Source organism: Eretmochelys imbricata, chromosome 5 (assembly GCF_965152235.1).
Source record: "Eretmochelys imbricata isolate rEreImb1 chromosome 5, rEreImb1.hap1, whole genome shotgun sequence".
Lineage (NCBI taxonomy): Eukaryota > Metazoa > Chordata > Testudines > Cheloniidae > Eretmochelys > Eretmochelys imbricata.
Window position 1 is genome coordinate 50,577,699 of NC_135576.1, and position 121,896 is coordinate 50,699,594.

At 42.3% G+C, this 121,896-nt stretch overlaps 2 protein-coding genes and 1 long non-coding RNA gene across 3 annotated transcripts; all 3 read right to left on the minus strand.

The window, feature by feature from the left end:
* Window positions 1-8,295: 8,295 nt before the first annotated feature.
* On the minus strand, window positions 8,296-9,710 carry CARTPT (CART prepropeptide). The gene is made up of 3 exons (XM_077816318.1): window positions 9,567-9,710; window positions 9,176-9,259; window positions 8,296-8,463 (listed from the first exon to the last, which is right to left on the minus strand). The coding sequence occupies exons 1-3, from the start codon at window positions 9,708-9,710 to the stop codon at window positions 8,356-8,358; spliced, it is 336 nt and encodes a 111-aa protein (XP_077672444.1). The 3' UTR covers window positions 8,296-8,355.
* A 558-nt stretch (window positions 9,711-10,268) lies between these two features.
* LOC144264635 (uncharacterized) lies at window positions 10,269-13,765 on the minus strand. Its single transcript, XR_013346083.1, has 2 exons — window positions 13,502-13,765; window positions 10,269-10,526 (listed from the first exon to the last, which is right to left on the minus strand). It is a non-coding gene; the product is annotated as an uncharacterized LOC144264635 (long non-coding RNA).
* Window positions 13,766-20,564: 6,799 nt separating this feature from the next.
* Window positions 20,565-121,568, minus strand: MCCC2 (methylcrotonyl-CoA carboxylase subunit 2). The gene is given in 20 exon segments (XM_077818013.1): window positions 20,565-20,972; window positions 28,577-28,662; window positions 37,796-37,910; window positions 38,783-38,823; window positions 38,825-38,908; window positions 38,910-38,941; window positions 39,171-39,238; window positions 45,356-45,443; window positions 45,693-45,765; window positions 47,191-47,286; window positions 48,466-48,565; window positions 56,667-56,731; window positions 78,142-78,255; window positions 87,245-87,357; window positions 95,232-95,359; window positions 97,842-97,943; window positions 101,673-101,757; window positions 105,415-105,481; window positions 113,460-113,897; window positions 121,434-121,568. Coding segments are annotated over 20 exon segments (2,148 nt in total). The 3' UTR covers window positions 20,565-20,854.
* Between the last annotated feature and the right edge of the window lie 328 nt (window positions 121,569-121,896).

Sequence of the window (121,896 nt, forward strand, 5' to 3'; positions counted from 1 at the left end):
ATGTGGCAATCATGAATTACCCTCACTGTTAAAAAGCTGTGCCTGATTTCTAGCCTGAATTTATCTAGTTGTGGCTTCTACCCATTGGCCTTCGTAATGTCTTTTTCTGCTATTTAAGCAGCAGCAGGACATGATGGATAAGAATCTACTGTCAGTTATGTCTTTCACCTGCAGGTGCTTGTAGACTGTGATCAAGTCACCTCTTAACTTTTTCTTGGACAAACTAAATAGATTTAACTTTCTAAGCCTCTCTCTATAATGTATGTTTTCAAGACCTTCACTCATTCTTGCTGCTCTTTTCCTGAATCGTTTCCAATTTTTAACATCCTGTTTGAAGGGTGGGCACCAGAACTGAACACAGCATTCAAGCAATGGCTTCTCCAATGCCTCCCTACTCCTAGTTGATCGACACCAAAGGACTGTGTTTGCCCTCTTAGCCATAGCACTACACTGGAGCTCATATTTGATTGGTTATCTACCATGTGGCCAATACCTTTTTAGTGTCACTGCATTCCAGAATACAGCCCCCTCATCTTGTAAGTGTAGCCTACATTCTTTGTTTCCATATGCATGACCTTGCATTTGGTTCTATTCAAATGTATGTTATTCTAATGAGCCCACCTTACCAAATGTCCCATGTCAGCCAGTTAATTGACCAGTCACCATCATTACATGGCACTCTGCCAATTTTTGTGTCATTTTGCAAATTTTGCCAGCAAAGATTTTATATTTATTTCCAGATCATTGATAAAGGTATTGAATAGGATTGAGCTAAGAACAGATCCCTGCAGGACCCCACAATAAAGATCCCCCCATTAGATGACAATTCCTACTTTTTGTGATCTATTGGTTAATCAGTTTTTAATTCATTTACTATGGACTACATTGATTTTGTATTCTGCTATTTTTACCAGACTATCATGTGGGAGGAAGTCAAGTGCCTTACATAAGTCCTAGTATATTATGTCAACACAGTTACCTTTATCAACCAAACTTGTAATCTCAACATATGATATCAAGTTTGTATGAGAAAACCTATTTTCTATAAAACCATGTGGACTGGCATTACTTATGCTACCATCTTTAATTCGTTACTGATTGCATCCCAGGGACTATGTTGGTAGAAGCCGGAGTAGATTCTGGTGGGCCACAAACAATGAAAAGTCTGCCATAGCAATGGCATAACTTGGGTACAACTTTCCCTCTTTTATAGAACTAGAGGGGATCAGCACAGATACAAAGAAAGCAAGAAGAGCTGACCAGGGAGGCAGGTTGACCAGATGAGAATGTTCCGTCTTAGTGCATCCCCTACATAGTCGCTAAGGGCAGGAAAACCTGAGGGCAAATCAGACAATAGGACCACTGGCTTGCCACTAGCTCTCCCTCAGGGCGACTCCTAAACTCCCTCCTCAAGGGTGCAGGTCGCCATGTTGGTGCAGGGAAGTTAAATGTACAATATACAGCAGCACAAGGGAAACTAGCCTATATTATAGAGGTGCATGGTGCCACTATACTTAAGGTTATGTTATGAGATCTGTTTAAGAACCTTTCTAAGTCATCTAAAGCTTAGTCAGATTTCTCTGACATGAAATTTGGAGTGCCTCAGGAGGATGCAGGGTAGGGTTAATGACCCAAATTTACAGTTATTTGAGCCAGAGTTTCCAGAGATATAAGCCCTGGGAGGGAAAGCCATTTTAAAAAAGGTTTCCAGGTTTGATTTTGTTTTTCCTCAGAGCTAAAGATCAAACTATTGATGTGATGCAAGTCAAAATGGGGTCACTCTGTTTTACACACCACAGCGCATGGCTCCCAGTAAATCTCTGGGGGACTCAAATTGACAACATTTAAAAAATTATACATATTGACAGGGCACATGCACCAATACAGAAAACCTGCTAGAGGGTTTCCAGTTCCATCATTTTACATACTTTAAACTTGAGTCTTGTGGTGATCTAAAAGCCAAGTGGCTACTCAGGTTTGCTTTGAAATTTGGTGTGCTGGGTCACGGGTAGCATTAGTGATCCAAATTTGGGGTCATTTTTTCAAAGGGTTCCCAAGTTACAGGGCCCCCACCAAAAAAAACCTCATTTCTTTCTGCTGCCTTGTACTGTTAAACTGAGAGGTGCTAATGCCTCGATAACTCACAGATTTCTCGATGGCTGTGAACTCACCTTTCAGTTAACACAGATAAGGATCACAAGACCCCACCAAAGACAAAAGGAGTTTTTAACTGAAGCCAGGTCTTCTTAAGACACGTCTACACTGGCAGAGTTACATTGCCGGCAGTTACATTGCCGCTCAGAGAGCACTGAAAGGAAACAGCTGTTGTGTGTTCACACTGACAGCTGCCTGCACAATAGTGTGTTCACAGTTGCGGCACTTGCAGCGGTATTTGGCGCGGTGCACTCTGGGCAGCCATCCCACAGAGCAGCTCTTCCTCGTCTGCTGCTAAGTGTTGTGGGAAGGTGGAGGGGGTCTCAGGGCATCCTGGGTCCTGTCCCAATGTCCTGTGATGAGGAAAGTCCCTCATCTCGCTGTCCCACCACTCCTTCAATTCTTATTTTTCAGCAGTAGAGTGCATCATGACATCACGCAAAAAGTCCTCTTCTTCATGGCCACTTTCTAATTCTGCACAGCCATTCATCCGGGGATAACTAAGAGGGAGGCTGGGCTCCCAGGGTCATATATGTGAAGCCAAAATGCAAAATTTTACAGAAGCAGTATTGTTTGCAACACACAGAGCACTGATTCAGTGATTTAAAACACACCCACTATTCACATACCTGTCACTAACTGGCTGACCCCAGGCAAGCACACATGAGCCACAAGACCCCCAAAATGGTAACTGCAGGATATGGGGAAATCAGTGTTCCAGGACTGTACTGTACACTGAGCACGTGGCTCTGGGGGAGAGCCAGCACTATAGGGGGGGGCCTTATAATCATTACTGTCCCCACATTTTCCACAGACTGTATTCATTATGGAAGGTATCTCACTGCTGAGGGTGAGCAGGGAATCAAGGGAGGATCTTCTCCAAGACTGCGGCTTCCACCCTCGCCCTTCTGCAGCTCGCCTGTGTGCAGCAATGGTTCCCCCTTTCCCTCTCCAGTGATGGCAGAGAGGCATGGGAAAGTTACCCTTAATGGAGCAAGAAACAAAGCAACTCTGCCAAAGAACCTGCAGCAGCGGATTGCCCAGTATCTCCATGAGAGTTTCCTGGAGATCTCTGAGGCAGATTCCCATGAAGTGAGAGAGTCAATCAACACCCTGTTCTGCCACTCGGACTAGGCATGTGGTGGTACACGCATCATACAGACACAAGCCTGCTTTCTGCAACCCTCCTGCCCCCAACAACTCGCTTCAGCGATTCCCAAAATCAAAGCCATTTACCAGGGGCCTCCCCTCCTGTTTGTGCTTCTCCAAGCTCTGACAGCTGTGACTGGCTATCCTCCTCTGGGGTAGAGAAGAGCTCCTGGCTGCATGCATCTCTGACCTCTGAGTCATCCTCTGCCTCTGGGTCCCCCTCACCCTCCACATTCTCGTCCAAGATTTCCTTCTCCTGGCTCGGTCCACTCTCGACTGGTACGCGAGCCACCAAAGTATCCACAGTGGCCTTCCCAATGGAGGTGGGGTCACCACCAAGTATCGTGTCCAGCTCTTTGTAGAACTGGCAGCTCGTGGGCTTAGGACCTGAGCGGTGGTTTGCCTCCCGCACCTTGTGGTAGGCGTTCTGCAGCTCCTTCACTTTGACCCTGCACTGCAGTGTGTCCCGGTCATGGCCCCTTTCTATCATACATCATGAAATCTGTCCGTAGATATCATAATTCCTATGCCTGGAGTGCAGCTGGGACTGCACAGCCTCCTCTCCCCAAATGCTGATGAGGTCCAGCAGCTCGGCATTGCTCCAAGTCGGGGATTGCCTGGTGCGTGGAGGAGGCCTGGCCACCTGGAAAGATGCTCTGAGACCACTGCACACGTCACCGAGCAAACAGGAAGGGGACTTTCAAAATTCCCAAGGAATTTAAGGGGTGGGACTGATGGTTGGTCACCTGAAGGCAGGGCAGTACAGTTCAAACCGATGGCCAGAGGGGTGAGAACAGGCATTGTGGGACACCCCCCGGAGGCCAATTGCAGCGCTGTAATCGACCACGGTATCTACACTGGCACGGCAGCGCTGTAGCCCTGGTGCAGAAAGCTCTACACCTCTCGTCCAGGTGGTGTTTTTACAGCACTGCAACTGCAGAGTTTCTGCACACTAAGTGGCTTGGCAGTGTGTGCCCCTCGGGAGTTACAGCGCAGAAAGCTGCTTCACTGCGCAGAAACTTGCCAGTGTAGACAAGGCCTGACTGGAGAAGCTCTCCTATCAGTGTAGTAGTATCTTCACAGAAGCACTACAGAGTGCAGCTGCACCGCATGTGTCAAGGGTCCTTCCCCACTCTGAACTCTAGGGTACAGATGTGGGGACCTGCATGAAAACCTCCTAAGCTTACTTTTACCAGCTTAGGTTAAAACTTCCCCAAGGTACTAACTATTTTACCCTTTGCCCTTGGACTTCCACTGCCACCACCAAACGTTTAACGGGGTTTATTTATTAGGAAAGCATTGTTTGGAAACCTCTTTCCCCCCAAAATCCTCCCAACCCTTGCACCCCACTTCCTGGGGAAGGTTTGGTAAAAATCCTCACCAATTTGCATAGGTGACCACAGACCCAAACCCTTGGATCTTAAGAACCATGAAAAAAACATTCCGTTCTTGAAAAGAAGAATTTTAATAGAAGAAACAGTAAAAAAGAATCACCTCTGTAAAATCAGGATGGTAAATATCTTACAGGGTAATTAGATTCAAAACATAGAGAATCCCTCTAGGCGAAACCTTAAGTTACAAAAAGACACACAGGCAGGAATATCCATTCTATTCAGCACAGCTTATTTTCTCAGCCATTTAAAGAAATCATAATCTAACGCATATCTAGCCATATTACTTACTAAATTCTAAGACTCCATTTCTGTTCTGTCCCCGGCAAAAGCATCACCCAGACAGACACAGACCCTTTGGTTTTCTCCTTCCTCCCAGCTTTTGAAAGTATCTTGTCTCCTCATTGGTCATTTTGGTCAGGTGCTAGCGAGATTATCCTAGCTTCTTAACCCTTTACAGGTGAAAGGTTTTTTCCTCTGGCCAGGAGGGATTTTAAAGGTGTTTACCCTTCCCTTTATATTTATGACAGCATGTTAAAGTGTAGACCAGCCCTGAATTGCTGGAGGTTGCTATAGTTTGAGAGTCATGGGTGGCAATTTCATTTGGGGGGAATTTAATGAAAGTCTTTGGGGAAGAAAAACTAGCCATGTGAATGCTTCCTAGGTGGAGAAGGGCATTAGGGGACAGAGGAGTGGGGGACTAGGAGGAAAGGGTTTGGGGGCTGCTGTGAGGGGAGGAGGGGTTTGGGGGAGGGGGGATAAATAGGGGTGGATAGTAGGGAAAGCAAGAGAGGGTGGGGGCTCAGGTGAGGGAGGCATGGTACCCACCAGCTCTGCCCATGAGCCCCAGCCCCCTATGCTCCAAACTCTGTCAGCATAGCCCAGCCTTCCTGTACCCCAACCACCCTGCAGCTCCCATTTATGCCCATACAACCCAATCTTCCTGTAGCTGCAGCTCTGCCAGTGGACCTCAACCTCCCATGCACTCTCAGCTCTGCCAGCATACCCCAACCCCTCCTCCTCCCGGTCTTCCATTTGTAGACCAGGGAGTGAAGACTTCAGAAAGATGTGTGCCCTGCTTGTGGTGGGCGGGGGGGATTCATTGAATGTCAGGGGCCTGGCTGGAGAGGTGTGCTGAAGCAGGGCTGGTGCGGTCCAGCTGATGTGTGGAGGGCCGGGGGGAACAGCTGGCTTTGTATGGTAATTGCGGGGCAGGATACATACAACTACCTATATGACTACTAACTCCTAACAGCAACATATCTTTTCCCGTTTGAAAAAACAAGAACATTCAACAGCAAAAAGCTAAGTTAGTGAAGAGTCAAAGTTGCTTGGTGTTGCCCCCTTCTTCCCCACCTTGCAGAATGCTGAGTTGAGCAAAACTCAAACTTCTGAAAAACCAGGCAATGTGGAGTTAAGGGTGCCATGCAACCTTAACTCTGCCCTCTTTCAGCAATGCTCCAATGTAACCCATTAACATACATACCATTAGTCAACCAGCTCACTATAGACATAGCCTCAGGGTAAGGGTGTTATAAGAGTCTGTAAAGTGGTTCTTAAATTGTACACATGTGATATTCTTTCTGGGGAGCTGGCTAAATGTATGAGGGTATCTCAGGATCTGGAACCTGCTGATTTTATAGTGCCAAGGGCCAGTGTGGATATGTGCTATGTGTATATTGAGGCATTGCTGGTAGAGGTTGGAGGGAAGATGGCATGGACAATATTTTTTTCTTTTTGTCCTTTAATAGTGTTATATGGAATCCTGTCGGTGAGAGGGACTGGGTTGTAAAAGGAGGTGAAGAGCTTTCAGTAACTATGGAGTTGGCAGAGTAAAGGTATGTGTGTTAATGCTGAAAGAAGGCAGAGTTAAGGATGCCTGGGCAACCATAACTGTGTATTTCCTGGTTTTCAGAAGTTTGAGTTTTGCTCAACTCAGTGTTCTGCAAGAGGACAACATACCACCAATCACCCTTATCTAGGCATTAACTTTGTTTTTTGCATTTTGAATATAAGGGGTGCAGCAACACTGGCTTAATGACAAGCCATAAATCTGTCCCTTTGAATTCTGATATATGTCTCCCAAGGCAAAGGAAGAACAATAACTGAGCTATTTGATGATGACATCCGGAAAAAATCATACACATTTGCAGCAATTTGAATTAAATGAATAATGAGACTAAGCCTCAATTTGTGCACAAAAATCAGAGCAGAAATGTCTTTTTAAGTATCCAACTGTCCATTTTCACATGCAGTCTATGCCACTTGTGTGCACAATCATGGTAACTGACCTGCATTTTTGCAGAAGAGAGCTCTGACAATCTGGTCCAAAATGTATTAATAATGCAGATATTACCAAAACAAAAGAAAACTAAAATCTTTTACAGTTTATAAAAAAAATTCCTTGCCGTGCTTGTTCACAAAATTAAAACTTTTTCCAAACATTGTCCTTGTCACAATGATTTTATTAACAGAGAATAAATAAAGGTTGAAAACGCATTATGACTTTTTTGAAACATACAGGACACCTATGAAACATGTAATAGAAGCTTTACATCAGTTTGTTATAGAAATATGTGAATAATTTGTCTTGTGTGCCTTTAAATAATTGAAACATTCGGCATCATTTGGTAATGAATCTAGACAGTTTCTCTCTATAGTAGCCCTGGGAAAGCAATTATTTAGTCACACAGGAAGATGTTACTATACCAGTGAGTCCTATCAATTTCATGCAAGATTTCCTCATATTTACAACGCTAATATTGTAAGATTATCATCCTTAAATCTAAATTCTACCCTCAGAGGCATGAACACTCTCCCACTGGCCGTTATGGAGTTGTATGTACTTAATTGAATGAAGATACCAGGCCAGAGTTTTTCACATAGAAGTGCCTGTGCATCGCTAACAACAGCTGAAGGATCCCCATATTTTCCAAGTTTTGCCCCTCACACTCATATACACCTTTGTGTTCCAAATCAAAATGCAGTCACCCTTCTGACCAAGGAGGGCTGGAGAAACCTCTGAAATCCACTCCTTATTTTTCCAGGAGAGTTGGTATTTTGCAATGAGGCACTTCACACCCGCTAGGGAATGAGCATGCTGCATCCAAAGTGTCTTTCAACTGAGACACCAAAGCTGAGCTTTGACAGCTTAGTGATACCAGCAGCAGCAGCTGCTTCACCAGATGGGCAGGTCAACAGAATGGTGTAGCCAATCATACAATTTCCCTAGCATGAAGCAGACTTATAGACTGTAACGCAAAAAGGCAATAAACTAAAATCATCACTATGTATAATTTGTACATGCTATATTATTTTGTCTTTGTTTCCCCCTCAGTTCATTTCTGGAAAGGCCTGTAATTTACAAGTGCTGTCTAGCTCTAATTTGCGTTAGGACATTCCACATACAAAAATACAATTTCCAAATATAAGAAACTCCTTTACACAGTGATACACACATTTTGACTGACAAAATTAAACAGAGAAAGAGAGCACAAATGCTGAACATCAGACATGGCACTGCACTGGCATCTTTAGAATTTCTAACCGACTTTCTCTGAATAACAAACCACAAGAGGTTTTCTCCACTGCCTTCAGGTGAGCACAGGTATTACTTTCAGGCAAGGTCACTGGGTCCTTTTGTTGTTCCGTGGGGAATTCTTTATAAGCACTTCAAAAGAAAAGAGTTACAAGAAGTTCCTCTTGGACAGTCGCAGAGCTTCCCAATTCTAGCTCCTTTCCTCACTGCACACTGCTCGCCAGCATCACACTGTAAATAGCAACAAACTCTTAGGCACAGGACAGAACAAAGCAACCGACATGGTCAAGGTCTCAACTCCTGGTTATTTTTACAGCACCCAGAGTGCTGGAGGCACTACATAAATTATTTACTTTCAGCTACTAAAACGTTTATCTCAAAGTTCCTCATTTTTTTTTTTTTTTTTAGAATTGCTTCAGTTTCCATCTGAATTGTTTCGAGACAGCGTGAGAAAAGTGACATTTACAGCAAGAATGTTAAAGACTGAATTTGCCAACAGTGGGAGCCAAACCAAGGTATCTTATGCTGCAGAAATTAAACAGAAGAGTTACCAAAAGCTGATCAGCTCAATGAACTACAAATGTATTTTCCCCGGAGAGAAGCAGCAGCACATTCACTGCTTGAGAAGAGGGCACAGATCCTGATCTCAGTAACAGGGCTGTAAATCTGGAGTGTCTCTAGGGAAGGCACTGGACTTACTCCAGATTGACACCCTTACACCCGTGTATTTGAGATCCGTATCTCCCCCACTGTTATCTTTTAAGTATTTGTCTAATTCAGTCTCATGGTCTAGTCCAATGCTAAGGTGATCCTGAGTTTTCAGATCAATAGCCTCAGTTGAGTTTATCTCGCTGTCCCGATCGCTGTAGCGGGGAGAGCCCATTTTAGGCCTTGGAAACATTTGACAGAACCGGAGGCTTGGCTCGGACCTGAAATCACTCACCATGGGGACTTGGCCGAACTTCTTCTCGTAAACCGGGATCCTTTTACTTTTCAGCTTCGCCAGGACCTCCTGCAGCGCCTCGATCTGCAAACACACAAGCGCTCAGCCCACCAGGGCGCTGCCCTCCGCGCGCACAGCGCCGAGCACCGAGCGCCTTAAGGCGGGCGCTCCGCTCCGTTTCCCGGCAGGGCTGTCGTGACACAGAGCTGGAGTCTCCAGCTCTCGGGCCACCTGCAGCCCTGATCCCGCCTGCGGCTGCATGAAATACCCCCGGCCGCTCGGTACCCAGCGAGGGGGTTCGGGAAGGATCCCAGCCTGGGCTCCCCCAGCCCTCGCCTCCCCGGGAGCCTGCACATGGCGCGGCTGAGCTCCCCCCTGGGCGGGCACTTACCAGCTCTTTCTCGTGGGACGTGTCCTCCATGGTGGAGTAGAGGTCCAGGGCGCGAGGCTGCAGCTCCGGCTCCTCCTGGCCGCGGGCGCCGAGGAGCAGCACCAAGGTGGCGCTCAGGAGAGCGACAAGCCGGGCGCTCTCCATGGTGCTGAAGCGCCGCGAAGCCGCCGGGCCCCGACTTTATAGAGCGCGCGGGGGGCGGGGGGAACCTGTTGACAGAGCCCTTGCACCGCGCTACGTCAATGGCCCCCGCCCCGGCAGCGGGAGCCGGTGGGAGAGGCTCCTGGGTGCAGGCAGTGACCTCAGCCTCCAGCAGGGCAGGGAAAGGGGGCGGAAGCTTAGGGGCAAGCGAATGAGCCGCTGCCTTAAACAGCAACAAGCGGAATGTGCGCGCGCCAAGGGGCTGGAACCCCCTGAGCTACACGAGTTCCCTGCTGCCCCCTGGAGCCCCGGGGTGGGGGTGGGGGAAGGGAATTGGAGGTTGGGTTTTTCCTCAGAAGGAAAATTCAGATTTTTCAAAATAGTTGCCACAGGCCGTGGCAGGCGAAAGCAGCAGTCCCCGTGGTAACTGCTCCGGGCTCCTGCCCACGGGTAGAGGTACCCATGACATGACGGGAAAGCTCTCATGGAATAATAATACATAAATGCTGCACAGAGCTTGGGTGGTGGTGGTGTGGCTTTTATTCAAACACACTAGTCAAATACGAGTCAACACCTTTATTATGTGGTGAATTCCATCACTGTCTAGGGAATAGCTTATTCAACCAACGTTTCAAGTATCGACCTTTCTCAACAGTCAATGCAGTTGAATGGATACCTCAACATAAACATAATGCATCCGATGAAGTGAGCTGTAGCTCACGAAAGCTTATGCTCAAATACATTGGTTAGGCTCTAAGGTGCCACAAGTCCTCCTCTTCTTTCTGCGGATACAGACTAACACAGCTGCTACTCTGAAACCTGTCAACATAAAGTTATGTTTTAATATGTTCCTTGTCCCTTAAGCTAACTGCTCACCTCTAGTTTTAGTAATCTAATTTCTAAAATCACATTCCACATAGCAATAGATGAAACACTGAACAGCTGAGCAGCCAGGATAGGAAAAAATAGCAACTGATTAGAGAGAAAAACTAATGCAGCACTTGAAGAGCTCTGTGTAAGCTCCAAAGCTTGTCTGTCTCACCAACAGAAGTTGGTTCAATAAAAGAAATTACCTCACCCACCTTCTGTCTCTCTCTAAGATCCTGAGATGAATGCGGCTACAACTCTGCATAACAATCCCATTTTATCGACAGAGGCACAATGACAATGTCACTGTTGGTGCCCAATTTGAGGCACTTATGACCTGATTTTTCAGAGTACTTAGCATTTTATAACACTTATGTTCAAAGCCAACCCACCTAGTCTTCAGTTGCAGCTATGTGCACGCTCAGAGCTTCTGAAAATCAGATTCCAAGGTCTTGAGTTGAACAGTCATAAAACGAGGAACATGCAAAACTGAAAAGTTTTGTTTAAGTGACTTGACTGTCCAGCATCACATCACACTCTGTGGCAGAGGCAGAGATAGAATCCAATTCTCCAGACCAGCATTCAACTGCCTTACCCATAAGACCATCCTTTCTCTTCTTGCAGTCCCTGCATCGTTCACTACATACCTTCTAACTTCCGCAACAAATGAGGCAGGGGCCCTATACACAAATGCCTCCATCACTACTCAACCCTGATTCATCTCCAGAGCATGATCTATCAGTGCACTGAATGAGACAGTGATCCTTTGGAAAAAAATAGTATGTAATCATATAAAGATTGTATCATAATGAATATACACAAGGGGGCCAAACTAAAGTTGCATGAGCAACCTTAATTCAAGCAATTCCTAACTTTTGATTGACTTTGCAACCTTAACCTTTTAGTATAGTTTTGTGTGTGTAATATTGTTAGTGGCCAGAGGCCCCAGTCAGCCTCAGGGCTCCATTTTTGTACAAGTTGCAAGATCACCTAGGAAGACACGTGCAGCAGGCGCCTGGATTAGATGACCTGGCAAGGTCCCTTTCACTCCTACGATTCTATGAGTCTATGTGCCCTGCCACAAGGAGCTCACATTAAGAAAAGAAGCAACATGGTACAGGTGTGGTAGGGGAGAAAGCTACAATTTTATAGGATATTTGCCTTTTTCTGTTTGTTTTTAATGTAGACATAACTTATAAATAATATATAAATAAATACATATCAATAAATAATATTATATATATATAAATAAATAAATAATTCCTCTATCCCTGATTGCCTCTCAACATAGTCTTCATTAATTGGCTGACTTCTTGTAGGCCCTGCAGCAGACATGGGGATCAAGAATATGGCTAGTGCCTTGCCTATATCACTTCTGGAAGGGCATTCCCTGCACTAGCGCATCGGCAGTTATATCTTCTAAGAAGGTTTTGTGGGGTTGGAACATTGATGGTTGGTTGGAATCGGAAAGCTAAAGAAGGCCTGGTCTACACTACACAGTTAAGTCCACACAAGGCACCTTATGTCAACCTAACTGTGGATGTGTCGACTCTTAAATTTCACTCCTGCTGACAAATGGCCTGCTATGCCAACTTAATAACGCCACCTCCCCAAATGGAGTAGAGTTAAGGTGGAAGTAGTTAGCTCAACACAGTGCCAGCATAGATACAGAGTTACTTAAATGGACTGTTACTGGCCTGCAGGAGGTGTCTTACAATGCCCCCAACCTGGCCTCTCTGGTCACTGTTGTGAACTCCATTGCCCAGCAGACAGGTGACCAGGGAACCACTCCTCCCCTTTAACGCCCTGCAAATTTTTGAAGTTCTTTTTCCTAATTGCCCAGCTTGGGGAGCACAGCTGACCATGCTGGCTCCACGCTGCAGAAGCACTGCTACTTGGAGTACACAAGAGGTGTTGGATCTCCTCGGCCTGCGGGGAGAAGAGGCCGTGCAGGCACAGCTCCAATCCAGCCATAGAAATGTCAACATCTATGAGCAGATTGCTCAGAGCATGGAGGAGAAAGGCTACAAGAGGGACCAGCAGCAGTGCCACTTAAAAGTCAAGGAGCTGCAGCAGGTGTACCAGAAGGAAAAGGGGACCAACAATCAATCTGATGCAGAGCTGCAGACCTGCTGCAGAGACCTCACCACCGCCCCTAAAATCTCCATGGATACTTCAGAGGAGCTTGAGTCACAGGCTCTGCACCATGAACAGCAAGGAGGAGGAGTATTGTGCACAGGTGGCCTAGGGGATCCAGATGTGCAGTGAGCCAGGACATGTTTTTGACCCCACCGCAGTCCAGCCAGTCCCATCAATTGAGCACGGGTGAGCCTGGTGCTGGGGAAGGATGCAGTTTGCTTTTAAATTACAGGGATAGAACCCTCAAAGTAGCAGGTCACATCTGTTGATTACTGTTTTCACTTGTGCCAGAAGAACTAGTGAAACAACCGAGAGGTACCGTTGCTATCTGCTTTTCTGCAGTTTATGTGCACCAGGATGTCAGGGAATCCTCCATAGAGATCTCGATGAAACTTTCATGGAGGTAGTCTGCAATCCTCTGCCAAAGGTTTCTAGGGAGGGCTGCCTTATTTCTTCTGCCACGGTAGGACACTTCCCATGCCACTAAGCGATTACTTCAGGCAGCACCATTGGAGTATACCTTCTAGCAGTATATGGTCCCAGGAGGCACTGTGACAGCCGCAGCAGCTCTGTCTCTGTCACCCTCAGGCATGAAATATCAGCTGACATCACCACTGCCCATGGAAAACGGTGCCTTTATTCAGTTTCTTTGACCTATACACATACACTCATGCCTGTGAGCTATTCCCTCCTCATTTTCCCAATCCCACCCAAGCTGAGAACTTGTGTGGATGAAGGGGAGCATGTTCAGTATCCTAAGTTTCAATTTCTGTCATGAATACACTGACCTCTGTTCGATGCAGCATTAGCTGCTGGCATTGTTGCTTTGAGGGTCTCCCCCTCCACACCAGTGGAATGCCTGAAACAAATAAGGAGGAGAAAGATGAGGACTTGGGATGACGTGTTCCAGGAGATCATGCAAGCCAGTGCTGAATCAGAGAACTAGCACGGGGCTTGGAGGATCACCCTTGCAGACAGCATGGACAAGGATAGAGTGAAGAGGAGAAAGGCACAAGAAAAGGAGAGGGACATGCAGCAGAAAATGCTTGCCCTTCTTGGGCTACAAACAGAAATGCTGCAGACTCTGGTGGACCTGTATGTTCAACAGTCTTGGGTTCACCTCCCTCTGCAGCCCACAGAGAACTCCATATCAGAACCTCCTTGCACCCCACCCCACTCAACCTTCCACATGGCATCAGAGGCTGCTGCACTACTCCCAACCACTCTACCCCAGGGGACATTAAGTGCCCATACACTTACCTATGAAAGATATGGTTGGTGCATGTGCATCTGAAATGGAAATAACTGTTCTTTCCACTTCATAAATTCTCTTCTCTTAGTTCATCAAATTTGATTAAGTTATACATTATTTTTTAATTCCACGGTTACAGAATAAAATCTTATATTTTGAAACATAATTCATCTTTATTAGTTTACAACATATGCTTGCTGGTGCTTAGTAGGTCTAACACCCACCAATTTCCTGTAACTTCATTTTATAAATTCTATGACAACATCATACACAGACAATATTAACTGGTGCATTGGCAATGTTACATTCCTACACACCCCCACACACCACTCACTGCAAGGTTCATATTGGTTTAAAAAAGAGCAAGGCCAGGTAGAGCACACTACAGCAACACACACTACTCTGGCTCACTATTAAAATGATATTTCAAAGCCTCCCTGAGCCGTTGAGCTCTTCTTATAGTCCTGAAATCTGGCTGTTCACAATCAGCAGACAGCCAGTGAAATAAAATCCCTGCTTGCAGCTTTCTGAACATCCTGTGTTCTTAAAGATGTGCACATTCGGTACCTACCCTGACCAGCCCACACTGATGTCGGTAAAGCATCCCCAGTGATCCACCAGCGCTTGCATTACGTAGAAAAGTAGCAGTTTCTGTTGATGTACTCTGCAGCGAGGGGGTCTGATGTTAAAATAGAGATATGCATGCCATCTATCACCCCACCGCAATTCAAGAAGCCCATTGCTGCAAAACCATCCACTGTATCCTGCACACTGCCCAGAGTCACAGTCCTGTATAGCAAGAGGTGATTAATGGCCCTGTACACTTGCATCTCACCAACCCCAGCAGTCAATTTCCCAACTCCAAATTGATTCCTGACTGATCAGTAGCAATCTGACATCACAAGTTTCCACAGTACAATCGCCACTCACTTCTCAACTGTCCATGCAGCTGTCATTTTGGTGTCCTTGCACTGGAGCGACTTCAGCATACAGATCCAGGAATGTGGCCTTGCACATCCGAAAGTTCTTCAGCCACTGCTCATCTTCCCAAGCCTGCACGACAATGAGATCCCACCAGTCAGTGCTTGTTTCTCAGGCCTAGAACTGGTCTCCACTATCTGCAGCTGCTCCATGAATGCCGCCAACTGCCTTGAATTGTTTCTTTTTATATAGCCTCCAAGGTATCGTCTTGTTCCCCACAGCTTCTCTTCCAACTCTGTAAATATTGAAGGATCTTGTGCCCTGTTCTCACAATGCTCATCACTATAGTGCAGAACTATGCAGGATCCATGCTTCTGACAGAGATGGTGGACAGCAAGGAAGGACATGTGGGTTTGCAGGGATTTTGAAAGGAGGTGTGAAATATTGTGGGATGGAGAACACTTCATTATGGAAAGTTGAACCCATGCTCCCAGTCACCCCTGCGTGGCTGGTTTCAGCCCTATGAGGGATTGCTAAAACTTCCCCAAACATCATGCACTGGATGGTGGCAAGTTGCACAGTGGGATAACTGCCCACAGTGCACTGCAGTCTGCATTGATACAATCACTCCTGGTGAGGATGTGCAAAGCCGACACGAGGAGCATGGTGTAGACACTCACGAGCGATGTAATAACTGCAGCGACTGTACGCCGATATAACTGAGGTCAACATAATTTTGTAGTGTGGACATGGCCTAAGTCAATGAGTTGGGTAATGGGCAGCCTCTGCAGCACCTCCATAGCCTCGGAGTACAGTGCCATCAGTGTATGCTCTGCAATTAATAGACTTCCTGCCATATATAAAGACTTACCATCTCTGCTCGCTGCCCCCTGTGTGGTAGCTGCCCCAGGGGAGGAGGGCTAGTGTGGAAAGGAGAGATTTTAAAATGGAACTAATAGTGGTGGCTAGGGCATCAGTTAGGAACAGCCTACGAAGAGAGAGAAAACAAATACAATAGAAAAATAAGAGGCACAAAGCCTAGGGTTGTATTTTTCAAATGGGGAGGCAAATATTAAAGGGAGCACAGAGCGTTATGGTTTGACTGTGAATTTATAACATATTTTAAGTCAGTTAAATGATTCAGAACCATTAAGTCACAAAAATTGCTTGCTGATGTAACTACATGATCTCATTACTGTTACCTTCTTTTCTCCCATGCCCTTGTTTGCTTGCCACATTTATTTGAGTCTGGTTTTTCCCTGCTCTTTGGAGCAGGGACTGTGTCTACATGTGTGTTTATACAGCACCTATTAGCATTCCCAAGAGAAATCTGCAATACAGTTGAAATACGCAGTGTTGTTGTAGTTGATTTGGTCCCAGGATATTAGAGAGACAAGGGGGATGAGGTCAGAGAAAGTGACTCACCTTGCAGTAATTGAGGTTCTTCAAGACGTGTGTCCCTGTGGGTGCTCCACTCCAGGTGACAGTGCATCCCGGCGCCGTTGATTGGAGATCTTTGGTAGCAGTGCCTGGTCGGGATGCACGCGCTCAGGTGCTGTCTCGCAGTCTTGTTAGAGTCTGCCTGAGCGCGCGCGTCCTGCAACCCCCTCAGTTCCTTCTCTACCGTGGAGAAATCAGAATAATACTCCAAAGTAGAGGGGAGGAGGGTGGAGAGTGGAGCACCCACAGGGACACACATCTCAAAGAACCTCAGTTACTGCAAGGTGAGTAACTTTCTCATCCCTCATCCCCACTTTGTCTTAAAGCGCTGCACCTGCACCACTGTAACACTTCAGTGAAGACACTACCCTACGCTGATGGGAGGGGTTCTCCTGTCAGTGTATGTACTCCTCCTACCCAAGAGTCAGTAGCTAGGTAGAGGGAGAATTCCCCCGTCAACCTAGCACTGTCTACACCAGGGGTTAGGTCGGTTTAACTGTGTCGCTCAGCTTGTCTGTCTCTTACCAACAGAATTGGTCCAGCAAAAGATATAACCTCACCCACCTTGTCTCTTTAATACAATTGATGTCAGCTTCTAGAACGGGTGAGCCACTCATAGCAAATTCAGGATCATACATGTGAGCATACAGGAGGGAGACTGAAGGGGACATGTCTCTTCTCACCCCACCCCAATTTTTGCTATCCTAATTGTACCCCTGACGCACTAATGCAGTCTCACTCCTGGTTTTCTGCTCCCCAAACTGTAGTATATAATTATTCCACTGCTTTCACTGACGTATTTGCTTTTGTGGGGAGTAGTATTTTAGAGGAAATGATGGTCCAGATAAACTTTAGAGGGCTTCTAAATAAAGTAAAACTAAAGATGAGAGGCAAACTAGCCACAATACAGAAGGACAGAAAATCAGCCTACTCAGATGTAAAAGGGGAGCAGTGGAGCTTGACCTGTCCTTTAGCTACCAATCTAAGAGTAAAGCTTGACCTGACCTGTACAAATTTACTATTCACTCCTGTGCACAAGTCATATATATGTAATACCAAGGGACAGGACGACAAGTACAGTCTGTCTCAGCCGTAATTCTGTATTTCTTTGGGGTTTAAAAGTGATCAAATGAGCATGCAAATAATATGGGATCAGGCCCCCAGTGTAAACATGCTCCACATCATCATCAGATGTTATAGCATGAAAGATGCATTCCAAGCTTCACAACCAGATGGCCCAAGTAGAACGAGCTGTTACTTCAGCAACTCTCTGCTTAAATGCACTCTGTGGTGGTTCTTCTGTCATCCTTTTCATGTTTTATCCAGTGTGTAATAAATGTCCATGTACAAACTACAGGATGCTAATATGAAAAGATGATCTAAGAAGCAGTTTCACACATGGTGGGGAAATGATAATTATTTAATTAGAATTCAGGGAATGTTCTGCTTCACGTCTTCCTCTCGACAGACAAACGTTGGTGGGGCTTGCCAAAGCTTGCGTTAATTCTATAGCGCACTTGTTTCAGGAGATATGTTTTGTTAGAATGGAACAGTCCCATTTATCTAGAGACATGTTTTGACTTGAGGCTACACATATATTAGATTGAAGATACTGCAGCGAAAGTAAATAACTATTCCTTCACATTATAACAAGCAAGAGGAAGTGAACATTCTCTGAGGCATGAATCCATATAAATGTATCCACTTTCATTAGCTGCATCTCAAGATTACTATTCTCTACTCAGAATTATTTCATTACTATTCTCTCTGTGGGAATACTTCCACACATAGTATATTATGCCAAAGTAATCCTCTGCTGTTCAAATAACTGGTCTAACAGATCAGGTGGCTGAAAGACAGATCATCTGACAGAAATAGTAAAGAAGGAGGCAAGAGCCTGAAAGCCTGAAGTAATGTAGCTATTTGAACAGTCATTGGTGATATATATTCACCTTCATTTTTGTTTTCAAGCATGCTTGCTAGGCTTTATTTTATATACAGCCTTGCTGCTATTTTCATAGGGGCTTAAGGATAGCCTCTCCATATTTTCAGAAGCAAGCTGCATGGGGCAAAGAGCATGTCCAACCCCGGTTATAAAACCGTGTTATGCAATAACAAATGCAAGAATAAACAACAAAATACAGCTCTTTGCCCTATTGCAGTTTTAACTACAAAAATTTAAAATATTCCTCTTATAACTATACATGTAAGGGTCAAAATACAGTATTAAGAATGTCCACATTAATATGGCAATGAGGGGAATATATCCAGAGCTATGGAAATAACCTTTTAATGACACAGAATTAACAACTTCTTATAGACTAGAAGGAACTGATATCTGAACACTTACAGACACAGGTAAAATCTTAGACTTTTGTGCAAAGCGGGGGTATACATGGGACCTAATATTTGGCCCCGTGTTGGGCTACTTGTATTCAATATTCAGGTCCCACTCAGTAACCACCACTTCTCCAGACAATCTGCCTGTTGCAGTTTGCTCTCCCATTCCCCAAGGAGTATAGATGAGAGGTAGCTGGGTGAATTTCTTTCCTTCACCCTACTGGGACCAGGGGAACTTCTCCCCTCTACTCCATAAGCCAGGGAAAGCCAGCACTGGCATGCTCTCCTGGTGGTTTCTTCTAGCTGGCAATCTTTCTTCTCCCCACAGGCCAGGGTAGGGACCAGAGAGGATCAGCATCTGAGTAGCTGATTTATGCAGGTATTTGGTTCCCCAGTCATGAGTAGCGGCACTAGCCATCCCATTTGGCATTCATCTACCTGAGGTTTGGGCATTCGGAGTACCAAGCTAAGGAAAAATTACCTTTCTCCAGTGACACAAGGCACAATTTTCAACCCCTAACTCTGGAAAGAGTAATTGCCATGCTTGACATTCAGGCTCTGCAAATTACATTATATTAAAAAATACACAAAAATATGTTCGCCCTAGAACTCTAACAAAGCATCACATTACACTGAAATGTTAAGCCCTGATTCAACAAAGCACTTACGCATGTGCTTAAACCAATTAAAGTCAATGAGATTTAAGCATGTGTTTAAAGTTTGGCATCGTGAGCCATGTGGGCAGACTGCTGGGCCCATGTGGAGCCACAATTACCTATGAGGATCACACTGCCAGGAAGGGTGTGACACTGCACCCCATATTCTTCATAGAGATACTATATGATTATAATATAATCATCATGTATTTTATGCAGGATAGGTCATGTGAGATATCATTGGAAAGGCTATGATTTACTGAATAGGATTATCCTACTTGTATGCATGTATCATTTTTGTATCTGATGTTAGGAATATTGACTATGTATCTGTATTACAATCGTGTTTATACATGGGGAACGCCCACTAGACAAAATGCTCTCAGTCTAGACGGCTGGTTCGGAAGGGCCCATTCAAGTTAATGAATCATTAGGGAGAACAATAGGCCTTAGAAGAAGTTTATTGCCCACCTTGGGGGGCAGAGAGCCTTCCTGAGGATGCTACAAACAACCTCCGACTCACAGCCGCTGTGAGGCTACACGGAACTGGTGCTGGACTCCATCTTGGGATACCAGTGCTTTTACACTGACTGACGTGAGAACCAAGCTTTGAAACAAAGGGTTCCCGCCATATACAAAAGTTATATAAGGCAGGGGAGTGACATCACTGTGGCTCTTAAGAATCTGCAGCCTGCTTGTATCATCTCTTAGGGTGAGGATCTGCTATTCATATCCAATCTATTTAGTATATTAAGCTTAGATTGCAGTTTTGTTTATTTGCTAGGTTATCTGTTTTGATCTCTTTGCTATCCCTTATAACCATTTAAAATCTATCTTTTATAGTTAATAAGCTTGTTTTGCTTTGTCTAAAACCAGTTCATGTGGGAATCATAACCTGGGGCAGAAAGCTGTGTATATTCCTCTCCACATTGAGGGCGGGGACGAATTTCATGAGCTTACGCTGTACGTCCTTAGCTTACGAAGGTCCTTACCTGAAGCCTTCCCATGCAGAGCTGCTCACAGCTTCTGTATGTAACTGCAGCTGGGTTTGTCCCTACCTGAATGTGTGCTGGACGGGGCTTATGAGCTTGCCACAGCAATACAGTGTAAAGGGAGCCCAGGCTGGTGGGTCAGGCACACTCAGTGATACCCCAGTTCTAGATGGCAAGAGTAACTTCCACATTTTGGAGGTAAAATGTGGACTTAAAAGGAGCAAACACAGAGAAACATCAGAAACAGAACTCATTTCATGGATGTAATTTTAATGGTTAAGAGATTATAGCAGTGATTCTCTGACGAACGGATCTAGATTAATGCTGATAGTTCGAATTTATTCACCCAAATGCAAGATTCAGTATTACAGAAACGATGCATGCACTGATCCCAGACGATATTTAAAAAAATACTTAAGCATGGTATGAAAATTGTTATATCAAAAATCTATATGTATGTACTCCTCAGAATTACCTGTGTACATCTGATCTTTAACTTTGATTAAAAGTGTACAAGGGTGTTCTGAAAAGTCATTTAGATCACATCCTGAAAACTCCAAATTCTGTCCTCTTGGTGGGTGCATTTAGTGCTGCGCTAAGACTCAGACCCAAAACAAGTCTTGTATTAGCGGGGTCAATAATTCCATCGTCCCATAACCTGAAATTAGACCAAACAATAAAAGAAGAATTATATAAACAGTTTACAAGAGATAGGCTTTCAGCCAGACAGAAGTAAATACATATTTCTGTTGGAGGGAGTGGATAAAAAAAGGGCCAAATTCTGATTTAAGACAATTGAGCTACTTCATATTTATGCTGATGCAACAAAGCAGAATTTCATGCCTACATTTTTATTATTTGTACAATTTGTCTTCTAGATTTAACTATACAGTTCTAAATAAATGACTAGGATAATCTCTACCTACTTTAACTGGGATTATTCATACTATTTTTTCAGTATGAAAATGGCATCCTAAATTCAAGAGAAAAAAATCTCAAGAGAAATAAATGGGAAAGATCCCAATCATGAAAATGGCTCCCCAGCCTGTTGGTAACTATATTCTAAAAAGTAAACTAACATCATTAATAAATGTTATTTGGCTTAGCTTAGCTGTCAACTCAAAATGTTTAGTTATGAAAGCACAAGGATATAAAGTGCGGGAGTATTTTTTTTTTATGGACTGCCAACCATTATTTCACTAATCTCCTTTACTGAAGTCTATTTCTAAACAGTTGTAAATTAATCTGTGCCATAGTGAAGTCCCTGAAAGCAATGAATTCATAAAGCTATGCCACAGTAACAAAAAACTCCTCTGAATTCTGAACAACCAACCCCTCAAATTGACAGGCACTTCTGCACCTGCTTATTATTAAGCATACAAGCAGCCAATTGAAGTTAAGCACACATGGGACTGTTTGCAGGATAAGTGCCTAAAGATTCCATCCTGCTCCAAATGAGCTCCATAGCAAAAATTCCAAAAGTCCTAAAAATTGTATATGTTGTACAGCTACCTTCCCTAGGCACTTTGTTTAGAACCAGATACCGAAGTCCTATTGCAGCTAACGTCCATTTAAATCAATGTGAATTTTAACCAGCTGAGGGACTGCAACACAGCATGAAATATCTTTAAAAAAATTAAAAAAAAAAAAAGGATTCCCTTCCCCAGGCCCAAAAAGAGCAACTTATTTTGTATTCTTTTCTGAGATCACTACATTATTGTCATCACTGACAATTTTATTGTGTGTCTTTAAATTACTGCTCTGCTTTTGGTAAATTTGTTTTGAAAGTGATGGTCCTTTCATGTTATTTTAAAACAATGGGTAGCCAACACTAAATTTTTAATCAAGAGCAAAAATAGTCTTCCCTTCTGGCTAACATTTCAAGTTGTCAATTTTATACTGTTTGATGATTAGTTGTTGTTTTTTTTTTTAAATCAAGTTACACACAGGAAAGAAAACATTTAGCACACTTATCTCAATACTAAAGAACAGAATAAAGAGAACTGCATACTGTATGTGAATAAGTATTCATGAGTCTTAGTCACCAATAGAAGTTTGCAACAAATTTGTAAATTTGTTGTTAGTGTCACTTTCACCAAGTCACAGCAAATAATTTTTAAAATATCTAATTACATTTTCTCTTTTACAACTTGGGTACACACAAAAACAGGATATCCAGAAACTCACTTCTTCTAGGATGCTCCCAAGAAACAAAACTATATGAACACCAACAAATATAAAAAATTACAAACCTATTGCCTAACCTTTTCCCCTCTCTGGTTTTCCCGTCTGTATCCTAACCTCTCTCTGTCTCTATGGGCACATCTACATGACAGCGAGCCTCAGAACACAGGTCAACTGATTCATGCTCACAGGACTCATGCTAAGGGACTAAAAATAGCAGTGTAGACATTCCCCGTAAGGGAAGAGCCCAGGCTCTGAAATCTGGCGAGGGAGGCTGGGCCTCTAAGCCCAGGCCTCAGCCAGAGCAGTAATATTTACATTGCTCTTTTTAGCCCTGTAGCACAAGCTCCATGAGCCTGAGTCAGCTGACCTGAGCTCTGAGACTAGCTTCCTTGGCATTTTTGTTTAGTTGTTTTTTTGCCATGTAGATGTACCCTCTGGCTCCTATCCCACAATGAGAGCTGCTAGCAGACACTCTTATGCCCACATGGAGTCACACTAGCAGATACTGTTGCAGGAGAGCGACATACTGTTTGCGCTTGTGTCCTGGATAGCATAACACATGTTATCAGCACTTAGGATGTGATTCAGGAAAGCATCCCGATTCAGGAAATCACTTAAGCACACTTAACTTTAAATGCCCACTTATGTCTTACTAAATTTGATAGAGTGTAAGCACATGCTTTGAGCTAAGAATGTGATTAAGTGCTTTTCTAAATTGGGGATTTTAATAATAATCATTCATTAATTACAACCTTTTGCTGTATTTTAACAATAATAACACATTGAAAAATTAAGTGCTCAAATTAGGTTCTTTTTCTCCTTAAGCCACAGCAGTGAAACACAAAACAAAAGTATAATTAGAACACTCTTGAGCCCAGAAGAGCTAGAGGACCAATCTAACTCCCACTGAAGTCAACAGGAGTGTTTCCATTGACTTTAATGGAAGTTAGGTCAGGCCTTAAACTCTTCAGGAATAATGAGTGCATCTCATATCTATGCATAAAACCCTAGTTTAAGAAAATGTCAGTGGGATCACAGTCTAAGATATACATGGCTAACATTCTGTAACATCAGAGAATATGTTACCAAGAACACTTCAGCAGTTTTCACTACAAATTTCACATAAAAATGTATTATTTTTATTTCATTATCCATTAGAACCTGATTTAGTTTTGATCAGCTTAATTTCTTGGCACAGTTGGATAAACATTGGGATATCTCAGTGATCTAGTTTCATGAGATCAAACCCTCAGTCACCGTGCTCCTCATAATCTTAAAAGGATAATAAAATGTAACTACATATAGTGATTTCTCTTTGTTCTAAGTTTGATTTCATTTCAATTTTCTGATAGTTACATGTTTGTTTGGTCCCTCTGGGAGGGACCTGCAGTATTGAGATATACCTCACTATTTGGCGTAATGATTTTTCAATCTCTTTTAGTAAAACCATCAAAATTGAATGAAATATTTCAAATTTCATTAAAGAGGTTTAATGTAACTGTATTTTTGTGGGATAAGTTATATTAAGAAAGCGTTGCTGGCCCAAAGCAATTAACCTCAGAAATTCAGCCTTATAAAAGGCTATGGTTGTAATAAAGACCTTTCAAAACTTTACACACCTTTTTTTTAATAGAATACTTGTTTTTTGTAATGACAAACTAGCTTTTATTGACAGCCTCAAAGATTTTACACTGTATAAGGTAAAGATTGCTTTCAAGGTCACCATTACCTTCTGCTTTTCTTTGTTTAAAGAAAACTGTCTTCTGTATTGGGACATAACATTAAACATCCTATTAAAAACCCAGTGCTAGAACATGAATCACATCTATGTTCATAAAATATTCAGAACAGGGACTCTAAGTAAAAGAAACAAACAGACCGGAAAAGAAAAAGGCCCATGTAATTTGTTACAACATAAACTGATTAAACTCCATTTGGAAACCTGTAAGCAGATTAATATAGCTCATTAAAAAGAGAGCTGGCTAACGACTCTCGTTAATTAAGACTGTTCAGAGTGAAAGGTTCTATTCAGACAATTGATTAAAGTTGGATTAGAAAACACAACTAAGGGGAAGTATATTGACATCCTGAAGATAACAAATTATAATTTATAAGCAAAATTGCATACACAAAGCAAATAGGGAAATATGCTTCCATTTTAAGACCATAAAAGCATTTTCTTCCCTTTACTTTCAAGTTTATTGCTCAAGGGCCTCAAAGCCCACTGAAGTAAATTGGGCTTTGAATCAGGCCCCAAGAGCACAGACAGAGACTATGTAACAGAATTTTTAATTTTTGGCGCAGAATTCCCTCAGGAGTAAATAATATTTGATATCACTGGTGACTGGACTAGGCCACCAAACTACAAAAATAGTAGTGAAAAGCTTAGTGTCTTAATCCAGTATTCCAAACGCTGAGATCTTACTGAGGAAAATGAAGTGTATGAAGGGAGTAGGCATACAATTCATGATTGGTGGGGACAGGTGTGAATATTGGACACAGGTAGAAGACAAACCTATTAAGATGCCCAGTTCTTTCCACAGGAAAAAAAGAACTGGTGGGAACTGAGGGCTCCCAGACCATGTATATTCAGGGTCTTAGACCAGGTCTGCACTACAGACTTACATCCGTAGAACTACGTCGCTCAGGGGTGTGAAAAATCCACACCCATGAGCAACATAGTTACACTGACCTAACCTCCGGTATAGACAACGGTGTTGGTGGGAGAGCTTCTTCCATCGACATAGCTACCGCCTCTCACCGAAGAGATTAACTACGCTGACAGGAGAAGCTCTCCCATCAATGTAGGAGCATCTTCATTTAAGTGATACAGTAGCGCAGCTGTGCTGATGCAGCGTTTTAAGTGTAGACTGCCCTTAGACTGTAAGGTCTTCAGGCCAGAGACTTGTCTTAGTTTATGACTGTGAAGCTCCTAGCTCATTTTGGGACAGTATTTTATGAACAAACAAACTGCTCTCCCTCGACTGAAGAATTAGGCAAAGTTTTTTATTTTTTTAAAGGATGCCTGAAGTTAGGTTTCTTGCTGAGTACTCAGCAGCTCCCACTGAAATTAGGCCACTTATTTAGGTATCCAAATATGGGTTTGGGCCTAAATTTTCAGAATAACTAGTTATTTTACGTACTTAAGTTGCAGCAGTGTGACTTTCAGAAACTGCTGAGCACACTCTAAGATGTCGCAAGCCAGGCCCCCAAAAAATCACTTGACACTTTTGAGAATGGAAACACCCATTTTTAAAACATGTGGGCCCTAGGCTAATATTTAAATCTCTCTCCTTACACGTAACTATTACTCTAAATATGAACAATGGGTTGTTGGCTGTTTTAGGGGAAATGGAGTTGTTTTTTACATCATAACTGTACACATATTGCACGCCTAATAAATCCAATAATTTTTCAGTCCTCAGTACAAAGAGATTATGAATAAGATTCCAGTGGATATGTAAAAAAAAATAATAAATAAATAAAAAAAAAAGGGACAAATTAACAAAATCAAAGAGTTCATTTTCTCCTCCAGCAAATTAAGGATTTGGTCTAAATACAGACACCCTAACTGTAATTTTTAATGTAATTAGTTCAGTGAAAAATTCTTCTGTTTACAATCCAATCATAAAAAAATTAAAATCCTTACTATAATTTTTCTCTCTTCCTGAGGGATAAATCTGAGGCTTTGTAAGAGTGATATGGGGCAGATCCTCAATTGGTACAAACCAAATTAGCTCTATTGACTTTAATGGAGCCACACTGATTTACACCAGCTGAGGACCTGGTCCACAGTCTCTATCTATACTCAGAGCAAATCTTATAAAGCTTCAATTGGCTAACAAATAGATGAAGTGTGCAAGTCATCATGTCACCAATCAATAAAAGTTAGTAATAGTTTATGACTTCATAAATAATGCACTAACCTGAGAGTAAAAAAAACAAACAAAACAGATTGCTTTGTGTCTACATAATTACTAGGAGTTGACATATGCATAGAGACTGCTTAAATATAGGAGCTTATTGCTTACAAACACCTGTTAACATACTTTTATTAAAATGGTTAAATTAATCACATTTACAATTGTAACAACGCAAATTTACCCCTACTGACAGTGTGTGTCTGGAATTAAATAATTCTAAGCATACTCAGGGGATTTACCAAAAGAGAAACTTCTTGCTAACTTTTAGCATAGTCTATGTCTTTATTCAAAGGTATTCATTTATTTACTACCATAAGCAAAAGATGAAAGTAAATACAATGCTTGGGATCGCTGCCATTAAAAATAATTTATATAGTGGACAACAGTTCACTTAAGGTAGGGTGTAAAAATCACTGGTGAGAAAAGGGTAGGAGCAAGTTACTTGAGTTTTAAGGAGAGATTTGAAGGAAGACACCAGGAGTCACAATATAGTCCCACTACAGCTAGCTAATCAGAACTTGTAAAACTTAAGGCACAGATAATTAGATCTTGGAATAACACTTGTTTTTAACTGTGGTGCAATTCTTTTTATAAACTGTGTACATTGCCATTAGTGAAATTGAGAACAAGGAGAAGCAGGCAGCATGATGAGAGATAAGGCAAGCTGAGGAAGAGACAACAACGGTACCATATGGCAAAAGAGAGAAGGGTGTAGGGCATGGTTAGGAATAGTGGTAATAGAAACAGAGGCCTGGTCTACACTTAAAAATTAGATTGACCTAGCTAATCACTCACGACTGTGAAAAATGTTGTGTCCTCTGTGACATATTTGGTCTGCCTAACACCCAGTCTTCCGTTGACTTAGCTACCGCCTCTCGGAGGAGGAGATTACCTATAGTGACGCAAAAATAACCCTACATCACTGGAGCAAGTGCCTACACTGTGGTGTTACAACAGCAAAGCTGCAACGCCATAGCTGTGCCACTGCAGGACTGTAGTGTAGATACGGCCAGAGATATAAGGAAAAATGATATAGTATTTTGTAAGTAAAGACAAAGACCGTGAATTTGATAGCATAAGGGTAAGGAACCCTTTAGAAGGATTCAGAGGGGGACTGATGTGATCAGAAGATGATTTTCCTGTCAGCATTTTGAACAGACCTAAGCGATGAGAGGCATGGGAGGGCGACGAAAATGATTTACAATAATAAATGCAACAGAAGATCAACACATGCACAAAATTTTAGTGGTGGCATCAGTGAAGAATTTGGTAACATCAAAAAAGTAGTATCAGTCATTATCAAGAAGTTAAATATGGGGTTAGAAGTGGAGAGAAGTGTCAAAAATTTCACAAGGCTGCTGTATATATGCTCACTATAAAAGGAAAAGAGAACACATTATTTACATTTTAATGGTATGTGCCCTCCTCCAGAATAGCGTGCCCATTACTTGATCACCTCACCTCAAGAAAGCTATAAAAAGAAATTAAAAAGAACCGAAGAAGGAGGACAAATAGTAAAACGCTGAGGTTTACATGAAAAGGAAGGTTGCAAAGACTATGATAATTTAGCCTGTGACGGCACTTGACTTAAAAGGGATTTAACTGAGGTATTCAAAATATATAAGCCCAACCTTTATAACCTTTTGAAAAAGGAAGCATATTTAGAATTAATAAAGCAATCTCCCTTTACCCAGTGCACAAATAACCCGTGGAAGATCAGATATATACAAATACAAAATTGGACACTTATTAAAAAAAGTGGGTAAGTTTATCATCCTTGATGTTTGTAGTTCGACAAGCTACAACGATATGAGAAATCAAATGTCATGCTTCATAGGGTCCTATGACCATCTGTAGGAATCTGTAAACAATCTCCCTCTCCACCACATCCCTACATACATAGTGGTACACAACTAACTTGCTGCATTCTGGAAACCTTCCTTTAAAGCATCAGGTACTGCCCGCTGTCAGAGACAAGATAGATGGAAGCATGGTTTGGATTGCATAGTACCTGTGGACACTAAACAAAACCCTTGTTCCAGATTGTTTTAAACTGTGTGTAACTGGTCCGTTGTTCAGCATTAAGATCTAAAAGGTGTTAACACATTCTGGTTATATCATCGCATTCTGGGAATAGACATTTATATGTTACCTTGCACTGGAATAATAAGGGTTTCCCTCCTCTTCAAACCTCCTAATGATTGGCTCCTTCAAAGCTGCTTCATCTGCCTCAGATAACTGTAAGGAATAAAGCGAGTAACTGAACACTGTCTGTACAAGAAATTCTTCAGAATACCTACTTACACAATGACATCAGATCCCCATCTCAAACAACAGCCAAGAAGTGACTTGCTAAACTATCTCCAGAGACAAGGTGTGTGAGGTAATATCTTTTATTGGACCAACTACTGTTGGTGAGAGAGACCAGCTTTCGAGCCACACACAGCAATTCAAATCTGGGAAAGTTACTCAGAGCATCACAGTTAAATGCAAGATGGAACAGATTTTTTAGTATAAGTAATTAGCACATACAAAAATAGGGGGTTAGTGGGTTACAGATTGTTGTAGTAATCCACAAATCCAGTGTCTCTGTTCAGTCCATGATTTTTAGTGTCTAGCAGAGTTATGAATTTAAGCTCCCAGGCTCATCTTTTGAAAGTGTTGTGCAGGTTCCCTTTGAGGATGAGGATGGATAGTAAGAGAGAGTGATCACTTTGTGAAAAAAGTGTTCACCCACAGGTGATAGGGTGTTTTTGCTTTTGATCATTTTCCTGTGTAAGTTCATTAGAGAGCATAGTGATTGACTCATTTAACCACAGAGTTGATATTGGGGTAATTACACATGTTGTAATTGGCATGTATAGGATCCATGGATCTTGAAAGCTGTGTTGGAGGAGGTGCTGATCATTGTAGCAGTGGCAATATGTCTACAGGTTTTGCATCTGTTGTTCTGGCAGGGTCTGATGCCGCTTTGAGTTGGTGTGTCCTAGTCTGTGGGGAGCTTGCATCTGATTATGAGCTTGGAGAAGTTGGGGGGCTGTTTGAAGGCCAGAAGTGGGGGTTCAGGAAAGATTTCTTTCAGGATGTGGTTCCCACTGAGTACGGGTTGTAGTTGTTTGAGGATACCCATATGAGTTCCAGTATGGGGTGGGAGGTGACAACTATGGGTATGAGGTTGGAAGGAGTTTTATTTCGGTATTGAAGCAGGTTCTCCCGAGGTATTTGGGTGGCCCATTCCATAATGTAATCTACTTTTCTGGTGGAGTGTCCTTGTTTGGTGAAGGCCATTTTAAATGTGTTAAGGTGTATATCCCAGATTTTCTCCTCGGAGAAAGTGGTATTCTGTGGTATCTGAGTGCCTGGCTGCAGAGAACAGATTTCTTGGTGTGTTTGGGGTGGTTACTAGATATCTGAAATTAGATGTGGTGATCTGTGGGTTTCTTGTATATGGTTGCCTGTAGAGTTCCATTGCTGAAGCTGATTGTGGTTTCCAGAAAGTTTATACTAGTGTGGGAGCATCCCAGAGAGTTTAATGGACGGGTGGTGGTTGATGAAGTTATGGTGGAAATCTATGACAGAGTTTAAACATCTGGTCAGAGGATGAAAATATCATTTTTGTATCTCAGGTATATCATTGGTTTCATGGTGCATTTGTCCAGAAATTCTTCTTCAAGGTGGCCCATGAAGAGGTTGGGATATTGGAAAGCCATCCTCGTACCCATGGCTGTTCCCATGGTTTGGAGAAAGTGTTTGCTGTTGAACGTAAAATTGTTATGGGTGAGGATGAAATGGATGAGTTTGGATATGTGCTTGGGGTGGATATCTGAGGGTTGTCCATTGTCTTGTAAATATTTCAGGCAGGCAGCTATACCATCATTCTGAGGGATGTTGGTGTACAGGGAAGTGACATCCACGGTGGAAAGGATGATGTTCTGAGGGAGGTTGCTAATGTTGTGGAGTTTGTGGAGGAAGTCAGTTGTGTCCTGGAGGAAGCTGGCCCTTTGTGTGGAGATTAGTTTGAGGATGGTTTAAGAGAGTCCCAATATTCCTTCGGTAAGAATGCCATGGCCAGATAGGATGAGTCTGCCTGGGTTCCCTGGTCTGTGTATCTTGGGAAGCATGTAGAAGGTTCATGGGGTAGGTTCATGGGTGACAAGTTAACAGAGTTTCTCCTGAAGTTGTTTGGGGAAGGATTTGATGATATCCTTAAGTTGCTGGGTAATTTGTGGTGTGGGGTCTTCTCTGAGTTCTTTATAGTACGTGATTTCAGATAGTTGTCAGTCGGCCTCATTAATGCAGCATCATGGTTGAGGACTACAATGGCATCCCCTTTGTCTGCTGGTTTGATCACTATCTGGTAGTTAGATTTCAGGGATTGAATGGCTATCCTCTCGGCAGTGGAAAGATTATGTTTGTTAAAGATTTCACAGTCAATTTTTTTCCCTGAAGCAATTAATGCAGTGATCAAGAGCGTGGTTTCATCCGCTCTGTGGTGTCCAGTCATTTAATTCCTTTTTCTTATGATTGTCGGAAGGGATATGGTAATTGTGAGTGGTGTCATCACTGTTGTGAAAGAATTCTTTGAGGCAGAGACAACGGAAGAATTCTTCTAGTTGTCCACATATTAGTATGATATCAGGTTCTGTAGTTGGGCAGAAGTTCAGTCCCTTAGACAGTACAGATAATTCAACTCCAGTTAATGGTAGTCTTGATAAAGTGATGAAGTTTGGTTGTCGTGTAGTGTCCATGTGTTGGGTATGGTGCCATGGTTTCTCCCAGAAGTGGTGTTCTGTGGGTTGTAGAGTAGTTGCAATTGGTTCCACTATTTATTTTTGTGTTGGATGGCTGTCACTGGGAGGTGAGGCAGTGGGGTGGGGTGGGGTGAGGTCATAGTTGTTCTGGATTTCTTGTATGATTTCCAGGTAACAGTCTTGGATTTTTTTCCTCAAGTGTGTCTTATGACTGTAGAGGTGTTAACAGGCCACTCTACCTTGAACAGCCCCTTAGAATATACGGTAACTACTTACGCTAAAGAATCTGTTCCACCTTTCATGTAGCTGTGATGTTCATACCTTTCCCAGACCTGAAGAAGAGCTGTGTGTAGGAACATAAGAACAGCCATACTGTATCAGACCAAAGGTCCATCTAGCCCAGTATCCTGTCTTCCAACAGTGGCCAATGCCAGGTGCCCCAGAGGGAACGAACAGAACAGGTAATCATCAAGTGTTCCATCCCCTATTGCCCATTCCCAGCTTCTTGTAAACAGAGGTTATGGACACCATCCTTGCCAATAGCCATTGATGGACCTGCCCTCCATGAACTTGTCAAGTTCTTTTCTGAACCCTGTTATAATCTTGGCCTTCACAACATCCTCTGGCAAGGCATTCCACAGATTGACTGTGCATTGTGTGAAAAAAATACTTCCTTTTGTTTGTTTTAAACCTGCTGCCTATTAATTTCATTTGGTGACCCCTAGTTCTTGTGTTATGAGAAGGAGTAAATAACACTTCCTTATTTACTTTCTCCACACCAGTCATGATTTTATAGACCTCTATCATATCCCCCCCTAAGTGTGGCTCAAAAGCTTGTCGCTCTCACCAACAGAAGTTGATTCAATAAAAAACATTACCTCACCCACCTTGTCTCTCTAATATTCTAGGACCATCACGGCTAGAATTACACTGCATAAACCATCTCCAGGCATTTTTCACCCTGCTCCACCCACAATTCTCACTTTAGCGAATCAAGTGACATGCATTAAAATTAAAATAGGCACCCTGACAATTTTGCGATACAAAAGGGTAAAACAACTCTATCCTAATGCATGTCAAAAATTTCTAATAAAATCTCCATTTTCAGTTGCTTATTAGTCATGTATTTAAGAGTTTTTAAGTGCTGTAATTTGAGATTCGCTATTTTAAAATTATTGAGGCCATATTTTAAATTATAAAAATAGTAAAATAAACCAGGTTTTGGACTTCTCTTTCAGCTGAGATTTTGCTTTAAGCCACCTTTGCACCCTCATAACCTTGGGCTGCTCCAGACATAATGTAATTTAAACAGCCCTGGGAACCTAAATTATGGCAGCCTCCCATACTACAGCCCCAATACACCCCTGTTATCCCAGTATGCCACCTACACCAGAGCTTGTGAGGGGATGCTTGGCAGGCAGCCCTACAGCTGTCATCTGCAGTGCTTGTAGTGGGGAAATCCTCCCTCAGCAAATCCAGGTCTTTTAGAGCCCCAGTCTGTCACTGCAGACCTTTCACTTGGTCTAAAGGGACTAGAACAGAAGGAGGATCTCACTCCCACCCCCTTTTTTAAGCTTTCATTAAATATAAATATCAGGCTAAATTCTCAGCTGTCACAAATTGGTGTTGCTCCCTCAACTTCCGTTAATGGGACTATTCCTATGTTTAAAGTTAAGCATGTTTTTAAGTTCTTTGTTGGATCAGTTGAGAATCTGGAACAATGTTATTTTAAAAAAATGAAACAAATTTTGTAAGCCATTACTTTGAAAAGTAAACAAAACACATCAGGCTTATGTTAATATTTTGACCATTTATTTATTTTCATATATATATATATATATATATATATATTTGCTTCTGCCAATACATAATACTTTATTTCTCTTGAGCCCAACACTGCTGGAGTTCACCATCTGTGAAATTAAGGGTAAGGATGAACCTAGCCACTTCCAGAAAGACCTTAAGATGCACTTCTTTGGCCAGATGTTCCCAAATGATTGAGATCCTGATCCAAAAAAGCACTTACACATTTGGTTAACTTTAAGCATGTGAGCAGTCCCATTGAAGTCAATGGTCCAGATTCCCTGCTGGCCTGAGCCTCGTGTAATCTTTTACACCAATGAAACTCAAGCACATACTCAAGTGCTTTGCTGAACAGAGATGCCTGTCCTGGTTTCCTAGCTGACTGATATAATACAGGGGAAAATGATTTTTGATCTCTTACTGTCATCCTGACATTCTTAATTTAAGCCTTGTAAGGCAACTACAGTATTTGGCATCAAATAAATGCTAATCATAGAATCATAGAATATCAGCGTTGGAAGGGACCTCAGGAGGTCACCTAGTCCAACCCCCTGCTCAAAGCAGGACCAATCCCCAATTAAATCATCCCAGCCAAGACCTTAAAAACTTCTAAGGAAGGAGATTCTACCACCTCCCTAGGTAACGCATTCCAGTGTTTCACCACCCTCCTAGTGAAAAAGTTTTTCCTAATATCCAACCTAAACCTCCCCCACTGCAACTTGAGACCATTACTCCTTGTCCTGTCCTCTTCTACCACTGAGAATAGTCTAGAACCATCCTCTCTGGAACCACCTCTCAGGTAGTTGAAAGCAGCTATCAAATCCCCCCTCATTCTTCTCTTCTGCAGACTAAACAATCCCAGTTCCCTCAGCCTCTCCTCATAAGTCATGTGTTCCAGACCCCTAATCATTTTTGTTGCCCTTCACTGGACTCTCTCCAATTTATCCACATCCTTCTTGTAGTGTGGGGCCCAAAACTGGACACAGTACTCCAGATGAGGCCTCACCAATGTCGAATAGAGGGGGACGATCACGTCCCTCGATCTGCTCGCTATGCCCCTACTTATACATCCCAAAATGCCATTGGCCTTCTTGGCAACAAGGGCACACTGCTGACTCATATCCAGCTTCTCGTCCACTGTCACCCCTAGGTCCTTTTCCGCAGAACTGCTGCTGAGCCATTCGGTCCCTAGTCTGTAGCCTGTGCATTGGGTTCTTCCGTCCTAAGTGCAGGACCCTGCACCTTATCCTTATTGAACCTCATCAGATTTCTTTTGGCCCAATCCTCCAATTTGTCTAGGTCCCTCTGTATCCTATCCCTGCCCTTCAGCATATCTACCACTCCTCCCAGTTTAGTATCATCTGCAAATTTGCTGAGAGTGCAATCCACACCATCCTCCAGATCATTTATGAAGATATTGAACAAAACCGGCCCCAGGACCAACCGCTGGGGCACTCCACTTGACACCGGCTGCCAACTAGACATGGAGCCATTGATCACTACCCGTTGAGCCCGACAATCTAGCCAACTTTCTACCCACCTTATAGTGCATTCATCCAGCCCATACTTCTTTAACTTGCTGACAAGAATACTGCAATAATAAATACAAAGTTCTGGCTTTCCTTAATTATAACCACAAAAACATGAAATGACACTTATATCATGTCTCATTTGAGGTTCTTAAAACATTTTACAAACTAACTGTAATTCAGTATCAAAACTTCTCTTCACGGTAATATCTCAATTCTACAGATTGGGGAAAATGAGGCAGAGAGACGGAAGGGTAAATTTTACTCTACCCATATAGAGCCCAAGTATTCAGGCAATACGCAATCGGAATGCTAAGCAGATGGGGGAGATAAAATCCAAAAATGTCATTATCCTGATTGTTATTCACAATAAAAAACTCTTGAGTACGATATATTACAATAAAAACACTTTAATGCGAAGTATTAGTTTAATAGATAAAAAGGAAAACTTTCATAGCCAGTGACAATGTCCATTTTCTGCTTCATTATTAATATCTATTTTCTACATTTGACTCCAATATTCTGTAATACACTGAAACAGATCATTTCACATGTAAGGATGTATTCAGTTTCCATGGCAACTATAGGTATCTACCATTTCGTGTTAGTGATCAAGATGCCCTGACATAAGCATAAGAAATATAATATAAAAACAGTCACAAGTGATGTTTTCCAATTCCTTTGCCTATTCGTTAAATCAAAACAATTGCAGGCTTATTTAAATACCACAAATTTCAAATGAAAATGGTGAAATCAAAGTCACTGCAAACGTAATTGGAAAAAGACACTTTATGCTTTCAGATATTCCTCTTTTATCTCCCCCATAGGGGAATCTCCAAATGCTAAGCTGAGGCAGGGCTGAGGATCCGGCCCTAGGGCCCAAAGAGAGAGAAAACCTGGGGAAAAAATTTTTTTTAAGTAATTGTCTCCTAAGCTAGTGGAAACAGGGCAAGTCACTTGCTACAGGAAAGATGCAAGCACTAGCATTTCATGAACACCCCCTGCTAGTCACACCACTGAGCAGCATTAACAGAAGCCTTAAACTGTTAAGTGTCAGATTCATAGACTCCAAAGCCAGACAGGACCATTGTGATAATCTTGTCTGACTTCCTGTATAAATCAGGCCATAGAACTTCCGCAAAATAATCCCTGGAGCAGATCTTTTAGAAAAACATCCAATCTTGATTTAAAAATTATCAGTGATGGAAAACCCACCATAACCCTTGGTAAATTGTTCCAATGGTTAATTACCTTCACTGTTAAAAATGCACACCTTCTACCCAATCTGAATTTGTATAGCTTCAATTTTCAGCCATTAGATCGTATTCTACCTTTCTCTGCTAGATTGAAAAGCCCATTATTAAATATTTGTTCCCTATGTAGGTACTTATGAACTGATCAAGTTACTCCTTAACATTCTTTGTAAAACTAGATAGACTCAAAGAGCTCAGTCTATCACCATAACCATGTTTTCTAATCCTTTAATCATTCTTATGACTCATCTCTTTTCCCGCTCCAGTTTAAGAACTTTCTTGAACTGTGGACACCAGAACTGGACACACAGTATTCCAGCAGTGGTTGGAGCAGTGCTACATGCAAAGATAAAATAAGTTCTCCATCCCTACACAAGAATCCCCCGTTTCTGCATTCCAGGATTGCATTAGCCCTTTTGGCCAAAGCACTGCACTGGGAGTTCATGTTTAGCTCATTATCCACCATGACCCTCAGATTTTTTTTCAGTCACTACTTCCCAGGATAGAGGTCCCCATCCTGTAGCTATGGCCTACATTCTTTGTTACTATATATATATACACATTTACATTTGTTAGGATATAGATATTCAGGCCTGTCTGTAAAGGCCTATACTCGAAGAATTTAGGTATATTCTTATTACTTAGCTAGTTATAGAGGTATAAAAGAAAAGAATCAAAATCACTGTCTGCCGGTGTAAAGGCCTTTTCTCACTGTGACAGTCTGAGGGCCCTGTTCTTAGGCTAAGATTTTTGGCTAAGCAGCAGAGGCAGCCATGAGCTGGGAAGCGAACAGTCACATCTTTACATTCCGAACTAGTCACATTGAAAGAAGGTGCTATTGGGCTGTTAGGGATACAATCCTGTCCTGATAATGCCTATCACCTCTAGAGAAAGGGAAGTGCCTAGAAAATGTAAAAAGGAAACTTAGTTCGATAGCATCCTGTCCTGGCAAGAACTCACTTATCAATAGCTGGGATGTGAAATCCTCATTTCTGTGTTGTTCTATCATTGTAGTCCCCATTTCCCTATTGTTTATCTGGTATAATCTCTGTCTGGTTCTGTAATTGTTTCTGTCTGCTGTATAATTAATTTTGCTGGGTGTAAGCTAATTAAGGTGGTGGGATATAATGGTTGAATAATGATGTTACAATATGTTAGGAATTGGTTAGTTAAATTTCAGTAAAATGATAGGTTAAGGTATAGCTAAGCAGAACTCAAGTTTTACTATATCGTCTGCAGTCAATCAGGAAGTAAGGGGGGGAAATGGGAACAGGGAATGGGGGTGGGGAAACTGGAATCATGTTTTGCTAAAGGGGGGGAATGGGAACAGGGACACAGGTAAGGCTCTGTGGTGTCAGAGCTGGGAAGGGGGACACTAAGGAAGGAAACTGGAATCATACTTGCTGGAAGTTCACCCCAACAAACATCAAATTGTTTGCACCTTTGGACTTTGGGTATTGTTGCTCTCTGTTCATGCGAGAAGGACCAGGGAAGTAAGTGGGTGAAGGAATAAGCCCCTTAACAACATTTACCCACATTATAATGAAGTTGTTTGCTTGAGTCCAGTTTACCAAGCAATCTAAACACTCTGAATCAGAGATCTGTCCTCTTCATTATTTTCCACTCCCCCAATCTTCATGTCATCTGATTTTATGTTTTCTTCCAGGTTATATTACAAAAATGTTAAATAGCGTAGACCAAGAACCAATCCCTGTGGGACCCCACTAGAAACGCACCCACTCAATGACCATTTCCTAATTACAATTACATGTTGAGACCTATCAGTTAGACAGCTTTTAATCCATTTAAATGGGCCCCATGTGAATTTTATATTGTTCTAGTTCTTTAATCAAAATGTTGCGTGATACGCACTCTACCAGGTCAAAGGAAAGGTATTACAACGTAAGCCAGCTACAATGCAAGATTAGATGAGAATTATAGTACTCATAATACAAGGGGTAGACTAAGAGTCTCTACTTTCATTTGGCATTTGCCCGGATCTTATCAGGGGTAAGCAGACAGAGAGTGATAGTACCTCTTTCCCCTCCCTTGCTTTTTGGTCTTTAGCTACTGTGGCCAGAACAGTTGCGGCTTGTTCTCCTCCCATCACTGAGATGCGAGCATTTGGCCACATATAAAGAAATCTTGGACTGAAAAATACAACATTAAACAAACTTAAAACAAAACACAAAGATCAGCTTTTTACCAGAGAATTAAAAAAATACACTGTTGAGGTGAACAATTCTGTTATTTGTATTGATAGGGTTTATTTTAAAAATGTAAATTAAGCTAGAACAATACTCCATTGTTTGTAACATCATGTTATAGGGTTTGAAAAATATGCTCCATTGTTTCTATTTTAAAGGTTCTAGTATCTACATTTCTTAAACATTTGTCTTCCATCTCCCTCACCCCACAAAAAGCGCCCCCCCCCGAAAAAAGCACACAAGACAGAACAAATAAACCTGTCACATGACTCTTTACTTTAGTTAACAAATGCAGCTTCAACAGAAACAGACACATTGATGTCATCAAAAACACTATTTGAATAGTGTGAACAGAGACTAAAAAACTAACAAAAATTTTGGGTGGATCCTATAAACATTACTCATACAATCAGACACCCTGCATCCAATGGGACTTTCACACAAATAAGCACTACTCGTATGAATAAGGGTTACGGGATCCAGCCCACTATGGTTGCTGTGAAAGGCACAAAAAACAGCAGCCATTTTTCATTTTTTAGCAATGGAGCAATAGTTTTGTTTTCAAGAAGTTAGCTATTTTTCTTCCTGAGAATTTCCTCCACCACAACATTTTAATAATAGTTAAGTTATGAGCCTAACAATCTCCACAAGGTCCTACAGCTATTATTTACTTCTGGTCACACTCACTGTGTGCAAGATGCTTTCTAAACAAAGGCAGCACAATTTCTGCCAGAGTTAAAATTAATTTTGGGGTAATGGGATTTGAAAGGCATATGAAACCTTTACTTCCTATTATAATCAGGAGTGATACTTACCTATATGCCCTTCCACACATACCATAGTTTCCAGCACCATTAGGATCCGCCAATAATTACTGTTATTTTAGGTACACTGGCACAGGCTACTGCAGTTACCATCTTGGCTCCATCCTTTGCTATTCCGTCCAGCTTCATAATCTCTACCAACCATGAAACCTAATACATTTATAAGATGAAACAAGATCTTTCAGTTGCTAAATACTAGCTATACAGCACTCACTCAAACAAAACCATATTATTATAAATCATTGATGGGAACGGGCCTATATGTTCAGACAGGCTGGTTTCTGAGCAACTGAGATACAGATAATATACACATAGATGCTGCTTCCAGGGCCTGACCCTGAATGACCAGCAACAAAGCCTATTAGTCAGGTTTACTCACCTGTGATGTTCTGCAAAAACACAATGGGAATATTTCTTTGGCAACATAATTGTATAAAAATGAGTTCCCTGCAAACAGAGTAAAGGTAAACTGTTAAGAGATGAATGAGTGAAGCAATATCTACAGTCGCTCTGCTTGATGTTATTATCACTCTACTTCCAATGGAAATTTTGCCCATAGGCTTCAAGTGGGAACAAGGGCAGGCCCTGCTTTGTCCCCTTCATCACAGGGGACACACTGGGGGCAGGACCTACTCCTCTTCCCACTAAAGTCAACAGCAAAACTTCCACTGACTTCAATGGAAACAGAAACCTGTAACTAATGCATAGGTTCAAAGATAAAGTAACAAGTAATACTGTATAATGGAAAATAAAAAGATAAAAACCACAGTTATGAGTGAAACCACATTTTTACATTCCTTCCAGTGAAATCTACCCAAATCCTCAGTTCCTTACCTTTCCTAGTTTTCCAAACTACTGCAGTATTCAATGTCTCCATCATTTCCGTGGAGCACAGAGGAAATTCTGTCTTTTTATTCTCCCTCTCCTCATTTCCTAACTAAGGGTGATTTTACCTAGTGAAGAAATGGCAGCAGATTCCTCTGCAATCAGTTACACTCTGGTAATTGCTGCCATTAGAGGTGGGGTTAATTTAAAGAACAGGTGTAGCAAACAAGCAGGTAACAAAATTAAGGCTATGTCTACAGTAGCACTTTTGTCAGTCAGGGGTGTAAAAAGAAACACACCCCAGACGGACATAAGTGCCGGTAATGAACAGTGCTACGTCACAGAGCGGTTGCACAGGAGACTCTTGCTGCGGCACAAGTGCAGCAGTACAACGGTGCCGCTGTAAGGTCTGCAGTGCAGACATAGCCTAAGGCAACAAGAACAATGCTGCTGTATAGAAAGCCATTAACAGGCTGAGGTCACTGCTCCTTGTAGTTCCCACGGAGGCAGACCTGCCTGAGGGAGGACTCCAAGATAACCTCAGCAGCAAGGGCAGTTTGGGGCTGTAGTCAAGAATTTGAAAAACCACTAAACTTTTTCTTAATTTTATTGGCTTTGTCCCTTAACGTTTTGTTTTGCACATTATATCAACTGTGCCTAAACCATCCTTGGCAAACCTACCCGCGGTCACGCAGCCTTTGGGAATTTGTCCATCCCTGTCCACCCCACTCTAGCATTTCCAAAGGCCTGGGTTGTTGCGGGGTGCGTGATGCAGAGTTCAGGTACAAAAACATTTTATTGTATTAATGTTTGGAGGAATCCCATACAATTGATTGAACTTGGAATACTGACCGACTTGGAGAGCAGGTCAAGAGGACAAAGAACCCTACTAGCTCACTGAGCATGGCCAAGATCAGTGAGGCAAGGCAAAAATGCAGAGTATTTACAAAGCATCAGAGTAGTGAGATAGTCCACAAGATTATATATGCCTGTGAGTCATTGCCAAGGATATTTTAGCCTTCATACTTTCAGCCTATTATATGTGGTTAGTTTTATCACATGTGAAGATAAAAAGAGCGTGTTTTACATTCTTAGGTAAACTATGAAAAAACAACAACCAAGCTGAGATGGCTTTGACGCATTTTCTTTCTTTTTTTTGGGGGGGGGGGGTGGGAAGGGGAAGAGGGGGATCTTAATTCTGGTAACACAAAATCTAATCTGTGATATCGGTATAAATTAACCTGAAAGGGCACGAAGCAGGTGGTCGTACTGATACTGAAAAATGTAAACCTGACACAAATGAAAGACTTGGCTTTTCAGTCATTATTACATATTGTTCCTTCATTTAAAAACCTTATTAATTCCTCTGCTGATAGAGTTTAAATTAATGACCATTCTTTCAGCCCATAAACCCCTTGGGGGTGCACGATAGTAACAAAAAAACGTGACCTTTTCACAATACCTAAATAACCCCTAGTTGCTAGCAAAGAGGAAAAAACAGTGATAATACACACAGAAGCACTCAAAAAACTAGTGATCACTATGGGGAAAAGCCACAGTAGGCCAGGTCTGCCATTTTAAATAGGTCTGTATAGTTTTGGAACTGTTAAAAATAATGTAATGAAAAAAAGCACACACGATCAGGTTTATGGCCCTTACAGAAGATAAATCATATGTTGTACAGACTAAGCTAAAAATTAGATAAGGGTCTCATTTATAAATATATATATATAAAGAAAAAATAGAGCAGAGCTGTTAAGACCAGCTTTCTAAATGCTCTAATCCGTATAGTTAATCAGATTGCCTTGAAATTTGGTGTGCCTCATGGGGAAGGAGGGTACAGACAGTGATCCAAATTTGGGGCCATTTGAATGACGGATTCCCAAGATACAGCCCCTAGAGGGGAAAAAAACAGCTTTTCTTAAAGTTGACAGGTTCTGGCACCATTTTTTGCTGACATACAGAGACCAAACCAGGGCTCAGATCATCACATCAAGATCTCAGATGCTTAACGGTTACCCCAGCAGAGTGCATGGCACCCACCATCCCTTTGGGGAAAATCAAATTAAAACATTTTTTGAAACAGAGTTTGCTTCTCCAGTTAGGGCACACTAAGGGCTTGTCTTCACGTACAGCAGTACAGCTGCACCACAAAGGGGTTTTTGTGAAGACACTACTGCACCAACAAAAGAACTTATCTCATCAGCCTAATTAGTCCACCTGCCAAAAGCAGTAGCTATGTCAGCAGGAGAAGCCCTCCCACTGACATAGTGCTGTCTACATGCAGGGGGTTAGCTGGGTATTAACTACGTTGCTCAATGGTGTGGATTTTTCACACCCCTGAGTGGTGTACTTATACTGACATAGGTCTGTAGTGTAGACCTGGCCGAAGGTTTATGCACCCAATGGATTACACTGAGAATATACAGAGTGAAGTGCTAACTGCCAATAAAACTATCTCTATGTCACAGGACCTGAATGGCTTCAAGGACACATTAGGGTTACCAGTTCTGAGCAACACTCTAGTCCCGGTGAGCTCAAATCCAACCTAGGGGCAGAAATCTGAAGTTTAAAAAAAAGAAAAAGAAAAAGAAACGTGACATATTGCTCCTCATCTGCCTCTGTCAAAGGGGAATTTTTATTCTGGGGGAAATGTAAGTCCCTCTCCCTACCTTGCTATGTGAGCTGGGATCTAAGGGTTCCTGCACCTCCATGGTCTCTGAGCCCAGCTCTCTGTCCCCATATGTGCGCCAAGATCGGGAAACCCCAGCCCATCTACAGGGGGTGTAACTTCCCTTTCCTGTTCCCCTCCCCATGTGAGTATGGTTCTGGAGGGCCCTTGCCTTTCTGGGGGTGTCAGCCCCTCTCCCTCCCCGAGGTGAGCCACGATCCTGCCCCTCTGGGTGGGGAGCTTAGAACAGGCATGCTTGGGTCATGTACCAAGAACACACTGCTGAGACTGGGTGAGGAGCAAGGAGCTAAGAATGGGTATCAGGAAACTCTCCAGCATTTGATGGAGGGGAGCACTCATTGACATGAAAGGAGCAGTTCACATCGTCTCAGAGCTATTGTTTCAGGCTGTACCCATCTCCATTTGGTATTCTCTTTCACCTGAGAACATCTCATTGAGACAAATGGACCACTGAACACCTCTGAAGCTGCTATGCTGCTGATGGATGCAGAGAGGCTCTCCCTTCCAGTCTCCTCCTAATTTCATACAATATTATAATGGAGCACCAGCTCTGCCCTCACTATGGTTGGGAAGTCCTTCTTGTTAAAAGGATGACTCTTCTTAGCGCTCTAAAAATACGTGTGCTTACACAGATGGTCTTAAAATTTGCTATGCCTCATTGTACTGTTGGATTAGCGATCCACATGTGGGGTCATTGAGCAAGGTGTTTCCAAAATTCAATCACAAGGCGGAAAAAAATAGTATTTCATTGAGTTCGACAGATTCTAGCAACTCTGAAGTTTGAAACGCACCCTGGGCAGAAATCTGAGAATGAACTATGAACAACTGTGAAAAATCTGCCTCTGTCCAGGTGTCGGGGGGTGGGTTGTTGGTGTTTTGGTTTGGGGTGAGGGTGGGAAGTTAGAAATGCAATCTGAATACAGCAGAATATTCAGAAGATGCTGCAATTATTTTTAAAAGAAAACAAATTACACATGCAAATGTTCACGAGGAGGGGAGAAGTGACTAGGGCTTCAAAAGAGGTTTGGGTCTGTAGCGAGAAATGGGGGTATTATGGAGATGGGATAAGTGGGAATGGGTGGTTGGGCAAGGAAGAGTGCTTAGGGGATTCAGGTGAAAGGAAAGGGGTAGCACAGGAAGTTGGGGGTTTAGGAATGGGGGGGACTGTCAGCCCTGAATTCTTCCCTTCTGTATGTGCACTGGGATCTGGGAGAGCGCGATCCCTCTGCAGGGGTCTGAGCACTTCTCCCTGACTACTGTGTGCTCTGGGATCTTAGGGGCCCTACTAACCTTGGGGTGGGGTGTCTCGGTGGCCATACATAGCCCATGAAACTTGAACATTTACTCATGATGCTGCTGTGGATTTTTTAAAAACTGTTATTTTCTCAGGACCTTGCTCATATCACTATGACAGCTCATCCAAACTGCTCCAATTCACTCCTTTACCATTCAGTACACTACACCTCACACAGTTAATGCAGCCATAGTGAATGCAGATAATTCTCAATAACTATTGCCTGCTCCAGAAGGCAAAGTAGAGGTTGCATGGGCATTTACCTTAACTCTTTATTTTCCCGGTTTTCAGAAGTCTGAGTTGTGCTAAATTTGATGTTCTGAAAGGTCACCGGTTACTGGGCAACCGTAACTCTGTGTTAATTAAGTTTTCTGCCATTTAACAGGAGAATATGAGTTGGACAGGTCTGATGATAGAAGTGCCCGAGAGTTACCACCAAGTTTCATGGGAGGACTCTGAACACTATCATTCCATTGTTCTGAACATGTACTCTATTTGGTGATTGGAGGTTGATAAACTTACTCTTATAGTGCCAGATGCTATGGCAGAAATAATAAGGGGAAAGAGAGAAAAAGTACTCCCTTGCTTTCTTGTTGATAGGAAAGCTTTTGCAATACTACTCACCAGAGAATACTGAAGGTATAAAAGGGTAATGAGGTCTTTAAAGCTGCAGAGAGCTGTAGAAAATAAATGTCACCACAAAATGGTCTTATTTATTGCAATCCTTAAAGTTCAAAGTATTCTCCATTACACACAGCTCACCTTTGTGCCTTGTTTCATGCCACCTAGGAGCCAAGCAAAATCTTTTCCCTCCTTCAACTTTCTCCCAAAAGCTTTCTCTTTCCCCCAGTCTTTCTGCACTAACTTCCTCACCAGTTCTGTGAGGATTTCACCAAAAGAGACCAGGATATATGATTACTATTGCCCTTCTTCCCCCCAAAATAGAAATTCAGTTTGGCCTTGTCACCTGTTTCTTTAAAGAATCCAGAATCCCTTATTTAAGTAAGACAAAACTTGGCCAATAGCCACCTTCTCACCTAAAGAGCCTCTCTGTTCCCTGATCCTTGTGTCAAGGCACTGACATATTCAGAACATTGTACTGGAGGAACACTTTTGTTTTTTTAAAAAGGAACAAAAATACATTGTACCGAGATTGTAAAGAAGATAAAATTAATATATAATATACATCCTTATATTAGTTAGTTTCTTTCAGGAGTTACCAAGAAGAAGTATGAAAAGCAAACCTATTGTAAGTCAACAAATTGGATACCAGACTGAGAAATAAGAGTACATCAGAAATTTTTACTGGAACTAAATTCTTATCAATCGCTAGAAAAATTATGATTAACTGTAACATTTCAATTTAAAGGTTTAGAATTTCATCTAACAATTACTTTTTAAAGCATTTGTATTGACTTTCCTGTAACAACTGGAGGTTTCAGAATTTATTACTTCAACTGTGACATATCCATACAGCTTTGATTGCTCTTCTTGTAACTATACTTTCCTGTTGCCATGTCTGCCTCTTATCTGAATCTGTTATGGTAACACCACCTTTTATAAAACAAAGTAAATTACTTTCAAAGTCTATCAAGAAATTTTGGTCATTTCATTTTCACATCAGATACCCACACAGACACATCCATTAGTTATTACAAAAAAAACCCCATTTTTCCCCTTGGAAATTCTGATCCAATAGTTGAGTTCTCAGTAACAATGTTCAATTAAAATTTGAAGAGAGACTCAATAACACATTAAACTTGCCTTCTTTGCTGACTCAGAGAAGAGAACTCCATTGTTTCCAATAATTCCTACTGGGTAACCAAATAGTCTAGCAAATCCTGAACAGGGAAAAAAGAAAAACAACAAAAAGTTACAAATTTTCAGGTACATTGAGTTCACTATAAAAAATGCAGAGCCAATACTATTTTCTTGATGTAATGATGTGTTTCCTGAGGAAAGAAAACCCTTTATTATTAAATAATTTTAAAGCTCAGCACAATGGATGAGCCAAACAAAATTATCCCACCTGTAAAACTGGGAGAAATATTTACAGAATAATTTTTTAAAAAAATATATGTTCTAAATACCTGTGATTAACGTATCCCCATATAAGGCTTTGAATTCATCAAATTTACTTCCATCTACAATTCTAGCAATAACCTTAAGGGGGGGAAAGAAGAAGAAAATTAGGTTTCCCTCCTTATTTTAGTTTGCACTAAAATTTGTTTAGAAAGACAGGGTGCACTTTGACATTTAACTTGTCATCAAGTATTCAAGGGCATTCCATTTAGAAGATGTCAAGCATCCTGATTTATGTATTTATTTTGATGGTAGACGAAAGTTAGGCTGGGGGGGGAAGAACCCTTGTACCTTATAAGTTATGCTTTACCTCTATTTTCATCAAAAGAGGGTCCATTTTAAAGGAGATTTAAAGATTGAAAACATCAGGTCCCAAACTTTACACACCTTCAAAACTGAATCATAAGCAAGTTCTTCTGTTTACTCCCATGTCAGACAGAAAAACTGTTTTTTCCAGGCATATTAACCACAAATGGGTACACTCACTATACATTTCAAAGATAGAAAAAGCTACACACATGCATTTGCCATTCTCTTTGAAGGTACATGCATATGAAGCTTTGCTTATGTTTGGGACCTGTCATACAACAATGGACAATCAGTTTTAAAATGACCAAGATTTGGTTTTGTGACTAAGCATATGAGCATAACCAGCAAGACACATGGCAAAAGAAATGTCAACTTTAAAGAATAGGAAATCGGAGTATTCAAGTACTTCAGCGTCCCTGTAATGAAAGTGAGACTTCATGTCTCCTGGTAAAGTATTTAAAGGAGGTTTCAAGCCAGGACTCTTAACTACAGACCAAATACTGGTCTTGCAGGCAAAGTTTGAGTAAATAGGCTTTGCACGTGGGACCATAGGCAGGGGGGCTTGGAGAGAATGCAGTCCTCTTCCCCAACCCATAAACAGTATGTGAACTGCTTGTGCAGCTATTACTGAGGCCTTAGGGCCCTCTAAGAGCATACTGCGATCAGCAGATGTGCACAGTAGTGCTACGTATTGTGGAGCCGCGCTCTGCAGGGTGAGATCCCTTTGTGTGGCTGGGAGAGCTAAACTATTTCTGTTACGTTTGAGGCCTCCAGAATCCTTAAATCAGGACAGAATTCTTTATATCTAGCTCTACAGAATTAGCAAAAAAAGAATGCTAAAATACTGTATCCAAGCAGTGGCCACGTGGTGTAGAAGATCTGCAAACCTATTATTTAACTGTAGTCTTGGCAACCTTTTAAAAATACTTTTAAACTCTAACCTTTGTTAATCGTTTTTTCAAGAGAATAATAGAAAAGTGTTAAATTTTTAACAATGCATTCACATTTTACTGGGCTTACCAAAACAAGAACATTTAAAACATTAGAAGATCCTATAATAATGGAAGATTCATCAAGCCCAACAGCTGTATTCTGAAGACAAATGTTGAGGAATAAATGAAGCATGCCTTCCTGCAAGGAAACTGAGTGCAAAAAGTATTTTGTGTGTGTATTTTGCAGCTACATTTTTATCCATACCTCTTTGACATCAAAGTTTCTTTTAAGCTGATCCCCAACTATTCCATATAATTCATCAGCAGGATATAAAGGCTCTTCTGATGGTTCTATAGTCACCTGTAGCAATTTAATAAAGCTATTAAAATGACAAAGAAATTATTTCACATCATGATAAGCCAAAACAGCCTAATTAATTTCCCAACTACCCTGTTCATAGCTCCCCATTCACCACTCATGCTCAGATCACTTTACTGGCTTTGAACCTTGTTTTGCATCAAGTTCAAGCCCCTTACACTGAAGGGTCTGAACAGCATCACTCCTCTCCTTCTTTCTGTCCCTAACTTCTACTACTGCACATGTCACCTCTGCCCATGCTCCACACTGACAATTCCTCCCACTTCACCAAAACTTTTGCATCTTTCTCCCTTTTGCATATCTGCACCCTGTCCCCACCTAGATACCAGGGTAATTGGCACATCATAAACTGAAAAAGATTTTTTCTAGGCCATTACTTATGTTTACATACCCTCTCCTCCTTCAGCCAGTGTACTCTATCTCCTCAGTCTGACCCTCTGACCTAAGCCAATTCCTCCACTACAAGCCATTCACCCTTTACATCAAACCTACCCTATTATTTTAAAATCAACAAGACACATGATGAACCTGAATTATTAATGATTTGAGTGCACCCCCTCCCTCTCCACTTCCTTTGTTCATTACTGTCTAAAACCCAGTTTCAAGGAGGTATTTCAGCATGTACCTGACTTGAAGCATGAGGAGGTCCCACTGATGTCAATGGGACTGACTGGTCATATGCTTAAAATTAAGTATGTTGTGGAACTTAATTTAGAGCATATTTCTGAAACAGTTACCCCAAAACCTCTGCTTACTCCTGCATGTAGTCCCATCAGTTTCACTGGGACTGCATATAGGAGCACATACTTGCAAGATTAGACCTTTAGCTCTTTGGGACAGGAACCATGTCTTTTTTCAATGTCAAAAATGTATTTAATGTCAAACATACCAATGCACATACAAATAATAAGGAAAAACTAGAAAAACAAGGTGGATAAGATAATATCTCTTACTTTGAGCTACACAGAGCTCTTCTTCAGCTCTGCGTTATTCAAAAGCTTCACTGACCAACAGAAGTTGGTCCAATAAAAGATATTACCTCACCCATGTCTCACACATATCCTGGGCCGAACACGGCTATGACACAGCAAAAAAAGGAAAAATTATACATTTTAATTTAGAAAATGCATTATGTTAAAAAAAAATCACATATATACTTACATCTACTTTCTTTTGGTAATTTAAACTCCTCACAACTTTTCTAGCTAGATGAAGTGCATGATTGTCATCCAAAGCATAGTGATCAGTTACACCAGACTTTCTGTACAGAAGTAAATATATATATATATATTTATAATGTATGTAATATACACCACACATACACAAAAAACTGGTAAAAATGAGAGTTTTTAAAATACTTTGGCCAATATTTTAAAAATTAGATGCCTAAAACCAGGCTCCCAAATCCATATTTAGGAAGTTAACATATAGTTTCAGGTTTTTTTACATTTGTAAAGAGACCACAAAGTTGGCAGACATCATATTTGCACTCCTCTTTTCTTGTATATTTTTGCATCATCCATGTAGTTCCTTACATCGGTTTAAAATACAAAGTGTTTCAATATTTAAAATAAAATCTATTTTGAGCAGCCCAATATTTATGAGTAAGTGAACAATAAAAAACAATGCATGTTGAAGAATGAAGAACTATTAGGGAAGAAAAATTTCAATACTAAACTTCTAAAATATGAGTTAAAATAGTGAATGAAAATAACTGAAATCATGGGAGAAATTTGACAGTGATTTTAAAATATCATTAATTACCTTAACAATAACACTTCAATCACCAGTAAACTGAAGTACAAACGGAGCTTATTTATTCATTGTATTATAAAGGAATGCTTACATTTTGCTTTTTTTCCCTTCCCATTCTGAGAAAGTGAAAGTATATAGTTATTTCAGCTTTGATAGTATAGACTCTTTACAAATGTTCCTTTTATCACTGGACATTTTGATTTAGTGTACAATAAGCTACAATTGACCATAAAGAATCCTAGAAGGTATAAGATGTATGACCTTTTCCATGATTTAATAGCCTAATAACATAAAACACAGAATGCACAATAGAAATATACCTATAATGGACATGTTATTGCAGTTGATATATAATAACAAAAATTTTATTCCAACACATGATACCCACACTGCCATACTTACAATAGATACTCAGCAATAGAATGCGTCTGTCATACAAGTTCTTATAATACTACCAATTCAATAACCTCAAAAATGACAAAATAAAAAATACCAAGTCTTAAATTAAAAAAAAAATCTTGAATAGCCGATGATAAAGTATTACCAGTAAAATACAACACTACAAAGTCTGGGAATCTGAGGTCAAACATGGTATCTAGAGACTTCCTAGAATTTCCTTAGTTATTGCACAAGGACACCATTTTCAGTACAATTTCCACTACTATCGTTGGATGGGGACTGCGGGCATTAAATGTGTACATTTAAATAACTGGACTGGTAAATTATGGAAGTGGGTTGTCTTTCTCTGAAAAAATGGTTACTCACCTTCTCGTAACTGTTGTTCTTCGAAATGTGTTGTTCATGTCCATTTCAATCAGGTGTGCGCACCCGCATATGCACAGTAGCCAGACAATTTTTCCCATAGCAGCCTCCATCGGGTCAGCTGGGGCGCCCCCTGGAGTTGCACCTTCATGGCGCTCAATATAGAGCCCTGCCAACCCGCCACCCCCTCAGTTCCTTCTTGCCAGCTACTCTGACAGAGGGTGGGTATTCAAATGGACATGAATAATACATCTCCAAGATAAACAGTTACGAGATGGCGAGTAACAGTTTTTTTCTTCTTCAATGCTTGTTTATGTCCATTCCAATCAGGTGACTCACAAGCCCAAGTTCAGGTGGCGTCAGAGCCGTCTACTGACTGGAGCACTGCTCTTCCAAAGGCTGCATCATCTCTGGCCTGCTGGGTGATCACACAGTGCATGGTGAAAGTGTGTATGGAGGCCTACGTTGCTGCTCTGCAGATTTCCTGGGTGGGAACCTGCGCCAGGAACACAGTTGAAGAGGCCTGAGCCCTGGTGGAGTGTGCAGTGATCGGAGGAGCAGGCATCTTCACCAGGTTGTAGCACTCACGGATGCAGGACATGATCCATGATGAGATGCATTGAGAGGAGACAGGAAGACCTTTCATTCTGTCTACCACTGCCATAAATAACTGGACAGACTTTCAGAATCGCTTCTTTCTCTCAATGTAGCGCTCTGCAGACATCTAATGAGTGAAGCCTTTGCTCCCTGCAGCTGGAGTGTGGCTTAGGATAGAACACTGGGAGGAAGATGTCCTGGTTGATGTGAAACTGGGAGACAACCTTTGGGAGGAACGCTGAGTAAGGCCTGAGCTGAACCTTGTCTTTATTGAACCCATGTAAGGGGGCTCTGATGTCAGTGCCTTGAGCTCAGACACCCTTCTGGCTGAGGTTATCACTATGAGAAACAGTACCTTGTATGAGAGATAGAGCAGGGAGCATGTTGCCAAAGATTCAAAGGGTGGTCCCATGAGTCTGGAAAGGACCAGATTGAGATCCCAAGCCAGAACAGGCTGTCGGACATGCGGGTATAGCCTGTCAAGACCTTTAAGGAAGCGGCTGATCATAGGGTTAGCAAAGACTGAGCGGCCGTCTGTGCCTGGGTGGAAGGCAGAGATGGTGGCCAAGTGAACCCTTACTGACGACATGGACAAGATAGTCTAATATAAATGGCACAGAGGCGAGCGTCGGGGACAAACGGTGCTGCGCCGACCAGACTGAAAATCTCTTCCACTTGGCAAAGTAGATGGCTCTCATGGAGGGTTTCCTACTGCCAAGGAGGACTTGTCTAACCTGATCCGAGCAAGAAAGCTCCATTGGATTCAGCCATGCAGCTTCCACGCAGTGAGGTGCAGCAACTTGAGGTTAGCGTGTTGGAGACGGCCATGATCCTAAATTAGTAAATCCTGGAAGAGCAGCATGGTGATTGGAGCTTCCACAGACATTTCCATGAATGATGTGTACCAGTGCTGGTGGGGCCAGGCTGGAGCTATCAATATCACCAAAGCTTGTTGTCAGGGTTCCCTCCCCACTCTGAAATCTAGGGTACAGAGGTGGGGACCTGCATGAAAGACCCCCTAAGCTTATTTCTACCAGCTTATGTTAAAAACTTCCCCAAGGCACAAATCCTTCCTTGTCCTTGGATGAGTACTGCTGCTACCACCAAGTGAGTAAGACAAAGATTCAGAAAAGGACCACTTGGAGTTCCTGTTTCCCCAAAATATTCCCCCAAGCCTCTTCCCCCGCTTTCCTGGGGAGGCTTGAGAATAGGTAAACAAGGTGAGCACAGATCAGACTCTTGGGTTTTTAGGACACTAAACACTAGTCAGATTCTTAAAAAACAGAACTTTATTATAAAGAAAAAAAAGTAAATGAAGCACCTCTGTAAAATCAGGATGGAAGGTAATTTTACAGGGTAATAAGACTTAAAACACAGAGGATTCCCCCCAGACAAAACTTCAAAGTTACAAAAAACAGGGATAAACCTCCCTCTTAGCACAGGGAAAATTCACAAGCTAAAACAAAAGACAAATCCAACGCATTCCTTGCTATTACTTACTATTTCTGTAATATTAGATGTATCATTTCAGTAGGAGCTGGATTACTTCCTTGGTCTCTCTTTTTGTCTCCGGAGACAACACACAAAACACAAAAACAAAACAAAAACCTTCCCCCACAGATTTGAAAGTATCTCCTCCCCTTATTGGTCCTTTTGGTCAGGTGCCAACCAGGTTATCTGAGCTTCTTAACCCTTTACAGGTAAAGGAGGGATTTTATGCTACCCTTAACTGTATGTTTAGGACACTTGTTTCCTCTGTATCTTGAGGAGCACCTTGTGAATGAGAGGGATAGGCGGAAATGCGTACAGGGGACAGCCTCCCTATGGGAGGAGGAACGCATCCACGATGGAAGCCGGGATGTGATTCAGGAAGGAGCAAAACTGCTGGCACTTCCTGTTGCGTAGTTTGACTAACAGGTCTATCTGGGGAAACCCCACTGATGGAAGACTGAGGTCACCATGTCCGGGTAAAGGAACCACTCGTGGCCGTGGAACAACCTGCTGAGATAGTCTGCCAACTCGTTCTGCACTCCAGGTTGCTACGAAGCTTGCAGATGTATTGAGTGCTCTACAAAGAAGTCCCACAACATGAGAGCTTCCTAGCACAGGGGAAAGGAACACACACCCCTGTTTGTTGATATTAGAACATCGCCATGGTGTTGCCTGTCATAACTGACACACATCTCCCTATCAAGTGGTCTCGGAAAGTCTGGCATGCAAGGCATACTGCTCTGAGCTCTCTGACATCGATGTGGAGAGCAAGTTCTGCCTGAGACCAAAGGCCTTGTATCCTGAGGTCTTCCAAATGTGCTCCCCAGCCCAAGGCTGACGCATCTGTCACTAGCAAGAGGGACGGCTGAGGGCTGGTGAAGGGGACCCCTGCACATACTATCTGTGGGTCGAGCCATCACAGGAGGGAGTCAAGTACCATGCGAGGCAGGATTACGATCCTGACCAAGCTGTCCCGGACTGGCTGATACACTAACGTTAGCCATGACTGAAGAGGTCAAAGTCTGAGTCTGGCATGCTGTACTATGTAGGTACAAGAAGCGATGTGTCCCACGATTTTCAGGCAATTTCTTGCTGTGCTGGAGGGGAACCGGCTGAGACCTCGTATGATGTCACCAAGGGACCGAAACCTTGCTTCCAGGAGGCTTGAGTCGAGTCCAGTACTGCCCCTATAAATTCTATCCTCTGAACCGGGGACAGCGTTGATTTCCCCTCGTTCAGAAGAAGGCCCAGTTTGTCGAACATAGCCCTTATGAAGTTGACTCGTGCTTCCACTTGAGACCTGGAGTGGCCCTTGATGAGCCAGTCGCCACGGTACAGGAACACCTGCACCTGCTGTCTGCACAGGAACGCAGCCACAAATGCCATGCACTTAGTAAAAACACGAGGCGCTGCTGACAGGCTGAACGGGAGGACTGTGAACTGGTAGTGGGTGTTTACCACACACCTGTGGTATTTTCTGTGGGACAGTTATAGCTATATGAAAGTCCACGTCTTTCAAGTTGAGGGCGGCATACAAGTCTCCTGGATCCAATGAAGGGATGATGGAGGCCTAAGAGACCATGTGGAACTTGAGCTTCTTTATAAATTTGTTGAGTTCTTGCAGGTCTAGTATGGGCCTGAGCCCTTGGCTTTCCGTATTAGGAAATACCGAGAATAGAAACGCCTGCCCTTCCGCTCCTGAGAAACCTTTTCCACTGCTCCTAGTGAAAGGACTGAGTGCACCTCCTATATAAGGAGCTGCTCATCAGAAGGGTCCCTGAAGAGGGACGGGTAAGAGGAGTGGAAGGGTGGGAGGGCACAGAATTGGATGGAGTATCCCCTCTCCACCTTGCGGCGCACCCAGCAGTCCAAAGTCCTATGGGACCATGCCCAGTAAAAAGGGGACAGTCGGGAGGAAAAGGTAGATCCAGTTTTTGTTCAAGTGCACCATGCTCGACCACACCTTTAAAAGGCTAGTTTGGGGCCAGAAGATGGTTTGGGTTGGCCAGAGCCCTGGCCTGAGGATGGGTGTGGCCTTTTTCTGCCATTCCTAGTCCTCCTCTGGGAGCCGTCCTGTTGGTAGAACCGTGGAGGAGGTTGAGGCCTGAAAGGTTTCCGCTGCGTGGCAAGAGTGTGTAGGCCCAAGGATTTGAGGGTGGCTCTAGAGTCTTTTAGGCTGCGTAGCCTTTTATCTGTCTTCTCCGAAAACAGAGTCACACCCTCAAATGAGAGGTCCTGTATGGTCTGCTGAACCTCGTACAGGAGACCTGAGACCTGGATCCAGGAGCCCCTTCTCATGACCACCTCTGTAGCCATGACTCTCGTCATGGAGGGAAACTCAAGAGATCAGTTTGCCCTCCTCAACCAAGGCCGAAAACTCGGCATGGGAGTTAGAGGGAGCAGCTCAGCAAATTTTGCCATTGCAATAGAGGTATTAAAAGAGTACTGACTGACAGTGGCCTATTGGTTGGAAATATGGAGCTGCAATCCACCCGTGGAATAGACCTTCCTCCTGAAAAAGGTAGAGTTTTTTAGCCTCCCTGTTTTTAGGGGAAGGGCCTTGAAAACCTTGACACTCACGCTGGTTAGCAGCGTCCACAACAAGCGAATCAGGTTGTGGGTGGGAAAAAAGATGTTCATAACCCTTAGACGGCACAAAATACCGTTGTTCATTGCACTTGGCAGTGGGTGGCAATGAGGCTGGGGTCTGCCACAGGGTTTTGCTGGTGTCCACAATAGTTTTTATGTGCAGTAGGGCAATATGGGAAGGTCAAGAGAGCGCGAGGATATTCATCATGGGATCGGAGTCCTCTGTTACTTCCTCTGCCTTGATGCCCAAACCCTGGGTCACCCGGTGCAGCAAGTGCTGCAACACCCGATTGTCCTCAAGCGCCGGGGCTATGGCAGTACCAGCCAGCATCTCGTCTGGTGACGACGAGGAGGAAGCCCCAAATAATGGCAGCTGCTCCCTGCCAGCGGCACCCAATGGATCCCGTGACTCTTGGGGGTCCTGTGCAGGAGCAGACAAGGATGGTGCCGTGCTTGTTGATGGGGCTGTCAGCATAGAACTCGGGGTCGCTGTCAGTACTGCAGGTGGCGTCGGAGCCACTGTTGAGGCCAGTGCTGATGCCAGTGTCGAAGCCACAGCTGGTGTCGAAGCCAGCGACGGTGCCACAGTCAATGGTGTCAACGTTGGTGGCAGTGGTTCAGTGGCTGGTTGCTCAGCCAGTGGGATAAAGGTGGCCGAAGCCGCCACTGAGTGGAACCCTTGGCTCCTTCCCTGGCTCTGGTGAAAGGCCCAGGAAGTCCAGAAGGGCCATTGAGAGGGGTTCTGCCACTGCGGTGGCCACGGTGCCAGGTAAGTCTGCCTGTCCCACCGCGACCTGAACCTGCTGCTCCTGCTCTTATCCGAACGGTAGGTGTCTGACTCCAACTCTGAGGTCTCCAAAAACGAACACCACGGAGGAGCCATGCTTCGGGGCACCGAGCGGAGGGAGCTCAGGGACCGATGGGATTCTCTCTCCACAGGTGTCAGTGCTGGAGGGTGCCACTGAGGAGGAGAGTGCCAGGATATCATCGCCGGCTTCCCTCTGGATTGCACCTGGGGTCGCGGTGGTGCAGACGGGGACGGAGCCACCTCTGTGCTAGGGGGCGAGAATGGCGCTGTGACATGCAGCAAGTCTTGAGCTGCTTAAAAAGCCACCGGTGTCAAGGGGAGCAGCAGTTGCTGGCCAGTAGAGTCTGGCGATCGCGATGGGCCCAGACTCAACTGCTTCACCTGGGCAGGAGTCAACTCGGCCCTGCCCGGGGACCTAGTGTTGTGGCCCAACTGGGGTCTCACAGCTGTTGGCTCCTTAGACTTAGCAGGGGGAGAATGCTCTCTCTCCAGCTTCTTCTTCTTCTGTGACACTGGCGACTGAGACTGGTGCCTGGCCGACTGGCCACGAGAGGAGCTGTGCTGGTGCCGAGTGTCTCAAAGAGAGTCCTTTTTCAGCACCAGTTCCTGGGATGACAGTGCCAGGGCACTCCCCGCCGATGTGCTGTGTGTGGTGTCCCCCGACCCAGGGTGTGAATGGGGGCAAAGAGCTGCCTCCATTAGGAGAACCTTAACCCGCTGTTCTCTTTCTTTAATAGCTCTGGGACGGAACTCGTGGCAGTTCCTACACCGGTCCTTTTGGTGACCTTCCCTTAGGCACCTTAGACAAGAAGTGTGGGGGGTCACTCTTTGGCATGCACTTAGCGCAGACCTCACAGGTTTTGAAACCCAGGGACCGCGGCATACCTCAGTTCCGGGGAGTTGGAAGGTGGGGAACCCCCAACTAACTCTAACTAACTACTATACAACTAACTAGAGAGAACTATACACAAAAAACAGAGATAAAGGCACTTGCTAAGCAAGGGCTATGGGACATTCCAGCTAACTGTCACTGGCGGTAAAAAGGAACTGAGGGGTTGGCGGGTGGGCAGGGCTCTATATTGAGCACCATGAAGGCGCAACTCCAGGGGGTGCCCAGGCCAACCTCACGGAGGCTGCTATGGGAAAAATCTTCCAGCTACCATGCACATGCACACACTTGATCGGAATGGACATGAACAAACACTCGAAGAAGTTACTGGTCATTGCTAGACAAGGATACTAAACTAGGTGGACCAACCTGCTTTAGAAAAATCTTTTGATCCGTTCATTTTTAGCCCCATTAAAAACTAAAGGGGGTATGTGGAAAATGACAAACCCCAGGGGGTTTTGTTTGTTTTACCGGCAGTGAAGATCAGCACCTCCAAGATCCTCTGCTGATACCTCCTCACCAGTTGCAGCTTTAACCTATAGTATATAAACAGCAGAATCAGGGAAAGAGTTTGCACTTACTTCACATGAATGTTTAGGAAAGTTTAGTAATAAAAAGAGTTCCTCTCCAAATGTTTCTTCACTAATTAGACTCAGTCATGTTTCTGCAATATTTTCCTGCTATAGTATTTAAAATGTGCTAAGATGATCTTTTTTAAATTACCCAAATTTCATGGAATTCATACCTTCATTATTCAGCATTTACATTTAAGTTCTATATCCACAAAGCTCTTTCCTATACTAATGTGTGTGGGTATATGTATTACCTGACCATTATTTTTTAGATTAAAACCATCACCTAATGCATACCTTGTAAAAGTTATTACTCATCAATAGATTATTAGTGTAAACCATTTTTAATCTAGCTACAGGTATTCTGCTCTTTTTCACAAAGCTAATGTTAATGTCAAATGGGATGCTGTGCTGTATCCATAAACGTTCCAAGTGAGAACCACAAATGCAAGGCTTGGACTCAATTCCTGGAATATACCAATGCCAAAATTAAATAATTCCTTTTTCAAATGGAATGTCACTAGACAAACCATTTCCCTACTGGCACATGGTACTAGCTTATACATTTTCTGATTCAAAATCTACTCTAATATTCAGTTATTTTCTTGACAAACTCTTTTACAAATGTTAAATGTTTAATTTAGTTATTCTATTATTAACCTTAAAACAATCTAAATCCACCTGTGCATTACTGAGTGTTGTCTCACACCCACAAAATAATTTAAAAAGAAACCTTTTCTAAAAAGAGCACTTTTATAAAAGAAAATTATCGGAATTAAGGGTGATCCTCCTAAAAAAACAAGACAGTGTGAAGTAACTTGGGTTTGTCAAAAGGACTTGACAGAGTAATTTAGGAGTGATAGAATTTCTACCTATAATAAAGCAATGTAATCTCATGTTTTTTGCATTAATTACTATTGAAACACATCTATTGATGTACCTTTCCAAAATAATAATTAGCATAAATGCTTTATAAATAAAGATTTCTCCAAAGCTGAAAAAAACACTGTGTAGCTCAGAGGAACAGGGACGTAGGAGGCAGAGCAGACATCGGGAGATAAAAATATCACCATTCTCATATCACTTTTTGAATTTCAAATTCTGAATTTAATCCAAGAATCTGATTAACTAAATTAAAAACCATTTACTTGCAATACGAAAATACTCATAAAATTATTAAATTTTGACTTATTCATTAACAGGGATAATACTTTCATATCTGAATCCCTGCATATATAAAATACACACATTCATCATATATTGCTTTTGTGTGTAGTATTTCACATCCAGTGACAAAGTGCTAAGAAGTGGAGCCTGATTATAATTCCAGTGATTGTATCAATGAGTTTTGAAAATGGGTTGGAAAACAACTATAACTACTACTGTGGTCACTGGAATTATGACATTTATCAAGAAAAAAAATTATGTTAAGCTACTGTGAACACTGATGAAAGTTCTCAAAATGTATGCAAGGAATCGGGTATCATATGTTATTTCAGATATAAAAAGTCAGAAGGATGCTTATACTGAAGCCAGCCACCTGCAACAATCTGGTCAGTTGTCCCTGTATCTGAAATGGCTAAGAGTTTCTCTGCTACTGAGGTGACAATCAATGAAACCTTGTGAAAGGGCCATTATGCCACAGCTGATGGCCAGTCTGATTAGGCAAGAAGCAGACCACACTGGTCTGGTTATTAATCCAGATAAAACTAAGCCCCTGGCAATTACCATCGAACAGCCTCCAGCTCCAGAACACAACCAGCTCAGTATTAACCTGTCTAGATGGAACATCAAGCAGGTGGCAACTATCAAATACTTGGAAAGCATTATAGATAGTGCTAGAGGATACTCAAAAGATGTTGACATTCATATAGCAGCAGCTGCTGCCATGTTTTGGTCCCTTCAGCAACCTCTAGAGGGATGTCATGACATCAAGTGTGCTACAAAGCTGCAGATCTATAGAACCACAGTTATACCAACTTTATTGCACAGCAGTAAAATGCGAGTGCTGTGGAAGGCTGAAGAGCTAAAGATTGATGTTTTGGATTCTTGTCATCCTCGTCAGCTGCTACATATTAAGTGGCAGGACAAGGTTAACAATGAGGATATTCATAGCTGAACCCAGCAGTCACTTTTATCAGTACTGGTTTTGTTTTTTTACCAGTTTTCTTGGTCAGGACATATTAAGATAGAAGACCAAGTTTACCCAAGAATGCTGCTACGTGGCCAGCAATCATGTGGCCACCAAAAAATCTGGTGGTGTAATAAGATTGCCAATGATGGACGTAAAGTGAGTATCCATCCAGGCCACATTCAGAGTCTACATAGAGATCCATCTAGGTGGTGCTCAATCTGCAAGGACTGAGATTTGCCAAGAGACAAATTTATATAGAGAGATTTCTTCATCTTTGGAAACTTCATTTTTTTAAAACAAGTATCCTAAATGTTGTCAAAAAGTATTTTGGTAGAAATTCTTCCAAAGTAATTGCTAGAAAAACTATGAGCGTGAGATATATGCACATTCCACATGTATGTGGTGGTGATGCATGTGATAAATTACAGACCCATGTGACAGATTTTACTTTGCACCTATTTCCATAATTTATCACATGGCTCTGGTATGATGATAATTATGTGCCTATAAGTGTATCATTGGACCTCTGCCCATTGATTCATCTGCGCCTGGATCATCACCAATATTCCAGATGTCTGAGCATTTATTTTAAAAATCAACCTGCTTAAGAAACTTTTCTTTCTCCAAAAGTGGAATTTTCTCTCTACAATTATACTGGCCGAAGATGGATAAAATACTGCCTTGGACATGCGACTAGTTTATGGTCAAATATCTCATGTCCCTCCTATGGCTAAAAATAGGAACTTTATACTACATTGTATCCACTAGGATGTGAAATACTCTGTAATACATTAACTGTTAATAGGGAGTGTGCGATCACACAAAAGAAAACCCACGTTTTCCATCTTTGTTCCAGAAATGTAAGTGCCCACCACTGTAATGTCGTCATATCACTTCTTTGTGTGTTTTACATAAAATGAGTTGTTAGTACCTGTAAAACAGGCCCACCTGACAATCCTAGAGAGTAAAGACCTCTACTGAACTACTAAACAGGTCAGGAAGAGTACAGGCAGCACTGAAAATCTTCTCACACTGCCCAATAATTGGGGAAGGGAGGAACCTGTTCCAGATAAGCTACATTTTCAGGAGAAAGAATAATTCAATTTCTGTGACCATTCAATACTTGGTTTCTCTGCTGAATTCCTATCAGCGGTCATGGTATTCTTCTGATTATGTGATTGTCTAGATATCCATTAGGAACTTTGCCAGATTACACCTAACCACATAAAAGGTGTGATATTATCTAATTAAAATATAATCATGCAAACCATTGTTGCTACCACTGTTATATAATTGCAACGAATCTTGTACAAAGTATAACACATGGCCAGAAAGCATTAAACAGCTTGCAGGCTAACTAACCCAAAGCCAACCAGTAGAGACATGTTAGAAATGGTAATTAAGATCTATGGTAGATAGGCTAGAACTTTGAAAAGCAAACCTATATTGTTAGAAGTGATACTAATTGTGTACTCATAAATGTTAGCCATGTAAACAGACAGTTCCTGTCACTATAGCTGTTGATTCAGAGATCAAAAGGGAATGTTAACATTTAGATGAATCTTGAGTGCAATAACATCATTCTTTATATGTCTCTCTGAAGTTTGTGATAGACTGCCAAATGGATAAATTGCCCTATATTAATTTGTATAACTAATGGCGGTGTTAGGAAACAGAAGATTACATTAAAAGCCTATTGTTTACCCAGGACTGTATGGTCAAGTGAATGCTAGAACAATGTATAAAAGACCCTTGGGTCCTGATCCTGTCATCTCAGATCTGCTTGATGCTTCAGTGCAGGGGAAGCTTAAGCCACAAGATTGAAATCCCAGTCCTAAACTGGAACACCCTGAATAGGATATTAGACATTGGACTATAACCTATGGACTAAATTCTAAAAACTCTTTGCAACTACAAACTCACCATCTCTGCTATGAATCTGAATCTCAGGATTGACTCATGTCTGTGTGTATACTAATCTTTTAACCTATACTCACTCTCTTTTCTTTTTTAATAAATTTTAGTTTAGTGAATAAGAATTGGTTGTAAGTGTGTATTTGGGTAAGATCTGGAATATTCATTAACCTGGAAGGTAATGTGTCTGATCCCTTGGGATTGGTAGAACTTTTTTATACGATGAAGATTTTCATTAATCCTCATCATATCTGACTTGGGTGTCTAGATGGAGGCCTGAGGCTGGGTTACTTTAAGGGAACTATGCTGTTGGCTTCTGGGTAACCAGTGAGGTAATAAAGAAGCTGTTTTGTGCTGGCTTGGTAAATCTAAGTATTGGAATATCCACCAGCTTTGGGGATTGTCTGCCCCATTCTTTGCAGTCCACCCAAATTGAGTGACCTCAGCTGGCTCCCCGGGGAATCCGGTCACAAAAGGTAAAGTCATTCTGGCCAAATACCAATCCCTGGGCTATTCATTACTCTAATTATGTTAAAATAAAATATGTAAATATTTGTAAATATATTTAGACTCAATGTTAGCCCACAACAAGTCACAACTTCAAGAAAAATGCCAGTTAGATCTTTGGCTTATGATTGCTTATTGAACCAAAATGTCCAGTAATAAATGCTTATTCTCAGTGCCTAAACTCAGATCATTAGAGGTATTTTCAGTACTAAATCCATCTTTATTGTTTATTTTGCAATATACAAAAAGTTTTTTTTCTCACATTCAAGTTTTTTAGATAAAATCCTCTTGAAAGGTCAGATCCAGGTTCTCTGTAATGTAACTATTAAATATTTGCCAACCACAAATGCCAAGACCTCTTGTCTAGCCTCAGTCCTAGTTATCTCTCACATATACAAAACTCAGGGAAGAGAACCCAAATAACCTCTGATTTTGTTCAAATTTTTACATATACTACATAAAATAAGAGCTGCTCAAGAAGCTTGCAGCATGCTGAATCATCTGAAATAAAGTATCAACACACACTGCAAATCAAACAGTTCCCTGATCCACCTTATTGCATTTTCACTATTGCCTCTGGAGATTAAGAGCCTTTTGGCATGATTACAAGTATGTATTTCCGCAACTTTAAATGTCATCTACAAAGCAACAAAATGGGTTTGTGCCTTTTTTGTGTCTTTATGTTGACGGTAGCCTGAAAAGTTTGGAGAAGGGAAATTAGTTCCTTCCTACTGTGTTTTTCCTGGAAAACACTGTGGACGATTGGAGAAGCAGGAGGTTTATAACATCAGAGAAGATATGCAAATGAAACCTGATTGTTAGCAGTGAGAAGTTATGTTATGTTTATAAAGAACTGAGAAAACAACATAAAAAAAACCCCAAGTACAAGGGGAAAAGCTGTCTTGTTAAATATTCAGCAGTTCCATCCCTACCTTTAGAGGCTATCAAAGCTCCCTATTCACAACTCTCAATCATCCAAGAAATCCTCCAGCAAACAGAGAGAAGATCAGACTTGACTTCTTGATATATCCAAGATAGAACAAGAGAAAAGCCTTTAAAAAAAATCCAAAACCTTTCAGTCCTTAATATACCAGAAAGCAGCAAACAATGGCTGCAACCCATCTATAAACATCCAGAAGAGCTCATCAAAACCTCTATGCACTTTCACAATAAATTATAACAAACATAAAATATGTAAAGAACTTAAATAAAAAAAAAGCCCACTAATTTCACAGTATACCTACAATCACCCCCTCCCAAAGTGCCAGAAAAAGAAAGATGGGACACATGAAGCATTTGTTGGGTACTAAATTATGTCTAAATATCTATTCCAGACCCCAAAACTAACAGATTCAGCTTAACTTCAATAGGAACGGCCGGATGCTCATAGGATTTGAAAGGCCACTTATTTAGGTGGGTACATAAAGATTTAATAGGCTAACTCTGGGCCCCTATGTTTAAAATTCTTGACCTCAGTATCTTGTAATATATCTGATAAATCTAAACATTTTATGGGAAAGTTAGTTTAATATTATAATGGTACTTTTCATAAACACAACCTTCTGTTACATCTCATTGGAATTTCATATTATTGGACTCAAATGAACATTATGACAAAAAGGGAAAATTCTGTTTTACCTGTGAATTTTCATTCTAGGACCCACCATGTCAGACAGTCTTCACAAATGGGCATTCCCCATCACCATGGCTTCTGGCGGTTCATCAGATTTTTGCTCCGAGCCTGGGCTGAGGACCACCCATCGTTCAGAAAGAGCATGATACATTCCAGAGCTAAAAAACACTATTTAAAAGTGCTATTCAACTCCAACCATTTGCAGCAAAGCCTTAACATGAAATTTAGGTATTTCCTGTATGAACATCCTGTTTCCTTTCAATCTACTTAACAAGCGAGTAATCGCCAGAAGAAAACTCTCAACATAATACAGTCCTCCAAGGGAAAGTTCGACTGTCTGACATGAGAGTCCTCAAATGAAAATTCATAGGGGTAAGACAGAATTTTCCCCTTCTCAGTGTTCTGCATGTCAGACAGTCTTCACAGGGGGATACAGAAAGCAGTATATCATCCCTAGAGAAGAAAGGTGGATTCAATTTATCTATGTAGGACTGAAACATCCTTAAGAGTTATTGGGGCACCCTGTTCCATAACATTCTTCTACTAAACAGTGAATCAGCAGGGGTGAGGATGGCGGCTCTATAGTATTTGAGCAAGTGTAGATGGAAGGCCCTCTTCTAGCCTGACAGCTCTCCTCCTAAGATGTTTATGATCTCTTTCCCACAAAATCACTGCTCTTTTCACAAGTGCACAGTAATGAGAACAGTTGGACCAGAGGCTTTGAATGATGCAGCTATATATACCTTTATTCTCCTGAAGGCTCTTTTCACATCTAAATTAAGTACTCTACTTCCTTGGGATGTTTGGATTCATCCAGAAGGACAATATTGCCACTTCCTATTACATGAGGAAGATTGTGGTGACATTGGGGATGGACACCTGGCTAGTTCATAAAATGTTTGATAGAATATGGAACTGAAGTTTCACTGACAGCACACCAAGCTCTGACACCTCACTGGACAAGGAAGTAGAGAGTAGGGAACATACTTTCAGCGAGAATAGGAGCTACCAGCTATGAAACTGAAAAGTGGTTTTACTGGTACACAGATTGAGATTATGACAAGAATCTGCACATTGCCAGAGGACTAATAAGAAATCTGTTATGTGATGGGTGGATTTCTTACAGCGCAATGTGCCTGCAATTGATGACGTATCTTTCCAAGAAGTGTTGGCCTTGAGCCCCATGGTCAGGCCATCCTGTAAAAACACTAGAACGTCCTTTGCTTCAGCTGACTTAGCCTTGATGTGTGTTCCTTGTAACACTCATCTAAACCTCAAGTGATATATAGACATCACCTGTGAATTACTTCTGAGATGCTAGGAGGGCGTTTATCACCTTCTTAGAATGTGTGACTGTAGTTCCTTCCTTTCAGCTTCCCAGCTGATGTTAGGCAGCACTGGATTTTGGTTCAGGAAAAATCCCTGTATCACATTTGGGGTGCAATCTAGACCAGTAAGGGGTTGTGTCAGCACCTGCTCTGCAACCTGGGGTGGCTCGCCTGCAACCTGGGGTGCTGCTTTGAGCTCCTAACAAACAGCCGACCGGCATGCAGGTCATACCCTGAGTGTCTGATATAGCTGCCTGCCAGCAACACTGACCTTAGCAGCCTTGGTTACTACAACATACACCCAGTCCCGAATTGTCCCCCAAAACTTGTCTTCTGCATTGTCCAGTCCCTTCCTGGACAGTCCTGATATGGTAGGTCCATTGCTCCTGTAAGAGAACAATATTCAACAGTTTGCTACTTTAAAGGGAATGACCCAAACAATTCAGTTTGAATGCAAAACTGGATCAGTTTGATTAAAGAATAAAACAAGTTTATTTAACTACAAAGAGATAGATTGTAAGTGACTACAAGTACAAGGCATTAAAGTCAGAAATGGTTACAAGATCAAATGCTTTCTCGTGCTAAAAAACTTAAACTAGACTTGGGTCAAGATCAAATCCTTACCACATGCTTACAGAAACAGGGCTGACCAAATTTCAGGTCAGGATCTCTCCCAAAGTCAAATGGCTACTTCCTTTGTCTTCTTAGGTGAAAAAGGAAGGAGGGAGAGATACCTTGAGGTGGTTTTGCCCCTCAGTTTATAGTCCAAGCACCTTTTAAAATGCATTTTCCTGAGGGTTACCTCTAGGTAAAGTTCATTCCCGCTGTGAGGTTGGAGACATGGAGTCTCATGGTGAAAGAGATTCCATGCTGTTTGCTAAAATGTAGATCAATCTGTTACTGTCCCTCTTCTTCTTTGTCAAAAAATGATCACTTGACAGGTGACTGTCCATCAACTTTGATGACTCCTGACTAGAGTCATCAGCTTGTCCTTTCTCTCTGAGAAACAGGTTTATCCATTATGGTAACCATATTTCAGTCATAATTTCATCTTATGTTCATAACTTTACATATAATGTTGCTACATACATGTCACCATATTACTAACCAATGAGTTATTACTTTTCAAGTGATACCTCACAAGGCATATTTTGTACAAAGATTATTACAATACTGTGCAGCGTGTGAATACAGGGTGCATGTGTTCACAGTTTGTTGCACTGTGTTTTGTGTGTGTCCATAGGCTTCCAACCTGGCCTGTGGTGCACAAAGGCTAGATGGTCTAGATTGCAATCATTCGGTTCTATGTGTGTCTTGCTGAGCCAGCCTGACTTTTCTTCTTTGCACAGACTCCCGAGGGACAGAGTGAGAGCTTCTGCCCAGAACATGAACAAGGCTAGTACCATAAGCAGTTGCGAATGTTTTCTGTCTTCTTTCAGTTATATACACATCACATTTCTGGAGAAATATCTACCAGAAATAGAGTAGTCAATCTGAGGGTCCATCACATGCAACATATTATACTCCATGTCTCCTTCTATTATACCCTCCCAAAGACATATAGGAGTCACAATATGTTCCCCTATATGGGTTCTAGTATCTATGCTGATGAACAGGCTTCTCTGGATTTGACATCAGGTAATGTTAAATATTAAGAATGATTTCACCAAGAGATTCTAATAATGGATCTGGACCAAGATCTTTATATACTGATTTGCTATAATTGGGGTCTGGAAGCAAAGCAAGAATTATGCCAGGTATTGATTCATAGATAGATTCATAGATATTCAGGTCAGAAGGCACCATTATGATCATCCAGTCTGACCTCCTGCACAATGCAGGCCACAGAATTTCACCCACCACTCCTGCATTGAGACATGAAACCAACTATCCCAGGAATCAGAGCAGCAGCCATGTTAGTCTGAATGGAGTTAAGATTTTATCTTCAGAGAGATGTGCTAATGTTTGGCAAATCAGACACCATCTTCTTCTTTTTCTCTTTTTAAATAACGATGGTTATGGACAACAACTGAGATGCTGGAGTTTTATGAAGGCTGTAATTGGTCCCTCCACTTGTTCGTTCAAAGCCACCTTTTTGAAAGTTTTTAAGTGATGACTGCTGGACTCTGCATAATGTAACGAGAAGGTTGTCAGATAAGGTTAGACTTTCACTTGACGGGAGGGATCATATGGCATTTGTGAATAAACCGTGTAGAAGTTATGAGTCGAAAAAAGAAGTGTTCTGTATTGAAAGTACTTCTTACTGTAGCAAAAACTAAAGTATTTCTGGGCGACTCTCCCCAATCTTATTTTCAGTAGATCTCCAGGAGGCTTATTTTCATGTTCTGAAGTTTTGAGAAGATAATGCCCAATATTTCCACATGGAATATTGACCATCTTATGGACTTGTTGTGGGACCCGAGATCTAAAATGGGCTGCATGACATTGTTTCTCTTTGTACTACATAGAATCTTGTGCTTTTACCAAAATGCCAGTCTCTCCACAGAACGTGTTGTATTTTTCCAGTATAAGAAACTGTGATCATTGCATCCTTCAGCTTCTGATGCTACAAAGGTCTTGTTGATAGTATTTGTTTATTTTAATTTACCTTGAGTAAAGGATAAACTTGTCACTCGGAGAATGAGTGAGTTCTATCAAATATCCTTCCCTAACTATCTCAAGCACTCATTTTCTGAGGACAATCACCCACACAGGAAGGCGTGCCCTGAAGCTCCTTTCATGGAGTGCAGGATCTGCCAATATTTGGGAAACCCGGAATCAAGAGCAACTTTTAAAGGTGCCTCAGTGACTTTTGTCTCTATTCTCTCCAAAGAGCTTACCAACAAAATAGTTGGTAGTATATCGGATGGTAGCCTGCAATTCCAGTTCCCTCAAGTGGCGCTACAGTTACCCCCAAGCCATGTCTTTGGAAGTTTTGAATGTACAGAAAGTCAGTCAGGTAAAGCAACCGTCCTGAAAAAGTTGCTAGGAAAATCTTGTTTAAAGGAGATATTATGGAGTAGGGCTTTTGTCTGTTTGTTTGGAGTAGGGAGATTGGGTGTTGGCGCATGCTCACAGTGGCCTCCAGGTGAGCACAGACACTACAGTCATTACTCTCACGGCTAAGGCTCCTGTATGCAGTGTGACAGGGTCAGGCCAGATGGCTACAGGAGAGTGATAGAAGGCAGATATATTAGCCCCAGGGTTAAGTAGGTCCCTTTCCCCTGGGTAAGGTAACAGAGAAGGTTCCAGAATAATCAGGAACTTTCTGGAGACAATTAAGGCAGACAGGCTGATTAGAACACCTGTAGCCAATCAAAAAGCTGCTAGAATCAATTAAGGCAGGCCTATGAGGGCACCTGGGTTTAAAACTTCAGTTTGTGGTGCACGTGTGAGGAGCTGGGAGCAAGAGGCACCATGAGCTGAGAGTGAGAAGGTGTACTGCTGGAGAACTGAGGAGTACAAGCATTATCAGACACCAAAAGGAAGGTCCTATGGTGAGGATAAAGAAGGTTTTGGGAGGAGGCCACGGGGAAGTAGCCCACGGGAGTTGTAGCTGACACACAGCTGTTCCAGGAGGCACTCTAGACAGCTGCATTCCACAGGGCCCTGGGCTGGAACCTGGAGTAGAGGGCAAGCCCGAGTTCTCCCCAAACCTCCCAACTCCTGATCAGACACAGGAGAAGTTGACCTGAACTGTGGGTTCATGAAAACGGCCAAACTGAGGGTTGCCATGAATCTCCGAGGCAAGCAAATCCGCCAATAAGCGCAAGACCCACCAAGGTAGAGAAGGAACTTTGTCACACCAGCTTTAGGCTAATTGCTGATCTTATTCTCTGTTGCTTTTGCAGGAATACTCCCTTGGCTGATCTGACTATGCCCTTTCTGTTATGAGGCTGAAGCAGGTTTAATATTAGGTACAATTAGATCTTGATAGGGAATTCCCACTCCACCTTAATGACACCCTCATAAACTAGTTGAACTGCACAGATCTTTTTCAATTTTGCAGGGTTTTGCCGTTATTTCGTTTTCTAAAAACATAAGCACATGTGAAGTTAGAGCCCCATTTGTGCTTAATTCTGGGAAGCTTAGCTGAGAAGCTGAGGTATCTCATCGAAAGCCCCTGCTTTACAAAGTTCTCCTCTTTTGAGGATCTAAATGGCAGAATCTCTCAGGAGAGGTTTTAAGATTTTACACTGCCCCTTTTGGGGGCAGTTTCCTTCACCAGTCCCTGAGCCAAACCCTGAGGTAAGGGGCCCTGTGAGGGGAAGAGCATGTTACCAGGGAGACTGAAAAGATTAGTCTGCAGACAAATATCTTGTATGTCTCCCTACGGAGAATAGTAGCCACTTTGGCCCAGATCCTCAAACGTGTTTAGGCTCCAAACCTCTACTGACTGCAGTAAGTTAGGAGCCTTAATACCTTTGAGGACCTGAGCCTTTATGGTCTAATATAGGACCCCTGGAGGCTGGAAGGGGAAAGGAGGTAGGTCCATCTCCTAGGGAAGGAGATCTGAATCATTTCGCCCCAGGCTCCCTACTGCTGGGTCTAGACTGACTGGGGAACATCCACACAGAATGAGAAGTGAGCCAGAGTCTCTGGTGACAAAAATGACTCATTAGTATCAGAAAGGCCCCATCACAGCAGCAGAGGCCCTGCAGGTAAAATGGTTTGTGGGAAGGGGTCATGGTTATGACCTTCTCAACCATCTGATCACAGACCTTGCCTGTACCGGCTGGGGGCAGGAATCTTTTACTCCTGGTTGCTGTGGGGGGACCTTGCCTTCCCCAAAATTCAAGAGGCAGGGGGGCTCTGAAAATCAGACACCTGTCTCTATACCGCTGATTCTGGCCTGGTCTCAGTAAAAGGACTTTCCCTGTAGCCTGCTTGACTCTTGCCATGGACCTTGATCATTCTCTGGCTGGGAGCCTGGTTCCCTGCAGCCTGCCTGCCTTGTCATGGACCTCACCCACAGGCCGGCTGGGGGTTAGTATGTCTATGGCCGGCCTGACCACCTTGCACATGCCAGCCGGGAGCAGGTTTCCCTACAACCTGTTTGCTCTTTGTTAGTGGGAGGGGAGTGGCGGTTCAAATCCTCCTCAGAAAGCCAAAAGATACACATTTTTAGTTTAGCAGTTTTGAGGAGAAGAACCTCAAAGCCAAAGAAGAAACAGAGAGAATTAAAGTATTTTACAAATCTTGGCAAAGGTCCACTCCAAAGAGAGACTTAGAGTCTGCCACGTATGCTGCTTAGAGGCAGAGAATTCTGGACAGTTCTTTCTGAGGGGGAATCTTAAGCCCATGCTCACATCAAAGATTTGGTGTGCCCCAGTTGCCATGGAGACAGAGAACAGCACACTCTGAAGACCATCTGACATGGATGGGGCTGGGAATAATCTAAAACTTAATGTTTTTTAAAAGTGTTTAGTTCATTTAGATATTTATAATTATACTGATCATTATGGAAAGCTAGACTGTGAAAAAAGAAAATAAAAGATTTTGGACCTGATTTTTATATATTATAATGTAATTGTTAATTCAATACAAACATAGAAATTGCCATGCTAGATCAAAAAGCGATCCATGTAGTCCAAAATGTTCTCTCTGACAGTGGCCAGTGCCAGATGCATCACAGGAAGATGCAACAAACCTCACAGTAGATAGTTATGGAATTACCTGCCAATACGAGAACCTTCTTGATCACTTCCATTAGACAGTGGTGGCTTATGCCCTGATAATTTATCCTTCCTAACACAATTATGGATGTTATCTCTAGCCACATAAATGTCTATTTCTTTTTAATCCTACTAAGCTTTTTCCCCTCAATAAAAGGTTACATGGAGTATCTGGAAAGAGCCATCTGGTCTTACTGACATTTCTGTTTTCAAGTAACATGTCTGTTCACATTTATGCCATTGTCCACAAGAAAATCCTGATCATCTTTCCAATTAAGACAGATAAAATAAGTGTACATAAAAATCCTTAATTTTGAGGAAAGTTCTGAGTTTACATATAATCAATAAGCTACCATTCTGGTGAACAGGATTATTACAAGGTACAAAAAGGAAAAAAAGACTAGATTAACTCATTTTAAATGACATAATTAGTGCCTGAGAAATTCTAAAAGGAAATGAACAACAAATCAATTTGCACTAAATGGCACAGTTTCGTCATTCAGGACTTGCTATTGACTATTACATTTGTTTATGCTGATTACTTTGTTCTTTTCTTCAGACTGAAAAATCTCCATTGAAATAAAAAGAGGAGGTTACTCACCCTGTGCAGTAACTGATATTCTTCGAGATGAGTGTCCCTGTGGGTGCTCCACTCCAGGTGTTGGTGCGTCCCTACACCTTCGCTCGGAGATTTTTACAGCAGTACTCATACCGGTCACGCATGCACAGAACCTGCTCCCCTGCTCTGAGTGTACCTTAATAGTACGCGTGTGCAACTGGTCTCCTCAGTTCCTTCTCTACAACAGAGGCTACCCCAACTCCGAAGTAGAGGGGAGGAGTGTGGGTAGTGGAGCACCCACAGGGACATGCATCTCGAAGAACGTCAGTTACTGCACAGGGTGAGTAACTTCCTCTTCTTCTTCGAGAGGTGTCCCTGTGGGTGCTCCACTCTAGGTGACTTAAAAGCAGTATACCTAAAGGAGGTAGGGACAGTGGTAAGATTTGGTAAGAATGGAGTAGATGACAGTTCTGCCAAATCGTGTATCAGAGAGAGGGTCCTGAGTAAGGGCATAATGCTTAATAAATCTGTGTTCAAAAAACCAAGTGGCCGCTTTGCAGATGTCAGCCAGAGGTACTTTGCGTAGAAAAGCCATGGAGGTAGCCACAGATCTAATGGAGTGAGTTCTGAGGCTGACAGGAGGTGTAACTTTCTTTATCTGGTAGCACTGTCGGATACACTCAGATATCCAGTTTGAAAGTCTCTGGGTAGAAACAGGTGTCCCTCTGGAGCGCTCCGCAATGGAGACAAAGAGTCTGGAAGAGTTCCTGAAGAGCTTGGTTCTATCCACATAGAAGGACAAAGCCCTGCGTACATCTAATCTATGCATTGTGGATTCAGAAAGAGTTTGCATGTGGCTTAGGAAAGAAGGTTGGTAGGTGTATCGGCTTATTGATGTGGAATGACGAATGCACCTTTGGAAGAAACTTGGGATGTAGTTGGAGGGTAACCTTGACCTTGAAAAATAGCGTATAAGGTGGGTCTGTCATGAGAGCTGCTTTTTCTCCTGCCCATCTGGCGGAGGTGATTGCCACTAAGAATGAAGTGAGCTGTAGCTCACGAAAGCTTATGCTCAAATAAACTGGTTAGTCTCTAAGGTGCCACAAGTACTCCTTTTCTTTTTACTAAGAATGCTGTTTTCATAGAGAGGTGTAAGAGGGAGCAAGTGGCTAGGGGCTCGAATTGTTGTTGAGTTAAGCATGATAATACTAAGTGAAGGTCCCACAGAGGAGTAGGAGGGTTAATGTCCGGGTATAGGGATTGTAGCCCTTTAAGAAAACGTTTGGTGATTGGATGAGCAAAGCCAGAGGTGTTGTCGATCTTGTCATGAAAAGCTGTAATAGCAGCTAAGTGGACTTTGATGGAGCTGAAAGAAAGGCCCGATTGCTTGAGGTCTAATAGGTAGTCAAGTATGAGCGGAAGAGGTGCAGAAGTAGGAGGATGTTGTTTAGTTGAGCACCATTTTGTGAATCGCTTCCATTTTCGAAGATAAGTGATTTGAGTAGATTGTGTTCTGCTATGTAGGAACACTCTTTGAACCTGCTCAGAGCATGCTAGTTCATCTTGGGAGAACCATGTAGGAACTAAGCTTTGAGATGAAGCATGGACAGTTTGGGATGAAGACATCGGCCGTGTTGCTGCGATAGGAGGTTCAGAGTGAGGGGCAACGAAATTGGTGGGCGAAGTGACATTCTGGTGAAGAAGGGAAACCACGGTTGCCTGGGCCACGATGGGGCAATCAGAATTACCGTGGCATGATCTGTTTGTATCTTCATCAGAACTCTGTGGAGGACAGGTATCAGGGAAAATGCACATAGTAAGTCCCAATCCCATGAGATCATGAATGCGTCTCCCAGGGAATATTTGCCCAGTCCTGCTCTGGAGCAAAATTCAGAACATTTTGTGTTTTTCGCAGTTGTGAAAAGGTTTATGGTTGGGTATCCCCAAATGTGGAATATGTTGCAGATGACTGTGTTGTTTATCTCCCATTCGTGATCCCAGGGAAAGCGTCTGCTTATTTCGTCTACTGTGGTATTCATAGCTCAGGGAAGATAGGCAGCTGATATCTGGATGTTGTTCGCAAGACACCAATTCCAGAGCTTTATAGCCTCTGTGCAAAGCGAGAGAGAGCTAGCTCCTCCCTGCCTGTTCACATAGAACATGCAGGCGACGTTGTCTGTCATTATCCGTATATGATGGTTCTGGATCAATGGGAGGAAATGACAGCAGGCGTTGCGTATGGCTTGAAGCTCCTGGACGTTTGCGTGTAAGGAGGTTTTTGTTGAAGACCATAGCCCCTGAGCTGTGTGGTGGGACATGTGTGCACCCCACCCTGTGAGGGACGCATCGGTAGTCATTATGAGGGATGGAGCATCCTGTAGAAAGGGGGCTCCAGACCAGAGGTTGGAGAGAGTCTTTGACTCTGAAGGGTATGGATAGAGGCTTGTTTAAAGCATGTACATTCAGTCTGTAAACTGTGGCCAACCACGCTTGGAAGCACCTCATGTATAGTCATGCATTTTTGACCAAGAAAGTGCACAAGGCCATATGACCTAATAGTTGTAGACAGTCTCGAGCTGTGATCTGAGGACTGTTGCAAAGTTTCCTGGCCAGTAGTTTTATGGTGTTGCAGCAGTCGGGAGGGAGAGATGCTAATCCCATCCGGGAATCGAGGTATGCTCCTATGAACTCCAGGTGCTGGGTAGGAGATAACGTAGATTTGTTTTTATTTGTAGGCCGAGGGAGATGAAGCAAGCGATGGTGAGCTACACGAATCAAAGCACTTCATTGAGCGTTGTGGCTTTGAGGAGACAATCGTCGAGGTAAGGAAATATTATGACCCCTTGTCTCCTGAGGTAGGCAGTGACTATGGCTAGGAGCTTGGAAAAAAACTCAGGGGGCGGTGGATAGGCCAAAGGGTAGCACCCTGTATTGAAAATGTGTCGAGCAGAGGGTAAAATGAAGGAAACGTCTGTGGGCTGGATGTATAATCATATGAAAATAAAGGAGTACTTGTGGCACCTTAGAGACTAACCAATTTATTTGAGCATGAGCTTTCGTGAGCTACAGCTGTAGGTCGAGGGCTGAAAACCAATCGCCCTGCCCCAGTGCTGGGATTATGGTGGTAAGGGAAACCATTTTGAACTTTTGCTTTTTGATAAATTTGTTGAGCCTCCTGAGGTCGAGGATCAGTCGCCATCCCCCGGGTTTCTTTTCTGTTAAGAAATAATGGGAATAAAACCCTTTTCCTCTGTGTTCAGGCACGAGTTCCACTGCTCCTAATAGAAGGAGGTGTTGTACTTCTTGGAGGAGCAGTTGCTTGTCAGAGGGGTCCCTGAAGAGGAATGGGCAGGGTGGGTGGGTGGGAGCAAAGATATGAAAGGGATAGAATAGCCAATTGTGATGACTTCCATAACCCACTTGTCAGTGGTAATGTTTTGCCATTGGTGGGAGAATGGGCGTAGGCAGTGTCCAAAAATAGGGACATGGGGTGTAAGCGCTGATGTGGGAACATTGTTTTCTATACCCTCGACCAAGGCTTCAAATCTGCTTATTAGTTGGAGGGGTTTGAGACGCTCCCGAAGAATTCAGGCGGTGACGCTGGTATCTGGATCTCTGGTGTTGCTGCTGTTGTTGTTGTTGCTCATGTAACCTATGGAATTGCTGGGTGTATGTGGGGTAGCATGGGTGCTGATAAGGTTGATATCTAAATTGTCGCCTTCTGGTCGTAGGGGTTTGAATTGCCAGAGACCAGAGAGTTGCTGTTGAGTCCTTCATTGAGTGAAGTATGTCATTCGTCGTGGAGGCAAAGAGTTTGTCACTGTCAAAGGGAAGATCTTCAATGGTACTCTGGACCTCTCGAGGAGAGGAGGAGAGCTATGAACCTCGGCGCATGACAACTGCTGTAGCTGTAGATCTTGCTGCAGTATTGGCTGCATTGAGGGCTACTTGAAGAGCAGTTAGTGAGATGATTTGTCCCTCAGAAACTAGAGCCGCAAATTGTTGTTTCTTTTCTTCCGGAATTTGTTGTAATTTTTGTGGTCATATTTTACCAGAACAGCAGTATAATTAGCAATGTGAAACTGTAACATAGAAGATGTGTATGTGCTTTGTGTCCAAGCAGATCTAATCGCTTACTGTTCTTGTCAGATGGGGTGGAGCAGGGAAACTGGTGCTTGGTCTTTTGGTTGAGTGCGTCTACTACCACGAAGTTTGGCGCTGGGTGAGTGAAAAGGAATTCAGAGCCCTTGGAAGGGATGAAGTACTTATGATCCGCCTGCTTACAAGTTGGTAGGCTTGCAGCCGAAGTCTGCCAGATGGCCGTAGCAGGTTCTAAAAGGGCTGCGTTGATTGGTAATGCAATCCTAGAGGAAGAAGAGGGTTGCAGGATGTCTGTTAACTCATGCTGCTGTTCAGGAACCTTCTTCAAGCTAATTCTTAACTCACTAGCAACTCTTCTGAAAAGATCTTGAAATTTTGAGAAGTTGACTGAAGATGACGGCGGAGGAGGCAATAGGGCTTCATCAGGCGTAACAAGTGGCTCTACCGGGTTGAAGGCAGGTCAGGACTGATCCTGTAGTTGTGATGGTGCTGCCTGGACTCTTATGTCAGTGGCAGGTTCGTCAGCTGGCAATGGCAGGCAGGTGTTGCACCTGGCTGTGGTGGTGTAGCGAGTGTGGTCTCGAGGATAAGATGCTCATGGAGCCCAATATCGCCACTGTGGTGGGAAGGGAATGGGTGGTGCCATCCAGAGGTTCACACACCACGGGGCAGGATTCGGAGAGTAAGACGAGGTGATTTTTCTATGACCTCTATTGATTGGGGTCTGAGGATGGGAGATTCAATATGGTGAAAACACCCCCTGCAGACCAGCTTCCTCATCACTGGAGGAACGCTATCCGGACCCTGACTGAGCATTTGGAGAGAAGTAGGCATTAAGTAGGGGTGACTGAGGGATAGGTGACACCAGCAGGTCCCTTGACTGTGTAAATTGTGGTGCTGGAGCTCCTCTGTGAGGTGAGGGCTGTGCAAGAGGAATCTGCCGTGAAGAATGGTTCCTCTGCACCGCTGTCCTGAGCATTGTTTCATTGCCAATCAGCTCAGTGGGAGACGATGCCGAGAGAGCAAGAATAGCCTGCGGGGGGTCAGACATGGCAACATGTGTTGGCACCGCTTCTGTCACGGTGCCGAACGGTGCCACAAGAGCAGCAGGCACCTGGAAGCCTGAAGCCTCAGCACTGGAGCTTTGTGCAATTGCTGCAGCCGCAGGCGGGTTTCGTGCGGCGCCAGAGGAGCCCAGCACGTCAAAAGTGCTCAGCTGGGGAAGCGCCGGGAGGGAGGCTGCAGACCTGTCCCACAAAGAACCCTTTGCGGGTGAGAGAGGGTGCTGGTTCTTTGCAATCTTCTTGTCTTTGTTTGAGGTGGGAGGGCTGCGGCATGTAGCTGAGTCAGTGCCCATGAAGCTGACCCTAGAGATTTCCGAAGGAGGAGCGATTTTAACCTCAGCTCCCTGTCCTTATGTGCCCTGGATTTAAGTTTGCTGCAGTGGGCACATTTTGGGGGGATGAGGGACTCCCCCAAACATTTTACACATTTTGAGTGGCCATCCGAAAGAGGGATGGCATCACTGCGGTTAGAGCAGCGCTTAAAGCCTGGGGAACCAGGCATGTCGGAAGCAGCTGCCTCTGACAGGAATGAAGAAAAAAAATATTTTTTTTTGGTAGTTTTAGAGAAAGAGACAGGAAAATTGCTATCTAATTACTATTGGCAACAAACTAACAGGGAAGGTATATGAATGAAGGAAGAGAAAAGTCTCTAATGAGTCTGCTGAGCTCCATCTAAGGCCAAGGATGGTAGAGAAGGAACTGATGAGACCGGTCGCGCACGCGTACCATTAAGGAACACTCAGAGTGTGGGGGCTGGCTCTGTGCTTGTGTGACCCAGTATGAGTACTGCTGTAAAAATCTCCGAGCTAAGGTGCAGGGATGCACCAACACCTGGAGTGGAGCACCTACAGGGACACCTCTCGAAGAAGAATATAGAAAATACTTTCCCATGCTAAACAACAACATGATTTTGTGCTTTATGTCCCTCCCACGCACACATTTCAACGATGTTTCTGCTGACAGGTTTGGAAAGAATGGTTAACGTTCAGCAACTATCAAGTTCACACAGAAATATGTTTAATAACTATATATGCTTATTTTTGAACCTCACAGGATTTATAAACTTACCCATACATGGAGTCAAGTAAATTTACAAAATACTGAAATACCTGATTAATAGGACTAAATAAAACTAAAGTGAAGGGAATAGCTTCAAATGCCAGGGTGGACATTGGGAATAAGAACAATGCCATTCAAATAAACACAGAATGACACAGAATGTGAAAAAATAGCCAGTAGCAGTAATTTTGCGCTGGAAGGAGAAAAGTTATGGAATCATGCACAACTGTTGGGTGAATAATTTTCATTAAAAAAAAAATAAATCTTGTTTCCATCTAGCTATACTTAGAAATGACATTGCTATATGTTCCCTGTGACCTAACTGGCTGCCACAAGCAAACTCCCTCACCAGAGTCCTCCATCACTGTCTCCCTAGGAAGTGGGTAGTGTGATGTAATCAGTAACAGAGTTAACAGCTGATTTCCCCATTTTTACATACTCAAATGCAAGCACTTTTGAGAGATATTTGGTGTCTACTAATTTTAGGCAACTGTAGCCCCTCAGATTGTTCCCAAAACACCCCACCATTGAGCAGTAGAGCAAAGTGCTGCATTATATCACTTTGTTTAACAATATAGTTTATTGTGGAATAAACTATTCCAGAATCATTAGTGTGCTTTGTGAGCATACAAATTATTCCAGAATGAAGTGACTTTTATTCTGAAATACAGCATCCAAATGGAATAGCTATTCTGCTCAACTTTCCCATGTAGACAAGCCCTTAGTTCTAAAAGGTCCTACACATTAAATCCTGACCCCCTTGAAGTTAACGGCAAAAGTCCCACTGATAGGCCAAGATTTTATCTAGTGTTTTTAGCATGTCATCTATTTCCAGTGCCTCTTGTAATGTGGGGAGTCAACCTAATTCCTTATTTAATTGTATTCTATTGATTTTTTTAACAGTTAACATTCAGCAAATACCACATCTTAACTTCTTTTCTAAATTGCATCCCGTAGTTAATTTAAAGTAGAATTGCCTGCCTAAGGCCTACACTTAAAATTTATACCACCAAAACTATGTCAGTTAGGGGTGTGATTTTTTTTTATTTGTGATTTTATTTAACCACCATTGCTATGCCAGTATAAGCCCTAGAGTAGATGCAATTATATTGGCAAACAGTGTTTTTGCCAGGATAGTTTACGTCTCTCTTATGAAAAGCTTAACATAATCTCAATTATACACTTGTTATACTGCTACTGCAGACAAGTATGAGAAAGAAAAGGTTTGATTTAAAATTTTAAAAGGCAAAAGTAATCTTAATAATTCCAAGTTACTCATTTCTTTGGAGCAAAACAGGTCATAGAGAAAGGCTGAGTTACTTGTACAGCTGTAAAATTTTCAGACATGCAAAGGCAGAAATTGTTTTAAATTATGTTGCTAAAAAGATGTGACTACTTACCAATGGAGGCCCTCCCAAGAAAATTGTTCCCTGCTTGCCAACTATTATACTTTCATCAGCCATTGCAGGTACATACGCTCCTCCTGCTGTACAAGATCCCATTACCACTGCTATCTGAAAGAAAAACAGCAATATATATTAACAAATCAGTCTAAACTCTTTGAAATTCAAAGGCACCTGTTCACTAATCTCTATTGTGCAGATTTTGTCAAAGGCTCACTAGAAGTGACATGGGATTGTTAATGTCCATGCAGAAGAGATAGGATCTTTTTCTGATTCTTTTTAGCATTTCTTTGGAAACTACATGGAATCGCTCTAGATGTGCTTTTGATCCATATAGTCCTAGCACCTGAGGGCTTTCCCATTATTTAAACCAAATCCTCAGCTGCTGAAAATCAGCACAGCTCCACTGAAGTCAACAGCTGAGATCAGCTGATATACACAAGCACAAAGTCCCTCGGTTTAAGTATCTGAGGACTAAGGGCAGGACATTTTCCGAGGAGGTGCCTCAATTTCAAGTGGGAATTAATTTGCTCCTCCAAGCAGTCTACCAACAAAACCCACGTTTGTTGATCTTAATAGCAAAACATAAAGCACACCTCTTTTCTCAGGCTTTTGCCTCATATGGTATTGATGTCATGTTTATTTCTAATGGTGAGGTGAAGTCTAGGTATTATCTCTCTCACACACACACACACACACACACACTTAATTTAGTGGTGTTTTTAAAGAACTGGCTTGTCCCCAGATACCACCAGATGGGTGGATTGTTATGAATCCAAAAACAAACGTATATATATTAAAAAAAACCATAGCAGCCTGTGATACTAGAGTGAAGTCTTCTCTCAGCTCCAGTTTCAAAAAGGATTCACAAGAAAGTAAATCCTTTCAAAGCAGCTTGCAGAACAAAGTGGTAATATGGAAAACAAAAAAAGGGGAACACTGATGAAGGCACAGAAATGCCAGGCAGTGCAAAGCATACCATTGTCTAATGTATTATTATTTGCTCTCTCACCTACTGAAAATACAGTTTGAACCACAGAAAGAGATTGGGATAATATTAATAAAAAGCGAAAACACACAATCTTCCACTGTTACACATTAGCAATAACTTAATGGCTGCTATCAGCAGTGGATTAAGGTTTCCTGGGGCCCCGAGCCAGAGCAAGTGTGGGGGCCCCATCCAACCCAGTCCACCTGTGGTCCCGCCGCCGTTCCGCCCCCTCTGCCTGTGGCCCTGCTCACGCCCCCACCCCTTTTTGCCTCTTCCCCGGGGCTCCGCCCCATTCCACCCAGGGTCCCCCCCCATTCCGTCCCCCCGACTGCAGCCCCGCAACCGGTTTGGTACTTTTTGGTCCCCACTACAGCCCCAAGACCAGAGAAGCTCTGTCCCCTTGCCATGGCCCCAGCGGGGAGTGAGAGCTCCCCAGCCCTGAGGAGTCAGCAGGCAGTGAGAGCTCCTCTAGTCCCCAAGCGACAGCCAGGGTCCCAGTGCTGGGGCTTCCCCTGCCACCCCCTCCCCCACGCTTCTGCAGCGGCCAGGCCCGGGACAAATTTTTATTTTTCTGCTTGGGAATGGGGTCAGACGCAAGAGCTTTCACTGACGTCCACTGGCTTCCCCTGCAGTCCCGGGCTTCTGCCAGGGATGGGGGGCACTGGGGGGCTTCTCCCGCCGCCCCCCGGTTTCTGCCAGGGAGTGCAGTTGGGGGGCATGGGGGCTGCCCCGCCCACCCGGCACTGCTGCCGGCAAGTGGAGTTGGGGGGCTTCCCCTACCCTGCCCACCCGACACAGGTCCTGTAGGCCCAGTGACTAATCTGCCACTGGCTGCTATTAAAAAGCAAATGTGCTCTTCAAAAACAGATGGTCGGGGGCTTCACCTGCACCTGAAACAGGCCTGAATTATGCCATTACGCCTCCTAGCATGGAGTCAAAAGGAGCTTTTTCATCAGCTGGCATCCTGTGCACCGAATTACACCTAGGACAGAGTGATGAATCAATGGGACTTTCTCTTACACATTTTATCAGACATCATCAGGTATCCACAAGTCTAATGACAGACTCCTTAAGAGTACCACTTATAATGGTCCCTCCCTCCTCTTTCCCCCCACCAGGGGCTTTTGTTTTTTATGAAGTTGTTGTGTTTGATATACAAGTTGTGTTAATAATTTTTCAATATAAATCTGGGATTTCAAAATTCTGGGATCCAAAGTAAAACAGATCTCCAAATCGCCAGACTACAGAGCTAGTTAACTGATTGCATTACTTTGTAGAATCTCGTGGAACCTTCCAGACCTTCTAAGAACTAAATTTTCCTCCTAAAATGTTGTCAGTCATGCCCTCGCAGGTATATAAGGGGCAGGGGCATCGCCACTCAGTCAGCGAGATAGAAGAACAAACTGAAGTGAAGTGAGAGTCCAGCTGCAATATTGCAAACCTTGTTTTATTGTATAACTGTGAAAGTGTACTTGTGTTTCAAGACTTGAAGAATGTAAGTAGTGATTAATAAAGACAATATTTAAATGCGATGCCAGAGATATCTCTCGAACTCCTATCTACGCAACAACATAAAAGAAATACTGTTACTTTTTTTGCCATGCTTACCACATATTTCATGACTTTCTAAGACTGCAGAACATAGACTTTTGCTCTCCCTAATACTATCTGTTTGCCCCTATAGAAAATAAAAGATGCCTCCAAAGAAGCCTTCAGGAGCTCAGTATAGGAAGCGAAAACCTCAACTGCAATCTAGTTTGCAGCAAGGGGCAGATTTGATGGGAAAATATCTGAAACAGAACATAGACCAGGCTGAACATAACAGTAATTTCCTCAGTTTGGTAGAGATCTTGGGAAATATGATGTCATGTGTGAGCACCTATGTCAAGTAGTTCATAAAGAAGCTATGGACCATTACTGCAGCAAAACAATTCAAAAACTAAATTGACTGACCTTATGTTATCAAGCACCTTCCTTGCCACAAGGTCAGTGGACAACTCTACTGGAAAAGGCTTAATAGAACTATTTATAAACATTTTGAATGAAAACAAAATAAAAGCCACAGCCAAGGCTGCAACAACAGTGTGAACATGAAGAGAAGAAACAGTGGTATCCAGTGAAGGATTCTTGTGCTGAATCCAAGAGCTTTCTTCATGTATTGTGGCTGCCATTCCCTCAATCCGGTTGTGTCAGATGCATCTTCTTTAGATTCAGTATCTCTCTTCAGATTACTACAAAGGATATATGTCCTGTTTCCAGCATCAACTATCAGGCGGAAGATCTTCATGGGCAATGTTATAAAATCTGACCGTGAAGCCACTAAGTGATACTCACTGGGAAAGCTGCATGACAGCATAAGGCCAGTGAGCTACCAAGTGACTAAGGTTTATGACGCCCTGATGGAACTGGTGCAATCACCAGGCCAGAATCTGACACAAGTAGCGCCTGGCAAAACAGATCACTGACTTCAAATTTCTAGTCTCAGTGTGATTTGGCACAATATCTTGTTACAGGAAACATTGTAAGCAAGGCATTACAAACTCAGTTGATGGACATTGAGACCATTATTATGAGGAGAAGCTGCCTTGATTTCATTGTGGCTACAGAGACAATAGATTTGAAGCTGCCATAACTGCTGCAAAAGAAATGGCAGAAAACTTAGGATTTAAGCCTGTCTTCAAGGACACTAGTATTCATCAGAAGAAGAGACAGTTTGGTTCAAGGGCAAAGATGAGGTGATGGGAAGCTAAGAAGAAAAATTCAAGAGGGAGCTTTTTTTTGCTCACTCATTGACACTGCTTGAATGCCCATCGAAGAAAGTTTTGGACAAATGAAGCTCCACAAAAAGACCTTGGAGGGTTGTATGACCTTAGTAAGCTTTCAGCATACAGAAAAACACTCATGAACAATTGTACAAACCTTCACCAGACACTGACACCTGGGGAATCTTCAGATGTCATTGATAAAGACCTCTGTGTCAAATTGGACAACATCCATCACAGTTTGCCACACGGAAAGCGCTCTCCCCTCCAAGTTCTCCAACTCATTCATGATGCAGAGCTGAAGGACACATTTCCTAATGTGCGGATAGCTTTGAGGATTCTGCTCATGCTGCTGGTCACAGCTAGGAGTGGTGAGTGCAGGTTTTTGAAGCTCAGCTCATTAAAACATATTTTCAATCGATAAAACATATTGCCAACGAGTGACATCACTTGTTATTTTATCACCTGAAAATGCCATTGGCCAGTCTTTGGATCTCTTGGATGCTGTGCTTCAGTTCGCGATGGCAAAGGTGAGAAAAGCAATCTTTTGAACTAAAGGACAAGGGTTAACATTCTAAGGCTGTCACCTAGCGTAACGCTATTTAATACTGGTCCACCCGATGTTGGTGCACAGTTCAATTTCTTGATGTTAGTACATTTCAGTTATTCTTACTATTAAAGTTTCTATAAGCTTAGGGGAAACAATTTTTTTTTATTTGCTTATATATGGCATGAATAAATACAGATTTACAGATCCTAGTGTGCAAATTTATCGTTTTATAAGACCAGGATAACTCATGCATGCAAATCGTGCATCAAAGTCATGAAATGGGCTGCAAATGCAATAAAAAATAAGATAGTCAAAAGTTTGACAAATGGAGGGGGCACTGAAGATGCTCCTCACCTGGGACACTTGGGCTGGCCCTGATCATAGTAGAACCTTCTACCCTTAAAAATCCATGAATCTAGAAAGAGAAGCGTTTGCATTCTACTGTGACACCAGTGTCATGGACAGCACCAGTGTTATAGAAAGTGAAGGCAATATCTGAGCTAAAAAGTTATTGTTGATGATACTCTTTCTTGCCCAAGAGAAACAGTTTTGTATGTCTAACCGCAGTAAGTTGAGAGAGAACCACAAGTTTATTTGGTCATAGTGCTTTGTTAGGAAATTTTAAGGTATATTAATTCACAACTGCTTTTTGTCTAAATGAAAAGAAAAAAACATGGCTGTTGAAAGTAGCACTCGCAATGGAAAACACGTTCAAAAGTATAGTAACAGAGTATAATCAAGATTGGCACCCACTCTGGATTCATTTCAGTCAAAAAGAAATAAGAATAGTCAAGTAGAATAAGTGTCGCCAAACTAGATTAAACTCCAGTTGCAGCCAACAGTCTGATTTTCTGCAGAACACAACTTTTTAGTATTGACATTGCCAACAATGGACATCAAGCCAAGAACAATGATTAACATGATTAACGTGGATAGAAAAAAAAAGCTAGCACTGTATTTTCTCAATACAAGTCTAAGAAAATGTCTTGTCAGACAAGGAAGATAATGTAGGTCACTGCTACGCATTAACAGATTTTCAAAAACACAAATATCTTTGAAATAAAGATAAAAAACCAAAACTTTCAGGGAAAGCAAAGATATCTTGATAGAGAATCTAAAACAAGCCTAAAGTAATAGGAGCTGCAATAAAAATGTTTTCCACTTTTCTTTCCCTGTGTAAATGCTTTCAGAAAACTCTCACCGTTGCCATATTAATCTGAGGGATAGATATGTTTTAATCAAAAGTAATTTCTTTCCTACAGTCAGCGTTTTGCTTATATAAAACCCAATATGTTTCCTCTATTTTTATGCCATATAATGGTCAAACTATGAAAAATATAACACTATAAATGTATTATATTTTGAATGTGTTTAAGTGTTAGACATTTGATTACTTCAGAGTATTAAGGAAAATACTGAACATGATTTTTTTTTTAAATGTTTTAAAAGCATCCAGGGACCCTGCTAAAAAAAAAAATCAAGATTTCTCCAGCCCCGTTTTTCTTGCTTAGAACTTTCCCATTTTGAGTCACTATCTTCATACTACAATCCCTCTGCTGGACAATGACAGGAGTCACTTTAGTGCTAATCATTTAGGCTTCTACTGATTGAGGTCTGGTCTACACTTACAACTTAAATTGACATAGCATAGAAAAATCCACACCCCTGAGCACCACAGCTATGCTGACCTAACACCTGATGTAGAAGCAGGTAGGGAAATGGAAGAATGCTTCGTGAGGAGGTGGAGTTCCTACAGCGACAGAAAAACTCCTTCCATTGCTATAGTCTGTGTCTACACTCTGGCAGTACCATGGCATAACTACATTGCAATAGCTATGTCACTATAGCACCTGTAGTGTACACACTGCTTAATACAAAGTACTCCATTTACACAGGATGGTACCACGTCCACAGCATTCTCAGTCTCCCACCTGGCTGCTGACTCTTCCTATGCTCCCTAAAGCCTCCTAGTCTCTTTCAAGGACTATAAGGAACTCATTACTGAGAATAAAGTTAGTTAAAACTCCTTCCAAACAAATCACTCACCGATTCAGCACAATAGCAATGTAACTATCTGTTGAGTCATAGATTCATAGATACTAAGGTCAGAAGGGACCATTATGATCATCTAGTCTGACCTCCTGAACAATGCAGGCCACAGAATTTCACCCACCCACTCCTGCGAAAAACCTCTCACCTATGTCTGAGCTATTGAAGTCCTCAAACCGTAGTTTAAAGACTTCAAGGAACAGAGAATCCTCCAGCAAATGACCCGTGCCCCATGCTACAGAGGAAGGCAAAAAACTTCCAGGGCCTCTTCCAATCTGCCCTGGAGGAAAATTCCTTCCCGACCCCAAATATGGCGATCAGCTAAACCCTGAGCATATGGGCAAGATTCACCAGCCAGATACTACAGAAAATTCTTTCCTGGGTAACTCAGATCCCACCCCATCTAACATCCCATCACAGGCCATTAGGCCTATTTACCATGAATATTTAATTACCAAAACCATGTTATCCAATCATACCATCTCCTCCATAAACTTATCAAGTTTAATCTTAAAGCCAGATAGATCTTTTGCCCCCACTGCTTCCCTTGGAAGGCTATTCCAGAACTTCACTCCTCTGATGGTAGAAACCTTCGTCTAATTTCAAGTCTAAACTTCCCAATGACCAGTTTATATCCATTTGTTCTTGTGTCCACATTGGTACTGATCTTAAATAATTCCTCTCCCTCTCCGGTATTTATCCCTCTGATATATTTATAGAGAGCAATCATATCTCCCCTCAACCTTCTTTTAGTTAGGCTAAACAAGCCAAGTTCCTTGAGTCTCCTTTCATAAGACAAGTTTTCCATTCCTCGGATCATCCTAGTAGCCCTTCTCTGTACCTGTTCCAGTTTGAATTCATCCTTCTTAAACATGGGAGACCAGAACTGCACACAGTATTCCAGGTGAGTCTCACCGGTGCCTTGTATAACGGTACTAAAACCTCCTTATCGCTACTGGAAATACCTCTCCTGATGCATCCCAAGAGCGCATTAGCTTTTTTCACAGCCATATCACATTGACAGCTCATAGTCATCCTATGATCAACCAATACTCCAAGGTCCTTCTCCTCCTCATGGTATTCCACTGAACTGGTAGGACACCAATTATACCTAGCAGAAAAGGGTGCCAGAGGCTGCCTCTGCCCTGTTTTCCATAGAGGAGACATTCAGTAACAATTATATGTAGGAGTATTGGGGAAGAATAAAGCTAAAATAGTAGAAAGCAAAACTTACTACTCTGAAGACTATATTTTCTAAAATCAATACTAGCAGTTGGCGACATTCCTCAATATGCCATGGTAGAGCTGAATGAGATCTTCCAAGTTCAGTTTGAAACGGGCTCACAAGAGAATAATGTGATTTATAATTCCCGTTCCCCCTAATATTATGTGAGAATTGTTTCACTTAGGTTCTCAGACCCTGAAGTTAAAAACAAGAATTAAATTTAAATGAATCCAATTTTTCCTATCTATGGTCTAATTTCATTGTAAACCATAGCCAAGGTTCAGGTTCATCAGCTTTGTGCCCACTCACATGTGTGCTGGAACCGAAGGCTGGACTAGGCCTCATCTTCAATAAGAGAAGAACTTACTGTTCTCAAGGAAATTGATTTCCCTTTGTAAAACTGGGATAAAGTTTTTTATTGTATCATAATAAAAAAGACACTGACTACTAAGCAGGGAAAATAGCAAATGTAACATTGTACTCTTGGCCACTGCCTGCCTCCAGCCAGAAGGAAATGTTCTTTTCCAACATCCCCACCTGGATCAGAACAGTCAGCTAAAACAGTTTCTCTCTCAGAGAATCCAAATAAAAATGGCTTCTGCTAGACCAAGTTGTCCCTCTTGATTAGAAGGCATAGCCTCAGTCAATCAAAGAAAGGAGAAAAACCCATGTGATCTCCACTGTAAAATTTATTCTAACGAACCAGGTTCAAAATAAAAATTCACCAAAAATAGAATCCCGAAAAAAAGACATAGTAACAATACCCACAGAAAGCAAAAAATATGCAAAAATCACACTCCTCTAATATGTACAAGATTCCAGTTGTCATTTCCATATGTACAGTTTTTCTAATTAGGTGAGCTATTCTGTCAAGTTTATTAATCCTCCCTCCCTCCTAGATATCAATTTATTGAATACAGCAATGAATACAGAGAATTAAGTGCTCATGTTACCAGTAATACCAGTGTCTAAAACATGAAGACCCCAAAAAACATTTTTAATTGAGACATCATGACTAACAGTAATTCTATGAATCATTAATACATTAGAAAATGCCCCCTATCAACAGCAGTACAAAAATGGTATAAATACATACATACACACAGACACACACACACATCCCTACCCGACTTAGCTAAATATGTGTCTACACTCACCATCATGCACAGGGGTCCTCACTTCTCAAGCATTGATTCAGAATAATCAACTGTTGCAAATGATATCCTAAAGCTCTCTTTCACTCCTTCATCCCAGGCTGACCATTTCTCTTTTTCTCCACTCCAGGAGCAGCTAAGTCACATCACTAACCCTGAGGCTGAGAAGAAAGACAGCCTATTTGTAAACCACAATGCCATTCTGTGAACAGTCATGGTGTTTACAATGTCTCCAAATCCCCACACTGAGCATCAGGTCAGCAAAACTTTAAGCTGCCAAAAACCTGAGGCGCTGAGATGAGCCTTACACCCAGATTGAAGAAGCAGGCGTGCAGAGTAGCTAGAAATTTTTGCTTTAAAAAAAGTTACCTGTGGAATTCTTTCTGAGGACATGAGTGCTTGATTATAAAAAATGCGACCAAAGTGATCTCGATCCGGAAATACTTCTGCCTGGCGGGGTAAGTTTGCTCCTCCTGAGTCAACTAAGTCAAGTGGAATGAAAAATAGATTTACATACAATTTATCTCCTGCACAATTTTAAACAGAGATATTATTTCATATTATTTAAAAATTACTTGAAATGTCACCGGTTTGCAAAAATGTATACTCAACATACTAATCATGAAAAACAGGCCAGGCGCCTCCATTTGCAAAAGGAAAATTGATGAGCACACATAAGCAGCTGTTATGCATCCCAAACATTTTTAGGTAAACTAATGGTAGCTGCATATAAAGATGTAATTACACTTGGCTTTACAAATCTTTTGAAATTCATCTGACAAACACCTGTTTGTTTTAAAAGAAACTCCCTTATAGGCCTTAAAACAGGAAATTAAAAATTAAATTTTCTGTGTTCCAGGATAAACTTATTTCCTTCCTACATATATACAATCTAATATCATTCACTGTAGCTGCAGAAATTAAAACTACACTTAATTAAAACAATATAGAAGGAAAGACATTCTAAGGGAGGCACTTCTTAACCTCTCACTTCATGAGTGGTTGCAAGAGCCTAATGCTTTGCTTATAACTCGATAAATCACAGAAGAGCATACCTTTGGTTTCAAAGAACAGAATCACACAGAATTGCTCACTGGCAATCCATTCACTCTGACAGTAAAAGTTTACAAGCCAAATATTGTTTGTTAAGAAGCTATACTGAAGATTTTATATTAAAAATATACTACCTATACCACAGCAAGCACATTTAGCACACACATTTGCTTATTTAATAAAATGTCTAAGCATGCTAAAATTAAAAAAATAATTTACTCAACCATTGACTTTTTTGACTGATTAAACAAACATGGAGTAAAACACATTGAGATGGAATATACTCAAAAAAATGTCAAATTGTAGAAAGCGATTAACAGAAACTACAGATGAAGTTTTGAGTTTTTATTCTTTTTTAGATGGGAGTATTTCAAAAAATTTAAGTAACTTTCTAAGAGAACCTTTCAACAGAAATAATAAAACAACAAAATGACTTCAGTTCCTGTCTTTTACATGTAACTTGAATTACAGTTGATGTGTGCACACAACTGTTCCCCACTGGACTCTTTTGCTTTGTTCTATTACACAGGTAGTAAAATGAAATAACCCATTCCTCTGGGTCTTTAGTTCACTTTACTACCTTTATAAAAGGAATGAACAGATAAGCATATCATCAAAAAGCATTGTATATGTGAACGTGTCTGAAATAAGTTAATGTGTCTGGGGATGGAGCAGGAATCCTCCAGAAACATCTCCATGAAGCTCTCCTGGAGGTACTCTGAAGGCCTTTGCAGGTTGCTGGGGAGGGCTGTCTTATTTCATCCTCCATGGTAGAACACTTTACTACGTCAAGCCAGTAGCAAGTAGTCTGGAATCATTGCACCACAAAGCATGGCAGCGAATGGTCCTGGGTTTTGGTCGCATTCAAGCAACATTAGGTCTTTATCTTTCTGCGTTAGCCTCAGGAGAGTGATATCATTCATGGTCACCTGGTTGAAATAGGGGAATTTTTGTAAGGGAACAGGTTTCAGAGTAACAGCCGTGCTAGTCTGTATTCGCAAAAAGAAAAGGAGTACTTGTGGCACCTTAGAGACTAACCAATTTATTTGAGCATTTTATTTGAGCTCAAATAAATTGGTTAGTCTCTAAAGGTGCCACAAGTACTCCTTTTCTTTTTGTAAGGGAACAGTAAAAGGACCTCGTTCATGCTGGGTTGTTTGCGCTTGGCTAAAAGGGATCATCCCAGAGAATAGCCACACGGCGGGAGGAGGGATGAAGGGATCATCCCAGAGAATAGCCATGTTTTTGGGTGGGGGGAGGTGTGTGCTGCACATCCACCCAAAAACCGCAGCCCCTCCTTTTAAATGTGAAACTCAGCCGGCATTGCTTGCTATGGGAAAGGATGGCGCTGCAGTTTGAAACCATTCCCACATGTCATGAAGGCGTAAGAAGCCAACCCCGCGTACCAAAAGGCTTACAATGGCTGCCTGGAAACCGAATTCTGTTGCCCAGCCATTTGTGATGTGTCACCATACTGGCAGGTGCTCAATATAAAAGGCAAAATGCGACCTTGTACCTAAAGCACATGTGCTGTGCTGTGAATTGCTTGATTCACTGTGAAAGAGTCTCCCTTTTGTTCTCAGAAATGTATCATCTTAAACTTTACTCTCCCTTTTTATCTCCCCCAGGTGCAAATGTTTCTATGCTCCCCAATCATCTCCATCCCTGAGGTTTCCGCAGATTAGAAGGCAAAAAAAATGCACTTGCGATGACATGTTTTCCAAGCTCATGAAGTCCTCCCGCACTGATAGGGCACAGCTTAATGCATGGAGGCATTCAGTGGCAGAGGCCAGGAAAGAATTAAGTGAGCGCGAAGAGCAGAGGCAGGAGGCGATGCCGAGGCTAATGGGAGAGCAAACGGACATGATGAAGCGTCTGTTGGAGCTGCAGGAAAGCCAACAATAGCACAGACCTCCACTGCATCCATTGTATAACCGCCTGCCCTCCTCCCCAAGTTCCATATCCTCCTCACCCAGACACCCAAGAACATGGGGAGGGGGGGGGGCACCCAGCCACTTGGAGGGAGGGGATAGCTCAGTAGTTTGAGCGTTAGCCTACTAAACCCAGGGTTGTGAGTTCAATCCTTGAGGGGGCCATTGAGGGATCTGAGGCAAAAACTGGAGATTGGTCCTGCTTTGAGCAGCGGCTTGGACTAGATGACCTGCTGAGGTCCCTTCCAACCCTGATATTCTATGATTCCACTCCAGACAAAGGCCCAAACAACAGAAGGCTGTCATTCAAACAGTTTTGATTTGTAGTGTGGCTACAAATTCATGGTAAATAGGCCTAATGGCCTGTGATGGGATGTTAGATGGGGTGGGATCTGAGTTACCCAGGAAAGAATTTTCTGTAGTATCTGGCTGGTGAATCTTGCCCATATGCTCAGGGTTTAGCTGATCGCCATATTTGGGGACGTGAAGGAATTTTCCTCCAGGGCAGACTGGAAGAGGCCCTGGAAGTTTTTCGCCTTCCTCTGTAGCATGGGGCACGGGTCATTTGCTGGAGGATTCTCTGCTCCTTGAAGTCTTTAAACTACAGTTTGAGGACTTCAATAGCTCAGACATAGGTGAGAGGTTTTTCACAGAAGTGGGTGGGTGAAATTCTGTGGCCTGCGTTGTTCAGGAGGTCAGACTAGATGATCATAATGGTCCCTTCTGACCTTAGTATCTATGAATCTACAATAAGCAATGTGGCCTTGTCCTTCCCCTCCTTCCGCACCCCACCCCACCCGGGCTACCTTGTCAGTTATCTCACTTTTTTTTTAATTAATAAAGAATGCATGGTTTCAAAACAATAGTTACTTTATTTCCTTTGCCAGCTGTGATCAAAGGGAGGAGGGTGGTTGGCTTACAGGGAATTAAAATCAACAAAAGGGGTGGGTTTGCAGCAAGGAGAAACACACAAAACTGTCACACCATAGCCTGGTCAGCCATGAAACTGGTTTTCAAAGCCTCTCTGATGCGCAGCACACCTCACTGTGCACTTCTAATCGCCCTGGTGTCTGGCTGCTCAAAATTGGCCACCATGCGATTTGCCTCAATCTCCCATCCCGCCATAAATGTCTCCCCCTTACTCTCACAGATATTATGGAGCACACAGCAAGCAGCAATAACAATGGGAATGTTGGTTGTGCTGAGGCCTAACCTAGTCAGCAAACAGCGCTAGCAAGCTTTTAAACGTCCAAAGGCACATTCTACCAACATTCTGCACTTGCTCAGCCTATAGTTGAACTGTTACTACTGTCCAGGCTGCCTGTGTACGGCTTCATGAGCCATAGCAGCAAGGGGTAGGCTGGGTCCCCAAGGATAATTATTGACATTTCAACATCCCCAACGGTAATTTTCTGGTCTGGGAAGTAAGTCCCTTCTTGCAACTGCTCGAACAGCCCGGAGTTCCTAAAGATGCGAGCGTCATGCACCTTTCCCAGCCATCCCACATTGATGTCAGTAAAACGTGCCTTGTGATCCACCAGTGCTTGCAGCACCATTGAGAAGTACCCCTTGCAGTTTACGTACCGATTGGCAAGGTGGCCTGATGCCAAGGTAAGGATAGGCGTCTGTCATAAATATAAAGGGAAGGGTAAACCCCTTTAAAATCCCTCCGGGCCAGAGGAAAAATCCTCTCACCTGTAAAGGGTTAAGAAGCTAAAGGTAACCTCGCTGGCACCTGACCAAAATGACCAATGAGGAGACAAGATACTTTCAAAAGCTGGGAGGAGGGAGAAAAACAAAGGGTCTGCGTCTGTCGGTACGCTGCTTTTGCCGGGGATAGAACAGGAATGGAGTCTTAGAACTTTTAGTAAGTAATCTAGCTAGGTATGTGTTAGATTATGATTTCTTTAAATGGCTGAGAAAAGAACTGTACTGAATAGAATGACTATTCCTGTCTGTGTGTCTTTTTTGTAACTTAAGGTTTTGCCTAGAGGGATTCTCTATGTTTTGAATCTAATTACCCTGTAAGGTATCTACCATCCTGATTTTACAGAGGGGATTTCTTTACTTCTATTAAAAGTCTTCTTGTAAGAAAACTGAATGCTTTTTTCATTGTTCTCAGATCCAAGGGTTTGGGTCTGTGGTCACCTATGCAAATTGGTGAGGATTTTTACCAGACCTTTCCCAGGAAGTGGGGTGCAAGGGTTGGGAGGATTTTGGGGGGAAAGACGTGTCCAAACTACGTTTCCCAGTAAACCCAGTTAGAGTTTGGTGGTGGCAGTGGAGATCCAGGGACAAAGGATAAAATTAATTTGTACCTTGGGGAAGTTTTAACCTAAGCTGGTGAAAGTAAGCTTAGGAGGTTTTCATGCAGGTCCCCACATCTGTACCCTAGAGTTCAGAGTGGGGGACGAACCTTGACAGCGTCTATCTCCCCACCACAGTTAGGGAACCCCATTGCAGCAAATCAATCCAGTATGACCTGCACATTTCCCAGAGTCACTACCCTTGATAGCAGAACGTCAGTGACTGCACTGGCTACTTGGATCACAGCAGTCCCCACAATAGACTTGGCCACTTCAAATTGATTCCCAGCTGACTGGTAGCAGTCAGGCATTGCAAGCTTCCACAGGGCTATCGTCACTTGCTTCTCAACTGTCAGGGCAGCTTCAGGGTATTCCTGCGCTTCAGGGCTGGGAAAAGCAACTCACAAAGTTCAAGAAAAGTGGCCTTACGCATGCGAAAGTTTCACAGCCACTGGGAATCATGCCATACCTGCAACACTATGCGGTCCCACTAGTCTGTGCTTGTTTGCCGGGCCTAGAATCGGCGTTCCACTGTATCAACCAACCCCACTGCTGCCATGATGTCCCAACTGCCACAGCCCATGCTTTCAGGAATGTCTGTGTCCATGTCCTCATCACAATCGCCCTCATGCTGGCATCTCTTAGCCTGGTTCTGCACATACTCCAGGATAATGCGAGTGGTGTTTACAATGCTCACAACAGCAACGGTGAGTTGAGCGGGCTTCATGCTTGCAGTGGTATGGCGTCTCCACGGATAACCCAGGAAAAAAGGTCCAAAACAATTGTCTGCCGTTGCTTTCATGGTGGGAGGGAGGGAGGAAGGGATGGAGGGGCACTGATGACACGTACCCAAAACCACCCTCGCCAATGTTTTTGCCCCATCAGGCATTGGGAGCTTAACCCAGAATTCCAATGGGCAATGGAGACTGCGGGAACTGTGGGATAGCTACCCACAGTGCACTGCTCCGTAAGTCGATGATAGCCACAGTACTGAGGACACACTCCGCCGACTTAATGCGCTTAGTGGGGACATACAAAATCGACTGTATAAAATCGATTCTAAAAATCAACTTCTACAAAATCGACCTAAATTCGTAGTGTAGACATACCCTTAAAAATGTAGGACTGCAAGGAACCTCAATAGGTCATCTAGTTCAGTCCTCTACACTGAGGCATGTCTAAGTATTATCTAGACCAGTGGTTCCCAAATGCGTTCTGCTGCTTGTGCAGAGAAAGCCCCGATGGGACGGGACGGTTTATTTGCTTGCCGCGTCCGCAAGTTCGGCCGATCGCAGCTCCCAGTGGCCACGGTTTGTTGCTCCAGGCCAATGGGAGCTGCTGGAAGCGGCAGCCAGTATGACCCTCGGCCCGCGCCGCTTCCAGCAGCTCCCATTGGCCTGGAGCAGTGAACCGCGGCCACTGGGAGCCGCGATCGGCCGAACCTGCGGACACGGCAGGTAAACAAACTGGCCCAGCCCACCAGGAGATTTCCATGCACAAGCAGTGGAATATGTTTGGGAACCACTGATCTAGACCTTCCCTGACAGGTGTTCATCTACCTTGTTGTTAAAAACCTCCAATCACAGAGATTCCACAACATTGCTAGGTAATTTGTTCCTTACAGTTAGAAGTTTTTCCTAATGTCTAACCTAAATCTCCCTTGCAGCAAGTCAAGCCCATTACTTCTTGTCCTGTCCTCAGTGATTAAGGAGAACAATTTATCGACCTCCTCCTTATAACAACCTTTTATGTGCTTGAAGACTTAGCATGTAATGTCCCCCTTCAGTCTTCTCTTCATCTGTGCGCTAAATGTGCTTGCTGTGAGGTAGTATATTTTTAATATAAATTCTTCAGCACTGAAATACTCCCATCTAAGAGATTACGTAAGTCCACTTGTTTCAATCTTTCCTCATAGGTCATGTTTTCTAGACCTTTAATAATTTTTGTTCCTCTCCTCTGGATTTTCTCCAATTTGTCCACATCTTTCCCAAAGTGTGGTGCCCAAAACTGTACACTATACTACAGCTGACGCCTTATTAGTGCTGAGTAGAGTGGAAGAATTACTTTTCATGGCTTGCTTACAACACTCCTGCTAATACAGTAGAACCTCAGAGTTATAAACACCATAGTTACAAACTGACCAGTCAACCACACACCTCATTTGGAATTGGAAGTATGCAATCAGGCAACAGCAGAGCCCCCCAAAAAAAAGCAAATACAGTACAGTACTGTGTTAAATGTAAACTACTAAAAAAATAAAGGGAAAGCAGCATATTTCTTCTGCATAGTAATGTTTCAAAGCTGTATTAAGTCAATGTTCAGTTGTAAACTTTTGAAAGAACAACCATAAAGTTTTGTTCGGAGTTACAAACTTTTCAGAGTTACGAACAACCTCCAATCCCAAGGTGTTCCTAACTCTGAGGTTCTACCGTACATCCCAGAATGATGTTCACTTTTTTTACAATAGTATTATATTGTTGATTCATATTTAGTTTCTTATCCACTATAAAACCCGGATCCTTTTCTGCAGCACTCCCATTTTGTATTTGTGCAACCAATTGTTCCTTCCCAAATGTAGTATTTTGCATTTGTCCTTACTGAATTTCACCCTATTTATTTCAGTACATTTCTCTAGTTTGTCCAGATCATTTGAATTCTAATCCTGTCTTCTAAAAGGCTTGCAACCCCTCCCAGCCTGGTACTGTCTACATTTATAAATGTACTCTCTGTGCCATTATTCAAATCATTTATAAAGATAATGAACAGAATCAGACCCAGGACAAATCCCTGCAGGACCCCACTTGATATGCCATTTCAGCCCGATTGTGAACCACTGATAACTACTCTCTGAGTAGTATTCCAACTAGTTATGCACCCACCTTATAGTAAGTTCATCTAGGCTATATGTCTCTAGTTTGTTTATGAGAAGGTCATTTGAGACATCAAAAGCCTTATTAAAGTCAAGATATAGTGTTGATGGTGTCCATTCAAAAATGTAGTCTTCTAGCTAGAATCCCTGACCTTTGTTTAACAGCAGCCATTTACTATTTTTGTAATGGGACTTACCTAAATATAGACAAGGGAGATGATTTTGCATTGCAATTTCTTGAGCGCGTAAATGTTTCTTCACCGTGACTGGATAGTAGGTACCACCTTTGACAGTTGCATCATTAGCAACAATCAAGCACTCCACTCTGAAAAGTAGAAACTTTATGAGAACCAAACATATTTCCCAACTGACCTACTTTACCACTATAACCATGATAACTGCAACAATTTCCATCAGCATTAAATGTTTATTGCTTTAAAACTGTTCCACTGTTCGATATCTCTCTTCAAGGCTGCATGTGATTTCATGTCATATTTGCTTCCAGTTCTTATAAAAAATACTATTAATGAAGAAGCATCTGAAATCTCTAGTTTTAAAGAAAGCTGCACGCATTTTACTGAGCACAGCTGTTGTTAAACATTTTCTTATACTCTCAAAATCTGCTGCAAAGTGCATGTCCTTCTCGAAAAATCCCTATTTCTGTGTTCTGTATTGGCAGCATTCATATTCTGAGAAGGGGACCCAGAGTATGACAGTCCAGTGTCAAAATATAAAGCAGTCCCCAAACCTTCTCTACAGTTGCATCAACTAAAGGAACAACTTTATAGCTTCAATTGTTGTTCATGTGGCAAAGCAACTGTTCTGTTGATTAGCAGTATGTAAGCTGAAAAAAAAAAGTTTACAATGCAGGGCTCCCACACTGTCAATGTCAACAGCGATATTACTTTTCAACATAAGGCCACCCACAAGACGTTAACGAAAAGAGAAAGTGTTTATTTTAACATAACACACATGCTGGATTTAAAACCAACTGTAGCTAAATACACTTCGGAAATTCTCAGTCTAATACACTTTTGGAAGAAAAAAATACATCGTTTTCTTAACTGTACTTTGGCACGTGGTTGAAAATAAAATACTTGCTTTCATCATTCCTGATGAAACTGGAAATAGTAATCAACAGTTATGACTAGATAGATATACCTGTATTATATTTGATGGCAGAAATGAGGCTCTCGATGTGTTAGCTTCAACATGGGAGTTTAGAACCGAGGAACTATGAATTTGTAATGTATTTTGTTAACTATTTCTTTTCAGTTCCAGATAAACTAACTTGGCTTCTTAGGTTATTGAGAGAATAAGAGACAGGTTCTCGGCTCAGAGTAGCTGAGGTGCGATAGTGGAGTGGAAAAGGTGTTTCTAAGATACATTTCAATCACCCAGTTCTGGGCTGTTCAAAGATGCTCTAAACTACGCTATCTGCAGTCATCCCACAGGGACCACTTCACCAGTCTAGAATCAGTGGACCACCATGTGATCTGCCCTTCCCCTCAGAACCTTAGCTGAGGCTGATAATCTGGCACTAAGACTCGTGTAGATATTTAAGCTGATTTTTAAAAAATTTGTTACTAACTTAACTCTGAGCCATTCTGTCTTTGCAGCACCATACCTTCATGCTAGAAGAGCCTGTGAGTGGCTCTACCTAGAATCTACCATGGATTCATACCAATGAATCCATGAATTACCCAGACAGACTGTGAAAGCAAAGTAGCAACAGTTAATTGCTCACTGATCAGCCAACTTATGTTAAAACAGAGTAGGTGAAATCCACAAACACCAGAAATCTTCCAGAGTGACCCAGGTACTTGAAACTAAAAAAAAAAAACCCTCCCCATTATTAGAAACAAACCCAAAGAGCAGTTCCACCTCAGTGGCATCCCCTTAAAGCCACAAGCCATTTGAATGCCCTTACTAAAACAGATTTTATTTTGAAGAAAGGTAAATGGCTGTTCGGAATATTTTTTTTAAGAAAGAAATATGAGAGGAGCTTGGCCCTTAAGCCATACATCGTGGGTGGCACAAGAAGGCACTGGATAAAATCATTACCCTCCTGGGGTTCCTTCAGCTTCCTGGCTCATCATCCCTAAAGTAATATCCCATTACACTAGTTTTAACAAGTGCATCAATCTCCCTTAGAGAGACTTTAAATGAGCACACCCCATTCTTAATCCAGGACACCTTTCCACATGTTTAAAATTGCCTTTCTACCTCACCTATGTCCTTGCACAATTAACCACATATTTCTCATCAGAAAGATAACACTGCAGCCTTCAAATGAATTAATAGGGACGTTGCTACATGTATTGTCTAAGGTCTGATCTACACTAGAAAATTAGATGAGTTTAATGACATCAGTCAGGGGTGTGAAAAATCCACAACCAACCTAAATCCACCCACCCCCCACCCCCGTGTAGACAGCACTAAATTGACAGAAGAATTCTTCTGTCAACCTAGCTACTACCTCTCAGGGAGGTGAATTACCTACACTGATGAAAGAACCTCTCCCATTGGCATAGACAGCACAGCTGCAGAATTTTAGGTGTAAACAAGCCCTACGAATAAGAATAATAAGAACCCAGCTGAATCCTTTCCCTGAAGTCAAAACTAAATCGGCAGAATAGCCATTTTAGTAATCTTCTGGGTCATAGAAGTCAAGTACGAGAAAGCCTTCAACTTAATATTGGAAACAAAGTGCTAGATGGCTCCCAGAGCTGGAATTAGGAACCACACAAAAACATCCTCTTGCTTGTATAATAGACATAATATGTAGATCACTGGCAATTTCTTACCCCGACACTCTTCCAATGCCTGTGATAATGCCTCCTGCCGGTACCTCTTCATTACCATACAACTGGTAACCTGCAAACTGGGAGAACTCCAAGAATGGAGACCTAAAAAAATGACAAACATTTTGACAGGATTATTAACCGGAAGCAGCCTGACAAACATTATTTTCTTTTGTAAAGTTCATGGCTTTAAAATGTGTTCTTGCAATACATCTTCCAAACAATAGATATGTCAAGATTACGAACCAACACTACTTGCCAGCAGGGTGGATAAAAATCAGTGATTTAAAAAAATAAATTCAAAATTGGATTTTTTTATTTAAATTGGATTTTTTTGAGGAAAAAACCTATCTAAAGATAGTTTTAATTAAGATACAATATAGCTCAAAGATATTTCATCATAGAATAGGGATTATAAATTCTAATTCTATAGTATGAGACAATATAGTCATATAATGTTTAAGAAAAGTTTTGTAAATGAGTTCCAATAGTTCATGGAATAGGGACCCCAATCTTATGGGGTTCCAGAAGCTTCTGTATAGATTATTTAGGTTAATCTTTCTATCTGCCCAATGGGACTCAGTGCTCTATCTAGAAGATACCGTCAGAAATGCTTAGTTTTGCAGTTCTCAAACTGTGGATTTGTGTCTTCAAAGATAGCATGCATGTTAACAGCAAAAATGGTTTTAAATAAATAAATAAATAATATATAGACGTGAGAAATAACAGACCTCAACCCTATTGTCCCTCTGCAATTTTGTGTACACCTCTCTCTAAAAGTGCAAAGTTTCAAAAAGTTCAAAGAATAGAAGATTGTTGGGGGCGGAATAGATCTGGACAAGGAGAAGTCGTCTGGAGACAAATGTGAGAAGGGAGGGACAGGCAGCAAAAACGAAAGTGAAACTGTTTGAGCAGCATATTCCAGAAGTCTGGAGGCCTTTCTGAGTGTAGCCTTCATTGATTTGGCATCTACCATACCATTCTTTCACTAGAAGGGAAAACCTATAATGGCAGCAGGCCATAAAAGAGACCCAGTTTGAGAATATTTTAATGAAGTTCCCCTACTTGTGGGTAAGACAGGCATGCGTGCAAAATGCAAACAGTGCAACAGAGAAATTCAAGGCCTGGTTGCCCGAAACAAACAACATCATGAGTAGCGTTCCTTCTCAGGAGGTAGCTGCATTGAAGATGATGAAAGGAACGTGTCTGAACATGCAGGATCTTCAGGTTGGTAAACCTTTTTAATTTCAGACTTCTTTCCTAAGGACTGCCTGTCTTCCTTCTGGACTATTCTTGAATTCTCATGTTTGAGCAAAGAATATAGTTGTTATTTTATGGTACCATCATTTTAGATGCAGTTGCGATAAAAAATAAATAGCTGAAATAGGCAGATCTTCCTTTTACAATTTCACCTTTAAAGTAGTACTGAGTGTCAGTGAATGCAATGAGTAATACTAAATGAGCAGTATGCTAATAATAATTAAATAACAGCATTGACTTATTTTGTTAAGGAGAATCCATCCTCAACATGCAGGATTCTGAAGACTATCCACCTTCTAGATCACCATAATTTTCTATGTTTCAGAGTTATCTGCCAACGATAGTGTTTCAGTCACATCACGTATGTCATATAGCCACAGTATATCACCTATAGCAAAAAGAAAAAAAAATCTCCATCATCCAGAAATAACCATAGACAAATTTGTGAAAAGAACCAGCAGATTACAAAAAGAGGTAATGGAAGAAAAAATTGCCCAGTTTTATGCAACAAACTCTCCTTTCCGTATGATTGAGAACCCACACTTCATTAACATGGTTCAGTCATTAAGATCAGGATACAGTCCACCCAACGGAGCAGATGTCGCAGGCAAATTGCTGGATAAAGCATATGGAAGAGAAATTGAGCAGTGTGCAAAAGGTCTAGAGGGTGAAATTGTTAACCTGAGTCTTGATGGGTGGAGCAATGTCCACAATGATCCGGTTGTATGTGCTTGTGTGACAACAGAAGAAGGAAATGTCTTCCTTACAGAAACAATTGATACATCAGGAAATGCACACATAGCAGAATACTTTCAAGAAGTAGTAGTAAAAGCTACAACAAACTGTGAAAAAAAATTCAAATATCTAGTATGCAGCTTGGTCATAGACAATGCTGCAAATGTATCCAAGATGAGAAGAAATTTAGAAGAGATTTCCAAGCTAACAACATACGGTTGCAGTGCTCATTTGACGCACCTCCTATTTAAAGACTTCAGTGTTCCAGAAATAAAGGCTAATGTTGTTGAAATTGCAAAATACTTCCGTAACAACCACTTTGCAGCAGCTGCTCTGAAAAAAGTGGGAGGAACCAAGTTAACTCTCCCACAAGACGTGCGATGGAACTCAGTAGTGAACTGTTTCGAACACTATATCAAGAACTAGCCTAATCTGATGACAGTTTGTGAACAAAATCGTGAAAAAATAGTTGGCACTGTCACAGCCAAAGTTGTCAACATTGGGCTTCAGAGACATGTTGAACACATGCTGAGTACCCTGAAGCCTATTTCTGTAGCCTTGAACAAAATGCAGGGAAATAGCTGTTTTATTGCTGATGCTGTTGAAATTTGAAAGGAACTGAGTGAGATCTTAGAAAGAGAAATATGCAATGACAGAGTTAAATTACAAGCATTAAAAAAACTAATGGGACAAGCACTCTCTCCAGCTCATTTTCTTGCAAATATTCTCAATACTCAGTACCAGGGTCAAACCTTAACTGCTGAAGAAGAGGAGTTGGCTGTGACATGGACATCCAGCAATCAGCCCTCCATAATGCCAACTATAATAAACTTCAGAATTAAGGGCGAACCATTCAAGAAATATATGTTTGCTGATGATGTTTTAAAGAAAGTCATAAACAGTGAACTGGTGGAAGTCACTTAAGCACTTGGATTCAGAGACTGTTGAAGTGATAATCTTCTGCTAGTGTAGAAAGAATATTTTCTTTCTTTAGACTACTTCATTCCAAATTGAGAAATCGTTTGGGACCTGAAAAAGCAGGAAAGCTTGTTTTTCTTTTCTAGATTACGAACAAACAGGAAAATGAAGGTGAAGATGACTGAGTCAGCTGCAGAAGCCAATATTTTAAGTTTCTCATGTTGACCAGGCTGACATAGTCTATTTAATTTTTGTTGGTTTTTTTTAAATATTTCATTTAACTATTTTAGTTAAAAACAATTTTAACAAAAATAAACCTGATTTTAAAAAACCTGAATGTTTAATTAACTTCAAAAATTCATGTTTGTTTTGTTAAAATATTATACGTTTGCTGTTGAAGAAAAAGATCCAGAATACATAATGTTGTTGTTTTAGTTAAATAAAACAATTTAAATGTCTGTCTGGTGATGTTCTCCTCCTAATACAGCATGCCAAGAAAATCCTCCAAATATTAATGATTAACCTGTTGAATTGGAGATAGTTCACCTCCCAATGACTTCATAAATATCTGCTTCAATTACCTTTGGTAACTGAAATAACCAAACAATCATTCATTTTCTGATATAGCTGTAAAACTAATCTGGAAAGTTTTCAAAATAAATCACTTTAAAAATTTATGGTGTGTACCTTCTAAAAATGAAACCTGAGTTGTGAAGAATATATATGGAGGTTATAACAACCAACAAGAATGCACTTTTATGTAGAAATCCATGATTAAATCTAGTCTTCCTGACTAGTGATTTAAATCAAATCCACCCTGCTTGCCAGTAGTTTAGGAACTTCAATAAAAAAGACAGTTCTGTTAGTTTACACAACACAAAAGAGTATATGATGCTTTATAGCCAAAAATAAATTACCCACCCTGGATCTATGAGTCTGTCAATTCTCTCTCTGGGTAACAGCTTTCCTCTTGATGTATGAAGCTTCCGTGCCTTTTCTCCACCCCCTGTGATACGAGGTCATTCATTAGATCTACTGTACACATATATGAATAAATCACTATTAACACTTAACATAGAATGAAAACAGATCTGAATTCTCAATTACAAAAATACAGACCTTAAGGAGACAATATATTTAATAGAGCTGACATTTTAGGTGACTGATTTAAGATGATGATGCAGATAATTCTGTCTGTCATATGTTCTAAGTTACTTTTTCTACATTCTTTACTAACAAAGTTTGAAAGCAAATAAACTCTCAGCTAATACAGCTCATCTGCTGCTGTCATCTGGAGTTGTCATTTTGACAATGAACTAACAGAGCACTCAAAAACTTACTTTTCAGGGATCATAGGAAGGAGACATGGGTTGTGTTAATTTCCCTACAGCACATTCTAAATTGCTTTGCTAAGCTCAGTTTTAAATTGCTCAACTGATGGGAGATTTCTCGGGAGATTACTCTAGAGTGTAGAAGACCTCACAGTCGGGGTATACACCATTTCCTTTTGCTCCTCTTCATCCATTCCTTCATTATCTCACTTTGGACCACCCTAAATTATACCTCTCATTCCTTGGCGTTTAACACCATTCCAACACTTGTTGCCAGCTGACATCTCTCACCCTCTTAGTAGCAGTGGCATGTATCATTTTATATTTCCTCAGAAACTAACCCCACAGATGTCAGTGAAGGCTAATTCAGTGAGAGCCATTCCTATTGATAGGGTGAAAGAGAGACACTTACCCTTTAGATTTATGCCAGACAGCCACCTAATCATTTTTGTATGCTTTTATGCCTTTTCATTACACTATAGACTTCACAACTTCAGTGAATTCCACAGACTGAAGGGTAAACTAATGCTCAGGAGGAATTTAAGTGAGCAGGATAAAGTAGAGTGACTGCAATACTTTGCTTTTCTCCTATCCCCATCTGATGGAAAAACATAGGAAGAGTCACAGAAACAAACAGCCCTATCCTATTAGTCCTGAGCACCACTGGGAGTCACTGATCATCCTTCACATCCATTGAAATTAATGGGAGACAATGATATTCAGCACTTCCCAGAAGAAAATCTGGAGCCCAATCCTGCAAGCAAGTAATAACGATAAAATTAAACATGCAACCTTAATTCTGTTCCCTTCCAAAGGTGTGGAAGAAACTGTATTGTAAAATTTGAGAAATAGCAACTTAACAAATAAACTCTCATAATGCAGACAAACAAAGGGTCAGAGTTGAAGTTGGAGATCCAGCCCTGTTAGTTGTGCAGTTGGAGGTCCACCACAGTTAGTTGTGCAGCCCTGATTTTAAATTTTATATTCTTCACTTAGTTGGAATTAGTCAATTTGGATTTTACTATCATTGAAGATTAATCCCTGTGTTTGTAGTTTTCCTATAATACAAGGCATGGCTAAGTTCCTCAAAGGTCATGTCTGCAAACTGAGGGTATATCTACACTACAGCAGCACAGCTATGGCTGTAGTGCTGTACTATAGTTGCTTCTTACATTGACAGAAAGGTTTTTTCCATCTATGTAGTTAACCCTCGTCTCCGTGAGGCAGTAGTTAAATCAACAGAAAAATTCTTTCATGGACCTAGCTGCTTCTACACCAGGTTTTAGGTCAACATAACAATATCTCACAGGGCACAAAATTTTTCAAAGCCCTGAGCAACGTAGAGAGGACAATCTAATTTTTAGGTGTAAACCAGACCTGATACACTAATTGACAACTTGAAAAGAAGTGTATTTGCCCAGCTGACTGGTTATAAAGGCAAAAAGCATAGCAACAGACTGGAATGAAGAAGGGAAAACAGCTGAAGTGAAAAACTTATCAGTAAAAGTCTCTTATTAACAATCCTATTTGTTTAAACGAATACTGTCATTAAATTCATTAAAACAACATACTTAGCTGTTCCTAAGATGTTAGGAATTTAAAATTATTTCATTTTAATAATCAACTTTCTACTACTTATTCAGTTTGCTTACTTTTTGCCTTTCTCTCAGCTTAGACAATGAAAGATACAGATACAGATGCAAGATACAGTTTCTTTAAGTCAGCTTCACTTTCCTTTAGAGTCTGTTTCTAGTCACTTTCAGGTCCTTATGCACCAGCACACAGCTGTGCTATTTGAATGGCAAACATAGGGTACATTAATTTAAAAACTTCACTGCAAGTTTTTTAAAATGTCATGGAAACATGTTATTGGTGTTAGATTTTTGTTAAGGTTTATTATTATTATGGCAAAACCTTATTGAACCAAATTAGACCTGATGTTATCCCTTCAAAGGTTTCAACTAATGGAAGAAGAAAAGGAGTATTTGTGGCACCTTAGAGACTAACCAATTTATTTGAGCATAAGCTTTCGTGAGCTACAGCATACTGTGGAAACTGCAGAAGACATTATATACACAGAGACCATGAAACAATACCTCCTCCCACCCCACTCTCCTGCTGGTAATAGCTTATCTAAAGTGATCACTCTCCTTACAATGACAGGTTTCAGAGTAACAGCCGTGTTAGTCTGTATTCGCAAAAAGAAAAGGAGTACTTGTGGCACCTTAGAGACTAACCAGTTTATTTGAGCATGAGCTTTCGTGAGCTACAGCTCACTTCATCAGATACATACCGTGGAAACTGCAGCAGACTTTATATATACACAGAGAATATGAAACAATACCTCCTCCCACCCCACTGTCCTGCTGGTAATAGCTTATCTAAAGTAATCGTCAGGTTAGGCCATTTCCAGCACAAATCCAGGTTTTCTCACCCTCCACCCCCCCCCCTATGATAATCAAGTTGGGCCATTTCCAGCACAAATCCAGGTTTTCTTACCCTCCGCCCCTCCCCCCCACCCCCCCCCCACACACAAACTCACTCTCCTGCTGGTAATAGCCCATCCAAAGTGACCACTCTCTTTACAATGTGTATGATAATCAAGGTGGGCCATTTCCAGCACAAATCCAGGTTTTCTCACCCCCCCACTGGATTTGTGCTGGAAATGGCCCACCTTGATTATCATGCACATTGTAGGGAGAGTGGTCACTTTGGATAAGCTATTACCAGCAGGAGAGTGAGTTTGTGTGTGTGGTTTTTGGGAAAAAAAAAGGGGGGGGGGAGTGAGAAAACCTGGATTTGTGCTGGAAATGGCCCACCTTGATTATCATACAAGAGAAATCATGCAAGAGAGAAAGATGAAAACACAGGTCTCTGTCAATCTGGGGAAAAATTCCTTCCTGACGCCACATATGATGATCAGTTAGGCCCTGAGCATGTGAGAAAGAATCAGCCAGCTGAGAGAGAGAGAATGCCACCTCAGATCACTGGCACACCCTGTTCAGTATCCCATCTCCTACCATGGCCATCTCTGATGCTTCAGAAGAAGAGACAAAAAACTCTTGCAGAAAATTTTTTTCTTGGGCAGGGCGGGAGGGGGAGGAGAGGGCATTCTTTCCTGACCTTTGCAGGTGGCTGGGTGAAGCCCTGAAGCATGAGCTTTAGGAACATAAATGAGCTCTGCCCCCTACTGACACGAGAAACCCCATCACACAACACACTCATAAATTTGTCCAGTTATTAAAAAGTAAGATCAGTTAAGATAAACTCTGTAAAAAATAAATCCAGGGCTACTTTAAATAATGTTCTAAAATCACATACACAGAACTTACCTAATCTGATTTTTTCTGCTAGCTCTTGGAGTTCAGTTACTAATGCTTTCATTCGTTCATAGTTTTCCTAGATGGGGGGAAAAGGTGAGCGTTTAAACTTTAACCAACACTAATAGCACTATATTTTAATAGAGAATCATGTCACAGGAAAATGTGTTAGATACTGGTGATATCACATTGTTTGTTCCTCTTCAAAAAAGTTTATATTTTCTTCACACTAATAACAAAATTTTCACTTATCTTTTATCCAAGCATCTCAAAGTGCTTTCAAACAAGCCTCACAAGAGCTCTAGTGGAGTTAGATTCTCAGAAGACTTGTTTTATGTTTCAGTCCATCAGAAATCAGCTTATCCATAAAAGGAGGCTATGGCGGGGGAAGCGTGCTCGGGTTTTTTCCCTTAAGTTTTGTTTTTAACTAATCATAATAACATACATCAGAAGGACTCAGTTCAAACGCTAGTACTCCTACTTTGTGCCAAAAGTTCATTGGTTCAAGTCCCAGCCTGAGGAGAAGTTAAAACTCAGATTCTCTATACTTATTCCAGCTGACTACTTAGGTATAAGCTAGGGCTGCCAAGCAATTAAAAAAATTAATCATGATTAATCGCACTGTTAAACAATCTGTCATTTATTTAAATATTTTTGGATTTTTTTACATTTTCAAATATATTGATTCCAACTGCAACACAGAATACAAAGTGCACAGTGCTCACTTTATATTTATTTTTGACTACAAGTATTTGCACTGTAAAAAACAAAAAAGAAATGGTATTTTTCCAATTCACCTAATACAAGTACTGTAGTGCAATCTTTTTGTCATGAAAGTTGAACTTATAAATCTAGAATTATGTACAAAAAAACTGCATTCAAAAATAAAACAATGTAAAATTTTAGAGCCTGCAAGTCCACTCAGTCCTACTTCTTGTTCAGCCAATCGCTCAGACAAATAAGTTTATTTACATTTGCAGGAGATAATACTGCCCACTTCATGTTTACAATGTCACCTGAAAGCGAGAACAGGTGTTCTCATGGCACTGTTGTAGCCGTGTCACAAGATATTTATGTGCCAGATGCGCTAAAGATTCATATGTCCCTTCATGCTTCAACCACTATTCCAGGCAACATGCATCCATACTCGAAAATTATCCAAAGCAGTGCACACCAACGCATGTTCATTTTCATTATCTGAGTCAGATGCCACCAGCAGAAGGTTGATTTTCTTTCTGGTAGTTCGGGTTCTGTAGTTTCTGCATCGGAGTGTTGCTATTGTAAGACTTCTGAAAGCATATTCCACACCTTGTCCCTCTCAGATTTTGGAAAGCACTTCAGATTCGTAAACCTTGGGTCAAATGCTGTAGCTATCTTTAGAAATCTCACATTGATACCTTCTTTGCGTTTTGTCAAATCTGCAGTGAAAGTGTTCTTAAAATAAACAACATGTGCTGGGTCATCATCCCAGACTGCTATAACATGAAATATATGGCAGAATGCAGGTAAAACAAAACAAGAGACATACAATTCTCCCCCAAGGAGTTCAGTCACAAATTTAATTAACGCATTATTTTTTTAATGAGCGTCATCAGCATGGAAGCATGTCCTCTGAAATGGTGGCTGAAGCACGAAGGGGCATAAAACTGTGATTAATTTTTTTAATTGTGATTAATTTTTTTGATTTAACTGCGATTAATCGACAACCCTAGTATAGGCTAAAGACACCAAGATGCTTATCAAAGAAAGAACAGAAATATCCTGGTGTCCTCAGCAACATCCCTTCTTTTAATAAAACGGGCTCTAATGTTTTTGGATGTGAGTAATCCATTAATGAGCTCATAATTACTGCCCTGTTTGCCAGGGTCACTGCACAAAATTACTATTGCAGCATACCTCAGTAATTAAAGATACTATCCCACCATATTCCAATATGGCTTTTTAAAGACTCTAATAAGAGTTGCTCTTTTTAAATATAGATAGATTACATATACACACATATACAGGGTATAGTAGACAAAGAAAGAAGACAATAGCTATTGTGCACTCATTCATATTGAGTTATCTTATTGTTACCCAGTTAGAAAATATAGAACTCTGCTTTAATATCAATAGAACCACTCTGTTTAATTCTGAAAATGTAGAATTGTTAATCAAAGTTGTCCCCCAGATATCTAATGAGTCTCACAACAATAAGGCTTTCTCAGGTCAACACAATACCCTGACTCACTCCTTTAGTCACAGAAAGGGCACAATGGTGGTGGAGCGGAAGAGGAAAAGAAAGAGATGAAGTGCGCACATGCAGAAAACAAACAAACAAACACTAAGACAATTTTCATTTGAGTTATTTTAATTTCATACTAAGTCATAGTCTGTCGCAAAAGATCATCACATGCATTCTGAAGTTATTACTGGAAGCTGAGAAATCCATTTTAAAATATCTTTACTGAAAAGTGAAAACATATGGTCTTAATAAAGGGCTTTAAAATTTTGCCAGTCATCTAGTAGTCAGAGCTGATATAAAAGATGTGTGGGTGGAGACCCATCAGCAAGATCCAAGGACACACTTTGATTTAAAAAATCCAGCTCTCAACCCCCCATACCAGCTCCTGAAAAAGGGTTCATATTCTTAGCAAGGTGCTTTCCTGGGACACTGCTTATATGTGCCATCTTTATTTATCACCCTTTGGCTAATAAGCAACTGATAAGACTGAAGCCTCTACCCTCAGCTGCTGGAAGAGAGATTCTCTCTTTCACATACTACCACTCTATAGCCTACTGGCTGCTTTGAGTACGGGGAATCTCCACAACCCTACACCCCTCCCTGCACTTTCCAGGCTCCTGGTGGGGGAGGGGGAGGAAGTGGTCTATTATTATTTTTATTTTAATCCCCTCACCTTGCAAATAGCTCCAGTACCTACTTCTACTGTTCACCACTTTCCTAAATAGTAAGTACACATTGCAATTGATTATTGCTAGTTTTACTGGTGTCACAGGATTCCCAATAGCAAGCAAAAAACTGACCAGTCTTGTTAATTTCACTGCTCTGCCGCAGCAGTTGTGCAAAAGCTCTCAGCAGACTAAGGGAGACAAAACTGCATTCAGTTCACATCCAAAAGATTCTCTTTGTAGACTTATTGATTAGCTTTTTCTTTTATCAGAGAGTCTAAGGCCAGAAAGGACGACTGTGATCACCTAGTCTGACCTCCACTATAACACAGCACATAGAACAGGGGTGGCCAACCTGTGGCTCCGGAGCCACATGCGGCTCTTCAGAGGTTAATATGCGGCTTCTTGCATAAGCACTGACTCCAGGGCTGGAGCTACAGATGCTAACTTTCTAATGTGCCAGGTGGTGCTCACTGCTCAACCCCAGGCCCTGCCCCCACTCCATCCCTTCCCCCAAGGCCCCTGCCCCTTCCCCCGAGCCTGCCATGCCCTTACTTCTCTCCTCTCCCTCCCAGAGCCTCCTGTGCATGCGAAACAGCTGACTGCGGGAGGTGCTGATCCACATGGCTGCTGGTGGGCGGGAGGCACTGGGGGGGTTGATGGGGAGCTGCTGACGTATTACTGTGGCTCTTTGGCAACATATATTGGTAAATTCTGGCTCGTTCTCAGGCTGAGGTTGGCCACCCCTGACGCAGAACTTCACCAAAATAATTCCTAAAGCATATCTTTTAGAACAGGGGTTCTCAAACTTGATTGCATCGCAACCCCCGTCTGACAACAAAAATTACTTCACGACCCTAGGAGGGGGAACCGAAGCCTGAGCCCACCCAAGTCCCGCTGCCCTGAGCTGGGGGCCAAAGCCCGAGTCCCACTGCCGCAGGTGGGGGGGAGCCTGTAACTTGAGCCCCGCCGCCCAAGGCTGAAGCCCTCAGGTTTTGGTCTTCAGCAGTGGGCTTGGGGTTTGGCCACAGGTAGTGGGACTGGGGCTTTGGCCCCGGGTCCCAGCAAGTCTAGCGGCAGCCCTGGAGACCCCATTAAAACAGAGTAGCGACCCACTTTGGGGTCCTGACCCACAGTTTGAGAACCGCTATTTTAGAAAAACACCTAATCTTGATGTAAGTGACAGAGAATCCAGCACGATTCTTGGTAAATTGCTTCAAGGGTTATTTACTCTGACTGTTAAAAAATTTACACTTTATTTCCAGTCTGCATTTGTCTAGTTTCAACTTCCAGCCATGGACAGTGTTATAACTTTCTCTGCTAGACTGTTCCCCATGTAGGTACGTATAGACAATAATCAAGACGCCCTTTAACTTTTTTTCCTCTGTTAAACTATATACATTTATCTCCTTGAGTCTATTACTATAAAGCATGCTTCCTAATCCTTTAATAGTTTCTTGTGGATCTCCTCTGAACCCTCTCCAATTTATCAACATCCTTCTTGAATTGTGGACACCAGGACTGGACACCATATTTCAGTGGCAGTCACACCAAGGCCAAATACAGAGGTGAAATAATCTATTTCTACTTGGGATTCCTATTTATGCATCCAAGAATTGCATTGCCCCTTTTGGCTACAGCACACAGGGAGCTCATGTCCAACTGATTATCCACTATGACCCTCAAATCTTTTTCAAAGCCACTGCTTCTCATATGAGAGTCGTCCAGCCTGTAAGTACAGCCTACCTTTTTTGTTCCCAGATGTATACATTTAGTCATATTAAAACACATATTGTTTTCTTGCACCCAGTTTACCAAGCAATCTGGATCACTCTGAATCAGTGACCTGTCCTCTTTATTATTTATCACTCCCCCAATTTGTGCATCATCTGCAATCTTTATTAGTGATGACTTTATGTTTTCTTCCAGCTCATCACTAAAAATGTTAAATAGCATAAAGCCAAGAACCAAACCCTGCAGGATCCCACTAGAAACACAGCCATTCAAGGAGGAGGATGATTCCCCATTTACAAATTTTGAGCCCTATCAGTTAGCCAGCTTTTAATCCATGTTACAGGTGCTATGTGAATTTTATATCGTTCTAATTTTTTAATCAAAATATCACAAAGTAACGAGTCAAATGCCCAAACTTGTAATCTCATTAAAAAAAATAAAAATCAAGTTAGTTTGACAGGATCTATTTTTCATAAATAGACTGGCATTGTGTTGACTGGCATTAATTATATTACCCTCCTTTAATTCTTTATTAACCAAGTCCCACAGCAGCCACTATTATCTCGTCCGGGATCAAGTCAGACAGACAGCCCTACAATTATCCAGATCATCCCATTTACCTTTTTTTAGATATTGGCACATTAGCTTTCTTCCAGTATTCTGAAACTTCCCCAAATTTTTAAAATGTTATAAAATAACCACCACACGTCTGTTTCATTTTTAAGCCTACGATAGTTACAACACCCCAAATCTCTGAAACTGTGATTAAGAAAAAATATTTTCTTTATTCTTTGTTTTCTTATGTGGGTCATTTGCCAGGATGCTTTCTCTCTTATTCAGTCAGTTGCCCCACGTGTCTCTCTTTCACACAGTATCAGGAAAGAAAACCCCCCCTTTAAAAAAAAAAGTGATTGAAAAACCACAAATATTGGCAGAGGGACTTGGAAACAGATACACTAGCTGAAACTAAACTCATTTTTTAAATTGACTAGATATTGAGTTGACCACATCCCTTTAAAAGCTGCATAAACTGACAATTTAGGCCATGAACTTGCAAAGGCTTAAGCATGTAAATAATTGTATGCATATGAATTATTGAATTCAGTGGGACTACTCTTATACATAAAGACACAGGCATGCTTAAGTCTTTGCAGGAGCAGATCATTTAGCGACCCCTCCCATGCCTCCCATTTGTCAGTGGTAGAAGGGTTTTTCAGGCCATGAATTAATATATCATAAAATGGAACTACTGAGTGAATTTGAGACTTGAATATCTCCATTTTTAATCCTAGTTCTCTAACTAGAACAGTAAATCATTCTACTCTACAAAGCAGCAACAATAATACTTTTAGATCTTATCTTACGCTTTGAGCAAAATAATAAAAATTTAAAAAATAAAAGGTTGCTTTTAGCAGTATACATTATTACTTCTATCATATATTTCTGAACTTTTGTTATATAATGCTAAAAGGACATGCAAGATGCCATGCATTCTTCTCTAGAAGAAAACTGTCTTTACTTTATGAGTACTATACACATCTGTTGTTAATATAACAACTTCTTGATACCACAATGCAAATCTGAGGTGGCAGAAATTACAAACTAATCCCGCAATTATTGCAAGGTTGAGACCTCTATTAGAAGCCATACTTGCAAAATGGCTACAGGATCTGGTCCTCTGGGTCTTTTTCCAGAATTTAAACTTTCCTTTTCTCTTTTTAAAATTGCCCCTCTGGTTTGTAAAATAGGTTGGCCTTCTAAATGTAAACTGTCTTGCTGAATTTACAGCCATAAAGACAAATATTAGCTAAGGGAAGTGTGACTTTCATCACACCTTACGCCTTCTTGTGTTTGCAGTGTTATCCCATGTAATACCTTTGTTTCAGACTGTAAGTGCCTTATAGCAGGGACCTTGGCTTTTCTGTGTTTGTAAAACATCACATACACTTACAGTGCTCTATAAGTAATTACTTCTACAAAAATGTAAACACTGTTTGCCACCTTACTGCATGAATGACGTACCAGATGTACCCAAGTAAATGTGCTTGTCCAGTATAGCTGGACGTACCTGGCCTGTCTTGACATCCCACAGGAAACTGCTGCCAAAATACATGAACATTTGAAAAAATAGTGAAAAGTTTGTTTAAAAAAAAAATACTGAGTCAGGTCTCATTTTTACTTTAAATTCTGAGGGCACACGCAGATGGCTAATGCCAATTTAGTTGCCTAAAGTAAAAAGTAACTATTGAACACTTACAATATTTCTGACTTGTTTGGTTTATCATATATACACTTACTAAAGTGTCACTGTCAGCTGTTTTGTCCCCAAATTTATATTTTGCAAAACAAAACCTAAGATTAATGGAAATCTTTCTATAACATATTTTTGTTTGGTTGGCTGGTTCAGTTTCTTGTTTTGTTGTTTGGGGATTTTTTTTATCCCAATGGAAAGATTTTAAAATAAATGCATATTCCCCTGCAGGGTTTGCAACCCACATACTACAACACTATGAATCAAAAAGTGCAAGTGATTGATTTTCAGTGTTCAAGCTGGGGGAAAATGCATGTACACAAATAGTTTAATTAGTAAAAAGTAAATTGAATCCTAACATGTACAGTTTTAAGTAATCTAAGTTTACTAGTACACAGTTTTGTTTGCGGTGTGATGAACCATTGTTGCCCTTTTAAAATGATGCACAGATTAGCCAATTTGCATCAACCCAAACTTCCAATCCTTTCCAAAATAAGGATATTTTTACATATTTCCTCCTTGTTTACTGCAGATACTAACTGACTTAGTAAAAACATTGCTCACTCCCTCAATTCACATTTAATTTCCAAGCGAAGCATTGCTTCCAGCTTTGAATACATCAGTCAACGCCTTCTAAGGCACACTAGCTCTCCCTCTCTGTTTCATTAGCGAAGCGATCTATCAGAGGTATTACTGTAGGATCTCCTGAACAAAGCTGATTTACTCAAGCTATACCGAGGGATCGGAATCTGGCCATTTGTCCGAAGAGATCCTTTGCAGAAGAGTGGGAGCTATGGAAAAAAGGACGTTTCATGTGCGACCTTAGATTGGAAGCTGCTTGGAGCTGTGGCCACCTGCTCCTGAAAGCCTGAGGCGCTCCTGGCACCTAGCGGGCGCTACCCCCACCCCCCATTATATAAAGAATAACCGGAGAAGTAGGTTTGCGGGGAGAGGGCAGGGAGACGTTCCTCCCCCCACGTTTCCCCTTTCTCGGCGTCTCCCTGAGGCGGCATAGGGCGAGGGCTGACACCATGTGTGCGGCCCCGCAGGGGGAGCGCTAGCCCGGGGCGCAGCCGAGTAGCAGGGGCCAGACAGTCTTCGCAGTTTTCGATGGGAGCAGGCGCGGGGCCCAGACAAGCCCCAGAGCCCGGCCTGGTGGCGAGGCTGCCCCGGCCCGGCCTACCTGGTAGAGCGGGGAGCCGGCGTCAGGCTGCGAGCCCACCGCGGCCACCCTGTCCCCGTGGTACGCGCGGGCCAGAGTCGCGGCCGGGCGGCAGAGCCGCAGCCCCAGCCGCCACTTCAGGCCCGACAGCATCGCGGCGCGGAAGCTCCGGGCAAGGGGGCGGAAGCGGCAGCGGCAGCTTCCCCGGCCTGCAGCCGGCTGCCCCGCCACTCCCCCCCGCAGCAGCCAATGGAAAGCGCGGGGCCGAGCTGCGGCCTCCGGAGGTTGCTGCTGCTGCTGCTGCTGCTGAGGTCTGAGCCGCCTGCGGCATCGCTCGGGGCAGGGCGGTCGCCCAGGGCCCGGCCGCGCCCCGCAGGCGTGTGGGAGACAGGGGCCCGGGGGCCGCCGGCCCCTCACACGCCTGCCGGGCCCCGTCTGCCCAGAACTGCGCGCATTGAGCTGCAGCTCCGCAGCGCCCGGTGGCAGGGACTTCCCTACACCCCCCGCCCATGGAGGTATTTACCCCTCCCCCAGAATTTCCCCAGCACCCCACCCCCAGTTTTGTGGACTAGTTACAGGCAGTGTTGCCAGTTCAGTGATTGTTTGGAAATGTGAATTGAAATTGAAACATTAATACACACTTTAAAAGCATATACAGTGTATGATAAAATACGCGTGTCTGAAAAAGTATAATAGATCTGAAAAGTATGAACATAGACTAGCTTCCTTGGACAGCTGTCATTTTTATGACCATGTCAGTGCATTCATTTCAGTGATGTGGGCCAACCTAATAATTTCAAATTATGATTTGTAAGCAAAGTCTAAATGAGCTCTCCCTGACAGCTGGTGATGAGCTGGGGGCTGGAGGGAAAGGCTTCAGAACCAGATTGTATTTACATTCACACCTAATCTACATAAGTATCCAGCAAACAGAGCTATGTTGCCCAACTGATAGAGTGGCTGGGGTTGGGTTACAAATCACTTGAATGCGGGGGGCATAAAGAAATGTTGTTCTTATTGTATGAGTAAAGGGTGGTAGAACTGTACTTAGCATCTGCTGATTGAGGGTATGGGAGGGGGGGAAACAGGTGTTTTGCTTAATAATCTGCCTGAGTCACAAGTACTATTTGACCTGCCCCACTCCCCTGTTTAAAGACAGAGCTGATTAGGCTCCATGGATAGTCTTTGGTTCTGTTAAGTGACCACTACAGGTGAAATCACTGATAATCAGGTCTAAGTGCTTAGACGGGCTGTGGGACAGTGTTTCTGTGGAAGAGACAGCCCAGTCTGCACTAGCAGCAAGGTTTCCCCACTGAGAGCTCAGCAGAAATCACTGAGAGCTGGGTGGAATCTCAAGAGACCAACTCGCAGATGCCACAGTGGCAGCAGAAGGTGATGGCACAGGGCCATTGGCAACAGAGCAATGGAGTGAACTCTGGCACAATGAACAACAGTGGCCAAAGTGAACAGTGAGCAGCTGGAGGAAGGCGCAAGGTGCCTTCTTGCCCCCCCCCCGGGAGGTGAACTCATGTGAAAGCACCTCTGAACTCAGAGTCTCCACTGACCAAGGACACCACCAGTGAGTGTTAATGAGACTGTTAAGAATGCTGGAGACACAACACAGTTCATGCAAACAAACATGGCTGTGGCATCGTACTTTCTATTTAAGCAAGAGATACCACACACTACAAACTGGAGGCCCATGTTAAGTGCATTGTCACTTGTTCATCCTGAAGTTGAACACTGGTTCCAAACAAGACCAGCAAATGCTCACTGTCTTTCTGCAAGAAACTCGACTGGCTAGACGCACGTGGTGCAACAGTGAAAGACTCAACAGTTGAAAAAGTGAAGAACCCTCTCACATTCAAAAAATGTGCATATATGGCTGATGAATGTACCAGTGCAAATGTGCATCAAGTATTAAGTCATTGTGTACGTTATCCTGATGTCAGTGGTAAGCCAGTAGATGCATTTCTAGATGTTCAAGTTATAGAAGACAGATTGGCTGCATCTGTGACAACCCACATCTTAGAGTTAAATGCTTGTCGTCAACTGGACCCCAAATAGATGGCTGCTTGTGCATCTGATGGAGCTGCAAACTTCTCTGGAAGACATTGTGGAGCACAAGCTTTGCTCAGAGAAAAGTGTAACCCTTGTCTCTCCTATACGCACTGCAGAGGTCATCTACTCCAACTAGCGCTAGTACGAGCTGCAGACTCTTCAAAAGACTTTTAAAAAGCTATAAATTTGTCTTCATTATATTTTTTTCAGCAAGAGTCCAGAAAGACTGAATATCTTGGAAAACATAGAGGATACACTGGGACTGAAGTTCAAATTAGTCCAACCTGGGCAAACCCTCTGGCTTTCTCATGAGCGATCCTTGGCTGTCTTAAAATTACTCCAGCCATTATTACTGGCTTTGGAAAGTATCTACTAAGATGGGATGGATCTAAGTAGTGAAGCTGGTGGATTACTTTTGCTACTATGTTCAGAGAAGACTATTGCCATTCTCTCTCTTGTAAGTCTACTGTTGAAACCATTTGGGTCATTAAACAATGCCATCCAGGCATCTGCTACAACAGTAGTAGATCTTTGTCCAGCAACAGAAGCTACATTTGGATCAATCAGAGAGTTAACAATTGCAAAAGTACTGGAAGAAGCAAAGACTTCAGTCCAGAAGTTGACTAATGGAGGCATTTATATTGAATCCTTAATTGAAGAGGACATGAAGTGTTTGTTAAGACAACTGAAAAAGTACACAGACTTGATTCTTAAAAATCTACAACAGCGACTTCTAGATTCTACTCAACCTCTACGTAGCTTTTACAGATCCCTGTCTTATAAAACACCGACAGTTGAGTGGAGTGAGGTACTACCAGCAAGGGAGCTGCCATGTGCTCAGGACAGAATAGAGAATTTGAACACAGAGTGGAATATCATACAATGAATTAAAGAAGATTTCACTTCAGCTTCTTTTTTATCATCACTAGTAGCTCAACCCAATCTCTATGCTATGTTTCCTGGGCTGAAAGAAGTAGGAATTCATCTCTTGCTGCTCCCGGTCACAACAGCCACAGTTGAGCATTCTTTTTCATCATTGAATAGAATTTTGTATTTTGAAAGAAGTCGCCTTCTGCCTGATCATGTGAATGAAGTAACAAGCATATCAATTGAAGGAATGGAAGTACTGGATGTACGAGAAGCCACCAAAGATGAATGCATTGCATTCAAGAAGTTCATTAACAGAGTTGTGCAAAATTATAACAAGAAACCAAGAAGGATGTAGATGTAGTGCTTCATAGAAGGCTTGAGTCGCCAACTTTAATTGGGGTGATGATTTTAAAATCTAATAAAATGGTCATGAAACATTTTTCAGTTTTTACTATGGTGCCATAGAGCCCACCTTCACCCTCACGCTCTCACCCCTCATCGGCCCTGACACCCGCCCCCCCCATTTCAATTCCTGAAAACACTGTGTGTGCTAGAACCTCAAACTCAGCCTAAATGCAGGGCCTGCCAGTTACTAATGATCTATTTAAATCTGCCCATTTGTGGGGTTAGACGAGAGCCTTGCCTAAACTCCCCTCACCTACCACTGCAGGCAGCAGCAGATTGGAAGCAAGACTTAGAACATGAAGCTAAGACCACAAGGTTTTGAACAGACCCCTCTCATCAACCTCTCACCTTTGCTAGTTTAGGCATCTTCCACACCTAACTGGTGGCTTTTGTGAATTAGGGTCTAAGACACTTGTCTCTCCCCATTCATTTATAGCAGGGGATCTCAAACTGGGGGTTGGGACCTCTCAGGGGTCACAAGGTTATTACATGGGGGGGGAGAGGGTCATGAGCTCTCAGCCTCCATCCCAAACCCCGCTTTGAATCCAGCATTTATAATGGTGTAAAATATATTAAAAAGTGTTTTTAACTTATAAGGGGGGGTCGCACTCAGAAGCTCGCTATGTGAAAGAGGTCACCAGTACAAAAAGTTTGAGAACCACTGATTTATAGGGAGCTTTGGCACCAAACTCAAGTTTTGTAAATTGCTGTGATTTTCCTAGACACCCAGAAGTTAGGCAGTGTGACACTCGGCATCGGAATGCCTATGTATCAGTGACCAGAGCCTTAAAATAATAAGGTAAAGGCAGATATCTCGTTAAGGGAAAGCCTTTAAAACTGAGCAGCAGGGACTAAAGATTATCCCAGAGACAAGGAAAGAAACATTGATTTGGGCTGTGAAAGCTTTAAATCGGGGTGGGGACCCTTTTTTCTATTAGGGGCCACTGACCCCCAGAAAAAAAAAAAAAAAATCAGTCACAGGCCACACACAGTCCCGCAGAGGGGCATGGAGGCTCAGGGGTTCCCCTAGGCTCTGGGGTGGGGCCAGAAATGAGGGGTTCACAGTGCAGGAGGGGGCTCTGACCTGGGAGGAGGTGAGGGCTCTGGCTGGGGGTGTGGGCGCTGAGGGATTTGGGGTGCAGGAAGGGGCTCCAGTCTGGGGGCAAGGGGTTTGGAATGTGGGAGCAGGATCAGGGTTGGGGCAGGGGGTTGGGGTGCAGGGTCTGGGAGGGAGTTAGGGTGCAGGAGGGGGTTCAGACCTGGGGTTGGGGTGGGGGTGCAGGGTCTGAGAAGGAGTTAGGGTGCAGGAGGGGGTTCAGAACTAGGGCAGGGGGTTGGGGTGCAGATGCAGGATCTGGAAGGGAGTTAGGGTGTGGGAGGGGGTTCTGACCTGGGGCAGGGGGTTCAGGCTCCAGCCAGGCAGCGCTTACTTCAGGCAGCTCCTGGTCAGTGGTGCAGCAGGGCTAAGGCAGGCTCCCTGCCTGCCGGGGCTCTGCGCTGCCCCCAGAGCGGCCGCTATGTCCAGCCCGGAGGTAGAGAGGCCAGGGGGCTCTGCGCAGTGTGTGCTGCCCGTGCTCACAGGTGCCACCCCGCAGCTCCCATTGCCCATGCTGTGGGTGGGGGCAGTGCTTGGAGCTTCCCTGATCACCCCTACTCCTAGCGGCCGCAGGAACATGCTGGTTGCTGCCAGGAGTTGTACGGAGCAGACTAGACTTCTGGCAACCTGGTGAGCTGGGGTGGCCGGGAGCAAGGGATCAACTTCCCATAATGCAATGTTCTCCATCCCAAAATATCTTCTGTAGTCCCTAATTTTCATGCCTATTTTCAATTTCCCATGATCCCATGCTAGACTCTGCCAATTCTAACAGAAGCATGGAGCCTGCACAGTTCTGAATGATTGTCATGAGCTTTACAAGCATAGGACACATGATCCTACAGTATTTGCAGAGCCAAAAGAAGAAGAGCAGGGAAACATGATGATTTCTTGGCGGAGTGATTGCCATGGGACATAGCACAAACCAATTCATGGTTGTTGGTGTTGGTCACGGAGCAGCTGCAGGTAGTGAAGCACCGCTTCTGGACCTAAGAAATGAGCACTGATTGGTGGGATTGCATCATAATGTGGGTTTGGGATGACAAGTAGTGGCTACACAACTTTCAGATGCATCTATATTGCTGGATCTGTGTGCCTAGCTTGCCCAGCAATCCAATGCATGGACACCAAACTGCAAGCTGTACTGAAAGTTGAGAAGCAAGTAGTGATCACACTATGAAAACTTGCAATGCTGGATTGCTACTGAGCAATTGTGGAGTTGAAAAATCCCATAGTCATGCAACCATGTAGGGCCATTAATTGTCTCCTGCTATGCTGTGTGATTCAGCAGTGTGGAGGACATAGTGGATGGTTTTGCAGCTATGGACTTCCTGAACTGAAGTGGAGCAACAGACAGTGTACACATCCCTCTTTTGGCCCCAGAGCATCTTGCCACAGAGTACATCGACATAAAAGTCTACTTTTACATGGTTAAGCAACCACCGGTGGATCATCGTGGATGCTTCATTGACATCAATGTTGGCGAGTCAGAGAAGGTGCATGACATTCACATCTTTAAGAATGCAGGACTGTTCAGAAAACTACAAGGGACCTTCTTTCCCAACCCGCCGAATACCATTGGTGATGTTGAAATGCCAGTAGCAATCCTAGGGGACCAGCCTACCCCTTACATCACTGGCTCATGAAGCCACTCAACAGCATCAAGGAGAGATTCAACTACAGGCTCAGCAGGTGCAGAATGATAGCTGAATGAGCTTTTGGTAGATTGAAAGGGTGCGGCGTCATTTATTTGTCAGAATGGATCTCAGTGCAAAAAATATCCCAATGGTTATAGCTGCCTGCTGTGTCCTGCATAACATCTATGAAGCAAAGGGGGAAAAGTTTCCACCTGGGTGAAGGGCACAGGTTGAGCAGCTGTCTGCTGAGTTTGAACAGCCAGACATAAGGGCTATCAGAAGAGCTCAGCGTAGAGCTATGCAGCTCAAGGCGGCTTTGAAAAAGCATTTGAACAAGTAATGTGTTGTGGGGCACTGGCCCTGCAACTGGGGGGCCTGTTAGGAATTGTGTGGTGCTGTCTGCACATTTGTCACTGCCAGTGCAGCTAGTAATGTTGAGGTGTTTGCTGTACACTTATAACGACTACATTGTTTGCCACGGGGTTGGGAGTGTACAAGACCATTACTTTCACTGCCAGCAGGCATTGTATACTATATGTTGTAAACAGGTAAAGATTAATCACTTTCAAAATAAAAGTTTTGATTTACAAAAATAGCATTGAACACGCTGCGGAACATAATAGTAAATACTGTGATGCTGGCAAACCTGTGCCAGCTCATTCCGAAGCCCCACATAGATTCAGTTGGTGTGTTAGTATAGATCAAAGTGACTGTTAAATGTATGAGAAGTATTTGGTGTTTAAACTTAATATAAACTAATGGGATGTTACATGCATTGTTTTCACTTATTTGTATCCTGTTACAATGTGTAAAGATCTACATTGTGTCTACACCTGTAACTAAATAACCAATCATATGAGAAAGAAGCCTTGTGGAATGCAAATGAAGAATTCTAACAGAAAAGAGCTAATTTCAAAGCAAGTGTGTTTGATGATTGGAGGTCAAAGACTCAACAGCATTCCTCACTCAGTCAAAGGAAAAGCCCACAGGGGTAGTGACACTGTCATCTTGTGTTCTGTGAAAAGAAGCTATAAGTATGGATTCAAGAAAAGATCCGGGATCTCTGGACTGTTTGGACTCTTACAAGGAAGTGTACCAGATGCAAAGCAGAGATCCCCACAGACAATCTGGGTATCCTGAAAAGACTTTAGGGAAACTGGGAGTTTATTACGTCACTGCCACATTTGAAATTACAAACTGTGACTCACCTGTACATATAATTTACCTGCTATAACCACTCAATAACTCTCACTTCCTTTTCTTAGCTAACAAACTTTTAGTTAACTACATAATCGACTACCAATGTTGTCTTTGGTGTAAGATCTAGAGTACCAGTTGATCTGGGGTAAGTGACTGGTCTCTTGGGACTGGGAGCAACCTAAATGTGATGTGATTTCTGGTTTAAGTGACCTTTTATCACAAAGTCCAGTTTGTCTGGGTGAAAAGATAGACTGGAGAGGCTAACAGGATTGTCTGACTCCATGGTAAGACTGTTACAGTGATCCAGGAGTTCACTTCTGGTGAAATCTAAATTATAGAACACACCATCAGTTTGAAGTGTCTGCCCCATTTTCTGACAGTCTGCCCTAAGATAGGCACTCTCAGTTGTGAGCCACTCCACACACCATGACAAATACATTTTAACTTATACTTTTAGAACCTAAACAAACAAACAAAGGGAAAGGAAAATTGATGGCCAGTGTAACTACACATACCTCAACCATGGCTCTCACAGGTCAGTGTATATGGCGCTGTGGTTGTCTATGCTTTCCCACTGTGTGGAGTGGAAGGGGTAGGTGTGCTGGCCCTGCAGCCATGTGGAATGCTGAGGAAGGGGTAAAGAGATGCTATGCTGAAGTTCTCCACCAATTGCAATGACAGTTGAGCCCAAGATTGTTGAATCTAGAAGTCCACAAGAGTCTGCAGCACCTGCATTTGTTGATGGAAAAGCTCCTTTGTATCCTGGTGCATCGCCCTCTCCTTTTCCTGTTGGAGCTCCTGGGCCTCTCTCATCTCCACTCTTTCCTTTTCCAGGCTGTCTCCAATATTCACCCTGCAGACCATCTATTCAAGATCTGATGCAGCAAAGAACATGTCATCCCACATCCTCTTTCTCCTCCTTATGTGGGTGAGTTGTTCTGCTGGCATGGAAGGTGTACCCCTCCCGGCTGCAGCTACAGATACTATGTTGACAATGATGTCTCCGTGTTATGTACAGAAAGCAAAATTTAAGATTCATAAATCCCTCCTTGTCTTGATCCCCTAAAGTGTGAAACAAGATATGCTTATTGGCCCTTCCGCTTTGGAGTGCTTGATCAAGACAGCTGACAGCCATGGTGACTGTGACCCATCAGTGGGGAGGGAAATAGAGAGGGAATTGCTGGGATGCATG

What these genes read in the sequence shown, in the direction of transcription:
- CARTPT (XM_077816318.1), bottom strand. Translation starts at nt 9,710, where the DNA reads ATGGAGAGCGCCCGGCTTGTCGCTCTCCTGAGCGCCACCTTGGTGCTG. An exon ending in CGTCCCACGAGAAAGAGCTG is followed by an intron (nt 9,260 to 9,566) that starts GTAAGTGCCCGC and finishes GTGTGTTTGCAG; the next exon opens with ATCGAGGCGCTGCAGGAGGT. An exon ending in AGTTCGGCCAAGTCCCCATG is followed by an intron (nt 8,464 to 9,175) that starts GTGAGTGATTTC and finishes TGCTATTTACAG; the next exon opens with TGTGATGCTGGCGAGCAGTG.